Source organism: Pollachius pollachius (assembly GCF_949987615.1).
Source record: "Pollachius pollachius genome assembly, chromosome: 19".
NCBI classification, from domain to species: Eukaryota; Metazoa; Chordata; class Actinopteri; order Gadiformes; family Gadidae; genus Pollachius; species Pollachius pollachius.
The window spans coordinates 15,751,831-15,896,009 of NC_136952.1; the positions used below are offsets into that span (position 1 = coordinate 15,751,831).

Sequence of the window (144,179 nt, forward strand, 5' to 3'; positions counted from 1 at the left end):
TACTTGATCAGACCAAATTTACGGATGTATTCACTTTTAATTTCACTCGACTCTTTCTAAACTGACTGGACTTCATATTGTTGGGGAAACCCCCACTGCCCGTGTGCGTGTGCATGTGTGGGGTGTCAGAGTTTGTGTGTGTGTGTGTGTGCGTGTGTGTGTGTGTGGGGTATGCTTGTTGACTTGTTTGTTTTCCTGCAGACTGCAGGATCAAACTGCAGGGTTATGTGTCTAGTATCGATTCAGGCTTTTTTGGAATGTAAACGAGATCGGTATTTAGTATCCTCCTCTGTGTTTAATGTCCCTATTTATATTTAATGTATATTCACACTGAAGACAGCTCAGTGTCACAATGTATGGCCTTCCCTTTCTTTTGACCTTTCTGCATTTTGCTTTCGTCTTAATTCGGCTGAAATTGATATCTCTTCTTTGTCCTCGTTGATTTTTATATTTTTGTTTCTAAAAACGAGCCAAACTCTTGTGTCCAGGAGATGGCTTCAGTGGCAGCCTCTAGTAGGTTTTTTCTGAGGCCATACAAAGTTCTGTACACCGAAAGGCCGCGTTCCTGCTCAAATGATCCTTTTGTTTTAAATGACGGAATCGGTCTTATTGTTCTCTACAAGGCACTGGTCAGGTTATACATGTTCTCCTGACTGAACCAGTAATGTCATCTTGTAAGCTGAAACGTCTCCTCCCCCCCTACCTACCCACACGCCTGAACTCTGTTTTTTTTTGTTTTTTTAAGCACCTCGAATGAATACCCCCCAGCCCCCGCCAATCAGTTAGACTGTCGTTAAGTGAATCATCCTCGGACAAGCCCACTAAAAACCTACCTGTCATGCACGTTTGGTTTGTCCCGCCAATCCCAAGCGGTCATCCCACCTCCAAGTCTAACGTTATTGGGTGGAATCGATGTTATGGTTCCATCGCTGATATGTGTTACGATTTTAAACACATCAGTGTTGTACTGTAGAGACATGCAATGCTTTTATTCTCTTGGAAAAAATAAACTTTTCTTTTACTGTAACATTGTGCGTTTTTTTTAAGCCCTGGACTTTGTGTGGAACTTGGTTTGCTCTAAAAATATCAGAATCCATCGTCAGGTTAACTTTCGTAATACAGGGTATGATAATGCATAAACTTTACAGTATAGAAAACAATATGTAAAAAAGATTTTGTTTCTTGTTATTTTATACATTCTCAACTTGTTTTTGTATATCTATACGATATACATATATGTATAAGTGTGTGACTTAATATTTCAGGGCAATATTATATAAAGAAATTGCTGATTATATATTGACAAATTAGACTTTCTTCTCGCTTTGTTAAAGCCAATTCACATTATTTTATACATTAATATATTTTGTGACTGTAGAGGAAGTGCTCCATTCTATTTGTGTTTGACAGGGTCGTCTCTTATTATAAAGGCAGGGGGCGTGGCTTATATTGCACGTGTTTGTGTCACAGCCAATGGGCTTGCAAGGCGGACGTGTCATCGGTCGCCAGATTATGGTGCGACCCACTGGCGTGTTTCATTAGCGTCTGGATAGCCAAGAGGACGCAACACCTTTGCCCCTTTCGCTTATTTAACCCAAAGTGATAACGTTAATACACAAGGTAACGTTTTCTTATTTGTATTGCTTTTTACGACTTGTTCAGTTTTCAGTCTATTGCTGCTGTGAGACGAGAGCCTGGGAAGTTCCACAGCCTGATTGCATAGTTCATTGCTAAGCTAGGCTAATGGTAGCATCCCCTATCATCGCAGTGAGACAGGGTTAACGTCACTGTGATGCATCTCGAATTTTAACACTTTAAGTTGACCATCTCTTAACTGATGCCTAGGCGTGACTGTCAACGTTTAACTACTAAATGTCATTCAACCTAATGCTTAACCTTAATCATATGGCACACTACCTAGTAGCTAAACTGAACCATTTCTAACCTGATGACTTAACTATTCCATATCTACCCTGACTCCTGGACTTAGCCACCTCTAACCGTATGACTTAACTAAACCATCTCTAACCTGACCCATGGACCTGACCATATCTAACCTGATGACTAAACTTAACCATGTATACCCTTATGACTTAACTAAACCATCTCTAACCTGATTCCTGGACTTGCCCGTCTCTAACCCGATGACTAAACCAAACCATCTCTAACCTGACTCCTGGACGTACCCATCTCTAACCTTATGACTAAACTTAACCATCTCTAACCTCACCCCTGGATTTGCCCATCTCCAAGACTCCAGCACAACAAAAACGTATGCAATGTTATGTTTACTAGTTTAAACCAACACTGGCCTGAATATAGATTACATCTGCAGTTATTTCATCAGGATTTGTGACTATTTGGGCTTTCATAGACATAATGCTAAATCTTTAGTTCTTTAGGTTTAGTTCGTCAGCATTGGATATTCCTCAGACGTTTTAAACCTATCTTTCTCCTGTCAATTATTTAAGATAATAGTTGACAGGTTTGTTATAACTTGGGAAGGTTTCCGTACCATACGGTGCGGGTACTGGGCTACTTACATGTTTTTTTTTTTATGCTGTATCGTATTTTAAACAACTTGGAAGATGCTATAGAGTCCGCCTGAAGTTGGGAAGATGAGTAAAGTGGCCTGGTCTTATGTCTTAGGTCCTTGCGGATGGTCAGCCAGTGGGAGAGCCCAACGTCCGACATTTTACACGGCTAAATGCACACAGACAATGGAATTGTTTCATGGATTATTGCTGGCCAAATACTCTTGACATCTGGACGGATAATGGGTGTTGACGTCTAGGACAGCGCTTGGCTGCCCTACTCGTTCTGTGGGGATGTGGCCATCCTTTTGTTTTGTCCTTTCATAAACCATCTCTCAAATCGAATGCATGATGAAACGAACAACTAAAGAGGGGTGGGTGGGTTAAACAAGTTTTCATTTAATGTATGTAACGTTCAATTTGAAGTTTCAGTGGAGGGAAGGCAGACGCATTAGCAATTAACTTGGGTGAGAGCGAGGCAAACTTTTGGCAGTGATAAGGTTGCACAGCTGGTCTGACAACAATCTGCAATGTCAGAGGTGGAATGTCAACACTGCGTGTGTGTGTGTGTGTGTGTGTGAGAGAGAGAGATTGGGATCTATTATTGTAGCTGTACAATCATGCCTTCTAGCAGGTATCTGAAATTGCACAAAAAAATAACCATTCTTATTTCGTGACCTGCTCTTCTGGACTCAACATTGTCATATCTAAATTGAATTGTGAGGTTTTTGCCATTTTATCACAATTGTCTTAGGTTGGATAACATGCAACATATTTTATAGTCTATGCATGTAACACATCATATTCCAATCTTTTTTTATAATGTAGCAACACTTATACTTTGCTGATACCCTGATCCCAGCTCGCATATATCTCTTGTGCACTACCTGGCATTCAATATTTGAGCTAGATATTGAACCATAGTCAAGTCTCACAAATCAGACTTGCTGCTTAATCCAACAAAAAAGGTACATCTTTAAGAGTCAGCCTCTGTCTGTAGGGTACGTTTAATTATATGTGTATATGTACAAAGGCTATAGTTTGTTGACCAAAGGAAGTTTGGTGGTGTCATAAAAAATATTTGAACTTGCACCTCCCAATACTATATTACGTAAGAGGATATGGAAGGACACAATGCAACAGTATCCGGCTCTATGGAAAGATAAATGGTCATAATTGTATTGTCAAATCTCCATTTATTTTAAGTAGATCGGGATGACAACATTAATGCTTAAATTATTCAATTATTACATTTGATATTTGTCAAAAATTAGAACGTCCACTAATCAATGCATTAAACCGATTTTTCATACTTACGGTAACTATTGGTAACACATTTTGGGTTTAACCAGTGGCAATGTATGATTGTGTGTAGTTACAGCCTAGTCTCTTGATAAAACTGTGCAATTATTCATGCTTGGATCCAGTCAACACCTTAACTGATGTTAGCCTAGCCTGCAGTTTTAAGCTGCTGAAAGAAGTAGAATTGTACAGAGAAAGAGGAACTGGCATCAGACCCTGACTTGAATGACTGATCTGTATGGAAGGATCCTGCATACTCAATAATACTTGCGTTATTAACCTTATGTTGGAGGTTGTTTTTTTGTGGTTTCATAGAGTGATCAGCCCCCCGAATACCTAATCCTATACCTAATTGTCCCAAAGCTGGCCACTAATAGATTAATCATTGGCCTGGACTTGCTGTCCATATGTAATTATGTTGTTGTTGGTAAAGGTCTCATTTTTTAAAGGTCTTTTGTCTCAGGCAGCAGTACTAATGCATTTGTCTGCGTCCTCATTTGTTTAATCCCACAGCAAAGTACAGTGCAATGAATTCTTCCTGGCCTTCGCATCTACTCTGCAATTAAGCTATTTCTTCAGGCCAACCAAGGCTAGCCTAACGGCTCATGTTTGTATACCACACTTCCGTTCTGTAAGAACAGTCCCAAGGTTTTTGTGGCAGTTTACCTTTGCAAACAGCCGAATAGCCTTTGCGGTTATAATCCTCATCAATGTACGTGTCTCCAGACAAGCTCTTGCCAAACACCTTGCTGCTGTTGTGATGTTAAATACAAATAATTAAAGTTCCGAATTTTTATGGGCTTTGTGTCTGTGTAGACTGACCGGTAGGTTGAAAGAGATGTTGGCAGGTCGGAATTTAACCTTTGTCGCTGCAAGGACTCTGTTGGTTGGCGAGCTTCAAGTCAACTTGGTTAAAAACACACTGATCTCTATCTCCAGGTCCCTCGTGCCACCCAGCGCTGTCATGTCCGCCAAGGCCATCTCGGAGCAGACGGGGAAGGAGTTCCTGTACAAGTACATCTGCACCGCCGCTGCTGTGCAGAACCGCTTCCGCTATGCTAACGTTACCACGGAGACGGACTGGGAGCGCCTCACCCAGGAGCACCCCTGGCTGCTCACCGAGGTAAGGGTTAGACAGTGAACACAGAGACGGGTGATTAAGGAGCAGGTAGGGGTAAGACAGTGAAAAGAGACATGGTCATTTAGGTTCAGGTAGGGGTTAGACAGTGAATAGAGACATGGCCATTTAGGTTCAGGTAGGGGTTAGACAGTGAACACAGACGGGTCATTAAAGGTCTCATGGCATGAAAATCTCACTTTATGAGGTTTTCTAACATTAATATGAGTTCCCCTAGCCCCCCCTAGATTCTCTGACGTCTCTTGTATTTCCACAACGAGACTGTAGTGGGGCTTATCTCAGCCATGGTTGAGAAGGAATTGGGGGAAAGGGACTTTGACTCCCTGAAGTACATGAACCATGACATGGAGGAGAAAGGGATTGTTGCCAGCGACTGTCTCCCGCCGGGGCCCCGACGCCCGATGCCGCGAGGCACCACCACCGCGAAGCACCACCACTGCGGGGCCAAGGCACGGCACTGCCCGCTGCAGAGGCGGTGCAGCCTTGGCAGCGGGCAGCGCTGAGGCGGTGGTGCCTTGGCAGTGGGCAGCGGTGGTGCCTCAGCAGCGGGCAGTGCTGAGGCGGTGGTGCCTCGGCAGCGGGCAGTGCTGAGGCGGTGGTGCCTTGGCAGGGCTGAGGCGGTGGTGCCTCGGCAGCGGGCAGCGCTGAGGCGGTGGTGCTGAGGCAGCGCTGAGGCGGTGGTGCTGAGGCAGCGGGGCTCCGGCGGTCAACAATCACGGGACACAATCCCTTTCTCCTCCATGTCGTGGTTCAGTCTACTTCAGGTTGATGCGGAAAAGGAAGAACCAGAGACGTCGGAGTACCCGACGCAGTTCATAATATCGTCTGGATGCTCACACAGCTTTTGGCTGTGATAATATATATTATATGATATAGATATCTATGTATAGTATGATATTATTTAGATATAGAGCTCCAGGACTCCCGCCGGAGCACCCGGAGTGTTCTACAACATTTACAGAACACGGCCGAAGGCTGTGTGCGCCTCGCCATTGCGATACATCCACTGTAAACAGAGCGCATGGTACCGTGGCTGCATGCTGCTCAGGGCCACACCCCCACCCTCCTCCTTGACCCGCCTCTCTCCTCCTCCTTTGCATTAAAGCTTCAGACACCGAAATGGCGCGTTTGGGGACAGCTCAATGCGGACTGGCTCGTAGTGGCTGTAATTCTGCACCACGGCAGAATTTCGGGAACGTCTTCAAATACTGTGTTAGGGGCCCATTAATATCTATATTAAAGCATCCATAAAGTAGCATGCCATGGGACCTTTAAGGAGCAGGTAGGGGTTAGACAGTACAGAGACAGGTAATTAAGGAGCAGGTAGGTGTTAGACAGTGAACACAGAGACAGATCATTGGGGAGCAGTTAGGGGTTAGAAAGTGAATACAGAGACGGGTCATTAAGGATCAAGTAGGGTTAAGGAAGTGAGCCTAGTACGTTTTCAAATAATCTACAACTCTGCAAAGATATATTTGTGCGAAGAACATCACTAACCACAGAGTCAACAAAAAAAGTAAATGTGCTGACCTGTGGCGACATCGGTCTCCCTACTCCTCTGAATTCAGAAACGTTCACTCGATAGCATCGACTTAACAAACACATTGCAGATTGCAGGGTTCAAGAAAGGGGAGAGAGCAGCAAAGAGCATCTCCAAACTCTCCATATCTCTTTTGAGATTCCCTCATCCTGGTTATGACTGCTTGACATTCAAGACTAGTATAGCCCTGAGAAGCTCTGTATCTGGACTCCGCACCGATACTGAAAGATTTATTTTCTATGATGTCCTCTAGTGTTCTGTCTGTTACTATCCTATGAGGTTCTCCAGTTTTTCTTCTGTTTATACACTATGATGTTCTCTGGTGTTCTTTCCTCTGACTCCATGTTGCCTTGTGTCTTGGTGCAGAAGTTGGTGGTGAAGCCAGACCAGTTGATCAAGCGCAGGGGGAAGCTGGGCCTGGTTGGCATCAACCTGGACCTGCCGGGGGTCCAGGACTGGGTCAAGAGCCGCCTGATGAAGGAGACTATGGTGAGCTCAAATCAAACTTCTGCTTGTTCTCAGCAATTTCAGTGTTTCTCCGGTTTATTTCCGATGACCCTTTCAGGAAAACACAGAACTTCCTGCTCAAAGTTAGTGTGGTTACGGATTTCATGAAGTTTCTAGTCTGCTCTCTCCAAACTCTGCCCACTCTAATAAAGGCTAGCTTTAAGAGCACATTTCAAATAGAAACATGTTACCTACATGGTATATATGTAGGTATATTGTAGGTAATTATATTGTCTTGAAATGTGCCTTGATATACAAATTGCTACAGATGTTTTTGGATAATACAATTGATTCTTCTTTGAATTCAAAAGTAATCCACAAACATTTGTGTACATCAAATTTAGCACCAGAGCATTCAAATAATAAGAGGTAATGATGGGTATATGTTTTAATAAATGACTACCAATGCTCAACATAGTTCTCCATTGTATTTGCTTCCGTCCAATGCGCCATGCATTGTGTGTCTGATCAAACACGGTATTTGATCTTAATTTTGTATGCTCTCCCGTTCATGTCTGTGTCCCTTAGAGTTCCATACCCAAGTATTAGGGTCAGGACCGCGCCCAGCCCCCTATCCGACGCGTCCGTCTGCAGGGAGAATGGGAGATCAAAGTTAGGAGCGCATAGGGCCGACTCTCCACAGAGGGCTATTTTAATAGCCTCAAACGACACCTGGCATGGCACCGACCACTGGACTGTATCTGGGGCCCTCTTACGGGTGAGGTCGGTCAAGGGGCTGGTCAGGTCCGAGAAGTGCTGCACGAACTGCCGGTAGTACCCTGCCAGCCCCAAGAACCGCCTCACCTCCTTCTTGGTTCTGTGCCGAGGGGAGGCGTCCACCGCCGCGGTCTTAGCGACCTGTGGCCGGACCTTCCCCCCCCCCAGGTGGTACCCCAGATACTGGATCTCCCTCCGCCCGATCACGCACTTCTTCGGGTTGGCCGTGAGCCCCGCCTGTCTCAGCGACTGAAGGACGGCCGTCACCTGCCGCACATGCTGCTCCCGCGTTCCACTATAGATGACAACGTCATCAATGTAGGCAGCAGCATAAGCGGCGTGCGGCCGTAACACCCGGTCCATCGGTCGTTGGACCGGGTCCCCGAACAACCCGAACAGAAGCACCTTGATTTGGTATAGACCGAGCGGAGTGGAGAGCGCCGTTTTTTCCCGGGCTGCTGGAGACAGTGGAATCTGCCAGTAGCCCTTCGTGCAGTCCAGAGTCTATAATAGATGGCCATGCCAAGCCGGTCCACGAGCTCGTCGATCCGAGGCATTGGGTAGGCGTCGAACTTCAAGAAGCTGTTCACCCTACGATAGTCCACGCAGAACCGGACAGACCCATTCGGCTTCCCAACAAGCACGACGGGACTGCACCAGTCGCTGTGGGACTCCTCGACCACGCCCAACTCTAACATGGTTGCTAATTCGCGCCGCACCACATCTTGTTTGTGGACGGGCAGCCTGTAGGGGCGTGTCCGCACCATTAACCCGGGCTGCGTCTCGATGTCGTGAGTAATTAACGGGGTGCGACCGGGCAGGGGCGAAAAGACGTCGGCGAACCGGAGTTGCAGGCCGGCAACGTCCCGCGACTGACTCCGCGAGAGGTCCTCACCCCGACCAACCGGAGGGGTGGGACCTGGGCCCGGGACTTCCGGCCCGAGCTCTTCTCCCTCCGGCAGCGTCGACGCAAACGCAACAGGGACCACGTCATTCCACCTCTTCAGGAGGTTGATGTGGTACACCTGTTTGTTTTCGCCCCTGTCTGAACGCGCTACCTCGTAATCCACGTCCCCGACTCGCCGCGTGACCACGAAGGGCCCTTGCCACTTCGCGATGCCAATTTCGAGCATCTTCATGTACCAACTTGCGGATCATTGACTTTAACGTCCAGTTAAACCTCTCACACATGCCGTCCGTGGCTGGGTGATAGACGCTTGTGCGAATGGCCTTGACCTTCAACGACCCGTAAAGTTCTCTAATCGTGCGTGACATGAAATTGGTGCCCTGGTCAGTGAGAATCTCTTTCGGAATTCCCACCCGTGATACGACATGAAACAATGCCTGCGCAACACTCTTCGCGGAGATGTTGCGCAACGGAATTGCTTCCGGGTATCGGGTTGCGTAGTCGATCAGGACTAACACAAATCGATACCCGTGTGCGGAACAATCTAATGGCCCGATAATGTCCATGCCAACGTGGTCGAGGGGGGCTTCCACCAGGGGAAGGGGCCGTAAGGGAGCCCTTCAGGGCTCCCTTACAGGGCTCCCTTACGGCCCCAAAAGGGGTCCGTTCACACAATGTCTCTCTGGCTTCGGGAGGATTTCCCTCGTTCGGGATCTCGGGGGTCCGTGCTCCGGGTTTTTCCTCCTCCTACTACAACACAAAGCAGGCACATAAGTACACCTTCTCTGATTGGCCTGAGTGCAGACACCTGCTCGCAATCAGGTCCAATCCCCCCAGCCAATGCCGTGCGCTCCCAACCCACCCATACTCCCCCTGCAGGCCAGACGTCGCACGTCCCCCACAATGTTATAACTGGTTTGACCATGAATAATACCAACGCCTTCTACCACACTGTCCCAAATAATGTAAATGTAAACCGGGGCCGTGCTCTGAGCTCAGGAGCACCAGTCTCGGGTTCTACCTATGCCACTCATGTAATGGAAAAGTGGCCCAGGTGGCCTTGTTGAGGTGTAGTCTACCCCAGTACCCAGGCCTGCTGCGGAGTGAGGTATCATGCTAGCTCCTGGATTACCAGCGACTGATGATATGTTTAGCTGAGCAGGGTCAGAGGTGGAGGCCTGCCAATGTCAGGGAGATCTATTCTAGTCCCCAAGGGGGAGCGAGTAACGGCAACCTGACTCTAATGTTTCACTCACGCTAGTGTTGGTCCTCATTGCGTGCTTCCTGTTTGACATTACGTAACTGTTTTCAATTAAAGCGCTCTCTCCTTCCCTCTTCTTCGGAAGTCGGCAGTATGGACATTTTGTCTTTTCATTTATTTGTTTTTCAGTACAAACCTCCGCCTTTCTAAGCCCTCATTGATGGTGTATGACTAATCGACAGATTCTCATACTTAAACCCAATCCCCTACTTTGTATTTTGTGAGCATTATATGTCTGCCCATAAACTGTATGTCGTCACCTTCTCCAACCATCCCTGGAAGGAGGTCTCCCTCTTTGTTTTGTGCCTCAGAGGGCTTAGGTTTCGGGTTGTTGTATAATGTGAGCCCTTTGAGATTGTTACTGTGATTAAGGGTTGTACAAATAACTTGACATACCCACACATACTGTATGTGGAGGCCTTTGGGCACCTCTGCTATCGTACACATTGTTGACATAGCCTCTGCTGTCGTGGATATATAGTAAATCTTATGCATGCAGATTAGGAAACAACACTATAGAAGCACACCTCTTGTCTCCCCTTTATCAGATATGTTCTCCATTGTATGGGTTGCATGTTAACTATTGAGTCATTTGAGCATACGTTTTACACAGACGTTTTTTTTCAGCTTTTTTTTCAAATGTATCCGTTTACTTGGTGAACAGGTTGACATTGCTTTGGATAATGTGGCATATTATGTTTGGTAAATATATTACAAGGAATCATCGATTGTAAGAAAAGTCAGAACGGAAGTGTTTCAGATAGATTTGCATAGGACATCCCCTTGCTTTATATCGTTGATCGACTGGAAAAGTTTGACCTTGGCATGTGTCTTCAAAATGTGGGAGATTTTGTCTAGAAAAGAACGTTTCTCGTACAACCTTTCCTGCCTGTTTCAACAGAGAAAACCGCTCTTTGCATTGAGAACCCACAACAGACAACAATTTAGCTCCAAAACACTTGTGTTAACCAGGCAAATGCGAGGTACCACAGTGATGCATTGCGGGTCGTCCACTCGACTGCTGAATGCTATAGGCGTTAAGTGTGCCCAAGACATCAAGAGGAGGGGGATGAATATATGACTCGGCACATTTATTATTCTCTAGTCAGCCAGTAGCCCTTATATCAGGTTGGGCAAACATTCCTGTGGTCACTCAGCTTTTCTATAGGGGTTCTTTTTGTTCTTTCCAGATTGCCAAGGCCAAAGGTGTGCTGAAGAACTTCCTCATAGAGCCGTTTGTGGAGCACGCCCAGGTGAGGAGCACACACTCACCATTGACCCAAATAATAGTTTGTTTATTTTCGATTTTATATAGTAAGAAAAATATTTAATGGTAACATTTATATAATTATTTATAGATATTTTAATAATTTATTTCAATGGGTCGTCAATTAAAAAAATACAATGGCTTATCAACTCCAAAGAATATTCATTTTCTCGTATAAAACGTTATGTAAGTGTGTGGTTTAGAGGGCTATTTTTATATTTTATGTACGTGTGTGTTCAGAGTGACGAGTTCTACGTATGCGTGTACGCGGCGAGGGAGGGCGACTACATTCTCTTCCACCACGAGGGCGGCGTGGAGGTTGGCGACGTGGACGCCAAGGCCCAGCGCCTGCTGGTCCCCGTGGACGACAAGCTCAGTGAGGACCAGGTCACGGAGAAACTCCTGGTACACGTCAGCGAGGAAAAGAAGGGGTACGTCCATGTGATGTCTCACCTCAAATGTTAGATACATGTCATTGAGGAGCGTTGGGGGTAAAGGGGCGTCTTGCACAGGGATGCCTACAGGCTAGACTGTGGTCATTGGGGGATCAAACCTTACTGAACACAAAGTGGGAGATAACTTAGGACCTTTTCTATGTGTACAGTTTTCTCATTGCCCTTAAAGCAGGACTTCATATTTCTAGTTGTAGCTCCTTGGGCCCCATCCCTTTGCCTAGCTCTAAACTGCAACGCATGTCTTCTTCTTGTAGCCAGTCTTAGCAGTAGTAGGAGTGCTTAGCCAATGTCCTCGAATGAGTTTCCTGTTCCTCCTATGCTTCTGCTACGAGAACACACTGACCTCCTTCAAAATGGATACTACCTACTCTTATTTCTAGTTGGCATTCCTCCCTTTCACTCCCTGTTCCTTAACGAGGAAGTCTAGGGTTGTTTTGTACTGTGTACCTGGGGGATGTGGAAGGTAGCTAGGTGCTGGAAGCGTTCATTGGAGACACTGTGTTTGCAGGAGATGGGAGAGAAGAAGCCAAGGTTGGCATGTAGATCATATTAGGTGTGAACAGTGGAGCCTTTGGTACCTCTGAGGCGTCTTAAGGTCTCTAGGTGGTGGGGTTAGGGTGTGTTAAGGTCTCTAGGTGGTGGGGTTAGGGTGTGTTAAGGTCTCTAGGTGGTGGGGTTAGGGTGTGTTAAGGTCTCTAGGTGGTGGGGTTAGGGTGTGTTAAGGTCTCTAGGTGGTGGGGTTAGGGTGTGTTAAGGTCTCTAGGTGGTGGGGTTAGGGTGTGTTAAGGTCTCTAGGTGGTGGGGTTAGGGTGTGTTAAGGTCTCTAGGTGGTGGGGTTAGGGTGTGTTAAGGCCTCTAGGTGGTGGGGTTAGGGTGTGTTAAGGTCGCTAGGTGGTGGGGTTAGGGTGTGTTAAGGTCTCTAGGTGGTGGGGTTAGGGTGTGTTAAGGTCTCAGGGTGGTAGGGTTACGGCAGGGCTAGGCCCCGTCCACACGGAGCCGAAAAGGGCGAAAACGATCCGGTTTCTTTTTACGCGGTTCAGGAATATCTCCGTAAAGACGGAGTCATTGCAAAACCGCATCGAGCTGTAGAAACGCTGTAGTAAATATTCAAGGCGCTGGTTCTCCACTAAAAAAGTGGAGCGCATCAAGCCTGCGCGCTATATACAAACATTCACGAGGAGATTCAACCTTTTAAATTGATTTGTACAGTTAGCAATTAAATTTATCACAGGTCTTTATTTAAAGCTACAAAAAGAATACAAATAAAATAATCAATAAAAAATTCCAAGCAACTCTGACGTCCCCCAGCTGGTGGGGGGCTTATGACGTCGAATCCTATCGAAACCGCATAGGTCCTGATAGATTTGAAACAACCTCCAAGGGTGGTTTCAGAAATGTGCGATTTCGGGCACCGGATTCGCCGGCTCCGTCTGGACGGTCGGCCGAAGCGCACAAGACTTATGCGGTTTCACAAAAAAATGGGGGGCTTAGTTAAGGTCTCTTGGCTTTGGGGTTAGGACAGGGTGTGTTAAGGTCTCTAGGTGTTGGGGTTTGGGTAGGGTGTGTTGTGTTCTTTGGCTGGTGGGGTTAGAACAGGGTGTGTTGGGGTGTGTTATGCTCTCTAGAGGGTGGGGTGAGGTGTGTAAACTTCTGAATTGATTTTGGTAGATGTGGTCTTGTCTTGTAACACCAAATTCAGATTAATTTATGATTCTTCTAACCCAAACTTGTTGTTTTGCCTTCTAGAGTGTTGGCTAGTTTCATCGTGGGCCTCTTCAACCTCTATGAAGATCTGTACTTCACCTACTTGGAGATCAACCCACTGGGTAAGAGTCAGAACCTTCCGGATCGGTCATTTCAAGATCAAAGTCTTGCATTGAAATTCGATAGATGGGAACTTGGAGCTCAAAGTGACCAGCATTTGATTAACGTTGAGGATAATTTTAACATGAAATACATTGTTGTAAAATAAATTAGTTATGAATTACCTATAACTAATGTGTTCATTTCATAGTATCATTGCATCCTTCAAGTTTTTCTCTTAAACAACTGTGGATGCGGTTGAAGAATTGCCCAATAGATGATCACTAAGTAATGGGAAACATCTTTTTTCTAACTCTTGCCAGTGGTGACTGGAGACGGGGTGTACGTCCTGGACATGGCTGCTAAAATCGACGCGACGGCCGACTACATCTGTAAGGCCAAGTGGGGAGACGTGGAGTTCCCCCCACCGTTTGGCCGAGAGGCCTACCCAGAGGTATGGACGCTCAGACCCTGTGGCCAGTCGATACTGGAGGCTCTGCTAACACTAGCTGTTAGCAGAGCCTCCAGTCGATACTGGAGACTCTGCTAGCACTAGCTGTTAGCAGAGCCTCCAGTCGATACTGGAGACTCTGCTAACAGCTAGTGTTAGCAGAGTCTCCAGTCGATACTGGAGGCTCTGCTAACACTAGCTGTTAGCAGAGTCTAAACTATTTAACTGTTTATTTTATACAATATCATACCAATTAATTTAGCAAAGCTATTTCCGAAGATCCTGTCAATTATTGATACATTTACCAAAGCTGCAATTCAGGCTTTATTTGAGCTTTATTGATATTTGGATGACACTGTCTTTGAACAGCTATCCATTTGCTTCCCATGTGAATAAAGGTCAGCATGATATGCTAGACCTTTAATTTTTGGCTGATCAACTTTCACTCAATACAAATTACTGAGCTGCGTAATGTCACTATTTGCCTATATTTGCATAGGTTTTACCTTGGCATTGCGCTGCAAGGGAACTATTTGTATAAGAGGCGCCACTGTTATGTAGGAGAAAATGCAAAAAACGGATTGACACATCAATAGTCAATGGTGTGGTCTTGTGTGATCTGGGCCTATCACAACCTTCCAATGCGTTTCCTGGGTTTATGTCAAGCAACGTTAAGACATGACGTTGCCCAAGCACTTGATGCATCCTCTGCTTCCTTGGCCACTTTAGGCTGCTTCTTTAGCTCACTAGCCACTAAGTATTGGAACAGTCGGTAGAATGGAGAGGACGAAATGTTGAAATTTAGGAAGTGAAGATGAGTGGAAAACATTGTAGATCATTTGAGGTATCCAGTTGGCAAATATATGGTGTTTTCCTCCAGTCGGTCTTCTCCTGTCAGTGCATTAGTGCCCTTCAGTCTGAGGTGGGGCTAGAGTCAGTGCACTAACAGCATTGTTGTTGGTGTCTTTGGTGCTCTACAGGAGGCCTACATCGCTGACCTGGATGCCAAGAGCGGCGCCAGCCTGAAGCTGACCCTGCTGAACCCCCGCGGGAGGATCTGGACTATGGTGGCCGGGGGCGGAGCCTCGGTGGTCTACAGGTAGGGCCGGCCATAGATGGACTACACTTCCTGTTTGGTTTCCCGGACAAGGCCCATTGCCTGACGGGGGGGTGGCTTGGCCCAATTAGTGATTAAACACTTTTTTCAGCCCTTGATTATTGGATGGACAGGAAATTGATTACAAAAAAAATATATAATAATGAGGTAGTGAAAATGCTAATATTTGTTGGATCTTCCTGAAATGTCACAAAAACATACTAACCCATTCAGGAGGTGTGTGTGTGTGTGTGTGTGTGTGTGTGTGTGTGTGTGTGTGTGTGTGTGTGTGTGTGTGTGTGTGTGTGTGTGTGTGTGTGTGTGTGTGTGTGAGAGAGATCCAGTAAGACCTCCCGTGGCCCACATTCAAATGATGAGTTTCAATGCTAATTATTTAACCCTGAAGCCATGGATCATTAATTAAAGAAGGATGCTAAAGAAGCCCTTTGGGAAGAAGGGAATACCTCTCATAGCTACAGGAGAACACTCATTATCTATGACATGGGGCCATACTGCAGCACGAAGCATGCTGGTGGGATTTGGGAGGTCACAGGCATAGAAAATATAATTAAACAAATACAAACACCTTGTGGGTCTCATCTCTAGCAGGCAATCAGAATGAGGCGTCCCACCTTTAGTTGCCAATCACATTGTGGCGTCTCAGGTCTAGCAGCCTATCGCCAAAAACAGGAGTGCAAGAGCGGTCTTCTCTGCCGCTAGTCTTTGCCGTCTTTCGTGGACAATGGAGGGAGAATGTTTATGTTGGGTTATTATTGTCTGTTAAACAGTTAATTGTTAATTGTAAGTTTCTGTGTACCCGGCCGTTAGCCTATGTGGATCCGGCCAGATCTGGATCTTGTGGGTACCCCGCGTAACTCTGCCTGTCCCATGTGACCCCTCAGCGACACCATCTGTGACCTGGGCGGCGTGGACGAGCTGGCCAACTACGGGGAGTACTCGGGCGCCCCCAGCGAGCAGCAGACCTATGACTACGCCAAGACCATCCTGTCACTCATCACACGCGAGAAGCACCCGCAAGGTGGGCCGGGCCTCGGATGGCAATATAGATTAGTGTCCGTTTTAATGCATCTACACGTACACACAAATACAGTTTTTGTTTCTTTGAACCTGTTGAAAGAGGCTGTATCTCTGCCTGATGCATGCTGGGAGGAGGGCGTCCATAGAGGAGCTGCTAACCCTCAACTCGTTTCCTTCGCTAGGGGCATTGTGTCTGTTTCCTTGCCCATGAGCGTTTAAACTCCTATTCTGTTTAGTTTTTTCAACCAAGCACGCGTTGCCAACAATAGCCTCCTCAGATGCTGAGCTGCCTTGGTGTGTAGAGTAACACAAACGGTTGCTTGTATCGGATCCTTGTATCCATACATAGCAACACAAAGCAACATACATTGCAGTCTATACAAATAGACTTCTGTTGGTCCTGTTCTAAGCAGTGTTGTTCCAAGTTGGTTTTCACAGCGTGTATGATTGATGCGAAAATGTATTTTGTGAATTGTAGCTTAAACCAGACTTGAATGAATGAAAACTATAAAGACGTACTACATTCATGTGCTTCGCTCCGTTAAAACAATAGGATTCTTGTCGTTTGTGCCTATATGAGACGTGAAACCTTTCTGGTGGTCTGGTTGCCACCAGTCCTGGTCTGACTCTTGCGTGGCTCCTCTGTTGTTCCTGCAGGAAAGGTACTCATCATTGGCGGAAGCATTGCCAACTTCACCAACGTGGCCGCCACCTTTAAAGTGAGTTCTTCCAACACTAGTTTGTACAAGACACTTCACACGTAAATGCTTTATTTAACCAGGCATGGTTAAATGTACCATGCCTGCCATGTAAATGCTATATTTAACCAGGCATGCTCGGTTATATAATGGTTATGTAAGGATGTAAAGTGTTGGGGCACAGTGGTTGGTTTTCTTTGGCCTGCTCATGTGTTTGTGAAACAACATGTTTACTGGGGATATGGACTCGCCATCGCTGGTATTGGGTCATGGTTTGGGGGTTCAAATGTGTTGTTCAATGACTATGACTATATTGGATGTTTGGATGATAAGATAAGACGTACTTCATTAATTCCGATGGACAATTAGAAATATTAAACAAATATTTATATTTAAGATGGTGCTAGGCGCTAGTGCATATGCTTTTACTCTATAAGTGAAATTTGAATCGCAGTGCATCGTATATGCTGAGTATATTACATGCATTATTCTTTTGGTACATATATCTCTGTGTGTCCTTTTTTAATTGTATACGTTCGTAAAAAAAACTAAATGGGTGTATTTTGGGGTAGTTTCAAAAGAGACCTATTGTTTCCATGACGTTGTGGGTGTGCTGGTCATCTGGAGACATGAGGTAACGTGGGGTTCTGGGGCCTCAGGGGATCGTCAGGGCCATCAAGGACTACCAGGGGCCCCTGAAGGAACACGAGGTCACCATCTTTGTGCGTCGCGGAGGTCCGAACTATCAGGAGGGCCTGAGGGTGATGGGGGAAGTGGGTGAGGACAATACAAGTTTAAATTTATTTGATGTGCTGCTGTTACTGACGTATCGCCACTATATTTGGGAGAAAAAATAATAAAGTAATAAATAGCTTTTATTACCATGAAATCAATACCATTTATTAATGTTTTTGATCGCATTGCTTGTTGCATTGATGCAATTTAGAGTTTTGTTATTTTGGACCTTAAAGTTGATTTTAACCAGAAGGGTTTTAAATGCTAATTGTATGTTTTAAATGTTTCAGGGAAAACGACCGGAATCCCCATCCACGTTTTCGGAACGGAGACCCACATGACAGCCATCGTTGGCATGGCGATGGGCCACCGACCAATCCCCAACCAGCCCCCGATGGACGCCCACACTGCCAATTTCCTTCTCAACGCCGGCTGCAACGCAGTGGTATGTCCAGTTAGCACCACGTCGCACTGGAAAACCAACGTGTTTACACTAGTTACTTGATTTGGGTTAAGTTTGGTTAACATTAATACTTGAACTAACACGTTTACACTAGCTACCTTAAGTTTGGTGGAGATTTACTTAAAAGGGTCTCTGTACAAATGCTTAACATGTGTATAAATGTAAAAGCACCTGTGTTGCAGCAGTACTAATTGTCATTTTTGGTCACTCTTGTACCATGCATGATACATCATCATCATGCTGCTCCCTGTCTCTCGTGCTACAGACCCCGGCTAACACCAGGACCGCCTCCTTCTCGGAGCCCAAGTCGGCCGGAGAGGCCACACCCCCGAAGAAGCCCAAAGCAGGCTTCCAAGCAGGTAACTGGACCGTGCTGGCCTCCTCCTCCTCCCTTCCTTTAACCTCCATACATCCACGTTATCATAGGTACACCCCTTCTTTGTTTATCTCCTCCCCCCTTCCTGTTAGTCTCCCCCCTGGTCATCTCTTTACACTTTTTTCTTTCCTCTATTTTCGTTGTTTTTTTTCCACTGATCCGTATGTTTTTCTGTTGTGTTTATTTCCCCCCTTCGTCCTCCTTTATGTCTGTAAGACTCTCTTCTTTCTATTCTCTTGCCCTTGAAGAATTTGGGCATGGCCAACTACAAAGGTAAGGGCCAGGTGTGTCTAAGCTCCACCCACTAGCCCCCCCCCCCCTTCGCACACATACACTTCCTGTCCCCACTCTGTGTTTCCTGTTCTGGATCAGGGGTTCCCTAGTCTCAGACTTTAGATTAGTCCTCTAAAGTTGAGTAGCAGACTACCTAGAATCTGGGTGAAAGGGGTGTTTGATTTTGCTTCGACCAATCAAGTTGTCAGAGGCGGGGATTTGTATAGGCATAATTCACTAACACAAACTCGGCCATCACTAGTAAACACAAGCAGAAACATCCTGCCAGTTGTTTTTGGCAAAATTGTCGGGACGGTTTTCATTCAACACCGGGATCACTGATTGGCAGTGCTCAAGTTCTGGATTTGGACGTCGGTATTTGTTTAAGATATAGAGTAAGTAAATGTTATTTTGGACTTTGTAAAAAAATACATGGTTATAAAATAAATATAAATGTTAATTGACCATGTCGTAAATTAAAGATCAAAAAAATCGGACGGGTTGCAGTGATGTTACTAACGACAGAATGGCGAGGAGGCATGGGTGTGATTTTTGGGTTTGAAGAATTTCGACAAAATTAACTAACCGCATGTGCAGTGCAAGCTATGTAACCATAAACTTGCGTAAAGCAGAACAACTCATGCGATGATTAACCCTTTGCACATGGTGAAAACCGCGGAGACAGTTAGGCAATATCGCAATTTAGTCTCAATTGCCAGCCGTGTTGCCACATGCTGTTGTGATGCCACAAGAGCAGAGAAGAGTAGCCGGCTCGCACGAAAATGGCGACTGGAGATAAGCTCCCGTTAAGCTTTGTGGAAGCAAAGGGCTTCTGCGAGCTGATTGCGTCGGTTGGTCCAGAGTACCACCGCGGCCAACGACAACTCCGACATCATGGTTCAATGTATACTCATCAGCGAAGGCTCCCCCATAGACCCAACCCACATTTTAGCTTGGGTGTTCAGTATGGAAATTACTTAGTGTAGAATGGCCGCTGTAGAAATACTCTTATTCAAATCACCTCCTGAAGCTTCATCCACTCAGCAAATTATTTTATTATCTGTGTATATATACAGTCCATTTTGTCCGCTGACCCACTTGACCATATACACTGTTCAGGTTTCTGGGGTGTCAATAAAGTCCTTGGGGATCTGACAGCATATGCATAGCAAGTGTAGCTGCGCTTTAGTTCGCTTCAGAAAAGTGACTGATGCTTGTTTTGACAGTTTGCTTCCCCTCCAGCTGAGGAGGGGGGGGCGGGGGGTCTTTGAGAGCATGATGACCTCTGCATGCACCCGGCCCTCCTCTCTGCCATGGTGTGTTTGTATTCGCTAGACTGTGGGTTGATAGACTCTTGAAGTGTGTTTTTATTTGTTCTCATTTGTTTGTTTGTTTTTTTGTTCATTTGCATCCCGTGGGCTGACAGAAGCTCAAGCCTGTCCAGGCCCCAGCGGAGGTAGGCCAGGGGACACCTTCATTACCTTCTACTCAGCCACCCTTCCTTCTCCACTACCTGCCTCTCTCTCTCTATCCTGGCTGTGTGTCGCTGTGCTAGGATGCTTCCTAGCTAGGCAGCGGGTCTAGGAGACATGTAGGGATCAGTCTAGTTCTAGTTCGGTGATGTTTCCCCAGAACCTTTGGATGGTCTTGTCAGTGAAGGTTATCCCTTTTATACTAGGGTTAGTCCTTTATTTGATATCGTTGGCTTATTTTTGAAGAAAGCTCATTATGCATGTCATAGTCGGTATGTGAGTATGTACAATATCTGCCATCAGGGAATTTGACTTCAAATCTTGCTAAAGAGTAATTTGGTAATGGGCAGCTAGATAATTTCTAATATTCTGTCTCTCACTGCTCTGCTAGACTAGTCTCATCTTTCGTGTTTTAACTAGGACAGATAGTGGGGTTAAAATGTAGTAACGGCAATGCTAGCAGGCGAGACGCAGTGTTTGTTTGTGCTGTGAGGGTCTCTCTCTCTCTTAACCTCTTCTCCTCTGTGTGTGGCCCTGTCTGCTTTTAGAAACCTTTTTACAGGCCCAGATCACTCTCTATTCCCTGGACTATTTAGACTGCAAGTTATAGATACTGTAACTTATAGGCAGTGTAACGTGACTGCTGGAACATTGGCATAATTAGAATTCCTGAACTAGATCAGAACCGTGTCAGAAAATGGACACCAGGTGGAATGAAGGCTGGATGGCAGGCTAAGGCCCACAATCACTCTACAGACGTAACAGCCATTCTGTGTGTTCATGGAATGCTTTTATGTTTTTGTTTTGTTTTTAAGATGATCCATAGCAACTGTGGAATAGTTCAATTTGGGCCCTTTAAAAAATAAAAATAAAGGAATAATGTCCAGCTGAATTAATCTTTCACATAGATTTTTTCCAAAGAACAGAGTTCAATAACTGTAAAAAATGTCCTCAAATACAGCATCCCCATTTCTGCTGCAGTGTTGTCATGTGCCGTGTGTGTTCTGGATGTTGATGTTTCCATGGAAACTAGGGGTGGGAAAAATAATCGATTCATCGATGCATCACGATTTTCTCTAGAACGATTCTGTCTCGATGCAGATAAATTAATAATCAGAATAAAAAAAATGGATGTATATTTATTTTTTAATTTGTTCGCCTGCTACAACATTCTGTTCGCCAGAGGGGGATAATTTTAGTAATTTTAAATTATTTAATTTATCTTCATTAGCCAATCTGATTTGTCTTGACACGATTGCGATTAAGCCTACGCATAGCATGCACGCAAACTCACAGCCAGACACAAGAACTCCTTCTAATTCAAGAGCAGCTTTTTCTTTAATGACATAGAAAAGAAAGATTAGAAAGAAAATAAAACTAAAACCTATTTTTTACATACTTACATATTGTGTTGATTATTGTATTGTTCATAGAAAGTCATATTTGTGACAAAAGCTTTCTCTATAATAAAATATTAGATAAGTTAATTCATCTGTTGATGTCTTTAATGATCATCACATAAGTAGGAAGTGATTAGCAAACTCTGAGTAGCAAACTCAGATGTGTGTATATATATATATATATTTTTGAAAATCACGCATGGAAATGTACATAAAAAAAATTGTTGCATCGATAGTCGCTTTAGAATCGAATCGTTGAGCTCATAATCGGAATTGAAACCTGAGGCCAAGAGATTCCCACCCCTAATGGAAACCCAGGGGGGGAGTGCTCTCTGATCCCTTGGGTGTTCCACAAACATCTGGAGTGTGTTGCTTTGGAGTCATGATCGCCTTCAGTCTTTATTTCTTTTGTTGTTGTTTTGGTTTGCGGTGGGCGCTGATGAATTTGTTGTGAATCCGCTCATGCTGTTGCTCATGAAAGCACTGGGGCAAGGCAAACCTTTCCTGTTCCACTCTCAAAAGCCACCTATGACCGCATCGCTCTGTTTGGTCCTGTGGTTGCCTCCCCCTCCTCCCTCGTTCACTCGTCATCTGTTCACCCAAAGTGTTCCTTCGTTTATCTCTGCTCTCCCCGCCCCCCTCCACCGTCTCTCTGGGGTCCTGTCTCTCTCCCAGCCAAGGCGACCACCCTGTTCAGCCGGCACACCAAGTCCATCGTGTGGGGGATGCAGACCCGGGCGGTGCAGGGCATGCTGGACTTTGACTACGTCTGCTCCAGGGACGAGCCCTCGGTGGCGGCCATGGTCTACCCCTTCACGTAGGTCCTCCTCACCTCCCTCCCCCGGCCACAACCAATCGCCTGGGGGTGACGGTTTGTTCATTGTTATAATGGACTTCAAACTGTGGGATTCTGAATCCCTGTCCCAATGTGTAGTTGGTCTTTAGAAATGTTGTTTTATTTTCATGATGTGCTAATCCACTATAAAATGGGTTGTGCTCTGCAGCGGAGACCACAAGCAGAAGTTCTACTGGGGCCACAAGGAGATCCTGGTGCCAGTCTACAAGAGCATGGAAGACGCCATGAAGAAGCACTCTGACGTGGACGTCCTCATCAGCTTCGCCTCGCTGCGGTCCGCGTTCGACAGCACCATGGAAACCATGCAGCACCCACAGGTGACCACGCTCCCCAGTGGATAAACAGTGAAAACGCCAGAAGAAGTGCAGTCCAGGAATGCCGTTAGATGGCATTGGAAAGTGTTCTGTATTGTAGATCCCTGCTGATCTGCTTGGTGTTAAACGAAAGCCAAGCCCACTATCAGAAGCATCCAAATACCGACCCTGAATCACTGAACATTTCTTAAAACTGGGAATGGATTCAGGGGTGTGAACCGGGCAAGAACCCTTTGTTGGAATTTTCTTAATTCTGAATCCAAACATCTTAATTGGTGTTGGCATCATGAATATTTAACATTTAAAGCTAAATTAACACTGCACAACACATGAATAACAACTTATTCTGTAGTAGCCAGGTCGTCATGCCGAGTATCCACCAATATTGCTTTTCTCTCCAGATCCGAACCATCGCCATCATCGCTGAAGGAATCCCTGAGGCTCAGACCCGCAAGATCATCAAGATGGCGGACGAGAAGGGCGTCACCATCATCGGCCCGGCCACAGTACGTACTGCCAGTACCGACCAGGGGGGAAGAGAACCCTCCACGTACATTTGGGAGATGCATTTTATTGCATATTTTTGCCTAGTAATGATGGGATACTGTGTGTTTAATATTGAGGAAAAAGATATTTGATTTGTTTTTAGAGTGAGGCTGTACCATAAAGATGTTCATAAAGGGTTGGATCAATAAGATGCAGCTCTGTGACACTTTCGATTAGATTCGTACTTCTTTTCAGCGCGTTTCTTGTTCCTGTTGTGTCAGTTCCATTGTGTCATGTTCTGTCAAACAAGGGATTCTGTGGTTCCTTCCATTTTAAACCCCATTTCAGTCTTTTGAAATGGTTTGTTGGTTCTGTTGTCTCATTCCACTTTGTCGTGTTGTTGTTGCACTAAAGTGGTCCCTCTTTACAGTTAGCTCTGACCCCGGGGTTGTGTTGTGACCACTCTGCGGCGGTGTTTTTCCCCAGGTGGGCGGCATCAAGCCGGGCTGCTTTAAGATTGGCAACACGGGGGGCATGCTGGACAACATCCTGGCCTCCAAGCTGTACCGGCCCGGCAGTGTGGCCTACGTGTCCCGCTCCGGGGGCATGTCCAACGAGCTCAACAACATCATCTCCCGCACCACCGACGGCGTCTACGAGGGCGTGGCCATCGGGGGAGACAGGTGAATGGGGGGGGGGGGGGGAGAGAGCCTTTTTTCCTCTTCAAAACTGTAAATGTATACAATCATGTTGGCATCCAATTGAATCATTTCTGATGAGTTTTATTTACCAAAATTTGATCTTAAAAAATCCAAGATCCAAAATAAGATACGGTCACACTTCATATTTGATGGCTTCTTACTTTGCGTTTCTGACTTCGATGAAGGGAGCTTTTGAGGATTTTCACCAAAATAGAACAGGGTGGTGTTAACCTGTCTGACTCCACCTGTGCAGGTATCCCGGCTCCACCTTCATGGACCACGTCCTCCGTTACCAAGACACGCCAGGGGTCCAGATGATTGTGGTGCTTGGAGAGGTACAGTTAAATGTTTCCCTCAATAATATTTAACTCGATCTTACCATGCTTTTCTAAAGAAAATGTACTGGTAAATTAGAATAAAACAACAAAACTTTGAACTCGGCCATTTACATCACAAGTTGCGTCCCGATGCATTAATTTGAACCATTTATCAGTTGCTTCTAGATATTTTAAAGTATACTGTAGTTACTAGGGGTGTAATGGTACACAAAAGTCACGGTTCGTTACGTACCTCGGTTTTTAAGCCATGGTACGGTTCATAGTTGAGGGGAAAAATTTTAAAACTGCTTGTTTGTCAACAACGGAGAATGGCCGTAGATCAGCAGCAATGAAAACACCAATAAACTTGGTTATGGCATTTGCATTTCTGAATTCCCAGACAGGGGTTGTTGAAATAGTGTCGTGAGCTGGATTTGCACAGCTCGTTTTTTTTTCCACAGCAACAGTGATAGTAACACCTGGATGGTGCCTTTTCAAATGCGTGTGCTAGGGATGTGCATTTCTGGCAAAAATACTATTCATTATTCGCTGAGAAGTATTCAAATAAATAAAATAAAATAAAAAAATCGCTCAATCAAGAACCCCCCACGCACGCACACACCTCGGATACACACACACACACAAGGAGAGGCTTTTATGATTTGTATGAAATCAATCTGTTTATTTCAACAACTGCGCCATCAACATTCAACATCAAAATTATTTCAACATGGACTTAGGCAGATAGACCTACATGCGCCGAAATGGATCGCTATTTATTTAATTATTTATTTATTTATTTTACTGAACACAGCCTGCATGACGGTGAACTAGACACGTCAAAAATATAACTTCACACGGTGTCTTTTTACAATTTATTTGTTACCAGCATTCATAGTGTTGATCAGCAGAGAAATAGTCTGCCGTTGACGTCGCTTAGCAACCGAGGACGCTATTCACCACCGGAAGTTGTGAAGGCCCATGCAAGTCAACGGAGCGTTCAACAGCATTGAGAAGAGCCGTGTAATAAATAGCGATAGTCACATTCATTATTCAATATTCTACGTGACTCCAACTAATCGACTATTGACGATCGTTGCCCGCTATGTACGCCACATTTATGTACCGCGGTACACCTCTGTAACCGCTCCGAAGTGCCTGTACCGTGACGGTTCGGTACAAATACGTGTACTGTTACACCCCTAGTAGTTACCAAACAATTCCAGAACCTTTTTCTGATTGGCTTATGTCTGTTCCCTGCCCCGCCTACCGGCTCCAGATTGGAGGAACGGAGGAGTACAGGATCTGCCAGGGCATCGGGGAAGGACGGATCACCAAGCCCGTCGTCTGCTGGTGCATTGGGACCTGCGCCACCATGTTTTCCTCAGAGGTCCGTTCGGGGTTTCACCACAACGTTTGGATATGAATTTAAAGTATTCACTGTTGGTATTGGGCTCTTGGATAGGGATTGTAAGTCATTGTTTGATAGGAATTTTAAGCCAGTGTTGGAATTTCACTCCCAACATTGACTTAGTCATCGTTGATATAGAATGTGTATACATCTATATAGGTGTGTGTGTGTGTGTGTGTGTGTGTGTGTGTGTGTGTGTGTGTGTGTGTGTGTGTGTGTGTGTGTGTTGCACAATTATCAATTATCGATATTACAATTGTCGATCTAAGTAGCCAAGTTCTGGACCGTCTCTTTGCATGAAGTCATTACATGGTTGTTAAGCAAATGGCTTAAAAAGACAAAAAACATAAGCCACAAAGCAAGCTGGATTTGATAACATTTTTGTCTTGCCTCTTTGAACTGTTTTGTTGATGCCAGATGTGTTGTGCTGCCCCCTGTAGGTTCAGTTTGGCCATGCGGGAGCCTGTGCGAACCAGGCTTCAGAAACGGCCGTGGCCAAAAACCAGGCCCTGCGGGATGCCGGAGCCTACGTTCCCAAGAGCTTCGATGAGCTGGGAGACGTCATCAAGTGAGACACGCAACACATCGTCTTCATACGGCCCAGATCAAAGCATGGGTCTGGTTGTTCTTCCTCTGTCCTGTTTCTTTGGTGACATTGTGTATCTGTCAATACAGGACTGTGTATGACGGACTGGTAGCCAATGGCACCATCGTACCAGCACAGGAAGTCCCTCCCCCAACAGTGCCTATGGACTATTCCTGGGCAAGGGTGAGGCTTGTTGAATTCTAGACAGTATCCCTTTTCATGCAGTCACCCACTTGTGGAGGTACCTTTGGCCATGAAATATTTAGTGCAGTAAAATAAGCAATGCATTCTCAATAGCGTGTGTAATTGTAGATGATGGTATTTATTAATTCATACAGGGCTCGCCTTCAAAAAGACTAATGATCCAATGAAACTTGCATGGAATGTAGACCTGCATATATATTTCTTTGACCCCCAGTTTGAAAACCTCTACCTAAGGCTGATGTAAAACTTGTTTCCAAGACCTTCGGCCTAACAACCTGACCCTCCTCCTCCTCTGTGTTCGGCCAGGAGCTAGGTCTGATCCGCAAGCCCGCCTCCTTCATGACCAGCATCTGTGACGAGCGAGGCCAGGAGCTGATCTACGCCGGCATGCCCATCACCGAGGTCTTCAAGGAGGAGATGGGGCTGGGTGGCGTCCTGGGGCTCCTCTGGTTCCAGCGCAGGTAGGGAGACAGGGGAGACGCTTTCACCGTACCCCAGTGCCTACTCTGGCGTCTTGCTGTGGAACAGGCTTCACAAAGCAGAATGTAAAGCGCTACGCATCCCCCTGGCTAGGGATAGCTGTAGTATGTTGTTGGATAGTTCTTAGGTCTTACTACTCAAATAGCAGTTGTACTGTACATTAATGATTTTACGTGGGTTGAAGGTCCAGGATACGGTTTCTAATTGAAGGGGTTGTGGTAAATGACGTTTCTTGTGGATGGCGTTGTGTTCCCCAGACTTCCCCGCTACGCGTGCCAGTTCATTGAGATGTGTCTGATGGTGACGGCCGACCACGGCCCCGCCGTCTCCGGCGCCCACAACACCATCGTCTGCGCCCGCGCCGGCAAGGACCTCATCTCCTGCCTCACCTCCGGCCTTCTCACCATAGTGAGTACCCACCTGTTCACTCAGTCACCCCAACATAGTCATTCACTCCATCCCCTCACCATAGTCTGCACCACTCACTTCACCATATGCAGCATTACTCATTCATTTCACCATAGTATGCACCACTCACCTCACCATAGTCTGCATCACTCATTCATCTCACCATAGTCTGCATCACTCATTCATCTCACCATAGTCTGCATCACTCATTCATCTCACCATAGTTAGTCCCCCTCACTCACCTCACCATAGTCACCCCACCTCATCCACTCATTCATCTCACCATAGTCTGCCCCAGTCACCTCACCATAGTCAGCAACACTCATTCCCTCATTCAGCTCACCATTGTCATTCACTCCGTCACCTCACCATAGCTGGCAACACTCATTCACTCACCTCACCATAGTCACCCCAACTCATTCACTCATTCATCTCAACATAGTCAGCACCACTCATTCTTCCATTCGTCTCACAATAGTCAGCCCCACTCCCTCCCCTCCCCATCATCAGCCCCACCCGATCCCCCCAGCCGTCCTCCCCTCTAACACGGTGGGCCGTCCTCCAGGGCGATCGTTTCGGGGGGGCCCTGGACGCGGCGGCCAAGCAGTTCAGCAAGGCGTTCGACAGCGGCATGCTGCCCATGGAGTTCGTCAACAAGATGAAGAAGGACGGCAAGCTCATCATGGGCATCGGACACCGGGTCAAATCGGTGGGAACCTACTGTCATTCATTTGGCTCTTCTTTTACCATATAATGTTTGTCTACAGGACACCGAGAGACACCGGTTAATTGACGTCTGGTGCTTTTGAGAATGTAAAGATGATGTAGAAGGTGTATTATTCTTTTAATGTGTTTTTTTTCATTTGTTTAATTTTTAGATCAACAACCCAGACATGAGAGTGCAAATCCTGAAGGACTTTGTCAAGCAGAACTTCCCAGCCTCACAGATGCTGGACTACGCTCTGAACGTAGAGAAGATCACCACCTCAAAGGTCAAAGGGCGCAACCGGCTCTCATGGATGTGCCGAGACTTAATAGTCAATCTCAGCGGAGGCTTCTATCAGATCAGTCAATTCATAGTCATAAAGGATAAGGCAGGGGTTTGGGCGTCTTGCTGGGCGCCTCCCGGTTACACTGTGGATATCAGGGTTTGAACCTTGTACCTTTCTGCTGTGAGTCAAATGCCCTTCCCACTGCTCTCACGCCACTAGAAATCACCTCTTATACCCCAGTTAGTGCAGGACCTTAAGGTCCTCAACAACAAACCAACCTTATTTCTGCAATAACCAACCTTGTTACCTTAAGACTTTGAAGGACTCATTCCATGGATGGTTAGGACAAAGGTGTAGATTTTGGAAAACCACAGTGAATATAGTATTAAAGCGTTCAGACCCCAGACTGTCATTATGAACAAAGCTCACTATCGCCACCTACAAGAACTGGTGATTTTGGTTTATATTGCTTTATGGAAGATATATATCTGACCTTGGTTTTGTTTCCCCATCCCAGAAACCCAACCTGATCCTCAACGTAGACGGCTTCATCGGGGTAGCGTTTGTGGACCTGCTCAGAACATGTGGGGGATTCACACGGTAAGAGACGAGGTCTTCCGGACCTTTATCAACACATCACTCTTTACACCCGGACCATTTTGTTGTAATTCCTTTGGCCACCACAAGTGGACAGTATTCCTCCATCTGTTTCATCATCAGCAAAGCTTATTGGATGCATGGATAATTACTTTCCCCCCGAAAAGATAGAAATATTCCCAAGTTCTGACCAATTTGTCTGAATATGAACCATGTGTCAACAGGCTGATATTTATACCCGTCAGCTGCGGTTGTCTCGACTGTGTGCTGTATGGATTGGTTTTCACAGCCTTTTGCGTTTGTGTTGGCAGGGATGAAGCGGATGAGTTTGTGGAGATCGGAGCATTAAACGGCATATTCGTGCTGGGCCGGAGTATGGGCTTCATCGGTGAGTCCAAGACACTTCCTGTCGTACACGACCCGTCTTAAACACTCATTGTGATTTCACCAAACATTTGATAAAAAAAAAAAAAAAGGATCTACATCTTTTAACCATTTCGCACCAACTTCGGTGGATACAAAATTGGAGAAAAACGACTTATTCAAACAATTATGCATGGCAGTACTAAAATGTATAAATGTATAAAATAAATGTATATTTTTAGATAGTCAAAGAAGAAAAAATACCTCCAATTACTGAGATGTGTTTGTTTGTCTCTAGGCCACTACTTGGACCAGAAGCGTCTGAAGCAGGGCCTATACCGCCACCCCTGGGACGACATCTCCTACGTACTTCCTGAGCACATGTCCATGTAGACCCCAACATCTCATCCGTAGTCGTGACCACCACTGGTCTCCGACCCGCCTCTTCCTCCACCCCCTACTCGTCACCACCCTCTCTCCTCCCACCTCTCCTCCATCACTGCAAGCCGAAGGAGGACACGCCAAGGAAGAGACATTTTGAGGAAGAGACGTTTTTTAAAAAGCGGTTTAGGGGGGTTAGAGGTTTAGTTTTTTCTTTGGACAGATTATTAAAAATGGTATTCTGGAGAGATGTTATTGAGTTGTGATTAAAGGCTGGGGTGAGATGGCGGGAGAGGAGAAGGCACCACTGCTGTTATGCTACCACTTGAGGAAATCTGGAGAACACGCACAACGTCACAAGCACCGTTTTGTCAGCTTCCTTAGCTAGTTAGCTAGCTAGCTTCCGGTACTTTGACTCGCAGAGGGTGCTGGCTTGGTACGTTTTTCAAACACAGCAATACTGTAAAGTCTGTTCTGAAGGTTTACTTAAACGCAAAAGCATTCATTTGCGTTGTTAATTTGGTACTTACATTTTTCGTTTTGTCAGCTTCCTTAGCTTGTTTGCTAGCTAGCTTCCGGTACTTTTTGGCTCACAGAAGGTGCTGGCTTGGTACGTTTTTCAAACACAGCAATACTGTAATGTCTGGTTTGAGGGTTTACTTAAACGCAAAAGCATTCATTTGCGTTGTTAAGTTGGTACTTAATTTTTTCACTTTGGATGGTACAGGAGAATGTTTGCTTGAATGCTCTTGGTAATGACTGCACCTTTTAAGCACAAACGCTAACCGCTTGGATTACCTCTTCCCTGCGAAATCCTGCTTCAATTTAGAAAGAATCTCAAGTGAAACCAAAGTTGTTCGTTTTGGGTTTTTTCTTTTTGTATTATTTTAGTCTAGGACCAACCTCAGTCGAAGGTGGTTTGTTTGTTTCGGGGCTCTATAAGTTTGTGTAAAGAGGCATTAGAATGACAAAATATAGCTGTAAATCTTTTTTGTAACTCCAGAATTGCCTTTACTAATAAGTCTGGTTTTACAGAAGGTTCAATTTATCGACTTAATTAGATGCTTTATCGACATTAACATTCAGTTGGGCAAATTTCAGCAATCATATTTTTAATATAAAAGGAATGAGAAAATAAATTATCGTGTCAAATTTAGTGGTTGTTTGTAATGCATTGATTGTGCCCTGTGAGTCTTAATAGCAGCCTGTCGCAAGGGACCATGATGGCAGCGTAACTTTTCTGTAGGGATGTAAAGCGTGTTTCTAACAAGAGGCCTGGCTTTGGCGGACTAAATGTTTTTGTCACTTCACTGTACTGCTTGCTTTATTCTGTGTTTTTATTTAAATGTTACATACTTTTTAATATATGCTGTTTAAATGTGGTACAATAAAAGATGTCTTTAAGTTGTATGTCCTTAATCATTTGTCAGTGTTTTTGTGATGTAAAATATCTAACTGGTTTTATTTTAAAAGTGGGCTCATATTGGGTGGTTATTTTTTATTAAGCAAAGAGGTCAACAGGTCCACTGGCTGGAATTGAGTAGCGGTGAGTCTCTCTCTCGCTCGCTCTCTGGTTACGATGGCCAAAATAACATAGTCCCCACACCCCCCAGGGTAACATACCAACCTCCCCCTCCCTCCTGGAGACTGGAGGCCTGGGATGCTGCCTTGCCTTTCTGGGGCGTCGTCGGACGGGGTGGTGGGGGTCAGGTTCAGCTTGGCTGTGGCGGTAGCTTTTCAGAGGGCCGGAAACAGCCTGTGGTAGGGCCACTCTCTCCCAGGGCGACAGTGCTGTCACACCCTCTCCCTCGTGGAGCATGGGGCCTTTTGCTCCAGTGATGGCTGGGCCTGGGCTCCTGCAGTCTGGGTGCAGAGGAGGCTAGCAGCAGACGGTTGCCTGTGGCGGTCGCTGTGCTGCCTCCCCTGGGCCCCGCGTGCTACTAAAAAGGAAAGGGCCGGTGCCGGTGCTGGGTGGTGGCTTTCCATCACCGCAGCTAGTGGCCAGTGAACCAGGACAGCCCTACTGGGTCAACAGTGGCCTGGAGAGGCCCCACATTGGCCACCAGTGTAGCAAACATCCATGTTACACACCACTTATGTGGCTACCACACTCATCCTAAACTGTTTTCCAAACATAAAGGACACAGGGTGGTGATGTAACACCTGTTTATTGTTAGTTATTAATGAACATGGCAAGGGTGCTCTGCTGCGGGTGCTCTGTGTGTGGAGATGGCTGGTTGAACCTGCCTTCAACCTAATCGATTGCTCAATGTGCAACAGGTGTGCAGCCTCACCCAGCCCCAGAGCCCAATCAGACTCCGCCAGGTGAGGTTGCTTAAACCAGCCGTCATCCACACACACTCCCACGGTCTACTTTTAGTCATCGAAACAGCAAATCTGTGGAAAAGGACCTCCAATATAGACATGAAGGGTTCTTTCCCAGGTTAAGAAAACACAATGATTCTTATTTTTAAGATAAGAATCCTTATATCTTAAATAAAACAATAATATCAAATTCCATTTCTGAGTTCTACACACAACACCTTTAAAGTTAACAAGGTGTTTCCTAAATTGCTAAAAAAAATAAGTATTGGGTCTCGTGTTGTAATTTAAGCATTTCACCCCTAATCATAGCTAGGTGGCCCAGCGGAGAGGGCTGTTGGTTAGCAGCTCTGGAGGGCTGGGAGCGGGGCTTTCTATCGCCTCCGACTTTTATGTTGATTATTTGATCCGATTTTCTTTGGGTTGCATATGCTGCTTCTGACCTTGTGCTGAACTGTGGTTTGCTTACTGTTTTTTTTCAATTGCTTGAACACTATAGACACATGCTTGGACCAAAGTAACACAACAGGAAGTTTTTGTTACTAAAACACATGTAACCATACCAACAAAAGCGCTGCTTTTCACTTTACTTGCAATTGGGCATCACACTTGCTCCTTTCTACAACACACTTGCTCCTTCACGCTACACACTGTTTCATACATAAGACACTTAGTTCAAAAATGAAATCTCACCGTACCATTGGGAAAACACATCTATTCAAAATACAAAACACATTGGGAAATTGAAAATACTTAGATACACACCTGAAAACACTTACTTACAATCTGAACACCAATCAGCCAGCTACAAAAAGGCCAAAGGGCAATTATGCACGTCCCGGAGAAACGCGGGGGAAATATTTCATTGTGTGCCTCCATAAGCCTTCGAGGGTAACTGCACCATCATGCAAAATTAGGTCCATACCAACATATCATCACATTTCTAGATGCACTTCATGATGAAGCTGAACAGGACAGTGGGGTATTCCACGAACGGAGGTTTAACAAACAGAGTTAACGCTGAACTCTAGGTTGATTGACCCTGTGCTAACTAAACCAGAGCTGTTGGTCCGGAACTGGTTCACAAACCATAAACAATTTGAAGCATTATACTTGCCCCCTTACTCGCCATTTCTAAACCCTATGGAAGATTTTTTTTCGGCTTGAGGATGGCACGTGTAGGACCGCCAACCACATGCCCGCATGCCTCTTCTGCGGGCAATGAAACAGGCCTGCGGAGACATTGAGGGAAGGTCAATCCATGGCTGGATTCGGCACACAAGGCGAGGATCCATAAGCCCAACCCCCCCCCCCACAATTGCCGTGTTTTTCTGTGTTATAGTACAGTAGCGTATTTTTGTTTTATTTTTGTTTAAACTGAATTTACTGCACTGTAAAGTACCGTATTGCAATGTACAGCATTGAGTATAATTTTTTTTGGTTGTTGTGAAAACATGCCTTCTGTGGAAGTGAATAAAAACAGTGAACATGAAAGACTGCAGTGTTTTATATAAAGTAGACTAGTGTGTTTTAGACTAGTGACATTTTGAGAAGGGATTGTTAGGTTTCGATAGCAGAGTTTCAATTTGACATAGATGTGAATGGTATAATTCTCAGTGTTGTCTTATTTGATTGTGTGTTGAGTTTTGACCCAATGAGCCAAGTTTTGCAAAACGTGTTCAAGCAATGGGCAAAAACTGTAATATGGTCCTACGGTGGTAGTGACAGCTACTGCTGCTTCTACTTCGACTACCCCAGTTAACCACCAGAGATCGCTACCTACAATAATTTATAATTACCATAAAAGCCTCTTGTCGCTGAATACTTTAGCGCTTAACATGCATACATTAAATAAGGAAGTGAAAATAAATGATTCGTAGACATTGTCAGAATCAGTGTTTAATTGAGCTTTCAATCAGTATAAAAACCAACGACGGTACCAGACAGTAGGGAGAGAATTCTCCACAATTTGCAATTATAGCACACTGCACTCATTACTACAATGCAGTGTAATTATCCATGTTCCCTAACTCTTGCTTTAAGTGCAAACAGAATGCACGAAAACACGTGTCGTGTGTGTGTGTGTGTGTGTGTGTGTGTGTGTGTGTGTGTGTCTGTGTGTGTGTGTGTGTGTGTGTGTGTGTGTGTGTGTGTGTGTTAAAAAGCGTACGTAGAGCTGCTCGGAGGATGGAGGGATGATAAGAGGGCCGGCGGCGCAGGAAGTGGCAGAAGAGATAGTACACTGCACAGAGAAAATGTTTAAAACACACACACAATCAAAAAACAGCTCGGGAAACAAGCTGCCACCAGCTGCACTAAGAGTAACTAGTTCAATTTAAATTGAAAATATGGTCAGGAACACAATTGGGCAACACGTGCTAGTTGAAAACCTGCTTACTGCTGCAGCCTTGCATAGAAGAGTTCTTCTTAAGGTTCCCTCCTCCTCCCTCTGGGATTTGAAGTTTTCCTTGTCCTTTAGTGGGTTCAGGAGTGAGGGGACTTGAGACACGGGCTTGGCTGTGAAGCCCTTACAGACTGCATATGGGATTACAGGTTGTACAAATAAAGTGGTGATGCTTGGCGGTGAGGGGGTTTGACTCCCAGCCCCAAGTAGCTTGCGAGGCAGCTCAGAGACAAACTTCACCAGGTTTCAGGTTGTGTGCCTTTGGTCAAACAAAAGTGGTTCGGACCGATCAGCATCCTATAAGGAACTACTTGATAATCATGCTACATGATAGACGTTGATGGTTCATCCAATGCCCTGCCAATATTTTTTTCTTCTGGTGCCTACACTTTTCCAAACTGTTTCCAATCAGTTCTTCCCAGATCGTTCTGTGTAACAGAACCAGTCCAGTCAACAGGTATTGGCCTCAGTCACTCACTCTCTCAGAGAGAGAGAGAGAGAGAGAGAGAGAGAGAGAGAGAGAGAGAGAGAGAGAGAGAGAGAGAGACAGACAGACAGACAGACAGACAGACAGACAGACAGACAGACAGACAGACAGACAGACAGACAGACAGACAGACAGACAGACAGAGAATTAAAAGCCTGTCTTCCTCTGCTCGCTCCCTCCCTGCATGTCAACGCCATGTAGAGGTGTCATTCACACACGAGACATGCAAGATAGATTCCCAGTGAGCGGTCAACTCAAAATTGATGTCCTCACAGAGCATTTCACTCACTAAGTGCAGACAGAGGGAGCATTTCACTCACTAAGTGCAGACAGACGGCTATGGCATTTCTAAGTAACGACCTACAACAGTTTGAGGAACGGCTGCACCAAATACTCCCGCCTAGAATAAGGAAAAAAACAGGGGAAAGACCCTTGGATCAGCTCAGCTCAAACCTCCACCCACCGCTTCTCCACCCAACGCCCTCGCTCCTCCACCCTGAAAGAGTGTATTTTGTGCGGGGCCGCTACGCTGCAGGAGTGGAGAGGTTGCACATTCCTGGAGGATGGCATCAGCCTTCCCATCAGCGGAGCATGGATGAGGAGGGAGTGTGGAAAATAAGATCGTTTTCCAACACGTCAAATTAAAATACGTCGTGCTGCGCTGGGATGGAGACCCCTTCTCCATTCCAGAGGCGTACACGTGTTTTAATTTTTCGTATTGTATTTAATATGCTCTACGCAAGTGCGGGGATACCCCTTATGCTCCCGTACACACACACAAACACGCACGCACACACACACACACACACACGCACGCACGCACGCACACACACACACACACACACACACACACACACACACACACACACACACACACACACACACACACACACACACACACACACACACACACACACACACACACGGTCTGGTGGGCGTGCTTGCAGGCGAGGAGGCACTACCTAAGTGCCAGCTGAACTGACTTTTAACTAGGTCGGAAAAACAGATCCAGTGCCACAATAGATCCATTCTCGTCTGCCACATGTTGCCAGTCGAAGCTATTGCGTAAAAAGTGCTCTCGAATGAGGAGGCTCCCGAGGATAAAGGTCTTACAGTTTCACCTCGACCAACCGGAAAGACTAGATCCTTGCAGTTGGCAACAGGCGCGCATTGCCAGGCGGCATCATCGTCATCATCATCATCATCATCATCATCATCATCATCATCATCATCATCATCATCATCATCATCAGTAATGCACAATCTGTTCTAAAGAAATAATAATAAAAAAAAACGCAATCAAACATTTTTTGTTTCCCATGGACCATGGAGCAGCATGGGGTACCCAGACAATAGCGTGGAGCGGGGTCGCAGCGCGTGAAGGGACAGCCAGGGACATTCCAATGCGGTGAATCTGCCGCTGCTGCCACCCGACAGTGGAACCCCGACACAAGGCCTCTGACACTAGGCCCCTGACACAAGCCCCCCAACACAAGGCCCCCAAAACAAGGCCCTGCATGCCGCTTATCGGAGTCCAGAGCCAGGGCTATTGTCCTTCTGTCCGCGGCTCTGAGTCAACCCTCAGTCTAAAGGGCTGAGCGAGGGAGCGAGAGGGGAGGGGAGGGGAGAGAGCTGGCTAGCCAGAGTGTGTGTGTGTGTGTGAGAGAGAGAGAGAGAGACCGAGAGAGAGAGAGACCGAGAGAGAGAGACCGAGAGAGCGAGGACAGGATAGAAAGTGAGGGAGAACAGTTTCCCATCGTTCACGTTGCACCGACTTCCCTCCGCGAGAACTGAGAGGAAAGTGAAGTCAGCGGAATTTGAATGGATCGTTTTACTACTTCAGTCCCCGCTGATGATCGGTACGGAATAATGTCCTATCGTTCCACCACCTGAAGACCGCCGATCGGTGAGTTTTGCTCTGACTTGTTGCCCGATTAACACGACAACGCTGCGACAACGTTGACTTGCTACTTGTTGTTGCGTATAGATGTGTGGTTTATTTGGAGAGTAGTTTGTGAACGGGTTTGTCCTCAACAACTTCGGTTTAACAACACAGGGGGGTAAAACGTGCACTTGTGATCGTGATTGTGCATAAAAAAAACACCGGGTTTCCTAACTGTCAACCCTAACAAACACTCACAACGTGGCGAACTGTGTGTGTGTGTGTGTGTGTGTGTGTGTGTGTGTGTGTGTGTGTGTGTGTGTGTGTGTGTGTGTGTGAGGGGGTCAGTTGTGTTTACATAGGCAGAATTCCCCGCATATTGCGGTGGCATGCTTTTATCCCTGTTGGTCATAGTTTTAGTTTGAAAACATCTTACGACTTTAGCTTTGGCCAAACTAAATGATCAGGTAGACACACTATATTCAGTGTGCTGTCAAAAGGGACTATGTATGACATCATATCCCCTTTAAAGCCCCTAGCACACCTTATAGTGACAGGGGGCTTTCACTTTTATATGAGGCATACTACTTTTATTGTGAAGAGCCTCTTGTTTACATTATAAGCACTATTTCCTGCTATATTAAAGAAAACAATAACACAGTTCTTCAATGGGCTAAACCTTCACTAGTCATTTTAAAGTAGATGATACTTTAAAGTTCAAACTAAAGCTGGAGATGAAGAAGATTCTTTATTTTTTCTTTAAGCCATTCATATATCTGACTGCACCTAATCAGTGTGCTCCAGATAGTTAACAGTACTTTGTCAGGTGTTTCCTTCTCTAAGCTCTCTATCGCTGCCTTTATCTGTTATGCTATTCTATTCTACTTGTATTGTAATGAATAAACAGTCATCAGCTTGTTGGATAATAACAGCGATGTTTCCTCACTATCACTATTGAAGTATTGGGTAGAACCCTTCAGACATTGAGGTATTGGTCAGATAACAATAGAGGTATTATACAAAACTGTATTGCTGTTGGGTTTGGATTTAAATATATCAACTTCATTAACTTGGCACAGAGAAATAAGAAGGCCTGGCTAGATTCAGAGGTATTTGTTCTTGACCTGGGTGTGACTTCTTAATATCAGACAAGATGACGGAATTTGTTACACAGTATAAACCTCCAAATGGAAAGGCCACTTCAATTCTAAAACGTAAAGATTCTGAAGTAATGAGCTTCAAAACATCTTTGACCGTCTGTTAATTCCTAGTACTGGACATTTTTGAGTTTGACTTGAACACATCATCATTCTCCTAATGAGCTGTCTCGGCGATGAAAGTTATTACAAATTGAAGCATCATTGGCCGGATGAAAAACAGACAAGAGGACACAGTTTTACAGCCTATGAAGTATTATTGGAGAGCGGGGCTTTGTTCGTCTTTCCAAAGTAAAGCAGAGAGGCTGGCATGTAGTGTGAGAACGGGAAAATCTCCACCATCATTCTCTCATCCATGAATCAATCACTTCTTAAATCTTTCTTTCTTTCACACATCCCTGCTATTGTTGCCTCAGTTTGCCCCATGTTAGTAGTCAACACACACACACACACACACACACACACACACACACACACACACACACACACACACACACACACACACACACACACACACACACACTCAGAGAGTCTCTTTCTGTATAGTTTCCATTGCCTGTTCCCTGTTCGGTTCCCTCTAATCTAAACCATATGTAGTGCAGATCTGCATGTAAAGTATTCTGTACTGTTGGTGTGGGTCTGCACTGTTGTTACCAACCAAACCTCGTCCCTCCTGGTGATTTAAGAGATATCCCGGGGAATTAAACAACATAGCTTTATTAGCATGACCTATGAACTAGGGATTTGGTTGTCGTCAACGTCCCGGAGACCTTCTAGGCTTTGTTGGAGTCAACAGAAGGGCGGCTTCAAAAGTAGAATTGGACTAGAAACATTTTTCCTATTTGATTGTTTGTTTGCTAAATCCAGGTTGGTCTCATTTAGACCATCTTGGTCACATTATGAACACATTTGCAAGAGAGATCTGACAAGAAAGGAAAAACAAACGTACAATTTGAAACAGGGTTAAAACGTCAAACAGAAACTGATCATAGGAAAATAGTTAAAGGAAAAACCCTATACCATCGATGAATCATGGATTTGTGGTTATGAAATGGTGATGACACTTAAAACCGTTGAGGCTTTCTTTGCCATGGCTTGTTTTAAATGATATTTATATGGTACGGGCTTATAAGGAAATCGATTTATTTAGTGGTCGTGATGTGTTTGTTGACGGTCTTAGGGGATGTGGTATCATGTAATGCATGTCGTATCTGTTAAGACAAACTATTCACGGTATTCAGTGCGTGATGACCTTTACTCAACTTGGCTCATAGCTTTGTCTGGCCTGGCGGTGATACAATGTCCCAGGCCCCATTCAAACATTTATATGAACGAATGAATGAAGTAACTATTATTATTATTATAATTATTTATCATTCATATTCCCCAAGTCGTTGTTTGGTTAACTTTATATTACGTTCAGTTAGAAGTGATATTATCCTCAAACCTCTGTCATTATTTACTGACGCCGATGTGAGGGCCTCCCCAGACGTCCCCTCTTGTTCCCCCACACTGGTTCTTTTCAACGATATGGCGTTAGAGGAATGTGACCCTATTGTAGTCATGTGACGGCTCTTTCCCGTCCAGATCTCTCGGGGAGAGGGGGCGAGGTGGGTGGGGCTCCCTTTACAAGTCTGGCCTAGTTATCCTACAACAATGTTCAGTCTGCTTTTTTTAGGTGAACTCCCGAACTTGCACACCTCTTCCCGCCAACGTCGCAATGGTATTCTAAAGCAATACTGCACAAATACAAGCACAGGCCGGTTGGATTTGGCCATACGCTGTGAACATGCCCCAGGGGTACAAAACAACTGGCACCTTGCAGAGACGGACGTCATTTCCTCCATGATGCTAAGATCTGAATCTCTACTAGCTACAAGATCTATAATCTAATCTTTCTCTATGTGTGTCTTGATTTGTATTTCACGCATGTTGTCTGAGTTAATGTTCTTTGTTTCACCAATAACGATAATAATAGTTACGGAAGATTGCAATACAATTGATATTGTGCCATCCATTTGAGACACCAGAATTGGCAACATAATTTACTAGTATACCTTGATATGTAGGCCTACAATTGTAGCCTAACAAAGCATCACATTATTCAATGCTAAAATGAAGTCATTCATTGCTGGATGAAAAATCAATTATAAACTATGCTGTGACACCCGGCCACTAGAACCTCATTTAGTTGATATTTATTATGATAATTTGCATATTATTCGACATTGAGGGTGAAGACTGATCCAGATTTCTTCACCCTACTTTAAAGATGCATGATTATTAAATGTCCTCAAGCTATTCTCAGAAATGTTGTTTTGAATTTAATTTAGTAAAGCATGATTGATGTATTTTGTTAAAAGGCTTTAAGAAGAACAAAAAATTAGGATAATTTTTGGTCTGATCTGTGGTAAAGTAAAGACGTTTTCTGTAGATGTTGTTTGGAAGTGACTCAAATTGCCTTAAAGGAAAATGTAGTAATAATGTTAATAATGTTGGCCAAAGTTGGCTAACAACTGGTATGGCACACTGGTCTGATGTTTTCTTTGAAAATATGAGGCTCTGATTCCTCTTTCATAATAAGAGCTTCTCCGTTATCTTCGAAATAATGTATCTTGTTTATCTTGGTTTGTGGTTTGGATAGCTTGCCATCCACTGCAGTGTCTCCTATTTCGCTCTATGACTCTTATTTACTATATATGATAAAAGGATAAATGGTAGACAAGTAAATACCTTCCAGTTATGTGGGGTTTTTCAAGTTCCTACCTGTAATTGTTGACTTGATGAAGGATTTATGTCAGCAAAGCTAGGTGCATATACACATGGAAAACATGATCTGATTGGCTGCAGAACGACTCATTATCCATTATGTCATTCATGGTGTGTGTCTCTTTCTGTCACTGTCTGTCTTTGTCTCTTCGTCTCTGTGCAGTACAAACAGACAGACCAGGGGAACAAGCCTGAGATTAGAGAATGTTATATATATATATATATCATAGTAATGTCATAGTATTGGACTATAGGACGACAGTAAACTGTAAATAAGCGGCCACCACAGCAACATGGGAAAGCGGCTACTGTTGTCTTTAATGTTAAAGGATGGTGTTGACTGAAATATAGTAGCAGACAAGTTGAAGAATCCGAGTTGGTTTCGTGAACTTCCTGTTTTAGGTAAGTGAATTTACCAGTGAACTTGACCTGGTTCACTGTGTGTGTGTGTGTGTGTGTGTGTGTGTGTGTGTGTGTGTGTGTGTGTGCGCGCGCGTGCGTGTTTGGGGACAGAGGGGTGTGATCAGATTAAGCCACCTTCAGTCAAGGCGTAGTACAAATGATAAGGGAAGTATGTGTCTGTGTGTGTCAAAGGAATGTCTACAATGTTCCTATAAGGAAAGATAGTCATTGTTATTGTTGTAACGCGTTTGTGTTGGAGCGATGGATAAGTAGGTTGGCTACTGTTAAACAGGTAGTTAACCTAACTCTTCCGTACATTATGTGGCCTTCACACCAGTGTACATTTTTGACGATTCAGGCAAATCCCAGCTGTTTTAAATGTTTTGTCGCCTGACAATTGGCATTGTATTTATCGACATTTTCCATAAATACAAGGAATCAAGGTTAGGAAAGGACAAAGAACCCCACTTTTTTTGACCAACCATTTGAAGTAGTTGGCTTCCGGCTCAGTATCTGTGCCGTCTCTCCTGCACAAGTTGTGTTTTAACGAGGAAGAACTGATGGATCCGAGATTAAAGGAAAATCGAACACCCTGTTTTAGCCCGTCCACTATCGAAATTGGATAATTTCGAACTTCTGGTAGTCACTTTGTTTTATTTAGGACTACATATCTGATGGCGTCTGAAGTTTGAAACTGGTAGAATGAAACTACCTGTAACAATTATAGCATGCAATAGCATGCCTATAGCTGGCTACATGAGGTCAATGTTCAAATCTGAGCCACATTCTTTCTTGGACCAGGGCCATTCTCATCTGAAGTACAATGCTTTAGGTTTTGATATAACTATTATTAAATGGAACATAATAGGTAACCTAAAAGTATTGTATATTTATGCCAGTGAGAGATATCAATGTGTTTATGGTTATGGACTATACATACGTATACGCAGTGGCGAACTCAGACTGTTTGAAGGGCAGGGGCGAAAAAATAAAAAGGGCACATTCTTGCTCTACAGGGCACCATCATAATTTATTGTATGAAGAGGCACCAGAGGGCACCCAATATTTTTTAGCCAATAAGGCACTTTCTCTCGTATTCACCACTCTTGAGGGCACTTTTTCAACCATGGGGGCACGAGGGGGGGCGGTCGCCCTGCCCTCCCCCTGAGTCCACCACTGCGTATACCGTTTGTTTGTAAAGTGATATTATGGTTGGAGTTCCCTTGATCTGTTCTGCTACCTGGTGTTCTTGTTCTGCCTGTCGGGGCACTCTGTTGTCCTTCTGATCGTTCTAACGACCCACACCTATACTCACCTTTGACCTTTTGAATGTTATTTCGTAATTTGACCCAATCCCATCGGATACACTCACTATTGAACGCCCCTGTGATTTCTCCAGGTAAACTCAATGCATTCAGGTAGTCCTCGGGTGAACAATGTTAATGTGTTTACTCTGTGGCTGCTAATATCCCCGCAGGCAAAACACTTCCTTGACGATCTGATGCATACACAATATAAGTTGTTTATCTATAAACGAGTAGAGCAACCTGTCTGAGCTCTAGATCAAACACTGTCAGCTGTTTGTTTTAGTCTCTGCACTTATTGAAATATATTTTATTATGTTTTTGTCTAAAAATCTTTGTATGAGTCAAGTTTGAGGATTGCTCTTTGGCCGCTAACAGGACGCCCACTGAATCTCAGGCCTCAGAACACTGGAGTGAGAACTCCGTAGAGTGAGTCAATAATTATCATAAAGTAATATTACTTATAAGCATAAATAAACATTGAACTAATTAAAAGTTATGAAAGAACTAATCTCTGATCCAGCAGTCCTCCTATGCTACAGCAGAACTTCAGTGGGGTAATGTTAAACCTTACAGAGATATTCGTATGATACGGAGATATTCTATGAGAGAAAACTTTAGGATTTGAATATAGTAGTTCTACAGTGGCCAGTCTAGACCGTGTTGGTTTTAATTCTTTTAAATCATTTTTTTTGTTTAGTTTTTTACAGTTAACAATTGTTGGCAGAGTTTGTTGTTTTCACATTATTTCTATATGTAGCCTTTAATTTAAAGTCATAGAACATTTTAATACATTGGTTTTTCACAGCCTAGACCTAGTAAAGAAACACAGAGAAATTGTTTCTGTACTCACAGAAATAGTGAGTACAGAATAGCCTAGTTTCCAAATGGGTTCATATTTACTTAAGAAAATAGATTCAGGAGCCCATTATGTGAAAACCGTATAATTTGTAATATTAAGAGAGAGAGAGAGAGAGAAAGAGATGGCATATGTCTTCTGTTGAGGATCAAACATATCCAACATTCACAGCCTCTTTTTAACACACAGACTCTGCCCTTTATGTTGTGCTGTTGGAGAGTGTTATAGAACTCGGGGGGAAAAGGTTACATGATCCAGTGAATGGAGTGCTTGTGTGCTTTCGTGCCTCTATGGAAGCTCTCCTATGTAAGAATGTAACAAGGTGACTCAAAGCGCATTTCACCGTCTGTCTGTCTGTCTGTCTGTGTCTGTCTGTCTGTCTGTCTGTCTGTCTGTCTGTCTGTCTGTCTGTCTTGTTTGTATGTTGGGAATTCTGCTTGCCTGGCTGTCTGTCTGCCTTGCTGCATGGCATTTCAGGTGTCTATCTGTATGAAGTCTGGTTCAAGCTATTGTGTACCTGTAGTTACTAATTACAGGCATGCACGTGCGTGGGCATGCACACACGTGTACAAGCATGCATGCATGCACACACGCACACACGCATGTGTGGATGCACGTGTGTGCGCAAACACACACACATACTCAATACTGAAGCAATTTGTGAAATAATGGGGTCTCGACTCTACACTCAAGTTCTTGCCAGGAAATCTGTGTACCGGCCCTTGGGTCGTCAATGGTGAACTTGTCCTCTTAGCATTGAAAGAATAGTTGGCTGTTTCGGATTTACAAAACCGTAACCAAGAATGATCTTCAACAACACCAGCAAGACCTTGTGTGTGCCACAAACCTTTTGGGTTTTCCTTACTTCTGTTTCCAAAACACTTTGGCACTGCACAGAGTTCTAACTAGTAGCCAGATAGCACCGCCGTCACCACCGCCGGGGCTAAATCTCGGCGCGGTGTCCTCATGCTCAGTTCTGTGTGTTCAGTCGTTCCTGTCACTGATAACTGTCTCTCCGTAGAGACTTTGATTCAACATTAGGGTTGTTGTTTGTGATTATCTGTCGTCTCGCTCCGATTTACCAGAACTTTCTAAAACATTCTAGGGATTTGGCAGTTTTGACAGTTCTACACAAACATTACTTATCAGTACAAATAATTGTTTACTGTTTTGCACAATCTTTTTTTAACCGACTCTATGGATACAAAATCTGTTGTACTTTGGGGGATTGTACTAAAAGCTAAATTAAGTAAGCTAAGTATAAGTACTACGTAAGTCTTTTTTCAGTCCAAGGAGCAAAGGCCTTTGACCCTATATGATAGGGGGGTTAGTTTATAAAGCCCCACAGGAAGTTCCCTGACCTAATGTCCTGTCTCACTGGTCAACAACATCCCTACTAACCTTAGAGCATCTCTGGCTATGACCTTTAAAGGACTCAATCTTTCCATCTTTCACACTGTATTTCACACTGTATTTTAATCCAACTCCTTCTGCATTTCTCTCTTTCTCCAGATGTGACTAACTGAATAATTGGGCAAGTTAATCTTTCCTTCTCTTTCTTTCGTATTCTGTTTTTTGGCAAACAACTTATTTCATTGTGAAACATTCTAATGTTTGTATCAGCCAGAGAACGGAAAGAGTTAAAATAAAAGTTATGCCTCATTGCCAGACAATTTCGCCAGAAGACTAAGTGTAAAACTTTTATTGTGAACTGGAAAGCTCAAGAGAAAATATTAACCTTCTATTTATGAATGGTTGCCAGGCTACCCCGCTTATATGTTTATATTCACATGGTATATTAGTATATATAAATAATGATTACCCCAGGTAAAACCATACTCGCGCTCTGTCTTAATTGCAGTCTCTCTTTTCTTTCTTTCTTTCTTTCTTTCTTTCTTTTCTTCCCCCCTATATTGAACATAATATGGCTGAAATAATAGTAGGTGCTTGATAAGGAAACCCACTAATATATCTGTCTTCTGCTCTGTCCCACATTCTGTCTATTTCCCACTCAGATTTTCTCAGGATATTTCCAAGGGGAGTGATGCCCAGACCCAATTAGGGTCTACGACTAAGCTACCGGACCCCCAATAAACAGCCGAGTGAGTAAACACACACACACACACACACACACACACACACACACACACACACACACACACACACACACACACACACACACACACACACACACACACACACACACACACACACACACACACACACACACACACACACACAGGGTTTGCAAAACAAATGCATAAATGTTGTTTGAACACACTGTCCCGGACACTAAGGAGTCAGTGTTTAGGAACGGAACATATTATTTGTTTTCCGAAAGTTATATTTCTCATGGTGCATCAGCATTTTGGTAATGCATATTGATGCATTAATGTTGTGAATGTTTTGTTCAGAACTATAGGCCTTCTGGTTTGTGATTGTATCTATATTACCCATGACTACATGTTAGGGGTGTTAATTTATTTTAAAATTGGTAAATCACTTTTCAATTATTTAAATTACATTTAGACATTTAGATTACTGTCTTATTACTGTCTTCTTACTACTTATGTGACACCCACATGTTCTGTCTGGGATTAATCAAGAACATCTTAACTTATCTTTTTAATTCTGACCCTCCATTCCCTTACATCGAGCAACTTAAGTAGGTCGGCTATCAATTTAGTTTTAAATAAACGTATCCCTTTAAGCTGCGTTCCCATTGGTAACCCCTGTAGCTTCATCGCAGCATAAACGTTTAAACCCCTGACTAACACCGTGAACACTTGATAGATGTAATTGGATCTTAAACCAAATATTGACTTCCTGCTTTGTGATTGGTAGATGCAGGGCGACTGACCGCTGATCCCACCTTCAGATTACAACCGACGGCGGTGAGAGGCGTGGGCACAAGATGGCCACCGAGGAGGCGGAGCGAGGACCCGGGTCCTCCGAGGTCGGCGCACACGTTGCCTCCGCCCCGCCCGCCCCCGCTCCGTCCCACCTCCGCAGAGTCAACCGCCCTCTGGGGTCCCGGCGGAACTCTGAGCAGCTGCCGCGACCGCCGGCGTTCGAGGTGGGCTGTAACCACGGCGACACCTGGTGCAGGCCCTCACCGCGGTCGTACCGGACGTTTTCGTACGACCACGCCAGCTCCAAGGGGGAGGGGTCGTTCTTGGACGGAGAGAGAGCCACAGGGAGACCTCCCCCTGGGCAGAGCATGAAGGGAGTCAGTGGTGGGGTGGCCAGGCTAGCTAGGAGAGGACCAGAGAGCCCCTTGGGCCAGTTGGATGTACTTGATGATGATGATGATGATGATGATGATGATGAAGCTTGGGCTTCCGCCAGACAGAGAGCTGACATTGTGCATTGTGCCTGCCCGGTTTCACGCCTCCATGCCAACTGTAACCACAGTCCTGGATCCAATCCGAATCGCAGGTCAAACATAAGCACTAAGTCCCACATGGGTCCGGCCCACAGCCCTGCATCCAATCGAAGCCCGCTGTCTAACGTAAGCCCTGCCGTCGGAGGCTGCAGGGCCAATAATAGGCCACGATCCAGACCGACCCAGCACTTCCATCGCCACACTCGCCGCAGCAGCCTGCCCGCGTTCATGCTGGCATCCCTCAAGGTAATTACCCGGGCCCGGAGTGGTTTGGCGGACACCGTGTAAAAGAAAACTCCATTGGCTCCTAGATTGCCTGTGGAGTAGAGGCAGAGTCACTGCCAGAGTCAATGGGGCATTACGGACACTGCCAGGGAAACTATGAGATCACAATGCACAGACCTGAGTGTTTGTAGTGTTAGGGTTAGGGTTAGTGTTAGGGTTAGGGTTACATCAGGGTAGAAACACATCAATGTTAGTTCATTTGGATTCTTGCCGATCAGATATTGAAGGCTGTGAACCTTTAAACCAGGGGTTTGTTGAACCAAGATAACAGAGGGCAGATGGACTGACAGGAAGCTCAATGACTTAGAGATGCATGCAACAAGGCCTCCTGATGCCTTCAGATGGATCACCTATTGAATTCCAGCAGAAACTATTAGCAACCAGCAAGGTTGAAACCAATCAAAGCCCAGGGGATCAATACCAAAGCAGAAATCGATTGTAAGTGCTGCATTTCCTTTTTTCCTTCCGGAGAGTGTTTAATTTATCAGACCTGTATGTATTAATGTAAGGGGTTATTGGTTTGCTCGTTCATCCAATCATTGATTCATTCTCAAGTTCCCTGTTTGCTTTAGGCCAGAGAGGCACTCTCAAGAGGTTTTACAGCCCTCATTTGATCCAACATAAAAGATGACGTCCCAAAGTGCATTGAGTGGTTAGCTGTCGTCCGTCAATAATGTATAAACACCCAACATGCTCCCTTTTATGTATCTGGTGACTGCTGTTTCTAAGTCAAAGTTGATGTGTCAACCTCTGACCTTAGGGTCAGAATTAATCAGTTAACAATTAATCCACCAACCTAGATGTGAAAGGTGCTGCAGGTTACGTTCAAGAGTGGTAGAGAGAGAGCAGAAGAGAGCAACTCAACTGAGATAATTTGAAACTAAAAACATCCAAAGAGGCTGCCCTCCCTATTTTCTCTGCCATTGAATAGTTTTGCATTTAACATACCTGGCAGGCAAGCTGGAGACCCTGAACCAATCAGGGAAGAGAAGTCCTGATTGGTCACAATTTAATTTGGAAGCGGTCTAAAATCGAAATTGTTCATACAGGAGGCAGGCGTGGAGAGTTTCTGTAAGTGCTAGCTGATGGATGGCCATTTCAACAAATTTCACTTGAATAGCTCTAAAATGTACCTCCTACTTACATAGAATGATGATGGAGTTATCTAGGTGATATGCTCCTTCAAACGTTTAATCATTTGAATGTTTGCCTTAATTTATTATTTTATTTTCACCATACTAAGGTATGCAATGAAACAACAGTGACAATCCCTTTTTGGAACTCCTTCCACAGTCATATCTTTGACTCCCCCTCCCTCGTGTTTCGAAGCATCACTTAAAAACAACATTTTTAAAATAGCTTTTAACATCTAACCCTCCTCAACTCTGACACTCTTTCTGCCTCGTCACTTCTCGTCACTTCTCATTTTAAACCAGACTTTGTATTGTGTTTGATGATTTCTCTTGTATTTTGCTGCCATTGTTCTGGAAATGCATTGCCATTGTTCTGTGCCATTGAGTCTGGAAATGCATGATGACAATACCATGTAGTATTGTTATCATAATGACATATCACCCTACAGTTCCCTGGCTCCCCCGTGCCGCCCCAGTCTCCCAGCGGCCCATCTAGTGAACCGGGGTCCCGGGTGTCATCCCCCCTCTCTTCCCCCCTTCCACAATGCCTCCACCACGACCACAACCACCACCCCCAGGACGGCTACTCCAGCCTGGAGAGGCTGAACCGAAGGCCCAGGGTCGGCAAAACCTCCCTGGAGAAGCTCCACCACTGGCGCTTGTCCCTCGACAAGGAGCCGTGGTGCTTGCCGGCAGCGCGGGGCAGGGAGGAGGAGGAGGAGGTGGAGGAGGAGGAGGACGACCAGGGGGAGGAGGACGAAGGGGTGGTTCCCGAGGGCGACAGCCCGTTTGTGCGTAACCGCAAGGAGCGCTCCACCGTTCTCGTGAGGCGGTTCTTCAAGAACAACCAGAAGGTGATTGATCACAGGAAGGATATCAAAGCGATTTAATGGCAACTGGTTTATACTCTTTTCATTTTTCCACCAGCAAATCTTTCTGTTTTTCATTAGTTTTGGTATTTTCTTCTTTCTCCTGCATTTCTTGCGCATATGGCTTAGTTGGTTTGTGTTTTCCTCAAGAAAATCCTTCCTTCCTTCATTCCTTTTTTCTTTCTTGCTTGCTGTTTTATTTCTTATCATACCGTCGTATTTGTACTTATTTATTCTTTTTTTTAATGTAGTTAATCAATTGTATTTGACCCCTTTTATTGTAATGTGGGAATGTAATGAGAATTCCACTCCACTATGTTGGATTTGGCAAAAATATCCCCAAAACCATCTCGAACCCTGAGCCCCCTTCTCCCTTTCCGCCCCAGAGACCTCACCCCGTCCCTCTCCCCCCAGAGACCTCACCCCGTCCCTCTCCCCCCAGAGACCTCACCCCGTCCCTCTCCCCCCAGAGACCTCACCCCGTCCCTCTCCCCCCAGAGACCTCACCCCGTCCCTCTCCCCCCAGAGACCTCACCCCGTCCCTCTCCCCCCAGAGACCTCACCCCGTCCCTTTCCGCCCCAGAGACCTCACCCCGTCCCTCTCCCCCCAGAGACCTCACCCCGTCCCTTTCCGCCCCAGAGACCTCACCCCGTCCCTCTCTCCCCAGAGAACTCACCCAGGCCCTCTCTCTCCCCCCAGGTTTCCAAGCCCGTCTGCACGGGGACCAGGGCCATTGTGCGGGCCCTGCCCTCGGGCCGGCCGTCCACAGAGGTCTGGTGGCAGGTGGTCCAGCACCAGACCTCCAGGCCCGTCAGGGAGCTGGTTTGGGAGGTCCTGGAGCGGCTCCGGGGGGACGGGGAGAGGCTGAACGTCTGCAGAGGAATGCGTCGCTTTGTGGGGGTCAAACATGTCAAGGTAGGATGTTGTGGCAACACGCTGCAGAATCATGTTGTGGACACGCAGTTTCACATGCACATATACCAAGGTCACGATACTTTTGCATATTTTATTTGATTACATTTTTAAGTTTAGACTCGTTCAGATGCATGCTTTTTTTTAATAAAAGATTCACAAAACATAAAACAATAAAAAAAAAGTACTTTGGGCCAGATGAACCACCATCTTCAAAAGGCAAATTGACAAAGACGAACTGAAGACATTTTATTTATAATTTGTATAGATTTTTAGGTAAAATAAACTTAACTAAACTAACAGAAACTTAAAACAGTTCAGTTATTGTTTTTTTATTAAGCCTTGTTTTTAGTTGTATTTCAGTTAACAAAAACTAATGCATACCCACACACGTGCGTGCACTGTGCACAGTATAGTTAGAGTTCACACACACACACACACACACTGGCCCACAAGGGCCCGACTCCAGTGGGGTTGAGGGTCTCCGGCAGCTTGTCTCGTGAAAGGGGCTTTTGTTTTGTGAGGGCTCCAGCCTTGTGAACCTCTGAGGGCTGTCTTCCTACAGCAGGCACACTGCGGATCCCTAAAGAACCTCTGTCTTTACATTATCACTAGAAACAAACCGCAACCACCACAACCCGGGGAGCACGGAACAACACAGGTCTGTTCAGTGGATCATTCTGGAAAAAAGTTGGCAACTTTGCAATGCAGACACTTTTGTAGTTGAAATGAAAAGATTCTAAAGCAAATAGTTCATCAATCGATTAGTTTCCCTTGCTGTCCTCATGGACTTACAGACTTGGATTGCAGTAGGGTGCGGTTGTTTAGTTGTTTATTGCTAGTTGACTCAGCACGGCCTCATTGTTGTAGTTGACTCAAACCAGGCTTGACAGCGGACATCTATGTACAATGTGTGAGTGTGTGCGGAGTCCTGAACAATGTGTGTGGGTCTGAGCATGTGCTTTTAGTCTTGAACAGTGTGTGTGTGTGTGTGTGTGTGTGTGTGTGTGTGTGTGTGTGTGTGTGTGTGTGTGTGTTTGTGTGTCTGCATAATAATCCTAGTGTGGCGGTTGGTTTTTATGTATCACATTATGCAGCACGGTCAGAATCACCACAACGGATTATATGAACGGTTATATGAAGCTACTCACACTCTCTCTCTCTCTGAGCCAAAGTGTGTTTTATGGAGACTATGTGCGGTGATTTTATGAGGAGCCTTGTGGAGCGTTCGGGTCGAGGGGATCCGGTCATTCCAGGGCCAAGGTTTTGATAATGAGTTCTTTCTCTTAAAGAGAGAAAGAGGGGGGTGGTGGTGGTGTGAGTGTTGCCAACCCTTTCTTGTCAAAACATCATCCAAGCTACTCCTGCACTGGGCGTCGCCATGGCAACCTCCAGAATACACACCATGCCAGAGAGAGAATTACGGGGGATGCGGACCGGGCTCCCGAAACAAAACAGAAGAAAGTAAAACTCGACCTGGCCCAGATTTCCCGTAAAATCTCACAGAATGAGATTGAGTTCGCTCCATTTGTTCAAAGTTAATGAATCCACACACGCACACACTCTCATGCACATGCGCACGCACACGCCCACACCAAACCTATGCCACACAGTTATCCTTTGGCTAGGTGCGGGGGTGGGGGGGTGGGTCTCTACAATAACAGCCGTGTGTTTGACTCCTGGAGGAATCTGCAGACTTCCTGTGGACCTCGTGTTTATTGGTCCAGCTAACGAAGAAGGAGCCAAAATATACAAGGTTATAGAGAGGAGAGGGATGGCACGATGGACTGGAACTTCACCAGGAGGGGAGGGTCGGAGTTAAACCAGGCTGGGATTAAAGTGGACATCTTGATTGTCATGTCAATAATTGTCTGTTTGGGACACTTTATGGCAGGGTGAGGTATCACCGTGGTGGTGGAGCCTATGGCTGGCTGATGAATGGAACGTGACAGACTGGAGGCCGGTGGCAAACAAGTACAGCTGAAAGGTGTCTGCAAAGAACGAAACGGACATCTTGGAGATTGCCACTTTAGGTTACGTAGTTTAACAGGGTTTGAAGTCACATAGTTTAAGGTTAGTATTTTAGGTCACAGATTGTTACATAGTTTTAATTTAAGCTCAATTAATTTAACAGCGTCTAATTTGAGTGAGTCTACCGAATGAAACACACTGGAAATGGAAACTCAATCTCAAACTGCCACAAAAGCCAATGTACATAACTCATAAAAAAAGAGCAAATGATTTGTTTGACACACACACACACACACACACACACACACACACACACACACACACACACACACACACACACACACACACACACACACACACACACTACATCTACCTCAGAAGTGTTTTAAGGTTTGCTCTTTCAACCACTTGAGGCCAAGCAGAGCCCTCTAATTGAACCAAGAGAGTTGAAGTGCAGACATGACCACACACACACACACACACACACACACTCACACACCATTGAAGGCTGGCAGCAGATGTGAAATGAGAACATGCTATTAGGCTTGCTATTACTTGATGACTGAAAGCTCACCCTCGCTCACTATACGGCGCGTCAACAATTTGTAGGGCTGTTTGAAATCTGAGTGCACAAATCAGGTTCACTACTATAAAGTTCATTACTTTATACCCATAATGCAACCTGAGGGCAGTCGTCAACTACTGCAAACTTATTTCAGCGCTATCTCCAATAGTGCATAGCAGCATTTTCATCTGATTCCCCTGGTGCCCGCCTGACACATCGGCTTGAAATGGGACCAATACAAGTATACCCGATAGATTTCAAGTCCATAATTAGTGTCAAAATTCCCCCTTTTTCTAACCCTTACTTATGGTAAGGAAGGGATAATGGTGTATCATAGTGTTTATAATATAGAGATTAGGGAATGAGCGAATACAGCAATTTCCCCTCTCCACTACCCATGATGCATTTCAGCACCACTTGAAATCCCCAATCATTTCCCACAACTGTCATGTTCGATACTGGTTTGAAATTCAAACAGTTTCAAATTAGTTATGGTTGTTTTTTGGAGCATGATTGATTTGAGCGAGCCACACACTTTATCATCATTGTCTCATTTGCTGAGTCATCGCTTGGCTCGTCTCATGTTGCGTTACCATGACAATGGCATGACATCGCCGCTCTGAGGGGATTTCTGGGAGTGGGTCTCTGTGTCTCTGTGTCTCTATCTTCATGACATCACTGACGGATCATTCGTGTTTAAATCAAACCCATGAGCGAGGATGAGCGGGAGAGGCCATGGAGAAATGCGATTTGTTAGCTAGTACTCCTACTTATCTGTTCTAAGAACTAAAAGAAAATGGAAAGTGGTTAAGTTGAAAGACTAAAACAACAAATAATTATATATCTGCAAATGTAACAAATAACACAGATTGTGCTACTTGCCTATGGATGCATGCTAACTATCTATGACTTGTTGGCAACTCACATTTTAAATTACCCTGTCAGGAAGGAAGGGCTGTATGCAGTTTGACTGACTCGGCGTGTGTACTATTTCCTGTTTAGTGGAAAAGTAAGGAACTTTCAAATACAGTCCCAGTTAAATATATGTGCGCAGAATCACACCCATGCCAAAATGCTCGCAAACACACATACCATCTCACACACATCCCTGTCAGCAGCTATAACCCCATCATTGATCATCAGTGCATCCCAGACATAACATAAAAATAACGTTGTGCTATAATTCAAATGTACCATACTCCAAATGTGCCATACATAATGTTGCAGTAATACTGTACATTTCAACTGATATTGTTACTTATATGTTAACACACAGATCATATTTCAAATATGTGACCCAATTCTCCCCAAGGATACACACAAACACACGCGCGTGCACGTTCTAACATGCAAGCTTTTTGTTTCACTGCAGACAAGACAAGGTTGTGGTTTATTTATCTTAAAGTTTATTATCAATATCCTCTGCTTTGATTTCATTGTCCTCGTATTCCTGTCATAATATATTAGATTATGACAGAATATTGACATAAAATATTTGTCGTGCTGTATTTGACTAGCATGTAGCTCCCCCCTGCTCGTGCTGGACAAATAGCAAGGCCATTTAACCTAGCAGGATAATTGAAAACACCTTTTTAGTGTTTTTTTTATTGGGCAATAAATCTTGCAAACACCTTCCCGCCCTTGAGCAACAGTCTGTACAGAAGGGTGTACAGTACTTTATCATATACTGTACCATGCATTCTGTCCAGTGTGTTCTGAGCCTCACCTGTAAGAGGCTCTGGCTGGGGTCTGCTATAGCACCACATGTTCAAATGCAGATGTGTATGTATATAGGCCTACTACCCAGATAATGGTCAGATAGCTCGCTGTCTAGCAGGAACATGGGCTTCTAGAAGAGAAGACGGAGGTCTGATTGATGAACAGCTGTGGTCAGTGAGCTGGGACGACGTGCGCCTTATGTTAGCGTGGTAGGAGATTACAGTAAACTGGGACTTTTTAAAAGATGAATTAAGGACTGCATTCACAGTGAAACTTGTGTGTGTGTGTGTGTGTTTGTGTGTGTGTGTGTGTGTGTGTGTGTGCTAAGGCTCGGCTAGGAATGTCTGAGTCAACACGTGGTTTACCTGTGTGAGAGTGAACCATCTCCTCAAACCCTTCAGAACACTCCAGACTTTCGCTCAACATGCCATAACTGATGATGTCACACACATGATCAGATCATCGTTGTCATGGTAATAAGGATAGAAGCAAGCAAAGTGAGCCTTTTTTGGGGGGTAGAGAGAGAGAGAGAGAGAGAAAGAGAGAGAGAGAGAGACCCCCTCCCTTTTTGGACAGAGGAAGGAGAGAGCCAGCTCATGATGACGTGGGGAAAGGCGAGGACAGAGACTCTTCCGCTATGGGTCAGGACCTAAAACATAAGCATGCACTGGAGAATCTTGACCCCCTGAGCTGAACCACAAGATACGGCAGAGTCCCAGGGGTTCCTGGGTCAGGAATTTGAAGAGCAAGCAATTTGAAGAACGCCAAAACGTGAGCCGAAGATGGGGAAGAAGAACCAAACACAACCTATTGTGCTCTTTAAGGAATGATGAAATTCGCCATTTCAGAACGGCAGCTAGCATGGCTAGCACGTTTGTATATGTGGGTGTGGGTGTTGTTTTTATTTTTGTAAGGGTGTGTCATGACTGAAGTTCCCACAGCCAGTTTCATATCTGCACATTTTCTTGGTGACATCACCTAGCACAAAAGCGCCCGTACAGACATGTACTATGCTTTTTACCCCTTTGATATGTTAAAACTGATTAGGGTTTGGATTAAACAGTAGAATCTGTTTAGGGATCTATCTTTAAATTGATGAGTTTAGGTCAGTTTTATTGGAGGTAAGTTGAATGTGATGTAAGACATGGTTAAGTTTCCGTATAGGCCTTTTATGTCCGAGGTGTAATAGTAGGGGTGAACACATCTGTTTCTCATGATTTTAATTGGGACCTGGCATGCCTGGAGACCAAGTGGCAGCCAGCCATGACCGTCTGTCGGTGAGACATGCATGTCTCCTCCAAGTCATGCAATGGGAAGAAATGGGATTTCGTTCTCATTATACAAACCCTATACATTTTTCCTTTTGTTTGTTTAAAATTGGCTAGGTCATCTCCATGATATATATTTTGAAACGTCCGGTTTCACAGTTATATTTCAATAAAAAGTGATAACGGATGGATATTAAATTTACATTTAGGGCATTTAGCAGACGCAGGATATTATTGAATATTATGGCCTCAATGGGCCAAACATGGATTTGCATTGCTGGTTGCAAAGAGCTCCATAGAAGACATGTCTATATCTCTTAACGATTGTGGGTAAACACATTATTAATGAGCTACACCTGTTTTCGCCCCTGCTATTACACTTCTGTGATTAAGGCCTGTGTACATAGAGATGGTTTTGTTCAGGTATAGGGCTTGTACATCAGGGTGCATCTTAGGATCTATTGTTGGCGATACTCGCCATTTTGTGATGACAGTTATGTAAAATCCTTAACAAACGTAAATATACCGTTACCTAGGCAAATCAAAACTTTGTTTTGCCTTGTCTGAGAAACAAGGCATGAGAAACGCTGTGTCAGTTTCAAACACAACAATGTCATCCAATAATGACAAAATATTTTACAATAAATTGCTAAACAATGACAGAAATACCAATACTACCAAAATCATTCCTATATATTCCCTATACTTCCAAATTGAGGCAATCCTTGTGATGTGATGTCACGATGTAAAAGCCCTATTAGGTAAAGATGGTTAAGTTTAGTATCAGGATATTGATGGTTAAGGTGTAAATCTACAGATGGTTATGTTTAGCTGTTACATAACAGGTGTTAAGTATAGTAAGTGTTTGGTTTGGTCGATGCCGTATTGTATGATGTGTCACATTTTAAAATGCTCTTTACAACATCATCGTATGGTCTTGCTACATTTGATATAAGCGATAACCACATCCTTCAGAAGAAACCTAATCACGTATGTGGATTCAGGAAAAGGGAAGCTGTTATGTGTCACACTGGCAGTATTTCTTCCATAATCATTTCATTATCTAACCGATAGCTCTCTGTCCTCACCACCAAATTGGCACGGTAAGAAGAATATTTATTTTCTTGTAAATCAAATAAGTAACCGAGGAACGTAGTTCTTTTTTCGACATTGCCTATTGGCTCCCTAGCGCCATCTGGCTGGTAGCAGTTAATAGTAGTAGCTGTGTGTGTGTGTGTGTGTGTGTGTGTGTGTGTGTGTGTGTGTGTGTGTGTGTGTGTGTGTGTGTGTGTGTGTGTGTGTGTGTGTGTGTGTGTGTGTGTGTGTGTGTGTGTGTGTGTGTGTGTGGACTGGCGTTCGGTCATTCACTGAATGTAATATAATCAAATTAAATAATTGCAATGAAATAGATGTTAAAATTATAAAGTATGGTATTCGGTATCCAAAATAAGTCGCTTGTCTCTCTGACACAACATAGAAGATACATTAAAATAAATTAATCTGGAAAATGTAAGATATTAGCAAAACAAATGGTGTCACCAAATCTTCCCTCTAGGGGGTGTAGTTCTCATAAGAATGTGGATCAACCCTCCTTGAGAACGCAGCAAGCACATCGACCCCTTTATCACGGAAACGGTCCATCTGCGGTTGGCACTTTTTTCTTTACTGCTCTTGAAGTAGAATAGGTGTGTGTGTGTGTGTGTGTGTGTGTGTGTGTGTGTGTGTGTGTGTGTGTCTGTGTCTGTGTGTCTGTGTGTATATATGGATTTTTTTTTTTTTCTTGAAAAGTGCTTGTCAAAGCAACATGTGAATCACATATCCAAAGTGACACAAATGCAAGTGGGATCTCCAGCTTTTCAAAGTGAAAGTCCACAGTCTAGTACTGAGCTACCACAGTCTAGTATTTCAAAATTACTGCTACTTAGTTACTTACCTGTACATTGACAAAAAAATACATAAAACATTCATCAGTACATCCAAAAAATGTAAAATCTGATAAAAGACAGAAAAAATATATTCGTGAGTACTTATATTTCTTAAAGCTTGAAATGTCCAACACTGTATATCATATAAGAGCATGTCACCATTCACACTTCCAACTGGCTCCTGGCCGCTGAAACATCCTGACCATCACTTGGTTTTCTTACATTGATTGGTCTACTTGGGGTTGAATATACATCACCACTCGAGGTCAGTAGGACCCGGCCCCCACATCCATAATCAAGGTGAAATGGACAGTTGATGCGGCGGATCAGCTGAGGTTTGATCCCCTCTGTGATCGTCGTTAAGGTCTGAACATTCACTGACCGCTAATCAAAGGCAGCTGGCTGCTTTGATCCACACACCTCTTTTGATGTCAACCCCGGCAATCATTACCATCCTCGACGAGGCAACCTCGATAGGTGATGGGTCGAGCATGCCTGTGTGTGTGTGTGTGTGTGTGTGTGTGTGTGTGTGTGTGTGTGTGTGTTTGTGTGTTTACTGTATAAATAAATCAATGTAGCAAATGATCTAATTGAGCATCTCCTTTCAGTCTTGTCTTGTTGTCGTGACTTTGTCTTTGTCGATTATCAGAATGCGTCTCTTGTGGATTTATTCCGCAACTGTCTGTGTAACAACAGTGTGACGGTTCCAAACCCACAAACAAACATGGATTTGATTGTGGATTCATTTATGGATTCACTTTGAGGACACATCAAATGTATCCATCTATAGACGCATGAATTCAGAAAGAGAATTAGTGTGTTACTCATTTAACAGATTATGGATTGGTGGAGGAAGAGACGCAACAGATCATCCACCACTGGTTCACCTATGCTTTAGACTTTGGCTCGGTTGCCCCCCCTGGGGTTCATCCTGACTAGAACCCCTCTGTCTTACACACGTGCTGAGCACGTCTGTGTGTGTGTGTGTGTGTGTGTGTGTGTGTGTGTGTGTGCGTGTGTGTGTGTGTGTGTGTGTGTGTGTGAGTGCGGTGTCCGTGTGCTCCCGGGGGTTGCGTCATCAAGGAGGCGAATCAACGAGGGCTGTTTGGCGAGGCGGCTTAGAGACAAAAAGCCTCAGTGCCCGAAGGCCTTTAATCAGCCGTCGTCATGGCAACGCCGGCCAGCGCCACGCTAACAACACGGATCAATTGCCCGGCGTCCTCCTCGTCCCCTCGGGGTCCTTTTGGGCAAACAGTCGACACTCTGACCAATGGGAGGGCGGGGACGGACCTCGTAAACGGGGCAGCCATAACGGAGCCATAAAACCGATTTGTGGTTTAGTTTTAATTATGATCCAAGCATGGATGGATTATTGCCGGATGCACCTCCAATATAGTGTACTAATAAAGTCTGCTGTACTGTGTGATTAACAGCAAAGCCATTTCTGGGTTTGATATCGTCTTACACAGAGCAAGGGGAGGTTTACTAATTGCCAACAAAACGTAACATCTCCCATAAATGTAAAAATGAATGAATACTAGAATATATATCTAGTGGTAGTCAATGACAAAATGTCATACTTGAGAAGAAATGAAGAAGCACAGTAACATGAGCATTGACTGAAACGTGGGTCAGATATTGTTCCCTGATCTGCAATGAGACACGTTTCATCTGCCCATAACTGTCATATCTTTTGTAGAAATCTTCAAAAACTATTTCCTGCTCCTTGATTCTTGGCAGGGGCGTGTCCAGGGGTGGGAAGGCCCGTGCCCCCCCCCCCCCCCCCCCCCCCCGAATCACCCCATCACCCCATCACCCCATCACCCCCTTCCCCCCAAAAGCTTTAGATCGGCCACCTCTAAGTCACCCCTTTTAAATCTGGCAATTTATAGGATTGAACTGAGTCAGAACCTTTACAGGAGCAGGTGTGTGTGTGTGTGTGTGTGTGTGTGTGTGTGTGTGTGTGTGTGTGTGTGTGTGTGTGTGTGTGTGTGTGTGTGTGTGTGTGTGTGTGTGTGTGTGTGTGTGTGTGTGTGTGTGTGTGTGTCGTTTGTTTACAGAGTGAAAAGTGTCCTTCTTCTGATACTCATCTCCACGTTGACTCCCCCCTGCCCCCACCGTCCTATCTCCTTGTCTCCTAATATGGGGAGAATGCAGAGAGACACACACACCAACATGCACACACACACACACACACACACACACACACACACACACACACACACACACACACACACACACACACACACACACACACACACACACACACACACACACACACTGTCTCTTGTTTTGTTGCATCCTGTCTCGCTATTTTCTCCACTCTTGTTCTCTCTTTTTCTTTCTTTCTCTCTCCATTTCTCTCTCTTTCTCTCTTTCTCTCTATTTCCATTTCTCTATTGGTCTCTCTCTATTTCTCTAATGGTCTCCCTCTTTCTATTGCTCTCTCTCTCTTTCCATTGCTCTCTCTATTGCTCTCTCTTTCTCCCTCTCTTTTTGTAACCCCTTTTCCACTGATGGAAGTTTTCTCCGTGCTCTCTCCCGTCCTCACCATCTCTCCCATCCTCTCTCTCCCTCTCTCCTGGGCATGTGTGCTTTCTCTCTCTCGCCCCTCTCCCCCCTCTCTCTCTCTCCTCCGCTCCCTCCAGTTGAGTCCAGTGTGTGTATACTAACTGAGACCTATTAGAGTGAGGCTGTGTTTTTCTCCTCTCCCATAGATCAACTTTTCCCGTCTCTCTGTAAGTAAATGCCGCTGTCCTCTGTCTTGTTTACGTTATTTCATGCTGACATTTATGTTCTTGAAGCTGTCAGGATCCTTGTGGTTTCCAAATGTAGTTATTTCATTGTTGGTGTGTTTATTTGGAGGCAGGTGTAAAACGTATGGAGTGCTTTGCGTTGGGCTTCAAGACTCTTAGAAGTGAGAAGGGATTTTTCCTGCAAGTAAAAGTTTATTGAGGCACATAACATCATTTATTGAGTGAGTATGTCCACAGTTGTTGTTTTTGGACACTCAATTAAAAGAAATGATATGCTCTCTCCTTTTTTTGAAAACTGAAGAGAATGTGTTTCTTAATATCTTTGCTAATATTTTGTTGATGCTTCAGCAGAATGCTGTTAGAATCTGTTAGTTAGCTTGCTAGGAATATTTTTTCTGCTGAACTTGCTCTTAACACATCTCCTGTATACCAGAAAGCAGAACGTTTTGTGGATTCTCGTCTAGCAGCGCAGGATAAGTGGCCATGCTAGCAGCACTTAAATCCCTTGAGGTGTTTGCGTGTTTAATCGTAAGTGTATAATCAGAAGCCGTGCGCTAGTCTTGACAGCTAGCTCGTCGCAATGTACAAGTCATTGGGGATTGAGATTTTTTTAAATTAAATTGAATTCTTCTTAAAGTGTAGGAGAGTGATGGTTAAGAAATAGGTCAGGACATGACAGAAATGACTCTAGAAGTACACATTCTTCTGGTCTTAATGACAATGGATACATGATGGCTTCCCCTCCAGAAACACACACAAACAATCACTATGAGAAAGAAAAGTTTAGTATGGTTTTTCTTGTTTCAGTTGCACTTTGGTGGTGTAAGTCATTCATCAACCTTCTTATTAAGCCCTGACGGAGTCAATGGATGTTGGTGTGTGTGTGTGTGTGTGTGTGTGTGTGTGTGTGTGTGTGTGTGTGTGTGTGTGTGTGTGTGTGTGTGTGTGTTCTATGTATGTCACACTGTGGCCGACCTGGCTGGTGTATGACATCATGAGAACTGGACCTCAGACTAGGGGGCTGGGGGGGTGGTCCCAAAGGTTCCGGCTGTAATGGGTTCCAGGTTGCTCGCTCTCTCTCTCTCTCACTCTCTATTGCTCTCTCTCTCTCTCTCTCTCTCTCTCTCTCTCTCTCTCTCTCTCTCTCTCTCTCTCTCTCTCTCTCTCTCTCTCTCTCTCTCTCTCTAGCTCGCTCGCTGTCTTTCATTCTCTCTCTCGCTCGGTCTTTTCCTCCCTTCTCTCCTGCTCTATAAGGCTCTGTCCGTCTCTCTGCTCTTTATCCCTCTCTCCTGCTGAGCTTTCTTTTATAATTCTCATTCTTACTCCTCGTTATTTTTTTGTATTTTATCTGTCCTATTGTTCCCTCACCTCCCTCTCTCTCTAGGTCTGTATCTGACACTCACTAACTCCCTTTGCCTCTGTCCCTCTCTGTCTCTTTTACTGGCTCTCACTGTCAGTCTGTCTATAAGTCTGTCTACACACACACACACACACACACACACACACACACACACACACACACACACACACACACACACACACACACACACACACACACACAAAGTGGGGGTTATGAGTTTGAATCAGTGTTTGCTCAAAACAAATTCTTGTGAAATTCATCAAGGAATGAAGATAATCCTCCTCTTTCATCCGTTTCTTTCATTTCTCCTCTCTTCTCCTTCGTTCTTTTCCCTTTTCTTTCTCTTATCCTCTGTTCCTTCTTCGATCAACCATCCATATCTTCCGTCTCTCCTTTCTCCTTCTCCCCTCCTCCTCGCTCCTCTTTCATATTACACTTGTCAATATTTGCAGGGGGTTATTAATCAAATGCTTGTCAGTGATAATTGCGATAATTCATTTTTTTAATGATAAAATCTGTACTCGGCCAGAGATTTTTACAAATACAACACAAAATTCTCGTTCTTACTGTTATCGTTATTGTTATCGTCATTTTGAACGGAATGAAATGTCTATTAAAGGTCACCATGGCAACCAGACATTTCTTTTTATTGTAGGCTCATCAAAGTAATCGAACCATGCTGTTTCCCTAAAAGTGTTATGTCTGAGGTGCTCGTGGGATTCTTTGCCTGTCACCTATAGAATACTTTTATTTTTCACTTACAAGCGCAGTTCTAGACTACATCTTTTACCGTTGTTATTTTATATTTTACCTTCATTGATACAGGAGATAAATCGTCTAACCCTGGCAGTTATTTTCTGGCACCGAGCCAGATCTGTGTGAGGAGAGAGAGAGTTTATTAAGAAAGTTCAGTCATAAAATAACAAAAGCTGTAGATATGGAGTAGAGGGGCCACGTGAACGGCAAAATGCAGTCATTTCTACCGTGCTTGTTCAGTGATAACACGAGTAATCCCATCTCTCAGTATGCATTCTTTCCGTGTTCCCTGGCTTTGAATATGCAGATAATATTTAGAAACATACTTTGTACCCTTATCAGTGTTTTCCTCCAAAGGCTCTTTGTTGAGGTTCTGTCCACTGCCCTGGACACGTTTTAATCCCTTCAGATAGATGTTAAAAGCAACGCATATTTATTAAAAATGTTTAGGAAGAAAACTTTGTAATTGTTGCTTTAAGTAGGTACACCATCCTGTAAATTCAGGGATCTCAGGGAATGGGAGGGGATTTATATAGTTTTAAAAGTACATATTCTCGATTTAGAAAGCTAACCTTTTCTAGACGCTATTTTAAATTAATTTTCATGTAATAGAATCATGCCAAGAAGAGGTTTCATTTCGAGTTTTAGTTGGGTTCACAGCAGCACCTCTGATTGGTCAAATGATATCACACGTTTGATTGGCTCTCGGGTGGCTTGGCGGTTCATTTCCCAAAGCGCAGCGGGAACCTTGAGAGGGAACACATGCGCCTGATTGGCCATCCAGCAACCGCTGTTAATAAAAAAATAACAAACGCTGAAAATAACAATGAATCAAGTCTCAAATGAGGGCCGTGAGTTGCTGTGTATATAGATACCTCTATAGACCTAAAACGAACTAATAGAGTTTTATTGAGTGCACTGACAATGTTATTCATGGGTCATTTGTTTATGTTATTTGTTATGTTTGTAGAATATGGCCACACACACACACACACACACACACACACACACACACACACACACACACACACACACACACACACAGACACACACACTTGCTCCAATCAATTTACAGACCATAACACAGCTCTTGGAACACACACACACACACACACACACACACACACACACACACACACACACACACACACACACACACACACACACACCTTCCTCGCGGAGCATACACAAACAGATCGGCTGAGCAGTGATGGAGGCCAGACGTGGAGGCAGGAAAGGCAAACATTACCTTGTTTGAGACGCATAGCAGAGATTAGCGGAGTCTAGTGCAGTGCAGAGCGAGTCCACCATCCCTCCAGCAGCATTCACACGCTGTACACCCGCACAGCTCAGCTCTGCTGAGGAACATTTACATTGGCATGCAGTGTGTGTGTGTGTGTGTGTGTGTGTGTTTATGTGTCTGTTTGAAAGTGTGTCGATCTTGTTCGTAAAAATTCACTAAAGTTGCAGTCGATGGATCATTAGACGGTTTATTTTGCAACAGGTACTTCTGAAATGAGTACGTTGTAGTTTGACTTAAACACCAATCACAGCAGGACAATGAAAAGCATCACGGTTAGGTCTTTAAACTCTTACCTATGGTGGACATGCGTGTGTCTGTGTGTTGTTGGCTTAGTTCAGGAGGTAGAGCTGGTTGACTTGTAACCGGAAGGTTGCTTGTTCGATCCCTGTTCGGTGTCCTATCCCTGCTCCCGACGAGCTGGCTGTCGCCTTGCATGGTTGACTACGCCGTCAATGTGTTTACGGTTGTAAGTCGCTTTGGATAAAAGTGTGGTTTTATTGGTGTTGGTTTCGGGTGTGTGTGTGTTTTATTAATGCTGTACATTCGTTGATAGTATTGCTTGTGTACCAACACACCACTAGATGCCAGAGATGGCTCATAAAACACCTGTATTGAGGAGAGCTCCACCCCTCCCGGTTTCCGAGGTGCAGTGAATACAGCGCTCCCGGGGCCTTCTCGACACCCTGGGTGGCCAGGGAGCATGCTCAGTGGTGCTTTGACCTGTCACAGAGTCCATTAGCGCTGAGAGTGTTGGAGACATCCATACCTGGAACACAATGCCTAGGTCGTTCGGTCACTCTTCCTCCTTCTTCATCACTCCTTTTCTCTCCTTTCTCCTTTAAGTCAATAAGTGCTTTCTTTCTCTTCTTCTTTTCGTTATTCCTCCTTTCATCCACCTCTTTCCTCCTTCCCCTCCTTTACTCTCCTTTCTCGTCTGTTACTCTCTTAAAGGGGAATCGTCCCAATCGGTTCTCTTCTGATATGAGAGTTCTGCCCGATATGCGTGTTGCGACATTTTACTGCTTCCGTGAAAAGTGTGCAGAAAAGCCATTGCCATTGTCGTCGTTCCAGGATTTGTATTCTCCATTAGTCCACTTTGGGTTAAGTTGATGATAAAGACCACAATTATTACGTATGAAAGCTTCTCTTCTTTTCTATTCTCTTATATTATATTTAACAATTATTCGCCAAAGGCGAAGTGAATAATTGTTTTAGTATATACTACACGTGAACACTTCGATAAATAAAGATTACACTTTATTCCGGGATTTATTTGTTTTTATTAGCGGTTTATTTGTTTTAATGAGCGTGACGAGAAGACCGTCATGCAACATTTTGCGATGAAAACAATATCCTGAGTTTGAGATCGGAATCATGGGATATTGCCCAATATCCCGAGATAACGAACCAATCAAATTGTGCCATCTTAGGAGGTTCACGTGTAGCATATACTAATAGAAAATAGCCCATTGTGACGGTCTACCTTAAACCTCCTCTTTCTCTCCTCTGCTCTGCGTTCTTTATTTCCCTCTTCCTCCGTTCCTTGTTTCTTCCTGTTCTTCATCTTTTCAATCACCTCCTCTTCCATTTCTCACCCCATCTCCTTCTATGCCTTTCCCTGGTATTGTATCGATGGAAGCATTGTTTAAATGTTTTGTTTTGTCGGGGATATCGTGCTGTATTCTTTTCTTTCCATGTGCCCATTATCAATGGGTGTGTGGGAACCAGACAGACAGACGGACGGACCTGAAACCACCAACACGCCGTTCCATGCTAGACTTTCTTGTGACATTTTCAAGGCTTTGGCAAGAACTCTGGGATTCATAATTCATTCCATACCACATCACGATTCTATTTAGTTTGATACATCACAATATTACAAACACTTTGGTGTACCACACGGTTTTAGTCAGACAACCAACAAGGGCATAAATAAATGCCTGTATGTGCGAGCCATCAGGTTGTTTCTAGGAAATATATTCTCTTTCTGTTGGTAATTTACAAACATTGTTTAAGGAATATCTTGATAGACTTTATAATTCGGTCAAAAATTTTGTCCTTAAACACATTTCTACTGACTCTACTCCAGCATGAAGTGTTACTGGGCTAGTGGCCCGGAGAGCAGTAATGGTGAACTCTCTCCCAGTGACCTCAGAGGTGAAAGGTCATCTGAAATGACCACACACATTCACATTCACATACTGCTATATCAATGATGAAGGCGATATAATGCTTTTAATATCTGTACCCATGTACATAATATGGGGCACATTTCAAAGCAAATGAACAGAGGGAAACCGAGCTCTTGAAATGCAAGCAAGCACACACACACATGCACGCACACAAACACACACACGTGCACACATGTATACCACGCCTCTGTAACCCTTTCGTCTGGCTTCTTAAAATAGACTAGGGTGAAATCTCTGGGTGTTTGTCTCAAGTTGGGCAACATGGTTTCCTTTGTGTGTGTGTGTGTGTGTGTGTGTGTGTGTGTGTGTGTGTGTGTGTGTGTGTGTGTGTGCGCGTGTGTGTGCGCCTTGCATAACACAAGTACATTCACACACACAAGCACCCACCTGAGTCAACATTTGGTGCTCTTGAAATACACACGGACACACACACAGACACACACACAAACAGGCCTTTTCACTTTGGCGTGTCAGAGACAGCTGTTCTGTGTTGTGTCATGTGACCTTCATCATGTGACCTCTGTCTTGAAATACTGAATGATGTGCCGGGCAGTTAAAATACTTTGTGTGGGTTTTTAATTGTGTATGACTGTGATGTTGTGCATGTGCATTTGCTTCACTTTAGAGTGTGTCTCTATTTAAGCATGTGTGAGTGTATGTTTCAGTGTGGGTGTGTGTTTGTCTTTAAAAGTATGCATGATGTATGCGTTGCCTGTTATAGTGTGTGTGTATGTGTCTGCATGTGTGTGTTTTACAGTGTGTGTGTGCGTTGCATATCCACATTCCAGTGTAAAGTCCATCAGATCTGAGCCCCTGTGTAGCGGGCCCCCTCAGCGGAGCCAGGGGCCCCCCTCAATAATCCTCCCTCAGAATTAGGGGCTGTTGCCAGGCAGGGCTCAGCGTGCACCCCTCCCTGGACGGAGCCGGCGCTGACTCCATCTCTGTTATTGGTCGCCAGAATTCACACTATGTGCATGAGTGTGAGTCAGGCTGGTGAGTAACATCCCTGCTGCTGTCCGTCAGCCTCCCCGAGACTGAGGGGAAACACGGGGCTCAGGGGGTCGACTCCCAGCCCACAGTGGGCAGGGGGTACGGCCTCAGAGACTCCCAACAGGTGGACCGCCGACATTAGGGGGATCGGACCCCTACGATAGCCAATAGACTATCCTATGGCTGAGATTCATACATTGTAATCTAGAGACATAGTTTATGCACATTCTCCATCACTACTTTCCTGTATCTAATGCTTGTTTGGGAGAGAGAGAGAGAGAGAGAGAGAGAGAGAGAGAGAGCTGCAATCCGGCACGTGGAGATGGAGGCTATCGCCATACCGATCAGTGCAACGGCAACTCACTTCATAAGCTTCCTGTTTAAATGAATTGTCCACTGGCGAGCGTAGATTAACAAACACAAACACAGGGATGGGTTTCCTGCACAGGGCCTGGCTACTGTCAGATGTCGACGGCCACTGGAGACCGTAGAAGAGAGAGAGAGAGAGAGAGAGGGAGAGAGAGAGAGAGAGAGCTCTCAAATCAAAAGCTGTTTCGTTTAAAGATCTTTACACGAATAAACAGCACACAAAAAACATGAAAGCATTTATGCAAACCAGTGGCTGAGACAAAGGAAGAATAAGTAATGAGACAATACGATTAAATAAATAGATACAAGTAATAAAAAAAATACAAAAAACAGACCCTCCCTCATGGAAACCATGAGGGAGGGCGAGATACAAGGAGCGACAGAAGGCGATAAATGGAAGGGAGAGAGAAGTAAGAGGGGTGAGAGAAGAGGTTTAAGGGAGAAGAGGAGAGTGAAAGAGAGGCTAAGACGTCGTTGGAGGTGTTGACCTCCTTCCCTTCTCTCCCCTTCCTCCTTTTTTAATATTTTTATACTATACGTTAAATGATATATTTTTGTGTTCACTCTGGAAAGTGTCTTTGAGTACTTAGAAGAGCACTATATAAATCGAATGTCTTATTATTTTGATAAGAAAGAATGAGAAAAGATTCATAGAGCGATAAATGCAGCAACGGACCAATCATAGGTAAAGTTCATATCAGGATGAAGGGAAAGGGGAAGAGGAGAGGCAGAAGATAAGGACCAGACTGCGGGATGGATCGTTATTTGATCTCTTTCTTCCGAGATCCATTTTCTATTCCCGTCAAAAGAGATGAAAACACAATTGTCATCGTCTCCCAAAGTATATTGTATTTTCATCAGACACGGTTTAAACCTCCTCTCCCCCCCCCTCCCTTCCCACCACCTGCATCGACATCATTTCCTGTCCCCCAGTCCCTTCTCTGCAGCCCATTTACTCCACCGCCAAAGCCTTCCCCTAATGGCCCACCACCAGAATAAAAGCCATTTGTTGGGTTTGTCACAGGTCCTTACAGGAAGAGCGGAACTCTGATGTGCTCCCAAAACAACTCGCGGCTCGCCGGTCTCGGAAGGGCTTTTTGTCTTCGCTTCAAGAGTCTTTGTTTTTTCTTTTGCTACGAATTTGAACCAAACTTTGTACAATGGTGGTTCATTGTCCAAAGAAGCCGACCTTTCAAGCCAATTGGCAAAAATACATTTTAGATGATTAACTTTATTGGGTTTGGCTCATGCAAGAGCATGGACAGGAATATTTCACGTAAATGATACATACTGCGATGACTTCCTCAATATTTTCCATACAGACACACATTACACACCAAACTGTCCAGCTCAACACATTTCTTATATTATCCAAGAAATATCTTCCACATGACACACACACGCACACGCACACGCACACACACACACACACACACACACACACACACACATATACACACACACACACACACACACACACACACACACACACACACACACACACACATAAAACACTTATCTTGGCTGTTTCTAATCTGAAGTGTCCCTTCTCCTACAGGTATTAAACCATGTGCAGCCCTTAGAGGAGCACCACCTCCTCCACCCCGCCAGGAAACTGCTGCTGGCCTGCCCTGGCTGCAGGTGTCCTCGTGGGGCTTGGCCATCACTTGAGCTCCCAGGCCTGGGCCTCTGCTCCACGTTAGGCCCAGAAGAGTCACCCAGGTCAGTGGTCTTCAAGTGTTTGTTGTTGTTGTGCTTGCTTTAACCAATGAGCTGCTCCTTGAATGTACACAAACCTATGCATTAACACACAGCTAAAATGATGATTATTTTTCCATCACACTACACAATAAACTTCACTTCTTCACTTTGTCTTTAATATTTTAGATACAATTTGTGCAAACTTAAACACATGAGACATAATTCTTCTCCCAGCCTTGAAATGCACTGTGGAGTCTACTTGACATCCAATGAGATTGAGACTCATGTAATAGGAGTCACCGTGTGTGTGTGTGTGTGTCTGTGTGTCTGTGTGTGTGTGTGTGTGTGTGTGTGTGTGTGTGTGTGTGTGTCAGGTGGTACCGTGCGGTGGGCCAGCACACAGCGTTGAGCAGCCTGCTGGGTGGAGCGCTGCTGGAGGCCACGTCCGCCCTGTGCTCTCGCTCCTCCTCCTCCACCTCCTCCTCCTTCAGCTCCTCCTCTTCCTCATCCAGCCCTACGGGCCTGGGGTGCAGCACCCACATCATGCTCAAAGGTAGGAAACACTTGGGGGGCCTGTGTGTGTGTGTGTGTTTGTGTGTGTGTGTGTGTATCTCTGAACCTATACGCATATGTATTTGTGTGTGGGTTTGTTTCTACATTTGTGTTTTTTCCAGTTTACTAAGTATTTAAACTTTATAGCACACAGCTTTATTGATTACCTTAATAATAAAATTGCTATGCAAACAAGTTATTTCATTAATATAATTCCGTAAAGAGTAATCAACCAAGTGTTATTATCAATGTGTACGGCAGCGAAAACAGCCGTTCGATTTGTAATTTGTTGGTTCAAACTGGTGCCAGGTGAATGATGTCACTCCCTGTTTGTAACATAGTGATATCAGCCGGCCAATCACAACCGCTATGTCTCTTTGAATGAGTGACATTGTGGCGGCTCAACGCGAGCGCTCCCCCAATCAGTAATTCCCGCTTTTTGTTCCTGAACTTTACCCCGGAATGTGTGTACTTAACGTCACGCTTTGATTTATCAGTCAATGTTTCTCCGATACGAGCCAGCAGGGGTAACATTGTCGGGAGAGTTTAGTCAAAGCAAAGAGAAAGAATCGTGTGGAAACTCACTCCATTCTCTCCTATTTGGTTTATATTTTTCAGATTGATAATATTCAGTTCATATTTTCCTGGTGATCATCTCCAGTGGATCATTTTCTCCTGACGCTTTTCAGTTCATATTTCTTTTGTAACTAAGGGATTTTGAATCTCTAGAGAGGCCATGGAGTAGAGGGATGGAGAAACAGAGGGATGGAGGAGGGCCAGCTCTGTGTGTTTCTCACCAGCGTTCTGGTGGCCTCGTCTGCTCTCATGACTCAAGAGGCTGCCTGTGTTTTTCTCTAGCTTTCTTTTTTATTTGGTTCATTTCCTGACACCTTTTAGTCAGTCATCAACTTCAGACACACATGCACACACACAGACAGACACATTCACAGACATGCACAGACACACACACACACACAGACACACAGATACATAGACACACGCACACACACACACACACACACACACACACACACACACACACACACACACACACACACACACACACACACACACACACACACACACACACACACACACACGGTTCTGACATTCGGTTTTAGCAGACAAGCTGACAACATTGTCTATCCTTTCCAGGATAAATTCTATTCACTGGTACAAAGATATGGTTTGTTATATATATCTTTGTACCATTTGTTTGACCCTGCTTCTTGAGGGAGAAAGGGGAATTATAATAATGCTTTCCTTTACATTTCTATATCTTTCTTTCCTCTCCTGCCTCCTCTTTCTTTCTTCTTTGAATAAGGACATATCTGTTCTTCTGTTCTTTCGTTCTGTGTAGTTCTGATTAGGAGTCGCAGCAGTGTTTGCCAGTTTCAGCAGTGCTCAGGCCTGCGTGATGACATCATTGTTGTAGTTTCCTGTCAATTATATTAAATTGGTCTCAACTTATCTAGAGAACCTTTATTTTTGCTTTCTGGTAAGCTGCCCCCTGTCTCTGTATCTCTCAACTGCTATGGTTGTTTAACAATTCTGCTGCCAAAGTGTGTGTGTGTGTGTGTGTGTGTGTGTGTGTGTGTGTGTGTGTGTGTGTGTGTGTGTGTGTGTGTCGGTTTGTGCTTGTGTGTGTTAGAATGTGTTTTGGTGAATGTGCTGATGATGGCATGTGTAAGATGATAGGCGGGGTGATTCACGCCATTATCTACTGGCTCTGTACACACACAAACACACACACACACAAACACACACACACACACACACACACACACACACACACACACACACACACACACACACACACACACACACACACACACGTAAGGACGCACACACACATACACGCACATATGTAAGGACACACACACTCTGAGCCTGTCTATATCTGTGTGGGTGACTGAATTCATTAAGCGGGATGAACTCCACCTGCCTCTCTACCGGGAACCAAGTGGCCGTCAAACCCAGATAACTCTGCAACTCACTCCTCTCCAACACACTCCCCTCTGTCCCCTGGGGGGCGTAAGACGTGTTGGAGTCCAGCGTTTGATGTCTACCATGAAGTCAGCAGCCCTTTAAACAGACACCTCACCTTTGGAAAGGAGATGGATAGAAGATAGAGGAAGATTCCCTTTAATGGATCTCTGTTATTAAACACATCCATAACTTCCCAGGAGCAGAGGGCCGCCATACAGGGCCTAGGCCCGGGGACAAACCCCCGTTTTTAGTCTACAATATGAGTTTATTGGCTAGGTAACTTAGAAAGAAACGAACAAAGGGGGTTTTAACAGTTGTGTGAGTCGTTCAGTCTGGGAGAGCGTATCAGTTTCCATTGAGGACAGTTCAATTGTATCAGGGGCCATTTTGTTATAACGGCCTTGGCAGGGGATGGTTATTGTTCTATGACCATATATGGTGATAGTTCCTCTGGCTTTTGTTTCACTGGTTTCTGCGGCGCTTCAAAGAAATGGGGTTTCTTTGTTTTTATTAATTATTTGTCTTTTGTGGGGGCTTCGATCAGAGTAATCACAAGCTTTTCCTTTTTAATTTCAAATCACAGGTTATCCACAGGATATCATAGAAGAACATAACCCCTGACCTAGCATTACCTAGTTTACCTAGTTAGGTCAAGCGGTTATGCTACTATGCTAAACTCTACTGTGGATATGGGTCATGGCCCCGTGCTGTGCATTGCACAAATGCACCGCACAGACTGGTGCAACGCATGCACACCATCCGCATGTGTGTCGCATGTATATCTAACTGTATGAATGTGCACACAATGCACGCAGACATTGCACAAACGCTGCGCATACATGAACGTGCACGTGAGTGTGTGCAAACTGACTGAGTGCCGGTGTGTGTGTGTGTGTGTGTGTGTGTGTGTGTGTTTGTGTGTGTGTTTCTGTGCACGGGGCCGTGTGTGGCTGTGGGTCACATGCTTTAGCGGATTAGGGGTGGAATCCCGGGGGTATTTTGAGGGTTTTAACGGTGCTAGTGTGCACCAGAATGCTTTCCCAACATGCCTTCGGATTCAGTGTGCGCGGTTACGTGCACCGTTATGGCAAAAAAACAAATACACACCATCATTTTTCAGCGTGCACGTGTCACGTGCACGCTGAACAATGATGGTGTGTATGTGTTTTTTACGGGGAGACGCTTGAGTCCCGTAAAGCAGGGGAAGTTTGTCGGAGGTGAGAGACGAACGGATTGGTTGTCAACAGACGCGTACTGGGCAGGTCAGGGGTCAAGGAGATGCGGCTGTAGGGGAGTGAGAGGAAGGGTTTGTATAGAGGTTGTGTGTGTGTGTGTGTGCGTGTTTCTTTCTGTGAGTGTGTTGGAACAGTGACTCTTGTTTGTTCGGGGTCGGTCAGCTGGACCTGTTATTTAAATAAATACTTTAGTGTGTGTGTGTGTGTGTGTGTATGAATGTGTTTCTAGGAAATATTCAGACATGTAATCCTCGTATTCCTTCCTTATCCCTGGTTTTCATAATGAGATCATGCTGTTACAGACATTACTGAAACGTAACTCTCTCAATGCTAAACTTTACCATAACCATAACTATACCCTTCCATCTAATACCTTAACTTAACTATCTCAAAGAATATACTTCAACTTCACAAATTTCTAATGCATTTCTAAAATATGAAAAATATGAATAAAAGCATTTCTAAAATATCAGTTAGAGATTGGTTCCTTTTTCCTACAAAGCATTGCCCTGAGGAGGCGGGAGTAACTGCCTTACACCAATCTATTCTTCAAAGGAGATTATTTATACTGTGTGTCATTTACACACATTTCCATTTCCATGAATATGTGTGTGTGTGTGTGTGCCTATGTGTGTATGCATATGTGTGTTCATGCATTAGTTGGCTTGTGTGGGTTCTTAAGGGTCAAACATTGTGTGTGTGCGTGTGCATACTGTGTGCACGTGTGAATGCAGCCGGGCGGTCTAACTGTAGCATAGGGTTGTAAACTACGGTGACAGCCGAGAGAGAGAGAGAGAGAGATACAAATTGATTGAGTGAGAGAGGGCAAGAGAGGTACAAACTATGGGAGAGAGAGTGGAGAGGAAAGGAGAGAGCAGTAGAAACAGGGCAGAGTGAGAGAGAGAGGGCAGAGGGGAGGGAAAGCGAGGTATAAACTGAGTGAGAGCGACTTGAGAGTAAGGGAGAGAGGTACAAACAGTATTAGAGAGAGAGGTTGAAGGTCTCTTAGGTAACATGAGAGACAGAAATTATTGAGCCATACAAGATACAGGGAGAGAGAGAGAGAGACAAATTATTGAGAGAGCGAGAGAAAGAGAGATAACGAGAGAGAGAGGGAGGCTGCTTGAGACAGCACAGTGCTTGGATCAGGGGGGAGAGAAGGGTGTGGGTGTGGGTGTGTGTATGTGTGGGGAAGGGGGGGGGGGGGGGGGGGGTGTCGGCTGAAATGTGTCTCCCCGGTTCCCTCTCTTGCGCTGCCCGTTGTGCGATCTCCCAGTTCCAAGAGCGGTCTACCGCTGACCGGACCTCTTGGACTTAATCTGCGAGGGACACATGATGAAGCCCTCCCACAGAGACCAAGACCTCAAGCTCGGCAGTGAGTAACCCCTGCCCCCCCCCCCCACTTCCTAGCCTCGTCTTCAGTACTCTATCTCCACTACTGCACGAAAGAGAGGAGGCTACAGAGGGAGGAATCTCGTTAGGAGCAGCAGTGTCTGCTCTCCAGATGACAGAGTTAAAGTTAGCCGTGTTTGTGTGTGTGTGTCGTGTGTGTTGTGTGCGTGCTGCGTACGTTAAGTTGTCTCCACCCCTCGGGTGAGTCGGACATGTGTGAGCTGTGAAGATCGGGGTGTGTGTGTGATGTGTGTTTGGTAGAGGGCTGTGCGTTTCTCTGTGGACTGGACGGCGAGCTGTGGTCCCGCGGCTGGTGTGTGGAGGCTGAGATCTCACCGGTGTGTGTGTTGCCGAGTCCCCGAGCGCCTGAGGCTGGCCTGTGGCGGTTGTGAACGTGTCTCTTCAGGCTGAAGTTTGACACAGAGTCGGGGGGGTTCCAACACGACCAACACATCAAACGGAGATCACGGCTTGTTTTTGAATTTGGCGTGGTAAATGGGAAAGTGGAATTGCCGTCTGTCTGGCTCTGTTTCGTTTTTTTCGCCCCACTATCTTTCAAACTGAGACCGGCCGACGGCTCGCGTTAAAACATTTTATATGTTTGTGTTGTGCAACGTAAAAGAAGGAAGCATGGCCCGTGAGGAAGAGGTGGGGAAATGTCAACACAGTTTTCTGTATTTGTTTTGTTTTGACTTGAGTTCTTCTCCCCTACAATGTGTCTGTTCCATTCCCGGTCTGTGGGGTCGAAGAAACATGTGGCGTATTTCTGTTCTTTGATGCCTGTTGATCCGTGTTCTTAGTACCAAGACAGGGGATTTATGTAGTCCAGGATAAACTCCGCGTGTGAGTGTGTTTCTGTTTGTGCTGTTTGCTATTAGTTAGATATTTCAGATTCAATTTCTGCTGTGTGTGTTTCAATACATGTGTTAGTGAGTACTCTTAGTGCTTGCTTGTTCATTGCTTAAGGGTGTGTGTGTGTGCGCGCATGCGTTTCCTCTGGTCTACTGATATTAATCACTACATGTATTAATCATTTCACACTTTCTTCTTGATGTGAACTGGATAATAATAATGAATTAGTGATTCCACCACATTCTATATCCAAGGTAGTAAAACATATGAAAATAAAACATAAACGATAGCATGAACAGCTTCTATTTAATTCTATTCAAAAAAATAAATAATAATAATGTTTGTTCCAATGAAATGTAATAGACAGTACATCCAGCGCTGTTTCCCCCGCTGTTTGTGCTTCACTGCTTTAAACAAGCCAATTTTTATATTTTAGTTTGTGTGTGTGTGGCATGTGTGTGGTTGTGCGTGTGTGTGTAGGACCTGTATTAAAGGGGTCTCCTTTGGGCCGTGTATCCTGTGTTCGTCCAGCATAAAGTGTTTGAGACCCAGAGACGACGTGTGTTTATGCCGCTCAAAATCACAGAGCCATTAAAGGGGTAGTGAAGGCAAAATCAGCTTTGATTTAATCTGAGTGTCCGAATTCGAGCAGAAATAGGGGGTTCATCACTTGCACTATAGAGAGGTGCACACACACAGACAAGCACGCATGAAAGCACGCACGAGCGCGCACGCACACACACTTACACACACTGGGATTAGCACACGGACACTCGCATAAACCCACACACTTGAGGATGCGCACACACATACACAGAAACACACGCATTAGGATACACACAAACACAGAAATTCTGGTGTCCACACACAGACACACGCAAGCACTCTATCTCAGCCTCTCTCTTTCTTAACGGACCACACCACACTATCGCTCTCTCTCTCACTGTCAACCTTTCCCTCTCACCCTTGTACATGCTCTCTGACACACACACACACACACACACACACACACACACACACACACACACACACACACACACACACACACACACACACACACACACACACACACACACACACACACACACACACACACACACACACACACCGAGGCTTTGTAGTGCATGCAGATGGGTCATGGTCATGCATAAAGATGACTGCTGAAGCACGCGTGTGCATGCATCCATGTTGGCCCCAAGTGGACGCTAAGCGTTTCCCTTCCACTCACCTAGCAGATCCCTGTCTCTTTCACTAGCAGTGAGCCGTCAACTTCCCAACATGACAACACACATTCAACAACCATAGCTTCATTCATTAAGAAGCAGATTCCAAAAGAAGTGAAAGTCAAAGAAGGGAAAGTCTCCCTCTGCGATGCAGTCTGAACGTCTCCTCTGGGTAACGAGTTAAGAGTGAAGAGAGATGACCTATCCGTCGCAGAAGTTCAAATGAGATTATCAATAAATAGCCATAAAGAATGAACACTTGAGTAAGTTAAGAGAAGACTTTAATGATGATGAATGTCGCCCTCATTGTATGACGAGCGTGAGGATGACTCGCAGCGTTTTGAAGCCAGGAGAGGAGCATCACGTCTGGGATGTGCACAGCCCTTATCTGCCCCGGGCTGCAGACCCACTCATGAAGCCCACATGCACTCCCTCTTAACTCCCACATCTTGCTTGATCCAAGACAGCAACTAGACACTCAGAATCGGGGGGGGGGGTTCCAAAAGGTCCCAGTCCAAAAGGTACTAGGTTCAAATCCCAACGAATGAACGTATGAATGAATGTATCTGAATTCACTCACTCTTAAGTCGCTTAGGATAGATGTAACAGCTCGATGACTAGTACGACTAGTGCATAGAATAGATAGACGGCGTCAATCCACTCCACTCTCTGTCTGCACTTGTGTATATCCTTGTGCAGATATTGCGATTGTTACTTCCTCCTCATTTTCTCCCTGTCCTCAGTTGCGTCGTGTGGTCTCCCCTTGAAGGCTGGAGAATACATTGAGGGTTAATGAACCGCCGTTTGAATATTTGGTTATTATGACCGTATTTTAAAGGCTGGCTCATCTCCATATCAAAGGATGAACTTGTCTTGAACAGATGATGGGGTGTGGGGGGTGGGGGGCAGTAGTTCTGTGTGAAGATTGTGGCAGCGTTTGAGGCCGTGTGATATGATTCCGAATTATGAACAGCCACTTTCTTCACACAGAATTCTCGCTCTGCGCCTCAGTATCTAAGTCCATAAGCGTGTGCATTGAGGTGTAAACACAGGATTTAAACTTGTGGATTTGTTTGTTTGTGGGCACTGTTGGAGAATACAGCCAGTGCAGTTTGTATGCGCTTGTTTTGGTTGAACGACACAAAGATACAGCAATGAGTCCTGCTGAACGCTCACTTGGGATATAGTGGGTGTCAATGGATGGCCAACTGCCTTCCACCGCCAGAGAAGGTGAGTTAAACAAAAATGCCAGCGTATTTACATCTCGACATGTGTCCGTGTCAACAATTAACCTGGGGTCTTAACAAACCGGCTGAATCCTTGAAGACACACACTCACACATGTGCACACACACCGCAAGTTCATTACAGGAGGCGAGAGGCCGGATCTATAAATCAAAGTGTGTAAATAAGCGTGTTTTTTTTCTTCCTGTTGAGCGGTTACTTGTTACCATGGTTACCTGTAGCACATCTCAAGGGTTGCCCAGTACATTATGAAGTGTGTGTGCACATTTTAAAGGGAGTGTGTGTGTGTATCTGTTTGCACTTGAGGGAGTGTGTGTGTGTGTGTATGTATGTTTGAGGGAGGGACTGTGCGTGTGTGTGTGTGTGTGTGTGCCTATATGTAGTGTGACAGTTGACAAAAAGCAGAAGTCATGTGTCCAATTCCTGGTATTTCATCATTTCCATTGTATGTTTTCCAGACCTGTGGGTATTCAACTGGTTAGTACCCAGAACAAATTAATCATAGCCCTCGAACAGGTTGGCTTTATCTTCTAAAAAGTCTAAATAGTTAAAAGCGCAACCAAATGTTTTGAAGGCATTTCTATTTTTTTCTGTTTCTGTCTTGGTATCTGTGCAATTGCGTTGGGGATTGATATCTACATTTTCTTACTCAGAGATATCAACCTACCTCAGACAGCACTCCACAACCATTGCGTCAGCATTCAACCCGGTTAGAACACTGACTTATTCTGTAGTTCAAACTTATCATTGCCATTATTTATATTTGTATTTATTTCTCTGTCGCACTAGAGATATCTACAAGCTCATTTTCATCTGTAGTCCCTTAGCGGGAGTAGTTGATACGAATCACCGCACCAATACATGAGGCATACAGAGCAACCATACAATCAAACACAGTGCCAGGAAATACTATTGCAAAACTAAATACACATACATTTCCTATGGTTAACCAGATATATGGTAGGCTACTAGCTCCACAGCAGAACACACTTCTGCCTGCCTTTATAGTTGATTAAGTCAATTTGATCGAGAGCCGATTGAGAGATGGTTAACTGGGATCATAACTGGGAGGATGCATGGCAGACAGGTTGATACCTGACTTTCCAGAAGAGTTTCAATACAGCCTCTCTCGAAAGGTTTTTTTTTACCCCAGAGGATTAGAAATTAACTTATTTTAAATGTTAATAAATAAATAAATATATATTTATATCAATTGAAAATTAAAATATAAACAAACCATGTAAATGTCATTTTTTAAATTCTCTCCCCACCCCCCCCTTCCCTCCCCCTTAGAGCGCCAGGTCTCCGGCAGTACGACGGGGGGCAGCGGGGGCGTTGGCGTGGCAACATCGGCCCCCATGGTAGCGGGGGCCATCAGCAGGGAGCTGTCGGACCTGCGGCCCCTGGCCCAGTTCCCCGAAGAGATCGCCTGCATCCTGACCCAGCAGGAGCAGGAGCTGTACCAGAGGGTGAGGGCCCTGGGGCCTCCTGCACAATTACACCACCTGGACACATCCGTACCTACAAATAATCAAACCGACAAACACCTGTGTACTGGAGACTTTGGACGTCTTTTTATCAATTTATTTAACTGCAAAACAATTAAGGGCAAAACACCACCTTCAAAATATTGAAAATATTCAAATATATTTTTGCAACCGAGAACAGACGCAACATAATTTATTTCTGAGACACTTGAAAGAGGATATTTTGGTCGTAATTTTGTCAAAGCCATCTCTTTCATTGCTTTATCAATTTTATCTATATTTATTCATATTTTATATATATGATTAAATGATACTCGAGTGTAGTGTCTTAGTCCGTTGTTAAAGTCATTTGAATTCGATACATAATAATATGTTGGTGGCCTGAGTCACTCCTGCAGCACTGGGGGCCGGACGTCCTGTTAGAGTGTGTGTGTGTGTGTGTGTGTGTGTGTGTGTGTGTGTGTGTGTGTGTGTGTGTGTGTGTGTGTGTGTGTGTGTGTGTCAATACCAATAACATTTCAGAATGAAATGGATAATTGGATAACAATAACGTGGAACGATCAAGCAAATGTAATAGTGCAATGATAAACTCTAATAATCCTAGACGGGAAATACGGGTGTCACAGCACAGAATTACAGGACGGTAAAATAATTACAAAGAAACATTTCAATTAAGCATATACTAAACATTGAAGAGAGCATGCAAAACATATCTCTCTATACACTACATGTGTAGAGACAGGCAATGAAGTGTAGAGCCAGACGCTGCCGCCTATATTCAACTCCTCCTGGGTTCACGTGCCCCCGCAACAAGGGTTCAGATCTCACAGTCTATGCATCCCCCCCCAAACGCTTATTAGGTTACATCCTTGGCCATAACTCATCCTATAACCAGTCTTGTTACGCACGCACAACACAAACACACACTTGCACTCACAAATGCACCAACACATCACGCAACTTACACACTGCTGTAGTCGATGAGTGCAATAAAAGGGTTAAATAAACCTCAGGTTGACTGAACCGCCCCACATTTAGGTTGGGGGTTGTATAATGACACCTTCCATCCATTAATGAATCCATTAATGATTCCATGCATCCATCATTCATTCATTCATTTATCCGATCCCCATTCCTCCAGGTGTTCCCGCTGGACTACCTGTGTTTCCTGACCCGAGACCTGGGGGGTACTGAGGGTCAGACCAAGCGCCACCCCAGCCTCAAGGCTTCTCTGTCGGGCCCGCCCTCCTCTACCCACAATGCTCAGCGACGCAACGCCGTGGAGGACCTGGTGGCCCGCTTCAACGAGGTGAGGGCGGGAGAATGAGTGTGTATCCATATTAGTTGGTATTGGATTATATTTAAACATTTTATTAATTATTTTCATATTTTCATACTTTTATGTGCTTGACAAATGAAAATGTACATTACCCATTCCAATAAAGCCCTTTTGAATTGTTTTGAGCAAAGAGTGAGGGGAAGGAGCATCATCTGAAGATGAGCTCGTATTTAAACTTCATTCTAGATTGCTTCAGGGTAGGAGAGATGTGTGTAATATGTCAATCAATAATAATCAATAATTTTGGCTAACTGACTTAATAGTTAACTTTTTTTACATTCATTCAACTTGGAGAAATAGTTAGGCTGCGTATGAAAGCTTATGTAGTCGTACGTCTCATAACCTCCACCTTCCTGGCTACCGGTCTCAGAAGGTTGGGGCTGATCTCTATGTAGGACGCTAATATGCTAATGCTATTGGCTTAGTTGCAACCTTCCCTCGGTGAGGGAGAAGGAGCTTGTTTACTGTATTTGGTATGGAGCTCGTAAAGTATGCATGCAACCGATGTTGCATAAACACAAAAACGCACACACACACACCATTACACACCAGCACAAACCAACACACACCAACACACACCAACACACACCAACACACACACACACACACACACACACACACACACACACACACACACACACACACACACACACACACACACACACACCAACACAGCAACACACACACACACACACACATACACATACACACACACACACACACAAACATATTCTGTGATGTGGCAGTTTGTTGGCTAACTTAACATACTAAACGTTGCCACTTGCAGAGCCTTTAATGCAGAATGACTTTGAGAATAAACATTGAAAATGCTTAAATACTGATAGAGAAGGGGAGATTGAGAGAGAGGGTGGGGGAGACACAAACAGACAGGGAGAGAGAGGGAGAGGGAGAGATGATGATGTCATATTTATGTTGCGTTACGTTTAACATCAGCTGGCTTTCATTTAAGTCACATCAAAAATGTGCATAGTGTCCATATATGGGCATAGTGGAGCCAGAGACTGATTACAGCTCCCTAGATGGGGGACACTGATTGGCCAGAAATAGCTGGAGGTGTTCAGTGAAGAAAACATCCGTACCTACAAATAATCAAACCGACAAACACCTGTGTACTGGAGACTTTGGACGTCTTTTTATCAATTTATTTAACTGCAAAACAATTAAGGGCAAAACAGCAGGGTGGGGTTGAGCTTGAGTTGATATCTCTATATTTACTGACATATACTTCCTGTAGAGACATTCTTTGTGATCAAATATATAAGATATAGATGTCTCAACGATCACAGATTCAAAGTAGTATGTTGTTACTATATACAATGACTACAATGTTATTACATAACGTTAAGAATAAGGTTTAAGCCATACCTTTCTATAAAAGTATGTAAGTCAAATGACTTTCACTTGGCATAAACTGAAAAAGCAACAAAAACAATACTCTGACCGAAATACAGGGCTTTAAAACTAAACTTTTTCAAATCAAATCAAATCAAATAATCACTGTCATTTATACTTAAAAGGAAATGTAACACTTGGTACGATTAAAACCTTAACAAAAAATATTAGTTGGGAAGGTGTCTGTCTGTGTGTGTGTGTGTGTGTGTGTGTGTGTGTGTGTGTGTGTGTCTGAGGGCGGGCGGGGTAATGTGGCCCCCATGCTACGTAGTACGCTGTGTGCTCATGTGTAAAGAGGGGAAGAATTCTTGGGTGACCTCAGTTATGTAATGTGCATCAAGGGGGGTTAGCACACACACACACACACACACACACACACACACACACACACACACACACACACACACACACACACACACACACACACACACACACACACACACACACACACACACACACACACACAGGGCTGGATCAAAGAGATGCCATCTTGATGCTCAGCTGTGCGGGTGTGGTTGATGGCCGTCCGTGTTGTGATGTGTTGTGTCATCACCTGTTGGATTTATAGTGCTGTTTGTTCTGGGGCTCTAACCCATCGACCCACCTCTTCATTCACACTGCTCTGGTTTATTCGGCTCGGCTTTATGTTTGTTGTTTTCCTTTTGCTGAAAATGTTCTTGATATTTTCTAAAGCCCCATCTCCTTTATTTTTCGCTGCTCTCCTTCCCTCCTGTCCGCTTTTATCTTAATCCGCTGCTTCTCTCTCTCTCCTTTCTGTTTCTCTTTCTATCCCTCTCTCTTTCTCTTCGATTCTGACACTGTTCACATCTTTCTCTGTCTATGTACCTCTCCCTCACCCTCTGTTTCTCTTACTCTCTCACTCTCTCCCTCTCTCTCTCTCTCTCTCTTTCTCTCTTTCTCTTTCTACAATCTATTGTAATCCCTTCTGTCCTTCCTCTTGTCCAACCACTAATGCCTACATGCCTTGATGTTCCCGCTACACTATGTTCTCCGATCCGCTATGTACCTTTCCCAGTGCCAGCAGCGCACGTTCTGCTTCCGATGGACTGAGCGCTCCTAAACGATGGCGGTAACTCTAGCTACAGACTGAAATCTCTAGACTGATTTGTCGTAACCGGTAGCTAGCCAGCGCCTGGCAGAAGTGCTGTGTCTGTCAGGACAGACACGGAGAATAGCTTAGAGCAGAGCTGACAAACACACACACACATACACACACACACACACACACACACACACACACCCTGTCACCCACACCCGAGTCTCGAGTGTTTGTGTGTGAGACGCTGTTTGAGTGTTTGTGTGTTTGTGTGTGTGTGTGTGTGTGTGTGTGTGTGTGTGTGTGTGTGTGTGTGTGTGTGTGTGTGTGAAAAATGTGTTTGTGTATGTCTGTTTCTGTGCCAACTGCTACGACTTGCGCCCTTGTGCAAGGCAGATTTTGAGGTTATTATATCTGGGGTTAAACAAATGCATTCATTTGACTTTGATGAAAGCAACACACACACACACACACACACACACACACACACACACACACACACACACACACACACACACACACACACACACACACACACACACACACACACACACAGAATGTGTGTGTAATGGTATTCAATAATATTAATGTATTAGTATTTAGCACCGTTTCAGACAGTGTATCATTGGATTCGTGGCAAGCGTTATTTATTATATGGTGAGTGTTAGTGTTCTACTGTTCTATTAGTGTTCTACTGAATTGTTAGCTAACCAGTGTCGTATAACTAGTATTAAGCACAGTGCTATCACATTCTATACCAAAGCCATGTTTAGAGGAATGTTCATGCAGTAGCGCATAAACATGCTAATCTGCATGTATATTTGTGGGATACTCGCTGTAGCTGTGTTAACTCTAGTGTGTGTATGTGTGTGTGTGTGTGTGTGTGTGCGCGCACAGGGTTGTGTTCTGGATGTACGCGGAGTATCTGGCCTCTGTCTTTGTATTTTTTTCGAAGGCCAAGACACTGTTGGATTAGAGGCTGTGTGTGTGTGTGTATGTGTGTGTTGTAACAACATAACAGCAGTGGCTTTCTCCTGGCTGCACACCGTGTTTGGCCTTGCCGTGAGCACAAGAAATATTCCAGGGCTGATTTGGTCTGGTCTGAAAGGGCTGTTGGTTTTTAAATGTTGAGAATCTTCAATACAGAAAGAAACTACCTACTACTACTACTACTACTACTACTTACCTTCCTATCTGCTATCCTTCCAACCAACATAGCTCCCTTCCTACCTAGGTACCCTCCTTACTTCACCTACTTACCTATATCTCAACCTGCCACCCATCATACTTACATTATTTTTGGTATTGTGGTTTCATGTCCTATTTCTCTTCAGAAGGTGGATGTATATTGATGAGCTTTTTATTCAGGATCTGATCAGTAACAGTGTGCTGATCAGAGGTCAGTCTTATGCACTTGCTCTGTGTTGGAGGACCTGAGCCGAGGAGGTCTTTTAATTGTTTATTATTTTACTATTTTGTTATTTAGCCGTTGCTAAGAGCAACGGGTGAGAGTGAGTCACACAGATTTTAGTGTTTCCCATCTCAGGGGAGACATAGAATGAGAGTGTCCGTAATAGCCTCCTGGTGTCCGAGGCTACAACTGTCACACTTACGGATCGTACTTTAAGGATGTATGTAGAGCCCCTTTCACACATGTAGTCTTTCCCAGTAAATTACCGGGAGATTTCCAGCTTGGGGTCATGTGACATTGGGACAGAGGATCGATATACCGGGAAATCTGCTCAGGCAATTTGCCTGCTCCAGACCTAGAATTATTTCTGGATCTCTGCTGGTTAGTTTGTGTTGGGAATGAGAGCAGTAACCTTGCCCGGTGAGCCGTGTAACGGGTTATACTCGTCTGACATAGACATTTCCATTTGGGGCGAGCAAACAAGTCATAAAACCCCGCTGAGGACGTATTTGAATCCGTCACTGTTAAGATTATTATGCCACTGCTATTTTTGTGATCCCATAACAATAACAATGCAGCTTATTTTGTCTGCAAACAAGCTCCTTTTTTCAAGAATGGTTGGAAACTCGACAGAATCCGAAATATGGGGGCTCCGCTCAGTCCGCTAGTTCTACGGCGGCTGGTATCGACAAGTGTTGCCTTACCGCCATGCTGCCTTCTGCTGGACCGGCCCCTCTTACGGCATTGCCGTTCCATGTGTGACAGGGCGCATCACTTTCCATAACGTAGCTGCATGTGTGAGTAGTGAAAACCACTAGCGGTGCCTGAAAGGTTGTCCCAGTGATTGACCTGGACCCATGTGTGGAAGGGGCTTAAGTTTGCATAAGCAGATAAGGGGCTGCCTCTTTTCTAAAGGAGAGTACTTCTTCATACGTGTGTTGTTAGAAAAACGGTCTGCAACAACAACATGGACTAATGATGTTAATGGCCCCAACTTTTCGGCCAATCTTATGAGGCATCATTCTCTTACATTTTAAACCTGCAAGCCTTATGGCCTCTGTTTAAGGAGCAGGTAGGGGGGTCAGGGCATCCTGACCTTGGATACCTATGGGGGTACACTGCGGACACAGAGGGGTATTAAAGATCTGTCCCCTGCTCCCTTTTCTCCAGGTGAGCTCGTGGGTGACGTGGCTGGTCCTGACAGCCAGCTCCATGGAGGAGAAGAGGGAGGTGTTTTCCTACCTGGTGCACACCGCCCGCTGCTGCTGGAACATGGGCAACTACAATGCTGTCATGGAGTTCCTGGCCGGGCTGCGGTGAGGCGGCCTTTAAAGCACACATGTCTGTCCTGTTCGTGTCTGACGTGGGGCCCCGGAGGGCTGGCTGACGTTAGTGTTCTTAGTGAACGGGAATCTTTAAAACACCAATAGGGACACATGCAAACATGTGCACACGCATGTACACAGAAACAAACACGGGCAAAGATACACAAACAAACGAGCAGGCGCAAATGCGTATAAATGCATGGACATCATTATACATTTTACTGACATTATGTACTGACAAGGAAAACCTTCACACACACTGTTTATCTGTTTGATATAATAATACATTTATCCTTATACGCTTATCTAAATATTCAAAGATGCTTGAATACAGCTTGAAAAGGTGTTTAATACATTTTGAATTGTGTGTGTGTGCGTGCGGGTGTGTGTGTGTGTGTGTGTGTGTGTGTGTGTGTGTGTGTGTGTTCGCATACTGCAGCTCTCGCAAGGTGCTGAAGATGTGGCAGTTCATGGAACAGGCGGACATTGAGACTATGCGGGGACTGAAGGACGCCATGGCCCAGCACGAGTCCTCCGCAGAGTACAAGAAGCTGCTCACCAGGGCACTCAATATCCCAGGATGCAAGGTGGCTCTTACCCTGACCTGGACCCCAACCCTAACCAGCCATCATGTCCTTTATTTAAAAACTTTATAAGATATAATGCATGATCTCAGTGATCTGTCCGGTGCATCAAAATCTCTGTTTTCGTTGATGAGATGTTGTCTGTTGGTTTGTCTGTTGGTTTATCTGTTTCCTTGTGTTTATTTAGTGTGTTTGTTTGGCTAAAGAAACCCTGAGAACGTGAATACATACCTAGAGGCCATATTTCTCATGATCTTTAACTTCCTGTTCTCCTGTGTGCCTAGCTCTTTAACTAACTAACTGTGTGTCTGTCTGTCTGTCTGTCTGTCTGTGTGTCTGTCAGGTGGTTCCGTTCTGCGGCGTCTTCCTGAAGGAGCTGAGCGACGCACTGGACGGGACCGCCAGCATCATCAGCCTCAAAGCCCCGCTGGAAAACACAGACTCAGACTCACTGGAGGTAAACACACACACACACACACACACACACACACACACACACACACACACACACACACACACACACACACACACACACACACACACACACACACACAATGTGACTCTGGTGTCAGACGGCAATGTTTGGTTGATTTTCCTCCTGTGCGTGTCAGTTTGTGTCCGACTACCACGGCCAGCAGCATTTCATGTCCCGCTCTGGTCCCGACGGTCTCCATGTCCCAGAGAAGGAAGCCACTGTCAGCAACATCCTGCAGATCATCCGGTAGGCTCCCCCCTCCACCCTCACCCTCCAACTCCTTCACCCCAGCAGCTCAGTGGAGAAACATTACAGAAGCTGAGTTTCACACTGTTTTCACCTGAAACCACCTGGGTAGTCGCATCTCCTCTCGCCCACCCTTCTCTCTCTGTCCCTCGCGGTCTCCCTCTTTTCCTGCCTCTTCTCTCTCTCTGTCATTCTCTCGTCTCTTACTCAATTTAGTGGTTTCTGTGTATCCTCACCATGACACTCATGATAAGATACATAGAAAATAATTGTCATGTCCTTCGACTTTGGGGCTGGAACCCGGCTGGTAGGCAAACACTCCTAACCTACCTACCTAACACCCCACTTGGAGACTGTCCAGCCATCTTACTGGTTTGTTCTCTGTCTGCCGCAGGTCCTGTAACCGTAGCCTGGAGGCGGATGATTCAGACGAAACGACCAGTCACAGCCCTTCCTCGGTGGCCCCGCCCCCAACCTCCCGGAACAACTCGTTCAGGGAGCGAAGCTACAATCCGTTAGTATTAACGTAATCTTCGGTGCTTACTAACCCTTTGCTTACTTGGACTTTAGACTATTCAATTAATAGGTCTTTATTACAGAGGGCTAATAGAGGTGAGAGCCGTTGTTATTTAGACCTTAGACTTAGGTGGAGACTATATATTAGATACTCTCTGATATGACCATATGCTCTGTCTGGCCAAGTCCTTTAGAACACTGCTGTACCAACATACAGTGGAGTCGTAAGGACACACACTCACTCTTATACACGCACACAGTCAAGTTTATTTGCGTAGCCATTTCCAGAATTATGCTTTCAAAGGACTTGACATGCCCCATAAAGGCACAAACACACAAGCATGCACACACACACACACACACACACACACACACACACACACACACACACACACACACACACACACACACACACACGTACAAACACATCTTCCATGTGATGCTTGGATTTGGTTTGACAATGGCTCAGTGACCTTGAAAATGGCTCAGAGAGCTACTCAGTGTGTTCATGAATGAGCATTGAGAGGTCATTGTGTAGTAAGACGTAAGATGGTTAAGGTTTAAGATCGCCAGCTTCCATTTTCAGCCAATTTTAGCATTCATAACATATGACACATTTGATGTCTGGGGACCATGACTGCATAACCATTTAAAATAGATAGATTTTGCTGCTTTATCTCTCTTTTTGCTTCTCCGAAGCATAACTACCCTACCCATAAACCTTGGCAGTTGTACAGGCGCCCGCTAGTTCAGTATTATTCTTTACATGCAATCTTCTACTTGATTTGAAGTACAATTAAAAAATTAAATATGGCTTAGGCTCTTCGCATCACATTGGCCAGGACTACCCTGCTCTACACACTAAATATACTAAAACGATCGTTCTTATGAATGCAACCGCTGTTCTATTAGTAGTACAACGTTCTAGAAGTTGTCGAGAACTTGATAGATACTCGTTTGACTTTTGATTTTATTTGAAGGACTTGTTCTAGAAAATACTTTTATCATGTGCTAAATTGCGCATGATTCCTGGTTAGCTCGCACACCATATTTTATTAATCATTCATTTTTGCCCTCTTTTTTTATTGCAATCCCCGGCTGGATCCAATATGGATGCCAAGATAGCTGCCAGACATAATTTGACTCATAATTTGTTTTTTTCCACCTGAATTTCCATGATCCACGTTGTTCATGGCAGCACAGACGCCTGGTGTTCCTGTCTGTGGTGGATCTTTGCATGGCTCCCTCCAATTACCCTTCATAAGACACAACCTAATGGATTAATACAGGAATAAGTTCTCAGACTGTTATCCTGAGGAAGCGGTGGTTTAAATAAACAACCGGGAGAAACAACACATACCCTTTCTGGGCTTTCCTGCCGGTACAGGAAACATAAAGAGTCCTGTTAGATCTCAGCATGCAGCTGTCGGCCGACGGCGCCATTTTGGATCCACCTCATTTGTTGTGCTGAACATATTAGCCGGTTGGTTGATTTAACCGTGATGAGGTGTCATCAACAAGGTAGTCTGAGGACACAGAGGATTGAACCCAGAACCCTTCAGATGGGCGTTGATCGTCCTTTAACTTCCTGCTCCTCTCACATCCTGCTTTCTTCTCTTTCTCCTCCTCCTCCTCCTCCTCCTCCTCTTCACCGTAGTTCCCGCTCTTCCAAGATAGCCCCTGAAGCCAGTCGGGTCTTGTAAGTGGTCTGGAGACAACACAGGAGATGAGCACTTCATGAAAAGAATCTTGACTATGTTAACAATGAATGGTATTTAAGGCATGACTAACAAAGCAACGCAGTTCAAACAGTTACAACAATAATGGGGGGAAACATTAAAATTAACTAGGGGATAGAAACAGAGGGAGCGCTCGATAAATCAAATGAACAGATGAACAGAAACACATATAAGTTACAAATACAACTGAAAACTGTTTAAAGTGTAGGCTGTATCTATGTACTACAGAATGGTTCAGGGTGTCCCCGTTAAACACTTCCTCTCAATGAGCCGAGAGCCTCTAACCTATTCATGGGTTACCGGGATCCCTGTACAGGAAGACACTCCGGAATCCATTAACGGTCTGGCCCGGCGTTCTGAATGACCTGTTTGAATGAGTGGAAGAGCCCATTAACTCTGATGACGCTTGAATTGGACTGTCACTCCAAGAATGGCTGGAGGTGAAACATGGAGTGGATTGTATTCCAACATGGAATGTGTTTGACCCTAGATAAGGTGTTTTGTACTGGCCCTTGTGAAGAATGCATGGGTGATCTTCTGATGACTAGAATGGCCTTGGAGATCTTACTCTTACATCCACCTCTCTTCCTTCCTTCCATCTCCGTCTCTCACACTCTCCCACTTCCTTTGTCTTTCTCTCTACATCTATCTCACCCCACATCTCCCCCTCCTCTGTATCTCTCTCTCTCTGTATCTCTCTCTCTCTCTCTCTCTCTCTCTCTCTCTCTCTCTCTCTCTCTCTCTCTCTCTCTCTCTCTCTCTCTCTCCAGGTTCACAGTGGGGGATGTGTCTGATGCGGAGGCTGAGCCGTGCCTGGAGGCGGGGGGGAAGGAGGTTGAGTTCCAGGGAACCGAGGAGACCCACCCCGCCTTCGCCCACAACACAGAGATCATACCCTGGTAACACACACATACACACAACATTTAAAAAACACACATTTACATTTAGACGCACAACATTTACCCTTACACTAACACAACATTTACACACACTCATTTACAGTTACACACACACGCCAAATTTAACCACACACATTTACACACACACACACACACACACACACACACACACACACTAACATATATTCACACTCCTCCTGCAGGTACGTGCTGTCCCTGCAGCCCAACACACATCAGTTCCTGCTGCAGGGCGCTACGGTGATCCACTACGACCAGGACAGCCACCTCAGCGCCCGCTGCCTCCTCACACTGCAGCCCGACAACACCACCCTCACCTGGGGTAAGGGCCAGAGGAAGGCCCCCTGAGAAACACACAGCACAGGCACTTTATTATGATCACATGAAGTCTACACTGAAGTTCACATTGTGTATTTCCTTAATTATCCCATTCTACACATTTGATAATTGACTCGTAAATCCGTTGTAAACATGTGAATCCAACATCTGACTGTTGTTTACCTCCATGGCAGGGAAGCCTCGGTGCGGAGGACCCCCAGCGGCGGAGCCTCCAGTGGGGCTTGGCCAAACCGTGTTTGCTGGTCTGGCCGAAGGCCTGCTGGATCTGGGGGTGGTCAAGGTACCCCTGGGACAAGACTTTAGTTGTTTAGTAGTAGAACATGTGCATAATTATATATATATATATATATATATATATATATATATATATATATGTGTAATTTGTTTATTTAGTTGTTCACTTTTAAAAACATTGTTAATGCGCACAGCAAGTAAGGAGCTTTCATTTTGAAATGCCAGGCGGTGTTCCTGGGTCACCATGGGGCAGACGTCCACGCTGTGTGTCTTCAAAACAAACTGAGCCAAATGACGGCTGAAGACAACGCGCTCACACTGCTCTACGGCCTCAGCACCACCGACAACAGGTAGGCCCCTCTTAATGAGGCTTCAAGTCGAAAGCCACTATTTAATGATGCTCGAAGCAGCTCTAAGCATGAAACTCTACTTTTCTACTGCATTATTAATTTTATAATACACTATCATAATGTTTGTCATCATCTTCACTGCCGTTGAATGACAAAAAGCGTATTGGTAGCATAATCTTAATCTACTGTGACTCCGCCTCTGATAGGCTGCTTCACTTTGTGGCACCCAATCACACGGCCCAGGCGCTTTACAAGGGCCTATCAGAGCTGGTGAACGCCACCAGGAAACTGAAGAAGTTCCCCGACCAAAGACTGCAGTGGCTGAGGAGACAGTATGTCAGCTTGTATCAGGTAGGTTAAGGATGCTTTTGTTAAATATTATGGGTGATATCTGGCGTGATGTTTGGGGAGAAATATAAGGGGAGATATTTGTGTGATATTTTGAATGATTGTTAGCTGATACTGGGCTATTTGGTGTAATGTTTGGTGTGCTATTTGGAAGCTATGTGGGCTGATATTTGGGCTGATATTTGGGCTGGTATTGGGATGATTTCTGGTGTAATATTGGTATGATACTTGGTGTGATATCTGGAGGGCATTTGGCATGACATTTGACAGAATATCTGGCTGTCATGTGCCCTTACAGTTGATGTGATATATACGTGATATGTGCCGTGTGTCGTGTCAGGAGGAGGGGCGGTACGAGGGCCCGTCTCTGGCCCAGGCCATCGAGCTGTTCGGGGGGCGGCGCTGGAACATGGGCGCCGGCGGGGCAGAGAAGGCGGGCGGCCAGAAGAACAACACGCTGGGAAACGACAAGACCAAGAAGAAGAAGAAGGTCCTCGTCAGGGTCAGCAAAAACGATTTGCGCTTTTGTTTTGAAGGATATGTCACTTTCTATTTAGTAATGTCATTGATGTCCTTTAGCAGATGTTTGAATCGTCATAGGGTGTTTTGGGATGAATGTCACTAAGGAGCAGATATTAGTTGGGGCATATTACTCAAGCATTGTTGTGGATATATTTTAGCGTAAGGAAATCTTATATTTCTAATGTATGTCATATCATTTTAATGTTCTAATGGTTAAATAACATCCACCCACTCATCCCATCCTACCATTCCGCAGTTAACCTTCTCTGCTGGTCAATGGTCAATTAAGATAACATTAATTACATCATTGTCTTCCTCCTGCTGATGGTCTGTGTCAGACTGCAAGCTGTATAAACCAAATCACTTCCAAAAAATGCTGTGATGCTTGGCTCGTTACTGACGTCGTTGACCGGTTGTTCACAGGGAGACAGCGGGGATGTTACGGACGATGAGATGGTTTCCCGAAAGACCCGGAGCTGTAAGGAAGCCCTGGGCCGGAACGGAATGGAGTTCAACGACAGCATTGACCAGGACGAGTCAGGTAGGAACTCCTCAGGGCTTGTACATGGAAGGATGGAAGTAATGCTCCACTAACTAAATAAATTAAATAATAATAATATATATATTACTATATTTTCTAGACATCACATAGCTAGTGCAGTGCTCCTTCAAACGTGGCCTTCGATACTGCAGCTTGCAGCTTTTTCGAGCGCCTTTCATCCAAACAACTTCACATCAACATTGCACTTCCTCGGGTCCTCAGCAGTACACCTGCCAGTGCAGTGCCCGTTCCGTGCCTGTTGTCAGAACGAACCAATTGTCAAAGCTTTCTCTAGAACTGCTAATTTGAACTACTTCTACCTCGATTCTGCACATCCTTTGGTCACTAGCAATAGACCCACCGAGTCCATCTGATGAACGATGGTTCAGGACAGACAGACAGGCAGGCAGACAGCCATGGGTTCCTCTTAATATAGTTACATATTAGTTAGGACCCTTAACGTACCCAACGTTACCTGTTGATAATAGACGTAGTTTTGCATCCCAAAATTTAATTGAAAGTAAATAAGTGCATTTATATAAATTAATAAATTAAATATTTCTGTTTGATCTTTTCCCCTCCACACAGAGGACAGCTTTCCTGGACCATTCTCCCTGTCAGCCAATAGGAGCCCAGCGATGCTGGCCTCTTCCTCTTCCTCCTCCACCTCCTCCTCTTCCTCATCCAGCATGGTAGGGGCCGTTCCGACCCGCCCCCAGGCCTCTCCCGTCCTATCAGGGACCGCAAAGACACCGCCGCCTGGGTACGTGTCATCGGATCACATCATGCTTCTTTTTTCCTACTTACGTTAATTACTGTTGATTGTGAGTTGTTGTTGTTGTTGTTTACTAGTGCATGGAGCAGCCGGTCGTGGCACGGCAGGTGCAAAGGTTGCTTCAAAGGTTTCCAGAACCTGATGATCTCAGACAGCTCCATGAGCTTCATTGAGTTTGTGGAGCTCTTCAAGTCCTTCAGGTAGGAACCCTAACCCTGGCCTCAACTCGATCACTCCAAAGCCTTCTCTTAGACTTGAGACTTGTGGACAGGACTACGTCGGGTTGGATGGTGAAGAGTGTGTTTTGTGTTTTTTGCTAGCATCCGCAGCAGGAAAGACCTGAAGGAGCTCTTCGATACGTTTGCTGTCCCCGTGAGCCGATCCAGTCCTGAGTCGGCGCCCCTCTACACCAACCTGCGCATCGACGACTTGGACATGGGACTCCAGCCGGACCTCGGTACCCATCCACATGCTAACATGCCACATGCTAACATACCTCATAAAAAGATACCTCATACTAACATGCCACATGCTAACATACCTCATACAAAGATATTTCATACTCACATGCCCCATTCTAACATACCTTATGCTATCACTCCAATATACCACATGCTAACATACCTCATACAAAGATATCTCATGCTAACATGCCCCATGCTAACATACCAAATGCTAATGTATCCCATGCTAACAAACTCTCCCCTCCCTCTCTCTCTCTCTCTCTCTCCCTCTCCCTCTCCCTCTCCCTCCCTCCCTCTCTCTCTCAGACTTGTTGACCAGGAACGGGTCAGACCTGGGCCTCTTCATCCGAACGCAGCAGCAGATGACGGACAACCAGAAGCAGATATCAGACGCCATTGCGGCGGCGAGCATCGTGACCAACGGCACGGGCGTGGAGAACGCCTCGCTCGGGGTCCTGGGCATGGCCATTCCCCAGCTCAACGACTTCCTGGTCAACTGCCAGAGAGAGCACCTGAGCTATGACAACATCCTCAGCATCATACAGGTAGTGGAATAGAGCCCCAACAATTTACAGTTGTGAGTGCAGGTAGAGTTCTGAGGTCGACTTCTAGTTTGATGCTGTGTTTTAAAGTCAGGCCGGGTCCAAGTTGGGATTAATTATCAATTACTATCAATAATATATAGTTTGGACGTTTGGTTCTAAATGGTAGATTGTAGAGTTTGAGCACGACGGGCCAGGGAAGCTATAAATGTTGTGGTAGAGTGGTAGAGAGAGTTTACTTCCAGTAAAGGATGTGGGTTGTTGCTGTTAATGGACGAATGGCTACCTTGAATAATAAACCGAAAGCTCTTGGGGGTAGGGTTGAAATAGTAGCTTGAGAGTGTTTGAGGTTTGTGAGGAAATAGGGGAGATATGGTTTGATTCAGTTAGATTAATGATGATGATTATTTATTTAAACACTGCACAACTAACTACAAATTCATGGAATGGGTGGATGGACAGACTGACTGATGGAAAAATGAGCAGATGAGCGGGAATGCTTTGCCAAATTGACGAATCTAGAGTAAAGGAGGAACAGAATCAGACTGATCAAGAGACTTGCACTACGACAGAGAGAGGAGACAGAGGAACTAGAGATGATAGAAGATGATTAGCAGAGAGAGAGACAGTGAAAGAGTGTGAGGGGGATTAAAGAAAGATTGATGGAGGTTCAGAGGAAAGGAACTAAGGAAGCTGTAAACAGGAAATGACAGAGTGGGTCGATGACTTTAATGAGCTTTAATTCATTTTGTCTGCTTCAGAAATTTGAGCCGTCGTCGAGCATGCGACAGATGGGCTGGATGTCATTTGAAGGCTTTGCCAGGTTGGTAGTGTTAGTATTCATATTACAGTAAAACAACTGTACTTCTGTTAGGAATACCACTCAATTTAAAATGTTAACAACAATTTAGATGTTTAAAATAATAAAAGGCGAGAAGTTTTTGACAATTGAGTACATTGTTTTAATTTAATTATTTAAATAAATTAAATTATTACACATTGTTACTACATTTTATTATAATTAAATTATACTTCATTCAATATAGTTTACCTATAAAACATACTTCATAGATTTTATTATAATAATGTTCTGAATGTTTTTTACTTTTAATCCGGTTATTTAATTTCATATTCTCTCTGTGCCTTTTTTTTCTTTGCATTCACTTGCTTGGCCCTCCCTCACTCACTCACACACTCACTCCCTCCCCCCGTCCTCCAGGTATCTGATGGACAAGGAGAACTGTGCGTCGCGTCACGAAGAGTCTCAGGTGGACCCGGCGGAGCTGCAGCACCCCCTCTCCTACTACTACATCGAGTCGTCCCACAACACCTACCTGACTGGACACCAGCTCAAAGGGGAGTCCTCTGTGGAGCTCTACAGCCAGGTGAGGGGGGTGGAGGATGGACGGATGGACAGATGGACATATGATGAATTATGGATGGATGAATGATGGATGGGTGGAGGATGAATGGACGGATGGATGGATGGGTGAATGGATGGATTATGGACAGATGAATGATGGATGGATGATGAATTGATGGATGATGGATGAATGATGGATGGATTGGTGGCTGGTGGATGAATGATGAAGAAACAGATGGATTGACGGACAGGCAGACAGACAGGAGGGCATGCAGACTTATGTCATTATCATCGTTCTCAGGGGCTGATACATTAGTTTTAAAATGGGAGGTTTTTGGTCTGCTTCTCCATCTCATTGAAGAAAGCCTGATGGATTCACAAAGAAATGCAGTTACTCAAAATTCCTCTTTCCGTATTAAACCCAATGTTTTTCCTCTCCTCTCGGTTGCCGTGGTGATGCAGGTCCTTCTGCAGGGCTGCAGGAGTGTGGAGCTGGACTGCTGGGATGGAGACGACGGCATGCCGGTCATCTATCACGGACACACCCTCACCACCAAGATACCCTTCAAGGTAGATGAACCCCCCCCCCCCCCCCGACACACACACACACACACACACACACACACATACCACCAAGATACCCTTCAAGGTATATATACCTCCCTTACACACAAACAGACACACACGCAAATTCACAGACGCACGTGCATGTATGCACACACGCCACCAAGGTAAGATTGGGGTTCCTAGGGTTCATCTTGAGGGAGTCCAGAAACACCCCAAAACAAATAAAATACATGGTCTAAATCTCACGAGGACTTGTGTGCTTGTTTTTTTGCCAATTTATTTGTGTTTCCAGCAATGTCCACATTCGGTTTAAATTCAGTTCATCCGGTATTATATACAGTCTATGTACGTACACACTGGAGCCCCACGGGTCAACCGGTATATGATCTTCTTTTTTACTGTTGTAGAGCTAGTGGAATTCACTTCTAAGCAGTGATTTTCATCCACTGGGAAAATTTTGAAACGTGAGACTTCTCCAGTTTAATTGTGTTTTAGCCAAGCGGTTGTTGAGGGCAGGGTACTGGGCCTTGTGATTGGAATACTGTGTAGAAGTATTGACCGAACCATGGCTCTATAGACAGGAGTGCTGCTGCCTGGCAGGACTAGACACACAGGACTCATATCGGTGATCACGTCTTTAGTTCCCCGCGTTGCATCGCTGTTACATCGCAGATCGTGAATATCCAATAGCTTTCATGCTTAAAACATTTGAAAATTTGAAAACCCACCCCAGTCAGCTACCACCACAAATAGAATCTAATTCTGTGGGAAGCACCGTAATGTGTACATTATCGTTGTAAAGTTACAACAACGGGAAACACATTCACAAAGTAACTTATATTACGGTTGTTTTGTCCATGGTTAACAGCGCTGGGCTTCCCAAAATTACATTATCTTCGATGTTTGGGTAGTCGACTCATCTAATGTAAAGTTATCAAGTCAACATTATGTAACCTAACTATTTAATTAAATATTAAAGTCGATAATACATGAACGCATCCGTGAACAAGATTTCTGCATGCGTTTGCCTACTTTACAAAGTATTATGTTAACGTGCTGATTAAGAGACTCCTAGCGGCAAAAATGACATATTATACATTTTATGAGTGTCAAATAAAACACAGCCTTCATCTATAAATCTTAAACCCTGTCCTGTTCCTTCCCGTGATTCCAAAGGACGTGGTGGAAGCGGTAAACCGCTCAGCATTTGTTAACTCCGACATGCCCGTCATCCTGTCCATAGAGAACCACTGCTCCCTGCCCCAGCAACGCAAGATGGCCGACATCTTCAAGGTAGGACGCACAACCATGGAACCCGGGATGACATCAATAATGAACAAAATGGCACTACATATATATATAACTACTTATAAAGTGGTCTGATAAGAGTCGGGAAGGAATGTCTTTTTTATGGTTATTTGTGGTCCTCTGTAGAATCAGGTCTGTAAGTTTGTTTGGATAAAGGAGCTTGAGGCTTCCTCACAGGAGGGGGTCCCTCTGAGGATTCAGACAACAATCTGTTGTCAGAATCTCTCTCCCTCTCGTCTCACTCCTCCTCTCTCCTCTCACTCCTCCTCTCTCCTCTCTTCTCCTCTCTCTTCTCCTTTGCCTCTCAGCCTTTCTACCCTCTCTTCTCTCTCCTCCCTCTCCTTTCTTCTCTCCCCCTCTTAACTCTGACCTCCCTCCCTCCCTCCCTTCCTCCCTCCCTCCTCTCCATCCTCCCCTCATTAAAGGGCAATGCGAGTGATTAAACCATCGTAGCATCTTAGCTAAAACGTCTGCTAACGAACAATCTCATCAGTCAAAATGTCTTCCGTGTGCCGACTCTGCTGAAAAACGTTTAATGTGAGTGTGCCCTCGACCACAAATGTAATCGATAGCATTATAGCATTTTTTTTTATCATGGAAATCAATGCGCAAAGAGTTTGAGTGTTTGGGAATGAAAACAAGATGGTGAATCACCATACAAGTGCTTCACAAAGTGTCTCATCACAAAGAGCAAAGCACTGCTGCTCTCATCAGCATTAGTGACAGGCGCACTCACGTTAAACGCTCAGAGGGGTCCTCTAACCTTGTTAAATCATTCAGCTCATTCCAGCCTCGTGAGACCATCCTCTCCAGATCACATTTCTGTCGCTCTCTGAAGATCGGTCCGGCCTCGCTCCTGTTCTAACCAACATTCAGAATTAAATTGCGGACGGACCAATCTGTGCTAGAGGGAGTTTTAGTTCATTAGAAAAAGAAAGGGCAGGGGAAAGTGTGGCGATCGATGGAGAAATCCTAACCGTTGATCTGAAATAGTGAATAACGAAGTTAGAAGAAGAATAGAAACACTTTTCTGAGCGAGGAGTTTTCTGCCTCGCCGGCGTCCGCTCCTGACCCGCTGACCCCTCCTCTCCCAGGCGGTGTTTGGCGAGCGTCTGGTGATGCGTTTCCTGCTTGAGAGCGACTTCAGCGACGACCCCCTCCTGCCCTCCCCCCTCCAGCTGAGGGGGAAGATACTCCTCAAGAACAAGAAGCTCAAAGCCCACCAAGCGCCTGTAGACATTCTCAAACAGAAGGTCAACACACTCACTCACATATATTACAAGATGCTCACAAGCGGAATAACTTGTCAGTTGTAAGTAATGCAATACAAACACTCTCTCTCTCTCTCTCTCTCTCTCCATTCACAGGCTCACCAGCTCGCCCACATGCAGGCCCAGGCTAGCAACGGGGGGTCACCGGGGGTGGGCTCCACGAGCAACAACACCAATGAGGAAGAGGAGGAGGAAGAGGACGAGTACGACTATGACTACGAATCTCTCTCAGACGGTAAGGAGAAACACGCTTCTTTCATCACCCACATCCGTGAATCAACCAGTTTAACATGAAGAGGTCAGGCACACCTACTCTTTTTTTAACGTTTCTTTTTACCCAAATTGTTGGTTAACTAAAGTGCAACCCAATATGTCTAGTTGTACAATGAGAAACTGGGTCAAAGCTGACTTGGTTGGGGCAAGTACCTCCACACGCCGCAGTTACATTTTACATTACTGATTTAGTACTCTTTTACTCTTTAAAGTCAGGCAGCCGGCCCTTCCATAGGTACACCATTATTTGCAGGAGAGCCCTATCACAATGACTGGAAACGGCTTTTTTCTGAAATGCATCACACCAACACCCCTCCAAAGACTGGGTCCAACTAGTTAAAACTAGTTGATACCGGCAGAAGGCTCTCCCTCGGTCTCTTAAGGAGTTTCCCGTTGCAATATTTCCCGTTATTTCTTTGATCCCTTCATACTTTGCATTCTTTTCACTCCCTTCGTTTTCTTATCCTTTGTTTTGGTGCATCTCTCCTGTGTAGCTGATGTCCTCATGGCCTCTACCGCCTCCTATAGCCTGGAAGGTAATTACATGGTGTTGTGAACCATGGCTCCCCACTCTCATGCGTATCCATGGTGATCCGATACGCTGAAGTGAACCATATTCACGTTTCATATCATCTTCCCCCTGAAACGATCCCTGATGTTGTTTTGAATCTGTTACACATTTTTGCTGTAACTAATATTCAGCAACCTACCTAAATATTTCATATTGACGTAAGCCGAGAGCTGCTATGGCTGGTATAATATTTCTTGTGCCCGTTTTGTCGAGATGACAAGTGCCTCTTTAACACGTCATAACCATAAGGTTACGACATGATAATGCCTTAATTATGCCAGGATCACGACAAAACCAAAGAGTTATAGTTTATATACCACCCATGACAGCTCTCAGCTTCTGTAAATATTTGCCACCTGAACATACACAGTTAACAAATATCTAGCGAGCCATATTTGTACGCTTTGCTCGTAGATACCTCCTCATCATTGTATCAGAATCATGCTATCAATCTGTAACCATGGCGATGGGCATTTGCGCTTTCCCATTGAGCTTCTTTTGACAAAGCTTCATGGTTTATGCATGTCCGTTGCTCTTACCTGCAACGTCTGTGCACGCCGTTGCCCTACCATGCTCTTCAAGGTGCATCATGTCTGCCAATTATCGTGGTGTGTGTGTGTGTGTGTGTGTGTGTGTGTGTGTGTGTGTGTGTGTGTGTGTGTGTGTGTGTGTGTGTGTGCAGGGCTCCACGTTAACTTATTGCACCACATGTCCTGTAGGGCAAGTGGCAGTCCATTTTTACCCGTCCCCCAAACAATTAACCTGTCCCCTCAAATATTCCAGAATGCGATCGCTATCAGTTTTATTTTTAAACCACATTATCAACCATATACCAACCATATTATCAAGAAGCATGATTCCGCTGCCATCAGTGCTGTGTCACTGCGGCTGATCAGGCTGAAGTGTGTGCGTGTGTGTGTGTACGTGTGTGTGCGTGCGCATTCGTTGGAAGATGGTGGGGAGATCTTGTTTACGGATAAGTATTTTCGATAGACGCACAAACCAACTGTTTTGACTGGCTATATAAGTAAACAACGAACTAAAGAATGGAATCATCCTCCGAACTTCATGTATCGTGATTTGAGAAGGCAAATGGCCGCAGCCAGGTAAGGATGGATGATTCGGAATTGATGTTATAAATTGCTAATTAATTCGGTATTTCGATACTTAAGATTGGGTCAGGGGGTTGGCCATCTGGGATCGTAACAATTATCTGGCTGCCCGATATTTACCTTAAACTGTCTTTGGCAGCCTTTAATGTCGATGTTTTTGTTGAAATCATATTCAAGAGGATCATGTGTTTCAGTTTAGGCATTTTTTAGTATAAATTAAAGGTAATTCAGGATCAGTGAACACAAAGAGAGGTCCTTAGGGGGCAGGTAGGGCTTAGGCAGTACGGAGACAGGTCATTAAGGAGCAGGTAGGGGTTAAACAGTACAGAGACAGGTCATTTAGGAGCTGGTTGTGGTAAGACAACATCAACTTGCTAAAGGATGCTTATAGTGAGAATGGAAAAAGCCCTTTCCAAGTCGAGTCAAGGAACATGGGCTGGGGCCCGAAACTCAGACTACTGGATAAATCCAACTAATTATGCCATTACTGTCACTGCTGTCGCAACTCGAATCCATGTGGCATCGTTATATAGCTGTTGGCCGTGTGGAGATGTGTATGCAAGTACAAGCTTGTCAATGATTGGCATGTAAATGAGACGGGTCTTCAAGAGTAGACAGATGTTTTGTAAAGAAATAGGCTCTCTCCCTCACAAACATAGCACACACGCAACCAACCACACCCACCCACATAGAAAAACAAGCAAGCAGGGATGTATGTCAGCGTAAACAGCCCCGGCAAACTGTGTGGTTGTGTGTGTGTGTGTGTGTGTGTGTGTGTGTGTGTGTGTGTGTGTGTGTGTGTGTGTGTGTGTGTGTGTGTGTGTGTGTGTGTGTGTGTGTGTGTGTGAAACATAGCTAGAACTGGGCTTCATATGGAAACCAAAACAGAGCCATCTGGTTTCTCAGGCCCCTGCTCTGCCCCGGCACGACACATCCACGCCGTGGAAAGCCCCCCCTAGGCACCCGGGCCCTGTACTGGACGTGCCCCCCGTACCCTGTCGCCCTGCCCCTCGCAGGGCTTCACACGGCCGGCCCCGGATTTGGCCTTGGCTGGCTCCCTCTGACGCTTCACGGTCCTCTCTGGTCGTGGAGTAGTTCACATTAAGGGGAAAGGATGCCGGATGGGTGCCTTTCTGTCTGGACCTCGCTCCCAGTCTCTCCCTTTCATAAGTTTTGAGTTTGTTTTGACGGATACATATGAAGTTAGGATTGACTTTCTGTTGTCGACGTCAGATTGTGTTAAGGGTCGGGGGGTGGGGGGGGGGGGGGGGCGAGTTTAGATGGAAGCACTTGACGAAGGTCGGTCGCAAGTGCATGAAGGCAGCTGTAAACAAACGTACGACGTTGCCTGGCGTAGATTTTTTCATCGTCTTCTCCACAAGGCCTGTGGGACCCCTAAGCGGATGATCACGCACAGCCCAGGATGTGTGGCCCCTTGGATTGTACGCATAGCAAGCGGTCCACTAGCTAGCGCATGCTCCAGATGACAAAATGGATGCCAATAAGAAGAGAGGTTGTGCGTGGAGATCTGTCGACAGCCAGACGGAACTGTACTCTAGCCGAGATATCCCACAAACTGTTGCGAGAGATAAAAATGCCATTTCCTTTCTGAATTCCCATGCCTCTTCTTCTTTATTATTTTTTTATGGTGTTCGGAAAATATGATATGAATGGAAACTGCGGTCGTGCAACACAGAGAGCATGTCGGAGCCTTAAACCCTACCTGCTCTGATGCTTTGGGTACAAGATGAATGCTAGTGAACGCTCATAATCTTGGTTCTCTGCTGCAGATCCCTCCTCTTAGTTCACAGTAAAGGAGCTATTCTGCTCAGAGACTCTTGTGTTTGTTGTGGTGTGTCCATCTGGCAGATAAGGGCCTTGGTCGATGGGGTTTTGGCCGTAACGCTCATGTGGAGTATATCTAGAGCAAGGAACAGCAAACTGCTACTGCTCGTGTTTACAGTGGGGAGGGGGAGGGGCCAAACAGGGCCATCTGCCTGGAAATGCTGTCACGCAGTCTGGGGCCAATATGTAAAATGTACCGGGGGCAGTTTTTGCTAAGAGACGAGTGCCGTGGATCGATAGTGGTTAAACGTTTTCTGCCTTACTCAATACGGTCTTCAAACTTGATTCCACCTCCGTGGAGAGTTCACTCCCCTGTCCGATAAACATTGATAAAGACCATATGTTACACCACAAATTAAGAGCGCTCCATCTGTCCTGTTCCTGTCACCGTGCTTCAGCTTTTCTAAGTGTTTTAGTTCACATTGGGTATTGTGTTTTGGTGATATCCAGAAAGCTGGAATGTCTCCTCGATAAACCGTCTCTTCGTCACACGTCCCGGAGCAGAGCTCTTTGTACCGTCCTCTTTGGGTCAATGATGGCCCGTTAATGTGTGACTCCGCCTCTGATTCCCAGACGGGGCACTGGGATCACTGGGGAACGTTGTCCTTCATGGTGTGTGTGTGTGTGTGTGGGCTGGTCTTGTGTTCAGACAACATCCTGGACGACAAGCCGGAGGGGAAGAGCACAGCGGAGAAGGAAGAGCCGCCGACTGACGAGGTTCCCAAGAGAAGCTCCAAGAAACCGGAGAGGGCGGCAAACTGCAAGGGAAAAGTAGGCCAACGGAAACTCAGAGAGTCAAAACTGTATGAACATCGCCCCTCTAGGGTCGGATATGTGGGGGTACAAGGGCGGCTGCTTACCCCATTGATGATATGATAGAATTTCAGGTTATAAAGGTATTTTATATCTACCTTTTCACTGTGTGTGTGTGTGTGTGTGTGTGTGTGTGTGTGTGTGTGTGTGTGTGTGTGTGTGTGTGTGTGTAGGTGTTTGATATGGAGTTGGGGGAGGAGTTCTACCTTCCTCAGAACAAGAAGGAGAGCCGGCAGATCGCCCAGGAGCTGTCGGACCTCATCATCTACTGCCAGGCCATCAAGTTCCCCGGTAGGCTCTTCCCCCCATCAGTCTGTCTCTCTGTGTGTCTGCCTGTCACCGTTCCAACTGTATGTCGGTCTGTATCTCTGTCTGTTCGTCTGATCTGTCTTTCAGTCTGGCGAGAGAGAGAGAGAGAGAGAGAGAGAGAGCAAATTGAAAATAACACAACTGGTGATGCTTTTGTTTTTCTTTTCGTTTGTTTATGTGTGTTGGCATACGCGTGCATGCCCGTGGGAACCAGGCCTGTCCACACTGTCTCCGACTGACTCGGGCCGAGGGAAGGACCGAGGGAAGGGCAGGAAGTCCATATTTGGAGCGGCCCCTGCTCGCATTAACACACTGGGAGACTCCGCCCCCCAGACCCGCCCCTCAGGGAAAGGTAGACAAGTGGCGGTTTTATTATGTTATATTACATTAAAGTGGTAGATTTTGTATTGTGTAAAATGTATTTGTGTGTGTGTGTGACGTGCATGAGAAGCAGCCTACACCCGCAGGTCCTTTTCCTGGTGTATTTTGACTCTGAAAAATGATCCCTTTGACCTTAAATAGAGAAATCCCATACTGGACACCCAGGGAGACACTGACCCCCCCCCCGACCCCTGACCCCTGACCCCTGACCCCCTCCTCCCCCGTCGACCCTGATGGTTGGGATACAGTTGGCTCTCTTTCCCGTCTGGTCCAAACGTCACGCACCCTGGGACCTCTGTAGGAGAAACAACAACAACGATAGCACGACACCATAGAGCCATCCCAGACGTCCCACCCCCTGACCCAATCGGAATCCATCAGATATCCGACCACCTGACCCTATCTGAACCAATCAGACGTCTGCCCTGCTGACCCCATTTAAACCAATCAGAGTAGTGAGCACTGCACCAAAGCCACTTTTGTGAACGACCGTGCTCGCGCTTGCATACAAACAAGCATGAATAAATACACACATGCATGCACACACATATCCTGTTTAGATCAACAACAACAAAATCTGAAAATAAAGTGACCCTCCTCTCTTAAACATTTATTTCCTGACTCACCACGTCCTCCTTCACGTCCCTCATCTCCTCCGCTCCTCGCCTCTCCCCCCTGCCCTCGCCCCCCCCTCGGCCCCCTAAAGACAGCCGCGCCCTTGCGCGGTGCACACTGTCTACGGTGCATGTACATGTGTGTAAACGGGTGAACGTGAGGGCACACACTGTAAAACACGACGAGTGGCCACAGGTTAGAAAAGGCCCACTCCCTGTCAATGCAATCCGTTAACCATTGTATCCTCCCCCTCCAACACCTTCTCCTCCTCCTCCCCCTCCTCCTCCCTCACCTCTTCCTCCCACACCTCCTCCTCCTCCTCCTCCTCCTCCTCCTCTCTCACCTCCTCCTCCTCCTCCCTCCAGGAGGTGCAGAGTGCGTGCGTCTGAGCTGGGAGGAGCAGCAGCAGACACAGCAGGCCCAACAGCAGTGCCAGACGTCCCCGGTGCCCAGCGCGCCCGCCTCCCTCAGCTCCATCATCCGCACGCCCAAGTGCTACCACATCTCCTCGGTCAACGAGAACGCCGCCAAGCGCCTCTGCCGCCGCTACTCTCGCAAGCTCATCCAGCACACGGGCTCCCAGCTGCTGCGCACCTACCCGGCGGCCACGCGCATCGACTCGGCCAACCCCAGCCCGCTGCCCTTCTGGCTGCACGGCATCCAGCTGGTGGCGCTCAACTACCAGACCGACGGTGAGGCGGAGTGTGGGGCCTCGGGGCAGCGGACATGTGGCACGGGGGAGGGGGGAATGTAGTATGGAATGTAGTATAACTGTACAAAAAGACGTCAGGCTTGAACTTCTTTCATGGTGGTGTGAGAAGCACGAGGAGTTCCTGGTCTTAGGTACTTGCGCGGCGCTAGCATTTTAACCTGCCGAGTCATGATATTAAAACTAGATCAGCGCGCCATTAAAAAAACCCAAAACCTTCAATCCCCCTCCCCCTGCTGACCTCCGACCCTCCAAACAGCAGGTTATCTCCCTCTGAGGAGCATTTAGAAGACACCCTTAATCTATGGTCTACTCCGCTCGCTGTGATCTCCACCTCTCAGATGGGGTGGAAGCAATTTTCCATTTCCCCGAGCCAAACTCTCCCCCTATCATTCCTCCTTACAGAAGAGAAGCAGGAATTTGAGATAAACATTTAGCAAAAGCAATGCGAGTTGTCTCCTGAAGGGAGGTAGGGTGCATGCAGTGGGCTGGACCCTCCCTACCTCTGGCAGGAAGAGGTCAGCTCTCGTTGAAGCCTCTGGCATCGGCCAGACTCAATAATGTTTTAGAATGAAGTACTTTCTTTCTGTCTTGTTTTGCTCTTTCTTTTTATAACTATTTATTATTATTATTTATTTCCGATGTGAAGGATCGATCCTGATAATTCACATCCACTCCGTCTCTTTCTCTCTGCTTTTCTTCTTAAAACTCACCATTTCCACCTGAATCCCGAAAGTAAAGTTGAGGATTTGACCCACGTACATTGACGTGCTCAATGCTGGTCGTTAAGCTGATACTTGTTAATACATACAAGGAAATGCAAATGGGAGTTCATGAAAGACAGATAAAAGGTTGTTGATGTCTGAGTCAAGAACTCTGACTCAAGATATAAAGATTCTGGATCAGGATATTAGCGATGATTTCTCATGCCCTCAACCTTCTGAATCCTCAACTTATGTTCCCACTGTGTGCCCCCCCCTCCCCCCCCAGATCTTCCCCTGCAGCTAAACGAAGCGCTCTTCGAGGCTAACGGCGGCTGCGGCTACGTGCTAAAGCCGGCGGTGTTGTGGGACCGCTGCTGCCCCCTCTACCAGCAGTTCTGCCCCCTGGAGCGAGACGTGGAGAACATGACCCCCATCACCTACACCCTCACGGTAAGAACCAAGGTGGAGTTCTCAAGTTCCCTCCCAGTTCCCCAGAAGTCAGGGATTACAAACCACTTTATACACACACCCACCCACACACACACATTCTGGTTGTGTCTACATCTCGGCAGTAAAAGTGGTTTGAGTGTTTATTAAATGAGGGGCCGTATGTGCTTGAGCTGTCATGGAGGCCTCCCATCGAGCTGAGAATTAGAGCAGAGTTTATAAAAGGCTGTAAGTCGTAAAGATGTTTTGAATGAGGAAGTAGGGTTCAAGGCTGGAGTTCTTCACGTCTTGGAACCGAAAGCTAGATATTCCTTGGAGATAGCTTTGCTGTAAAGCTAGCTATGACTCTAAGATAGGTGTGTTGAAAAGCTAGCTGTATCTTAAGCAGTGTTGTTAAGCTTGATATTTCCCTAAGCTAGCTATGCTGCTATGCTCATCGTGTCCTTAAGCTAGCCGTGTCGCTGCAGAGCAGGTACGAAGTTCTGCGAAGAGCCGGGTAGCTACCGAGAGTTTACACGTCTGTTTAACTGAACAGTCGTGTGGGGAACATGCAGTGTTTTGTTTCACTCCTAAAGCTAAAACTAATGAACCTAAAATAAATGAACACACCCCACATTTCAAAACAGTATATTTCCAGTTGGCTGCACACCAACCACTTTTCAACAGTGGATTTTGCAACGACTATATCTCATCTCATCTCATCTCATCTTCCAAACCGCTTATCCGGGGTCGGGTCGACTTTATCACATGGTGACATTTTTTTCATATTTTAAATGTAGCTGACTATGTCTTGCGTTTCTGTTTCCTCAACGTTTGTGTTTGTGAATGCAGTACTGCCCCCTTGTGTTCACGTTAATGTGCGGTGGAACTGTAAATGCATGCAGCTCTGCAAAGATCTGCGTCGTTTCTCGGACTCCAGACGCTGATCTTCTCTAACTCGGGGAGAGCAGAAGTGTGAGTTCAGCTCAAACTAGCCGTATCTCTAAGCTGTCCCTAAGCCGATCCTTGAGCAGTGCAGTCTCTTGAAATAGAACCATCTGAACCGCACTGACCCCATCTGAACCCCAAAAAAATAAGGCCTGACTCATAATACTCGTGTCCTTTCACTGAAAACAATGACCTGGTTACTCATAAGAGTTGAATGAAACACATTTTTTTTATTTAATCATATTAATGCAATTTATGAAAGTATATACATTTAAATAACCACAGCTAAATATGTAAATAATAAAGTAAATGGATGTTTAGGATGAGGGGTAAACCAGTCATGTTAATTTAGTTCCTAGGGACTATCCTTTATGAGCTACAGATGATGGTCTCATAACAACTATGATCCTCCATCTTGTAAAGTCCAGCATCTAAAAACAGAGTTGACCTATAGTCTAAACCTCGTAAACCGTGGGTGTGTGTGCGTGTGCATTTTTGTGTGCGTGTGTTTTTGTCAGGGTAACCTCACACCCTGTACCTTTCTGTTGGTTCGGAGTTGTCTCGTATATATCATCGGTGGACTCTTCGGTCCCCTTCTTAAACAGAGCAGATTAAATTATTGGCTTTACAAAAATGTTTCTACAGAACAAAATGTAAACCTAATGTCTAGAAAAGCATTTAACTTCTCATACACTCTCTTCTTTCTTACGCTTTACCTCTTTTTTCTACTTCTCTCACTTTCTTTTAACTCTATCCATTCCTCTTGCTTCCTTCTAGCTATTCTCCCCCTCTTCCCCACTCTCTCCTTCTCTCCTCTTTCATCTCTCTCATCCCGCTCTCTCTCCTGCCCTCTCTCTCTATCTCACCTCTCTCTCACTCTCTCTCTCTCTCTCTCAAACAAGTGCTTTTTTGTATTAAATAGACATACGTATTCATACATGTTTTTTTTTAGAAGGTAAAAAAGTTCTGAGCAAAAATGTGCTTTGGGCTTATTTGTGGATTTGTCGCCCTCTTCTGGCCGCTGGAAACGTCACATCCTGCAGCAGCTTCACATTATAAAACAGCTACTTTTGCAGTGATTTAATTGGGCAAGAGGTGTTCCACCAGTGCTGACATAGAGTATAACAGCACTGATGAAAGTACATAATAATGACAATCATGGCTGTGATTCTCCTTGGTACTCAGCCTTTGGCCTTGTACCTATATCCAAATCACGACGTGCTGATTTTCTGCATAACATCACTCATGAGACACTGCTTAAATTGCTGTATTTCTCCATACGGGTGTATCAGTGTGTTGACCGGTCTCCCCCTTCCCTCTCCCTCCCTCCAGGTGATCTCCGGGCAGAACGTGTGCCCGGGCAACAGTGCGGGCAGCCCCTGCGTGGAGGTGGACGTGCTGGGTATGCCCGTGGACGCCAGCCACTTCCGCTCCAAGCCCATCCACCGCAACACGCTCAACCCCATGTGGGGCGAGAGCTTCCAGTTCACCGTGCACTTTGAGGAGCTGTGCTTCCTGCGCCTCGCCGTGGTGGAGAACAACAGCTCCCAGACCACGGCCCAGAGGACCCTGCCCATCAAAGCCCTCAAACCAGGTGGGGGGAAACACCCCAGAGTCCACCGGGAACCAGCCCCAGAGCGGAGGACTTAAAGCGGCCGTCAGCCATTCTGCATTCAGCCCCACTTTGCTTGGATTCAGTGGGCATTTGATGGAGTCTCTTGGCTGTCTTGTATTTGTTCCACTACTGCACGTTGCTATGGGGCTGAATGCATGAGATCCCATGAGACTTAATCAAAACAAGAGTGCGGCGAGCAAAACTAATGGATAGCAGCATCAAGGCTGCAACCGTACATGATCTGTTGTAACTATTTGTGTTCATTTTCTTTGGGATTCATTATCGTGTGTGTGTGTGTGTGTCTGTGTGTGTGTGTGTGTGTGTGTGTGTGTGTGTGTGTGTGTGTGTGTGTGTGTGTGTGTGTGTGTGTGTGTGTTCTTCAGGTTACAGGCACCTACAGTTAAGAACTCAACACAATGAGTCCCTAGAGGTGTCCGGTCTGTTCATCTACAGCCGCAGGAATGAGGACGGCCCTACAGGGGGTGCTGTTCCCTCCTCTATGGTAAGACCGCCACCGCTAGTCCACAGGAAGCCCTGTAGTGAAGGAAGAATATTAGTATAGTGGTATGACGTTTAAAAGTGCATAGAAATCACAGAACTGTATATCATTATTTTGAACTGTTTTATGAATGCAATAATGTATTTACAAATTTTATCAGGCAAGTGGCTTTATTGTAATGATGTACAGTAGCTGGTGATGGATGGTTTCCTGGTTAACGTTGCTTACTCCCAGGTTCTGTGTTAAATATGTGCATTTTCAGGGTATTCCTGTTCATGATGTATGTGTCCTGGTCCTGTGTGTAGTGATATTTACTATGATGTGTCTGTAGTGGTTTTAATCATGTGTGTATTTTCTGTGTATTGGTTTCTGTGACTTGTGTTTTCTGGGTTTGGCAATGTCTATTAAGATGTGTGTGTTCTGGGTTGGTGATGTCTATTAAGATGTGTGTTCTGGGTTGGTGATGTCTATTAAGATGTGTGTGTTTTGGGTTGGTGATGTCTATTAAGATGTGTGTGTTGTGGGTTTAGTGATGTCCATTAAGATGTGTGTGTTGTGGGTTTAGTGATGTCTATTAAGATGTGTGTGTTGTGGGTTGGTGATATCTATTAAGATGTGTTGTGTTGAGGGTTTAGTGATGTTTATTAAGATGTGTTGTGTGTGCTGTGTCTGTAGTGGTACAGTGCAGATGACCGGCGGGCGTATCAGAAGCACAGGCTGACGGTGCACAGGGCCCCAGGCCCGGAGCCCTTCACCGTGTTCCCTGTCTGCCCACAGACCACCACCAGGCAGCTGCTAGACATGGTCAGAGCCCAGCTCACCTAATCTCTACTGATTTAATCTCATCCAATCTCATCTCGACCAACATAGTCTAATATAATCAAGTTTAAAATGATATACTATTCTGATATAATCTATTTGTAAAATATCGTCATCATATACAGTCTGATCTATTATAAAATGATCTATTTTAATCTGATCTAAATTAACTTTGTCAAATACAATCTAATTTGAAATAATAGAATCTGATAACATTTTATTGTAAAATATTTTGACTATCTGAATTAATCTTTTTTGTCATAATGCAATTTTATCTAATCAAATCTTCATAATTTAATCTAATATAGCCTAATTTACTCTAATAAGACTAATATTAAAGTAATTCAATCTAATATCATCTCATCTGAATAATATAATCCATGTAATATAATGTGTATTATATTGTTTATTTGATTGATATATCTTCCTCCTCAGGTTGTATCCCCAACAGGAAGTCCCACAGAGTACTTCCTGTGCGAGGAGAGGCTTCCCCTAGCCAAGGAGCGCAGCGAGGCCAGGCAGCGGCCGCTGGCCCCGGAGGAGGAGGTGCTGAGGCTGGTCAGCGGCTGGCACACGGAGGAGGGCCTGGTGGGGAGGATCAGCCTCCGGGCCAGAGAGGAGGTGAACCAGAGGCCCCTCTTTAAACCAGTCTAGACCGCCTTAATCCCCACTCAGAGCAGAACGCTGTGAATCGATCTGCTGGCTGATGATAGACACAATGGGATTAATGAAGTATTCCTTCATTTTAACTTCAAACAGGGAGTTTATGGACTGATTTTGAGTAGCTACAAGACATATAATGTTCTGTTCTAAAGTGAGAAAAATGACCTTTATCAAAAGATGTAATATTTTTCTGATTTGTTCACCGTTTGGAGCCTTGCTTGTACATTAGTGTCATGAGATTTCATTGTTAATAAAGTTATTGATGTTTTTATTGTCACAGAACTGTAATGAGAGGAGCACGGCGGTTGGAGAAGGAGAGGATGAGCTGACAGTAGGAGGGAGGGAGGGAGGAGGGGAAGAGGAGATGTTCTTCGTCCAGGTCCACGACGTCTCTCCTGAGCAGCCCCACACGGTGATCAAGGCCCCGCGCTCCAGCACCTCACAGGACATCATCCAGCAGGTGGGACCACACATGGTCACCAGGAAGTACCTTAACAAATATGGTCTTCAGGAAGTAACTTATCACATATGGTCTTCAGGAAGTAACTTATCACATATGGTCTTCAGGAAGTCGCTTTACAAATATGGTCTTCAGGAAGTCACTTTACAAATATGGTCTTCAGGAAGTAGCTGAACAAATACGGTCTTCAGGAAGTAGCTTTATAAATATGGTCTTCAGGAAGTAGCTTTACAAATATGGTCCTCAGAAGGTAGCTCTACTATGATGCTCTTCGTGTCATATCTTTACAAATATGGCCTTCAGGAAGTAGCTTTAAAATACACTGTGTTAACCTAGAAGCTCTTCTGTTGTCTCGGTTCCAGACTCTATCCAAGGCCAAGTACTCCGTGAGCATCCTGTCCAACCCCAACCCCACCGACTACGTCCTGATGGAGGAGGTGACCAAGGACCCCGGCTCTAAGAAGGCGTCGACCGCCAAGCCGCTTCAGCGAATCCTATTGGACCACGAGTGTGTCTATCAAGCTCAGAGTCGGTGGAGGGGGGTGGGGAAGTTCATCCTCAAACTCAAAGAGCAGGTAGACACCACTTGCTTACTCTATCTCAAAACATATTAGTAATAATGTATTATTCTTTGACTTGAGAGAAAGAGGAGACTAGCTATTTCAGGTCAGTGTATAGATGTAGAGGCTTGAAACCCACCCATATGTCCCTCTCCAGATGCCTCGCGAGGACAAGAGAAAGGGCATCTCGTTCGCCAGCGAGCTCAAGAAACTGACCAGTCGCGGCCGCAGCACGTCAAGTGGCAGCAGCGGCAGCCAATCGGTGACGCTGTGCCATGAAGGCCCCGCCCACAGTAAGGATGAGCGGGCAGCATGCTGTGTTGCGCTGACTGAGATCCAGGAGTGAGACTCTGGCTCCCCCTGCTGTCTGTGCATGAACAAGGCAACAGAGGTACGGTGCCCCTTTAACACCCCTTAACACTGGTCAGACCACTTAGACATAGCACACCCTTCACCGTCACTTAACCAGATACCTTAACCTTCAGTTAAAGGTTTGGTCTTTAAACACACCAAACCCTTACCCTAACGTACCTTCCCTTACTTTACCTTTAGGTTAGGTGTATGGATAAGTGAAGGTTAGGTGAAGGTGAGTAAAATAACAAACCCTACTGTAACATAATTTGATTTTAGGTATATGTTTGAGTGATGGTTAAGTTAGGTTAGGGTTTTTGCCTTAAAACCTCAGGGTTAGGGTTAGACCCAGTTAGGGTTAGGGTTAAACCCTAACCCTTAGGGTTAAACCCTAACCCTAACTCAGGGTTAGGGTTAAACCCTAACCCTAACTGATTAAAATGATCTTTAATTTAGGTGATGGGATTGATGGTCACTTACCTGTACACCTAAACTTAAGCTAAACTAACCCTAACCACATCTAATACCTCAGGTTAATACCTTCATTTCTAGTATTGATAATGCATCATGAGACATAACCTCCAGATGGTTTTAACCAATTGTTACATATTCATACATTGTAATATTTCATCACCTAGTCGAATGAAGCATCAAATTATGAGTATAAATTAGTGCTGTTGGGATTATTGGATGTAATCAATTTTTTTTGTCAACATAAATGTATTTTCTTGACCAATTATTTTTTTCCAATGAATTTATATTTTTTATTTCTAAAATTGTTAAATTGGTGATGTTATGCCACCAGATGTGGGTGTGATTAGCCAATCTGTATTGTCCTGTGTTTTATCAATCATACATCTAGGAGGACACTCACACTGGCGTTGTCACACCAAAATTGTACCGGGGGCGAAAATTGTACCGCCTACGTAATCTGCATTCGAAAATTCCAAACCTGCCTGGCAACAGACGATCGCGTCGAACGTTGCCTGGATGAGCGCGAACATTCGCGCTCATTCATTGAGCGTCACAAGACAAAATAACATTAAACAGATAACTTATTTTACAAATGACATTTATTAGCGTTGCTAACTTTATACTTGTATTGTATTCAATTGTTTAATCACATTTAGCTAGTAAACTGAGTGTATTAACACAAGCTAGTTAGACTATGATACATTTTAAACACTCAGTTAACTATCTAAATTCAATAAAATACAAATATAAAGTAAAAACAAGTGTTATCTGCAAGGGCGTAGGAACCGGGGGGGACGGAGGGGACGTGTCCCCTCCAATATTGGAGACGGGCGCATTTGTCCCACCAAAAAATTATACCATGGGGAGAAAAATATTTTATTTTATTTTGAAAGCGCAACACAGCGTCTTGTCACCGCTTCTTATTCTAAAAAACTGGATGATTGAGCGTGCAATTAAAGAATTGATTTGATATTTATCAGTTCATTACTGCCATTCAAAATGTGTTTTCCTTTACATTTACAAATATATCTTTTTAGTAGAATAAAATATATTTGTGAATTTTTTCAGTGTAGTTAATTTATGACATATTTCTGTTCAAACCATTAACGGACCTGTCAGGTTTCCGATATGTGTCCCCCCCAATGTTAAACTCATTCCTACGCCCCTGGTTATCTGTATTATGTTATTTCGTCTGGCAACATGAGCGCAAATGTTTTTTGAAACCTGCCTGGCAACTGACAATCACGTTGAACGATGACGTTATGTTTCAAACGCGGATTACGTAGGCGGTACAATTTTCGCCCCCGGTACAATTTTGGTGTGACAGCGTCACTAAAACAGGAAAAGGCATATTTTTACAGCCTGTAATGGCTAATCACACTAACATATGGTGGCATAGTAACACCCCTTTAAAAAAATTAAAAAGGAACATTTCCAAAGATAAACTGCTTTGAAAGTATGGGAGTATTTCGAATGATGGCTTATTACAAAATGTGGTTTGTACAAATTGTTGATGAAATTGCGCAGCAGTACTAACGGCACCAAAACACACACTGGCTCCATAATAGTTGGTCCACTACCAGCAAAGGAAAAAACACAGTAACAGTAGTCTTGTCATGTTTATTTGATGGCCAACCTGTTATTATTAGTTTGTATAGCTTTTTGATATATTTTGCCCTCATTTAAATTGGTGAATTTGCATCTAGATAGAGAATAAGTGTTTATTTCCGGCATTTTAAGTATGAGTGGCAGCCCAACCCTAAAGTTTGCCTTTACTTTGCATGTTTGATTGATGTATCTTTTTTTCTGTTAATATTTGGGATGTTGTGTTACATTTATATGGGGTCAGAACAGTCTCATTAATAATGAATGCACAGAGAAGGATTCACAAATGTATTTTGTGATTTATATAGAAATTACTCTCTTCTCACAAATAAATTTCAATGCACACACAAATGGATATCAGTATGTATAAATGTAAAATAAATCCATAAACAAAAATAAGTTTCACAAACACATTTCTGATCCACAGTGTGTCTTGTTTTAAATAAATGTAATATAAATCCATAAATATATTAATTTAAAAAGTATTTGCAATTTTCATCAAAATGTATTTGGATGTTGTTACATTTATATGCAAACTGTTAAACTTGAATTTACAAGACGCTTTTCATTTGTAAACATGTTTGCATTTGTGTGTGAACTGGTCTGTATTTATATGTGGATTTTTGAGACTCTCCTGACGTGGCTGGATTCACAAATGCATCTTTTTCAACAAGGAACTATCTGTAGCCAATCAGATGCCTCCCTCATTTTCAGCCAATCACATGACTGCAGTGACTGGGTTTTTAGATTGTCGGTGCCGTTTACTACTTTAGCGGCACCGACAATCCCAAACCCAGTCGAAACTAGATGGAAAAAGTGTGTAGTTCAAAACGTGACGCAGCTTTGACTTCTTCGCCATCTAGAGATTGTTATGTACGATCATTCAAAAGCCCCGTTATTTCCCATAGACCTTTGACCGAGGGAACCGGGAGGCTCGGAGGCTGGACTTATTCTTCAGAGGTCGGGACTGCAGTCCCGACCTCTGATCCATGTGATTGGCTGAAAACGAGGGAGGCATCTGATTGGCTACAGAGAGTTCCTTGTTGAAAAAAATGCATTTGTGAATCCAGCCACGTCAGGAGAGTCTCAAAAATCCATATATAAATACAGACCAGTTCACACACAAATGCAAACAAGTTCACAAATGAAAAGCGTCTTGTTAATTCAAGTTTAACAGTTTTTATATAAATGTAACAACATCCAAATACATTTTTTATGAAAATTGCAATTGTTTTTTTAATTAATATATTTGTGGATTTATATTACATTTATTTAAAACAAGACACATTTGTGTGTGGATCAGAAATGTGTTTGTGAAACTTATTTTTGTTTATGGATTTATTTTACATTTATACATACCGATATCCATTTGTGTGTGCATTGAAATGTATTTGTGAGAAGAGAGTAATTTATATATAAATCACAAAATGCATTTGTGAATCCTTCTCTGTGCATTTATTATTAATGAGACTGTTCTGACCCCATACATTTAGGCCACCCAACCCTAGTTTTGTCCTGATTTAGAACTCTTATTTAAACCTATTTCGCTACCTTAACTTTGCTTTGGTTCGATGGTTCATTAATCTTTAATTTTTCACTGCTCATTTGTTAATTGGTTATGTTGAACAGTGAATGTAACAATTAGTTAATTGGTTAATTGGTTTGTTGATTAATATCTTTGTGAATGTGTTAATTGTAATGTTAATTATTTTGTTAATGATTCATGTTATTTTTTATTAATTGACTTAGCTGTCCCTCTTCTTGCGCAGGGTGTCTGCCTGCGGGACTGAAGGCCTGGGTGTCAGAGGGCAAAGCAGGGGCAGGACGTATCCTCCTGAACTCGCCCGTGAGGCCGCGACCCAAGCCCCGACGGGACCACACCTCCACCGCCTCTCGAGCCCTCCAGACCTGGAAGCTGTACCTTCTGCGCAACTGGAAGATTCACAAATGAAACCCAGAGAGGGAGAAAAGATCATTAAAGTGATAATGGAAGAAACCCTGAACGCAGTGTAGTAAGGACTCATTGCCCTGGTTCAGCCCAAAGGGAGCCCGTTTGGGAGTTCTTGGAAACCGCTCCTCTTGCGCAAAGGACTGCATTTCGCAGTTGATTTGAGGGCACTTAGAGGATTCGGTCCGGCCACAGAGGCTGGCTTAGTTGCTGTACAGGGTCCTGCCCAAACCCTATTGGTCGGATGAATGGGATTTGGCTCTCTCCGGGGGGTGACCGTTGATTGGTTGGTTTGATGGTTGACGGACAGTTGCTCCAGCCACTCAGAAAGCCTTTCTCCACGGAGCCCTTAGACACGGTAAAGGTGCCATTGGGCTACCCCCAGGTTTGCCTTGACGCGGTCACCCACAGCTGTTTATTTATTTATTGTTTCATCATCAGGGATGGGATTTAGAAAAAAACTAAAATGCTGTTTCTTATTAATGAAGGGGAAGTTATATGTCGGACCCATCAACGTTTCTTTTTAGTCCTGATGAAATGATTGATGGGTTTGTGACCTTTCAATCTCCAAATTAATTCGATTAACCCTGAATACGTGTCAAGTTTGCTGGGTGTGAACAGAGATTTGTCATGATTTAGGCTACTAGTAAGGTTCACTAACGGTTAATACTAACTATGAATGAGGCTTCTAGTAGGGTTAAGTAAATATATAGTTACTATGAATAAGGCTTCTTGTAAAGTTCAGTAAACTTATGTTTAGTAACATTGCCCATTTCCTTGCTGTTAAAAGCACATAGGATAGCAAAAGGACTCAAAGCATTAGTGATGGAATGTGTATGAATTGGGTATTTTGAAAAGGCTTCAGTTTGAGGGAAATGGTTGATCATGTTTCGATGTACTGTAAGATTATATTCGGCAGCTTTTGGTCCAGGTAGACAGGCTTTTAAGTTGTTTCTTTACTTTATATCGTTGACATGATCTCTAAAAAGTAATATATAATTTAAATAATATATGAAAAAGTAAGTCATCGCAGAGCTGATCAATGATCGATGATGTTACTTATTTTCCCCCAGCTAGCGGGAAAAGGCCTGATGACATCACTGATAGGGGTGTGGCCAACAGTTCCAACTGTTCCAGGTGAATAAAATCTTTGTAAACTATACAGCAGGCTTATACCAATGTCGTCCCAAAAATATTTGATCAAAGAATTCAAATTTGGAAGAAAATGCTGTGTGCCATTAAATGTTCCCCATTAAAACACAAAAACACAAAGTATTTTCTACTTAGATGTCTCTGGGACAGACGTGTTTTTTTTTTCAAGAAATGACTTACATTTTTGAATTATGCCTTGAAGATGTTTTCCTATTTCTTTACATAATGAAGAATGAAAGACTTGTATGGGTATTTTCTCATGTTTTTATTAATTTACATTAATGAGCGGCATCACACATATTATTTTTGTTGTTTACGCCCATCTTAAATTTGACAATTAAGAAGGCTTCCCAAAATCTTCAAATGTTGAGAATGATTAAAGGTCATGTCAACATCAGTTAAGTTAAGTTACGTTTTTTTGTTTCCATCTCCCAGTCTAAATCTGTTGTCTGTCATAGGCTGAGTTGTAGCGTTAGCATGAAAGCTATGTGAAGCTAACATAGTATAACTAAAGATATGATAGCTAATGTTGGCTGAACAATTTTTTACCTGATATAAAGCTGATATCCAATAATAAGTTAAAGTTTAGCATATTATTGGATATGGAAAGCGGTTTAACTTTTAAACCCATTTCCTTCCCTATATGTAGGCTAGTGCTTAGTTAAGTGTGAATCGATTGTAATGTCATATTGAGGTACTTTTAAATACATTTAATAATGATATTGTTTCCATTTTATAGTGGCTTAACAATTTGATTTATATTTGAGTCCAGTTTAGTCTGTTGTAAATGTATATATTTTTATCCAGGGTCACTGATAGACAGACAGGAAATCATCCCTGAGCCTAACATATAGATGGAGCTCAGACTCAATGTGGTTGTAGAATTGTATATACACATAAGGTGTTTAGTTTATCTTTTAAAGAGTTTTCTTTAAAATTATCAATGTTTTATGTTTTTCGTAGACAATCCTCGGGTATTCTGATACTTTTAAACAAGACGTCTGGATGTAGAGCTTAGCTATTCAAGACTTGATACCATTTGTTGCATGCATTCTTTTCTTTAAATGGAGGTATTCAGATGATGAATTATTTCAACGCCAAGTATAGTTTTTAGCCTTTATCTCTAACTTGTGAATGATACCCTTCTTAAGTGTGTTGAAACTTTGTTAAAACTGAGAAACATGTGTGTAGGATTATTTATCGAATGACACGCCCTGGTTGGCTGTTTGTGTGTGTGTGTGTGTGTGTGTGTGTGTGTGTGTGTGTGTGTGTGTGTGTTTGTGGGCGTGTCTGAAGTCTCAAAGTGTTTTGAACTGTTTTCTTAATTTATTTGCGTAGATGTGAGGGAAATCCCTCCTCTGCGAGTACACTAAAATGTAATATTTGTTCAGTTGTGTAAATAATATTTTTTACTTAAGTGTTGGCTGTAGTGGTTACATTTCTGGTGTTATATTCTTCAGGAAAATGTCCTGCAGTTGTCTGCCTGTGTCTTTGTAAATGTAGGAAGACTAGGGCGACACATTTGGATGGAAGTTTATAAGTCTTTGTGTTGTCATGTATATTTTTTAAAAGTGTATTTGGTTGTTGTGTTGTCCAACGTGCTTCATATTGTGACCTGCAGGCTGTACGTTTGCACGTTTTTATTTATTTGAATTATTTAAATGATGATTATCAGCCAATGTTGTCATACCTGTAAAGAGAGAGTTCACATTAAATACAACTATTGTCGTAGTCATTATTGTTTTATTGCTGAATGCTGACTCAATTTGTTTTCATAAATGTCGGATCACTCCGCAGGTTTTAAAACTGATTTCCAATAAGCATTTTCGGATTGCATTAATAGATAGTTTCAAAACATACATTTAAGGTTGAATATTTTAATCATATTTATTTTATACCCAAAACTTTACAACTACCACTTAACTCTCATCACAATTATAGTAAAGTACTACTGCAATTGAAGTCTGCAACATAGACTCGGTTTCTGCAAAAATACACAAAGTTTGTCTTTGAGGTCATTGGTGCAGGATTTGTATTCACCATTGGTCTGATTTTAAAAGAAATTAAACTTTTGGGGGAAACAGAGTTGACAATGCAGACCACAATTTTTGGGGTTTCTTATATTTGAAAGTATAAATCTATTCATCAATCAATGTTTAAAGACAAAATGATCTAAGATGGAAGAAATGTTAGTTTGGATCCAACTCATACAGAACAAACTAATTTAGAATCATATGTTAAATTTAAATCTTGAATCTAAATCTTATATCTAAATGTAAACCCTGAATCTAAATGCTTTATCTGAGCTAAATCGTATATATAAATCTTATACATCTATATAAATATAAATATAGATCCTAAATTGGAATCTATATTTTCAATCTAAATCTTCTATCTAAATCCTAAATCCATAAAGATATGCTAATTCTTGAAGATATACTAATTGGTGACTCAAATGCCTCATATTTAGGGATAGGCACCACGTTAGCAGGAAATGCTTGCACGGACAGCAGTTCCCGCTATTTGACATCTTTCCCACATCACTCTGGCGAAATGGCGAATTCTGGCGATTTGGCTGTAATATACGACGTGCGGACGCAGTTTCAGCTGGGGTAACAGCTGAAAACAGTGGAAAAAGTAACATGAAAATTGCAGTGCATTTTGAAGGGGTGTTTATTTGCTAAATCTGGAAAAAATCAAGCAAAGCTCGGCCTAATTCTGGAACAAGTGAAGCAGTTCTTTGAGCAGCAAACGTTTACAAACGGCCCACCATACAGCTGCGTCCCATGCCCGGGGTTGAGCTGCTGAACTCGGGAGAGCAGACCTCTGAAGACAAGACTGTGTTCCCCTCTCGGCACATCCTCCAGTCCGCTCCAGACATCGGCAGTGCAAACCAATCAAGTATGATGGCATATGAATTAACACCTGATTTTATTTGCAGTATGTGTATGGCTGTAGTTTCAATATTTTGCCACTAGGTGTCATCGTTGTATCGTAAAACCTTTATGTGGTATCTTAGCATCATTATCTAAACTTTGATCATGATAATGGTTTCTTTGTAACAATACTAGTATTGTTACAAAAAAAATACAATATTTTATAGAAACTAACTGAACAAGTTCAAGTATTAACTTTAAAAATGTAACCTTAGAAGTGTAATGATAGACGGGTAGTTGTACTTATCAACTATTTAGAAAGTTAGCGAATGCAGTTATGCAAAGTGATTTTAGGGAAGCTTGCTCTGGGATGGCTACAGGTAGACTGTAGAAGTTGGGAACAAAGGCTATGTTAGGGTGTGAGAGAGGCCCTTCCAGGACCCTGATGTTCATCTATTCTTATTTTTTTTCTGAATACATTTTTCTCTTCCTCACTGTCTCTCTCCTCCCAGGGCTCCTGGTCTGGTTCTCCTCTGATGAGTCTGATGGCCCCCATGAGACTTTGCCGGAATCTGCATAGGGGCCCCCAGGGGCCTGCCTGTCATGATTCTTAACAGTATCGGCAGCTCCTACTAGAAATGATGGGGGGAAACATCCTTTTTATAATAGTATTGTATTAGTATTGTATTAGCATTTTGCTTATGCTGTGGTACATAAGCAAAATGCTGTGAGAGAGAGAGAGAGAGAGAGAGAGAGAGAGAGACCATCTCCACACACACACACACACACACACACACACACACACAAACACACACACACACACACACACACACACACACACACACACACACACACACATACACAGTGAGAGAGAGAGAGTTGACTTAAGGGTTAATGAATAAGTGATTGGGGCCCCAGGGGTTGTGGAGAAAGTTCTGTGGAAACAATCTTCTTTCCCAGAAGGAGGGGGAGTGGAGGAGTGTGAGGTGTACACCACACACACACACACACACACACACACACACACACACACACACACACACACACACATACACATACACATACACACACACACACACACACAAAATGAACCATGCCAGAAAGAGTTGGAGAAAGAGGAGGTGTGTGTGTGCCTGCAGCTGTAGCCCTTAAGTGCTAGTAAACTAACTAGCACGTACTTGACAAGAAGAGAGAGAGAGAGAGAGAGAGAGAGAGAGACACACGCATTGAACTAAAGAGCGAGAACCAGCTGTCAGGAGAGAGAGAGGGGGTAGAGAGACAGAGCGAGAGAGAGAGAGGAGGAGGGGTCGAGAGACATGGAGAGAGAGCTATAGAAAGAGAGAGAGTGGACTGGATGGGCCGTCCCTCTGTACGTGGGAGGAGGCAGACTGAGAGGGATTGAGAGAGAGACTCACAGATTGAGTGAGTGAGTGTGTGTGTGTGTGTGTGTGTGTGTGCATGAGGCAGGGAGCAGGAAAGAGAGAGAGCGCCAGAGAGGGAGAGAGGGCGAGCGAGTACGTAAAGGAACGGGAGCAGTTGGGGTCTTGGTGGAGGCTTGTCTTCAAGGTCCATGCAGTGAGTGAAGAAGAACCAGAGGAGTTCCACGGCTGGTTCTGACCACGAGAAACCAACTCACAAAAACCAGAAGAGAACCAACAACCCCCTCCTCCCCTTGAACCCGTCTCTCCCCCACCCCCCCCCCCCCCCCCCACCCCACCCCCCACCCTCCACCCCCTCACACCTCTCCCCCCAAGCTTTGAGGAGCTGAGGAGCAACAGGGAAACTTAGGGGCCACAACCAGAGCCATGGAGCAGAGCCGGAACCTTGCCCAGCTGGTGGCCCTCCTGCTGGGTCTCCTGGGGTCCCTGGGTGCCCTGGCCCAGTGCTCTGAGTTCCAGCACCACCGTTATGAGGACATGGTGCGCGCCATGTTCGCCGTGCAGAACGAGTGTCCCTACATCACCAGGATCTACAGCATCGGCCGCAGCGTGGAGGGACGCCATCTGTACGTGCTGGAGTTCAGCGACAACCCCGGCATCCACGAAGCACGTGAGTTGGGTTCCCTTCGCCCACCGGTTCTCGTTTTTTTTTTTTTTTTTTACACACAAGCGTGAATATCAGATCACCTTACTGACAGTTTGGCAGCAAGCTGACTGTGTGTCCGGTTAATGAATTGACGTGTAAAACTGCACTCGACCCACACCAGACCCCCAGACTCACTCCAGTTACATTTTATTTTAGTAAATTGTATGTTGCTGTTTATATGGTTTGATTCTTTTTTTTGTAGTTGTGTGCCTTTAGACGGTTTTCTTTCATGACATTTGATAGACAATGAAGAAATCTGTGTGAGTCACTCCAAACTGATTGTAAAACACAGTGAACTGACTTTCTAGCCCGGAACTGGACAACACAACACCAAACTAAACATCTAAGGGTGCATCACCCAACTGTAGAATTGGACACTTGCTGTCTCTTGCTTACCAACAAGAGACTTAGTTTGACAGCCAACCGCCAACCACGGGTATGGCACACTGGCCCGATGGGGTGTTTGTTGGGGTTCTTCTGGGCTGTGGAAGCACCTTAACATCTAACACAGGACAGTTACAGGGGGTACTATAGTGGTTAGCGTGTGAGTCCCAGCCCAAAGGTTCTGGTTTTGATCCACAAAGTCTGCAGCCTACCAGCAGGTATCCTAGGGTAGGATGACCTAACCCATCCATGCTACTTACTGACATATCTTGTAAAAGTACAACTAGATAACTAAATAGTAAACACTAATCTCAGAATAGAACACCAAGCTCCTCTCAGGAAATGTTTACTTTGTTGGTTGATCTGAGATACCAAACATGTGTGTGTATTCAAGGAAAGGAATCTCTTTTTAAGGCTTTTTAGGCTTTTAATCCAAAGTATCAATGGCAAACTGGTCAACAGCTCTTAGGCATGTCTGTGTTTAAGTGTGTTTGTCAAGCTGTACGTTATTAATCCCACAAGGGAAATTTGTTTGTATCGTCCCCTTTTCTGGCTAGAGAACCAGAGGTAAATCAAGGACTCAAACATAGTCCTGTTGGCTGTCGGTATGCATGTTCTGCGTGCCAGGCTGAACTGAACTGTGGGGGGCCTGTGGATTACTACTGCAGATGAGGGAGAGAATGTGAGGTTTTCCTTCTGTGGGTCATATTTCTGGATCGCATGTTGCTATGTGGTTCCTAGTTCTTCTGAAGAACAAATTATTATATAGCTCCCTTGGATGGGTTCTATCTCTCTCTCTCTCTCTCTCTCTCTCCTCTTTCTCTCTCTCTCTCCATCACTGGGGGGGTGACAATTTGTCGGGAAAGCGTTCAAGATGTCTCGCTGGGATGGGTTTTGAAGATTGTTCTCAAACAATGGGAGCACAGACAAAAGATTGAGTCTGTGTGGGACATCTGCGGTTGATTTCCAATGTTTTTGTTGCCTCACTGATGTGGATGGAAACATGGTGTGTGCGTGTGTGTGTGTGTGTGTGTGTTTGTGTGTGTGTGTGTGTGTGTGTTTGCATGTGAGGGTCTATGGAGACAACATGGCAGATCGCTACGACGAAAAGAGAAACCAAAACCAGAACAACACTGGCTGATCTTGGTCTCTCAAGGTTTGTTTTTTTTAATTGATGTCTCTAAATCCGTTCTCCCGGACCGTCAACACACAATTGGAACCAACACTCTGCCTTGGAAGCCTCGGCCATGGAACATACCGGAGACCGTCAGCGATGCCAGCGCCTCTCCATGAACCGTGGTCACCCTAGCTAGCCCCAACACAAGCATGCATCGTGTTGAAGTGGACAACACAACAGCATGCAGCTAGCGCCCTGCTAACCACCTGGCTCACATGCCTTCAAGCCACCCCCGTTTGGACGCTGACCTATCCTACTGCTCTGACGCTACACGTCATTCCCTCTCTTCCTCGACCCAGTCTCCTGTCCCCGTCCTGTTCCCGAAGGCATAACAAATTTCTACTCAAAAGAAGAAAGACTGAGGCGATGACATGCAGCAGAGGAGCACCGGTCGGAATCAAACCTGCTGTCACTACAACGCACACCGCATATGGGGTTAGCACATTAATAGAAAGAGCCATAAAGCCAACCCTCCCTCTCTTTTCAACCCACAATGAGATCATCCTCCTCATGAACGCACAAGATAATCGACAACACAACACAACCTGAACCAGAGGAGAGCCATGACTTCAGCGGAGATGTACTTTCTCCCCCCTGAGTTGTTTTGTTCTTCCCTGCTGGAGCCGTCACTGCCTGTCTCTGGCGAGCCGCCGCGTGGACTCACTGGACGCTTCCGGCGCCAGAATAGAAGGATGTGAGGGTGTTTCCCGGCAACAACAGGAAGTGTGTTGTTAGCGGCTATAGGAGCAGAGCTGGGAAGAGTTGAGTCTAGGGGTGGTCAGGGCCGTGCACGCTGTTCTCACACACACACACACACACACACACACACACACACACACACACACTCCACAAGTGCATGCATTGCTGAGCTAGGCGTTTTGTTTCCTGGACCTGGGTTGGGGGGTAGGTGGGGGTCAGTAGGTCAGACTGGAGGATAGATTAGTTAAGGGGGGAGGGGGAACGCGATGTGCAGAGAACTCTCATTGTGTTTTGAATGCCGTCGTTCCGTCAGTCATCATGAATGACATCAGACACACACACACACTCAGACACACGCAAACACACACACAAACACACACACACACACGCAAACATACACACCGCTTGAATGCAGGCAAGTCCATTTCTGCAAAAACAAACAAGTACGCACGACTACCTCGACACAGACATGCAAAGACACACACACACGGACACACACACAACCGCACACATACAGTATAGATCTACAATTAAGGTGAAATGTATCTGTTTTCTTAAATTTAAAAAAAGTATTATATTGTTCTATTTGTATGACATCTGATAACAAATGTTAGAAACTACAAATTCCATCCGTAACAATGGACGGGCTGCAGAGGGCCCACATCCAGAGAGCTGGACCCCCCCCCCCCCCAAACCCTTCAATCCAAGAGTAAAGGAGGTGGAGAACCACTTTAAACCTCCACTAGGATGAATGTTTTAGCTGGACAAGACGGCCTCGGCTTCCGGCTCCAAATTGTGCTTCAGTGCTGTTTAATTAACCTCCCCCCCCCCCCTCCCCTGCCCATCAACCCCCCTCCCCCCCAGGATCTGAGCTGGCACTGAACAGCCGTATGCATATAGAGAGTGGGGGGGGGGGGGGTGTTTGGATAGGTGGCTGTCTCAGCAGAGCATGATTACCATATCCAAATAATCCACGCCAGCTCCAACTCACATTCCCATAGTCCCTCCACCTCCTCCTCCTCCTCCTCCTCCTCCTCCTCCTCCCTGCGTCATTGGGCTGGTTTGCTCTGTGGTTTCAGACCTGCCAATCAGAGACACTCACAACAGCGCTGAACTCCTGAAACCCAGAGGGATGTCTTGTGAAACGCACACAAGACCCAGAATGAAACACCGCACATACAGCAATAGACATGTGGGGACATAAACCGGGAGCCAGTGAGTGACGTGTGGCTCCTAAAGGACATTGATCTGAATGGATCGGAATTCAGGGTAAATCCCTTTGGAGAGAAGCTTCTGCAATAATTAACATTGACTCATTTTTTTAAGCAGACGCTTTTATCCAAGTTGACTTACAAGTTTATCAAAGCATACAATGATAATCCAGCATTGCTATCAAACAAGTTAGAATGCAGAGTAGCCATAGGGATTGCTTGGTAGGGAATTTTATTTGTTACGTTAAAAGACAGGGTAGAAAGGTTTTGTGTACAGGAAAGTTTAGATACTGTTTTGAAGCGAGCATGTCCTTTTTGAAATGCTCAGTGCTGAACCGTTACAGTGTCTAATTTAAGTGTGTGCAAAGTACGATGCTTAAATTACAGAGTTTTATACCCTGAAACAAATTGCTGGCAAAATCCTCAGGCAGGCTTCAGAGACTGATAATTACAGGACAGAAGCCACGTCTAGAACACACACTACAACACATTACAAGATCACATAAAGACAACACTATACAGGATTGGACACATAAATACAGCTCTGTACATAGAACTTCTTCAAACACGACTATCACACAGGACTAGAACACATAAATACAACACTAAACAGGACTAGAAAACATAAATGCAAAACAATACAAGACACAAACACATAATTACAACACTATACAGGACTAGAACACATAAATACAACACACAGGACAAGCACACATAAATACAACACTATTAAGGACTAGAAGACATAAATACAACACTTTCAAGGACGAGAATACATAAATACAACACTATTAAGGACTAGAATACATAAATACACACAGGACAATAATACAACAGGACTGAAAAAGAAGAACAGGAACACATTCAAGTCATTCTAAATGCATTTATGCAGACGAAGACAAATGCAAATGTATGTTAATGTTTGTATTGTATAACTTATGTATATGTATGCATGCATGAACATGCCCCTGAGTGTGTGTTTTGTGTGTGTGTGTGTTTCTATGTGCATGTGTGTGTGTGTGTGTGTCTATGTGCATCAGTGTGAATGTTTGTCTGTGTATTTGTGTGTGTGAGTGCGTGTCCATATATGACCTCAATGTGTTTGTGTGCAAAGACTTCCTGCTCTTTATTGGACCAGGCTGGTGTCATTCTGTTTATTTTTACCCTGACATTTGACATTTCCTTTGCATACCTCTTGCCACTGGACATTGTTTTCGTTTGTTAACTTGAACGATTACCTTTCTGCCCGAAACATATTGCAGTAAATATAATGGTATGGCAATACCGATGAAAAGGGGGGATACAGCTAAACTGCTGCTCTTTCTGATCGAACCAGCAACCCTCCGGTTACCAGCCAACCTGCTCTATCTCGCTCTGAAAGTTGTCTCTTGGCGAAAGAGGATGGGACCTCCTAAAATTCTTCGGACAGAGCGATATCACTTTCAGTCACGTGTTTAGTGGTGAGAAAGAGGGAGGGACTTCCGACAGAGAGATACCTGTCAACGTTACACGTTGTGTATAATACTTTGTCAAATTCTTTGTCAGAAAACTCCAAATGTATTCTCATCTCAATCTTGGATGTGGTTCTTCTTGTCATTGTCTTATTATTGTCTCTCCGGGGGAAAGCTAACTGGTGTAGCCTACACCACTCACAGGAAGTAATAGCTTCCGCCAAAACGCTAACATTCATGCACCCTTAATGCTTTGTATGCGTTCCCTCACAGTGGAGCCGGAGTTCAAGTACGTGGGCAACATGCATGGCAACGAGGTGCTGGGCCGCGAGCTGCTCATCCAGCTGTGTGCCTTCCTGTGCCAGGAGTACCGCGCCGGAAACCACCGCATCCAGCAGCTCATCCACGACACGCGCATCCACATCCTGCCCTCCATGAACCCCGACGGCTACGAGGTCGCCGCCAGGCAGGTACGGCTAACACGGGTACAACCCCCCCACACACGCACACACACACACACACACACACACACACACACACAGCTGGACGGTTGATGGGGTGGTTCTGGGAGAGAGAAGGTTAGGAAACGATGGGGGAGTGGAGGTGGTGAGGAGAGGGGGGGGGGGGGGGGGGGGGGTGAGGAGAGGGAGGGGGGGTGGAGGTGAGGAGAGGGAGGGGGGTGGAGGTGAGGAGAGGGAGGGGGGGTGGAGGTGAGGAGAGGGAGGGGGGTGGAGGTGAGGAGAGGGAGGGGGGTGGTGGTGGTGGTGGTGGTCAAAGTTAAAACCTGTGTCAGAATGTGGAATGATTGCATTTTAAGTTTGATATTTGTGTGTGTGTGTGTGTGTGTGTGTGTGTGTGTGTGTGTGTGTGTGTGTGTCATGGGGTGTCTAATCATTACCTCACAAAGTGTGCGGCTTACCTAGACACACACATACATGCACACACACACACGTCTGGAGGACTCACTAACTGCGCGTCATGCGGGTGCGTGTGTGCGTGCGGTGCTCTGCGCGCGTGTCTCAGGCGCGGCGGGCCTAGGACCTGCGTGCCCCGCTGTAATTTAGCGGCTGGTCGCTGGCTGCGAGGCGCCGGCGTGTCAGGGAACACAAGCACCACCCCTACCAACCCCTACCCCACCCGCCCACCACCGTCCACACACACAGAGGTCCATTGTGCTTTTCCTTTGGAGGGAGAAGGCGGGGGGGGGGGTAGAAACGCACAGAAACCACACGGTAACCTCCTCCAACCAGCTCGCCCTGGACCCACATCTTTTAGTTGTTTACCTCTTCAGAGATAAATCAGGGAACATGTTACATAACAGAGTTATGTAAGGATCCTAGGACCAACGGCTCGTCATAGAATATACAATAGATAACACACCATATGGTACATAATGATTACAGTACAATACAAGGTGGTAAACCAGAATGCTCTAAACCAGACCATTTCAACATGTACTTTTGCAAAACCTGGATTTAGAAAAGATAATAAAACTGAAAGTGCAGAAAGTGGTGTGGGGGGGATTGGATGTCCCCTATTGTCTGCAAGAGAGCAACGGTAACCAAACCCTCAACTCTAAACAGTCAGGCTTCATTCTTGGTGAACCTCAGATATATTGCAATGGTTCCTCTCTGTTGGGCTCCAGCTGGCTCCAAGTGTTCCTGTTACTGGGCATCAGCCCCAGCCAATCAGAAACTGGTTCCAACTGATGTCATCGGGCACCAGCCCTAGCCAATGAGAGACTTTTTGCAGAAAGCAATAACCTTTAATTTAGATTTTTTTCTTGGCTTTGATGGTCGATTGTATCGTTGCTCTTTAGAACCAACTAGAGTGTTTGATTGTGTGTGTGTGTGTGTGTGTGTGTGTGTGTGTGTGTGTGTGTGTGTGTGTGTGTGTGTGTGTGTGTGTGTGGTTTGTGTGAGTGTGTGTGTGTGTGTTCAACAGGGCCCAGAGTTCAACGGATATCTGGTGGGCCGGGGGAACGCCAGGGAGATGGATCTGAACCGTAACTTCCCGGACCTCAACGGCCTCATGTACTACTACGAGAAGACCAGCGGCCGCAACCATCACCTCCCTCTGCCCGACAACTGGGAGCAGCAGGTACACACACACACACACACACACACACACACACACACACACACACACACACACACACACACACACACACACACACACACACACACACACACACACACCTAACAGACAAACACAAACAAACATACGTACACCTCACACCCATACAACTAACCCCTACACACACACTACCATAGAAACAGCTGTAGATTCAGTAAAAGTTAATACTTAACACAATATTATACCATCCCTGTCATTGGATTGGCTAGTGAAAGATGGGAGCGACACTGGGAGGGCCAATCAGCCGTCCAATGGAGCCAGCACTAACCCCGTGGCCCTGCCCCCCCAGAAATCCTCCCAAACTGTTCCTGTTCCCCAAATGTGCATCGGTTGTACACTTCCGTCCCGTTGCATTGTGGGTATTAAGCAGTGCACTATGTAGACCACCACTTTTGTCCACAACAAAATGGTGACGCCCTAAATAGTGCCGTATATAGGGCACACAAGCCAGCCAAATGGAGCACAGGCCTGGACTGCTCTCCCAGGACGGCTGTGTGTTTTTCTCACAGCAGCAGCTAATTCCATCCAGGCTCCCAGCGACCCACGGATGGAATGGGCTGTTACATGCCAACCCTGTTCTAACACTAGTATCTACAGATGGACTCTCGCTGTTCTCACACTAGTGTCTACTGATGGACTAACCTTGTTCTCACAATAGTGTCTACTGATGGACTCTCCCTGCTCTTACACTAGTGTCTACTGGACTCACACTTTTCTCACACTAGTGTCTACTGGACTCACACTGTTCTCACACTAGTGTCTGCTGAGACTAACCCTGTCCTCACGCTAGTGTCTGCTGAGACTAACCCCGTCCTCACACTAGTGTCTGCTGAGACTAACCCTGTCCTCACACTAGTGTCTGCTGAGACTAACCCTGTTCTCACACTAATATCTACTGAGACTAACCTTGTTCTCACACTAGTATACACACACAAACACACACGCTGCTTTTGAACACCTTCTTCCACCAGGGTGATGCCAAGGTAGCCAGCTTGCATGGAAGCTAGCATAACATTTCTCTAACGTGTAACAGCCACAGCCCCCACCTCCCACGAATATGTGTATAAAAGACCCCCCCCACCCCCACCCCATCCTCTCACCCACAAGAATTACAACTCCTAGGTCCTCCATCAGAGGTCCAAGGTTAACACGCTTTCATTGGCCACCGAGATCTGGCACGAGCCAATTGGAAGCCAGTCAGCACTGTTTATTGTTCTTTCAATTCTCTGGTCGGGGACACGGAGCACCTCTGGTCTACTCGTGGCTTCAGCGGAGAGCCACAGTTAGCATCAGCGCCTCTGAAAACACTTGGCAGCTCAGAGTGGAATGTGAAGGTTCCTCCAGCTAGCAGGACGCCACTGCTGCTGCACTGTGGTCTCAAACAGTTTGTGTGTGTTTGTGGAACAGTGTGAGTCAGTTGTTTCTCTTCTATTTAAATACACGTAAAGCTTTGCGTAGCACAACAGTAACACACTCAAGAAGTTGTTTTGCTAGCGCTCGAGCCATTGCACCTATTTTTGGATCTCAATCAGTCCCTCAAAAGGGGATGGGCTGAGTGGGTAAGAAAGGTCAAAGTTTAACACAGCGGTTCAACTGAACCTATAACTGCAATTTCAAATGAGGACATGGACACTATTTCAAAGACACGCCTGGTGTAAATTATCCTGTAAACATCACTGGGATAAGGGAGAGAGATCATGGCTACTAACCGCTGGTGGTTTGGTGAGGCCTCCCTCCCTCCCTCCCTCCCTCCCTCTCCAACCAATCAGCCCCTGATTGGTGGCAGAGCCTTTTAAACAGTCTGGCTCCTTCCATTCCCAGGCTGATGATGGTATGTTTGAAGGCCAGGTTGTTGATGTTGTGGAGGAGGCCAGCTGGTTATTTTAAACATGAAGGCTAAGTTTCCATGGGAGACCGTCATTAGAGGGGAAGACAGAATACGTCACAAAGCTGCTTTGACAATTACAAAGTGGACTGACTTTCTAACTCTTCACTCGGTAACCATTGATGTGATCAATGAATATTGATAGTATCTATTGGAGCCATACTGAACTATGAGCTGTGATTATGTTTAAATCTGAATGTTGAATGATTTCTGTGTGCTAAAGCCCCAAAGGGTATGCTCTGCTACTGCATGGCTGTTTTAACCCTAATTAATATACCTAAGCCGTCTTTGGATAAGCATTGGCTTATTGTTTGGATTGCCTGTAGATTCGCCCCCCTCAAACAGTGGCCTACTTCAAGAAGGGTACTGAAGGCCACTGTTAAGTCAACATGCGAGGAACATGAGCTACATGTCATTAGTTCTTTAATGTGGATAATTTCACGCAGCCAAACCGTAGCCTGCAGAGTCAGGGGAAACTCCAGCTTACATATTTTGCATACAATTCCTTAGAAACAGCAAGGCAGCGACCCAATTAGCTGGAGACAGCCCTCTGCCTCTCTGTCCTCTAGTGGAACGTGATTGGAAATAGACCTGGTGGCGCCCGTCTGGGCCTCCAGTCAATTCTTTCCCTGGGTTGAGTTTCCATTCGTAAAGTGCAACTATTCAGTGTTTCCTATTTAGCAGGCGCTTTTATCCAAAGCTTCTTGAGGTGAGGATACGTGTCATTGAGGGGCAGGTAACCACTCAGGTGCCTTCCTGCTCTTAGATGCCTACAGGTAGACTGTGGACATGGGGGTCCAACCTTTTACATTCTGGCGCCACAATTCTTCGCCACCATTATCAATCTGTCGATGTAGTCCAGGTCGATGTGGTCCAGACTTAGCGTCCATCTTGACGGTGTCGTCTGTTTCAGGTGGAGCCAGAGACCATGGCGGTGATCAAGTGGATGCAGAACTACAACTTTGTGCTGTCAGCCAACCTCCACGGGGGGGCCGTGGTGGCCAACTACCCCTTCGACAAGTCCAGAGACCCCCGAATCCGGGGCCGGGTCACCTCCGCTGCATCGCCTGATGACAAGATCTTTAAGAAGGTACCGTTACTTCCTCCGATCAGAGGCCTACTGTTGAATGAGGTTGCGTAGATGTCTTCACCACACTGCTTTTTAAAGTGGTGCATGCTAGCGAATCATCGGATTTCTTAATCCCGCTTTTCATCAGGAATAATCATGAAAAGCATTTATGGATCTCGTTCTGTCTCACGTGTGACTATTAGGACTCATCTTGGTCTTCGTCTGAATTTGTTTCCGAAACTAAATCTAGCTGCAATTTAAGCCTAAATCATCTCTAAATCTGATCCTAACACAATGTAAAATTAATCTAAATATGAATCTAGAACAAAATGCAAATGATTACTGTTCCTGAATTTGAATCTGAATCTCTTATTCGAAATCTAATTCGAAATCTAAATCTGAATCTTAATGTAGCATTTAATCTAATTGTAAACATGAATGAAATTATAAATCTAAACGTGGATTTACAGCTAACATTAAACCTCAATGCAAATCTAATACATGAACCTAAACCTGAACCTGATTCTATTCCAAACGCCAGTTGGCCAAAGCCTACTCGTACGCCCACAGCTGGATGCACGAGGGCTGGAACTGCGGAGACTACTTCGAGGAGGGGATAACCAATGGGGCCAGCTGGTACTCTTTGTCCAAAGGTAAGACCACCTCCCCAGCCCACCAACAGCCAGCCCTTCAAGCCAAGAACAACAAAGATGTCAGAAACACAACATGGAACTCAAACGTTTTCCATTCCCCCCTCCATCACTTTCTGATGCCTAAACTCTCTTGCCCTTGCTTCTTGTGGCTGGGCTGCCAGGAAAACTGATATTTCCTCTTTTTTTCTCACAGAAATATTTTCTCAGACGTTTTTTACTTTCTCTGTCTGTCTGTGAGCAAATTCCAGGAATAACTAGGAGCAAATATTACATTCATGTTGGGTGCAGAGTGCAAATATTAAGCAACAATTTGCAGGGCAACACAACCGGAAAACAGATTATGTCCAAATCACAACAGTAACGGGGAGAAGCGAGAAGACAGTAAAAGCGTCCATAGTCCTTTAATGAAGCACTTGGCTGAGAGCACTTTGAATAACTGCCTATCTAACAGTTATGTTACAGTTTAATCTTTCTAGAAGCCCTTTGGACCAAGGGTTAGGCCCTGCGGGGCCCTGTCTATTGGTTAAATCTTGATTAGCTGGGTGAAGAGTGAAGAGTTCACACAGCCATTTCTAGTTGGCTTTTATTTGGGGTTTTTTTTCTTGTAGTTTCAAGTTGGCTTTTATTTGGTTTTGGTTTTACTTTGTGTTGCGATGATCGTGTTTTCCCGGATGAGGTCCACCTCAGGGTTTGGTGGAAAACCGTCGGCTTCGAATGCTAAACGTCTTGTTGACTTTGTGGTCTCTGCACCGTTTATATTTAAATCGAATGATGCAAATGCTAATTGTTGTTAATACCGCTATCCAAGCTGAAGTGGTAGCATAGGTAGTGTCTTTAAATAGCCAACAACCTTCCGAAAAACAAGGCTTACAAGGCTTAGGATCCACCCAAATATTGCTCTAACAACTCAGACCTGTATGAAAAGGTAATAATGATGTTATCTCCTAAATAAGCCACTATTAACATAAACTGCCACAGTATATCTACGCACGACAATCTGAAAAACTTTGATTTAAATAATAACGACCACTTGTATACGAATACTGTAGTACTTTTCCGTTTTCTCTCTTGCTTGATTCATGCCCCTGTTGGCATAGATGTGAACACCACACCTACATTCTCTCTGTAGTAGAGACATGTTATGTTTGCTTAACTTCAAGAGGACCCTTGCTCGGCCTAATCTGCCCCCAGTACACTCTCTCCTGCTCCAGCTCAGCACCGGGTGTTTGAATGAGCTCAGCGTTGAGTTTATTTTCCCCTCCTCTGCTTGTGCAACTCCAGCGTTTGGTCTCAAACAGTTGTCAAGAGGATTGAGAGTGTTAACCTACCGAGAAGTCGCTGTCTCTTTTCCAGTGTCTCTCTCTCTGAATGAATTACATTTATTTATTGTATTTTGGAAACTTCCTTTTTAAGTAACTTTGTGATTTCATCACTTCTCTGATTTATGTTATTGGCATCAGAGTCCTGTTTTTTCTGATTCATGTTACTTGCATCATAGTCCTACTTCTCTTTGATTGTTTATCTTCCCAACCCGGTTGCAAATCTAGTCAAAGTTCAGTGAAATATAATGCATTCAGAGTCTCTTTACTGTAATGATTCCTGCACAGATAAAAACGTAATGATACATTATTAAGAGTACAACCATAACATGATTCACATTTTTGCCTCCAATTCATTGACGTCTGGTGATCTATGTGTGATGCTACAAATTAACATCGATGTGAACGTCGTCTATCATAAATAAACCTCCTTAACCATAGCTTATCATAAATTAACCTCCTTAATTATAGTCTATTTAACAATTATTATATTCACGGAGCCTGAGGTTTTGGTATATACTACACGTGAACACTCGAAAAATAAACAAGATCACAGGATTTATTTGTTTTTATTGGCGGTTTATTTGTTTTTATTAGCGTGACGAGACGACCGTCTCGCACATGAAAACAATATCCAGAGGTTTAGATTTCAATCATGAGATATTGCCCAATATCTCAAGATAGCGAACCAATCAAATTGCGCCATCTTAGGAGGTTACGTGTAGCATATACTAACATAAAATAACCTCCTTAACTGTAATTTATCATAAATAAACTTTCTTTACTAAGTGAATCACAAAATGGAGCAGGGAAGCCAAAATGCCCTGCCTGTCCACTGATGAGTACCTTTATTATTTACCTCTTTTCTCAGCACTTAAGCTGGTCCTCACATCAAAATAAGTTCTGTTAACTATGTGTGTGTGTGTGTGTGTGTGTGTGTGTGCTTCCCAGGCATGCAGGACTTCAACTACCTGTCCACCAACTGCTTTGAGATCACCCTGGAGCTGAGCTGTGACAAGTTCCCCCCCGAGTCGGCCCTGCCCCGCGAGTGGCTGGGGAACCGCGAGGCCCTGGTGTCCTACATAGAGCAGGTACACACACACACACACACACACACACACACACACACACACACGCACACACACACACACACACACACACACACACACACACACACACACACACACACACACACACACACACCAAGGATCAGCATTTATTTGTAAATCAGAGTTGACCAGAGGCCTTGATCAGTGGTGTCATGGGTGTATGAATGGACAAATGTTATGTAAGATGTTGTGTGTGTGTGTGTGTTTGTGTTAGTGTGTGTGTGTGTGTGTGTGTGTGTTCGTGTGTGTGTGTGTGTGTGTGTGTGTGTGTTTGTGTGCGTTTAAGAAGTACAAACCAACTCAAGACTAATAACAGAACCTAGAAAGGAGGACATCCATGAAGCCCAGCATGGTTGCCAACTGTGAGCCCCAAGAGAGATACTGTGTTCCTATTGGTCCACTTCTGCCCTATATAGTGCACTATTTAAGGTGTTGCCATTTTGTAGCGTTGTCTGAAATTTGAAGATACAAATCCGAAAAAAAAACAACGTTTTCCCTAAATAGCGTTCTATATAGTGTTCACTACAAAGGGAATAGGGAACGAGGACAGCACTCATACTCCTTGTCAACATCAGGTGCATGTTGTTTTGTTCACTCAGACATGCCTGCAACAGTAAAGCAGGAGAAACACAACAACCAAACAAGGCAGGAAGGGCTGGAGTCGTCACAAGCACTAATGCATGCACGCACACTATGGAAGGCCAAAAGAGTCCTAACTACGCCTCATTAGACGTGCATTGATATAAATCAATGTAATTTGAACGCACTATTGAACAGATCATATTGCACGTTCAATTTTCATAACAGGCAAATTAGCTCCTCCTCTTGATTCTCGCAGCCAGTAATTATGAACCTTCTTCCCCCAATCCACAATAACCAAAGTCAGACACCAGTTACACCGGCGAAATAATGATCTTTCTCTCAGTTGCGCTGCGCATTCACTTTACTACACTTGGCAGGCCAAGGCTATATCGGGTGTTTAATCAATACATTTTTCACTTAAATCACTGCGTTTTGTCTCCGTTTAGTTCTTATACAGTAGCATACAGATCCATATTTCTGCCTACTAAGACTGTGTTCAATGTGAATTGAAAACACAGATTTGATCCACTAAATCTGCGTGTTTTACGGCATAATAAAATACACCACCATAAACAACGCCCCATTACAGCAAAAACGCTGTATTTTATGTTTATTTTGATGAATACACGTTTACAATACGGTGTTGTTTTTACCCTTTTGGCCTTCCGTATGCATGCACGCATATACACACATGCACACATACACACACACATTTACCCTTTAACCAGCAGCCAAGTGTCTAGTTCACTCTGCATACTATACTCTGCATGTAAACTGATTCTACCCTCTGAAGCGTGGAGAACAAGGTTTATTTTGTGGCGGTATGCAGAGACAAACCTTACTTTATCCCACCTGTCATGGAGCTATGACTGAACGCAGCGATACAGACCCACTAATGGCTTTCTCTATATCCACCAGGGAGTAACTGAGAAATTAACCTCTCTCGCTCTCGCTCTCTCTCTCTCTCTCTCTTTCTACGCTGTCCTCCGAGTGAACTGTGCAGAGTAACAGTTTGTTCCAACAGCACCCTTATAACTCTCCAACAGTATCTATATCTTTCTATATCTTTAGCAGACGCCTCAGGTGTCTTCAGAAAAGAGAACTGTCTGTACATTACTGCTAGTCCTACACACTGGAAAACCAAACTCGTGTTCCAACATAATGTGAGAAATAAGGTTGAGCCTAAATACAGGGTTTGTTTTGTGGAGTCTATCTGACATGATCTGATCTTATCTGATATACTCTTGTATAATATAATATCATATAATTCATTCTGATCGGATTTTATGTAATCCAATAATGTTTACTCAATTATGATTTGTACTATTGCTACATCGAAATGAATAAATAATCAAATACATGCCCCATAACTCTCCATATCAACCTTAAGAAAGACACATCGTTTTGAACCAATTAAAATGAAGATAACAAACATCATCTTGAGGCTTTTCTCCTTTGTCTTCTGCTGCTGTTCTCTCACCCAGGTGCATCATGGTATTAAAGGCATGGTGTACGATGAGAACAACAATCCCATCGGCAACGCTGAGGTGGCCGTGTCCGGGATCAACCACGATGTCACCAGCGGTAAGAACAGGAAGCACAGGAGGACGCACGCCTTTAAGAAGTCACACAAAGATGCATTAGATGATTTAGAATGATTTGGTCTTCTTTTTTATTTATTTAAACAATTCTTGTTGGAAAGGTTGTTGCCGTTTTATCTTCTAATGTATTTTGGTTAGAAATCAGGACTGAATTAGCCATCGCCAGAGCAATTGGCAAATGTGTATTACTCTGGAACCTGGAACCAAAATGCCTATGGATGTAAAGACTTACAACAAATCAGAGTCTGGTCCATGGGTCTGGTCTTTGAGTCTCTCGTCCACTAGTCTCGTAGAATAGTGGTGTATTTAAGTGTCTCTCTTTGTTCACATTTCTTATTGTGGGGACATGCCAGTGCTTCTCCAACTGATACGAGGGGTTATTTCCAACAATCCTCCATTTGTTTATGTCCCTACAAGGACGAAACAAATGGCTGGTCCCAAGCCGTCTGGGACATAGCCAGGGCCATATACCTTATCAAGGGAGAGAATGCTTCTGTAATTTTGTTATTCACGTTTTCTTATGTATAGTACTCCTCACCTACCTACACTATAGTCTATTCTACCTAAGTCTGTACCCATGCTGTATAACATCCTCGAAAAAAAACTTATATTCGACCCTCTGATCCAACCTGTCAAACTGCCTTGATTTCCACTTCAAGAATTATTACTACGAGGAAAAAATACACAATGGAGAGTCTATATGAACAGTTTAGAAATAAGATGAAATCTAACAGTCTGGTCCATGAGTCTGGTCCATGAGTCTGGTCCATGAGTCCAAAAAAGTATGAATTATGATGCTTAGCAGAGGTTTGCTAATGTCACATTTTGCCATCATCAACCAAATAAGCTTTGTTAAAAGGACACCACACGTTTAACTTGAAAATATAAGATAAAATCAAATAAAATAGAACTTTATTAATCCCAGACGAGGCGTTCAGGTACAGCAGGACAAATTAAATTGAAATACTAATTCAAACCAAGAACACAAACTGAGTGTTGTGTGTGTTGCTTCAGGGCCGGAGGGCGACTACTACCGGCTCCTGCTCCCAGGGACCTACACCGTGACAGCCTCGGCCCCCGGGTACATCCCCTCCACCACCACCGTCACCGTGGGGCCCGCAGAGGCCATACAGGTAACCCTTACCCTGGGTTTGTGTGTGTGTGTGTGTGTGTGTGTGTGTGTGTGTGTGTGTGTGTGTGTGTGTGTGTGTGTGTGTGTGTGTGTGTGTGTGTGTGTGTGTGTGTGTGTGTGTGTGTGTGCGGTGCACACTTGAAAATGTGTGAACACCGTGTATTGGTGTATTGGTGGTGTATGTATATTGTATATATATTTAAATCTAAACATAAACAACCCTCTGCTTCTTCACTTTATCTTCTCCCTCCCAGCTCCACTTCTACCTGAAGGTAGCACCCAAGCACAACCTGAACACTAAGCATCACCACAGCAAGAAGAACCTGTCTTCTACCAAGGTCCCCAGTAGGTTGGGCCCCAGATAAGACACTAACACTGATCGCGCACATGCTTGCATTAACACACAGACGCACACTCGCACACACACACACACACACACACACACACACACACACACACACACACACACACACATCAATACACGCATATACAAAGACACACACACCATGTATATATGAACACACCTGGCCTCAACCACGGTCCCCTCAGAAAACCCTATAACTGATCAACACACACACACACACTCTCCCTCACTCTCTTATAAACACACACACACAAACATTTGTGCACCCACTTTTCCAGCCCTGCACTCAATGGCACTCACAAACAACGTACAGTAAAGTAACCTTAAGTCTCTTGGGTGCAGCAAATATGAGTTCGAAATTTCACCAGGGAGCCACACACAAACACACGTAGACTTACACACACACATAGGTATTATAACACACTCAAAGATCCGTAAACACACCCTTACACTATCACATATATGGCCTTTGATTTTTGTGAGAATATATGATCATTATACATGATGTGTTATAATAATCATTGTATTACCCAAATATTTTGTAGATACATTTAAACTGTGCGTCATGTGTATTTATGTATAAATTGTGATTTTGTTGAACATGACAAAGCTACAGTTGTGAAAGAAGTTCTAAATTCACTATTACTATTACATTCAGTATTATAAATTGATAAAAAATAAAAAATAAAGAAAACTCACATTCATCTGTCTTAATACTTTGCTTTTTTTTATATACATAACTTTCTACAAAACATTCCTTCATTGGCTATGGCTGCCAGTATTGTACAATAAAACAGATGTCTTGTTTGGTTAACTATACTTCCATCTGCTGGTAAAGAGGAGCAGGTGCCTTAGCTTCCGTCACATTGAATTAATGCAAAAGTTTCCGTGGGAGCGAATATGAAACTGAAAACATGGTGGAGAAGGCCACCTGGCAAACAAAAAACTATGAAAAAAACATGCTATGCAATAAACCTGGGTCTACTATCACTACCACCCTAATTCCCCTTCTGGTGTCAAGAAAGTACCTTAATCTTCTACTTATCTGTAATTACTACTACTACTACTACTACTACTACTACTACTACTACTACTACTACTACTACTACTACTATTACTACTACTACTACTACTACTACTACTACTACTACTACTACTGCTCAATACTAGGCTTACTACTAGTAACACTACCACCACCACCACTAGGCTACTAGTTCTACGACTACTACCACATTACATACACGGATATTTCCCAAGGCAACTGTGTTCCAGTAGACGTCCAGTAGGGTTCACTGCGTCACAAGGCAAACAGATCAGCTGGTTAGGTCCCGGCATGTTTGCGATTACCAACGGGAACATGGGGGACCTGGAATTAAATAATCAGATCTGCAGTAAGCATTCAATGAATCATTTATAATCTCACCTCATCATTAATGATTAGAACTTGTTTTCCCTCTATACTCTTAATTCATCCAGTCATAGGTAATTATTCTAAATATGTATAATATTATCAGCCTCAGAATGAAACAGGGTTTTGTTTAACATCAACATTCATATACTAGGATTTGTATTATGTGGATAAAACTCTAAAACATTGAGAGGGAGTTGTACAGACATGAACCAGCCTTTTTCAAAAAAAAAATTCCATGATAACCTCACTCTCTCTCTCTACCCCTCTCTCTCGCTCTCTCTCTCTCTCTCTTTTACAAAACTCTGCCCTTCCGCTCACCATGAATCCATCAGTGAGACATCCTCAAGATGAACCATTGTTTATTTTTATGATCTTTCCAAAGTGTCATCCATCCACCAAATCCTAAAACAATTTTTGACTAAACTACTCTGCAAGATAACTTTCATCTCTTTACCTTTCGGTTGTGGTGGCGGACACAATGCGCTTCCACAACAATAGTCCCGGAACAAACAGGAACCAGCCGAGGTCTGCCCGTTGGCACCCAGCGGCGCATTGAACGAGTCCAGAACTTTCCATGAGGCAGAGAATACTGAAAACATGCCAGATCGTTCCATTTGGAAGTATACAAATATAAAAACACGATGATGTAGGCTTTGACTAATAATACTGATACTAATTATACCACTACTACTGCTACTAATACTGTTACTACTACATATACTGCTACTACTAGGAAGATGAATTGCAATTCTCCCATTGCTACTCATAATAATACAACTAATAACAAGGGTTAGGGTCACAAATTTCCATGCAGAAAGCATTTCTTTTTTGTTGTTGTTGTCTGCAAAAACTACTACTACAGTTACTTAAAATATTGTATAACGTATATTACGCCTACTACTTCTACCACTAATACTACTACTACTTGGCCTGCTGTGACCAATACAAATATGACTGCAAATAGACCCTTTAACGATTGTGTTTCATAAGATTGCTAGAGGTTATGATTTCTGAATATTGGATCAATCTTTGCAGGATTATTGTGGACAATATCTGAGTATGATTCAGTTTGTTTCTCAGAGTCCGACCAGCGAGCCTGGTGCTGGGCCACTAGGGCCCAGACCCACTGTTACAGTCCCAGTTTCCCGAGGGGCCTGATAAACTGCCGAAAAAAATACATACTGCTTAAAACAACAATACACCTCTCTTATATTTTTTAACAAATTATCCCAAAAATATCTAAAAAAAACATTGTTTTTGGTTATTATTTGGTTATTAGTTTCAAAGTGTCACGCAATCACGCTTGCGGGATAAGCATTTGCTTAAATCTCCCAGATCGAATCAACTTCCTAAACCATGACCACTGAGTCATGATCATAAAACATCATCACATTCATAATCTCTGCAGCAAGACAACAGGCCTGCGTGTTGTCGCTGGCCTGTTGTGGCCAGTTCATCCCCTCTCCTCCTCCTCGCCAACACCCCCACAGACGCTACACGCCAGAGTAGATTGCCGCGGTCCAAAACAATTGCTGGACTGTGTGCTGGCCAACGCCGCCCTGCACTCACTTTAGTCACAAACAACGGGCCGCCAATTCATTGGTGGTCCGGGGGGGGGACAATAGAACTCATACCCACACGTCTCTCTGAATGACCGGTCGCTGTACGGCGGACAAAGACCCCAATTTATATAATACGACTGATCTAGAGCCTTCGTTGAATACAGTGAATTATACTGTGTGTGTGTGTGTGTGTGTGTGTGTGTGTGTGTGTGTGTGTGTGTGTGTCTGTGTTGGTCAAACGGGGCGTCAATGAAGCCCACCTGTGACATTTTACAAACACAGCTCTCCCATGGTGAGCTCTTCCCGCTCGTCGATGAGTAAGAACTTAACCCCACACTTCTCTAGGTCATCACATGTTCCCACAATGCACTGGGGGAGGTGCTGCTGTGGACGGTGGACACTGGTAGTCATGAGCTTTAAAAGGGTTAGTATGTATGTGTATATGCATGTACAGTAGTGTGTGTATGTGTGTGTGTATGTGTGTGCGCACACGGTTACGTTTGTGTGTGTACTTTGTGTGTTCAGAAAGTGTATGTGTGTGTGTCCATGTTTGACATTCAGAGAGAGAGTGTGTGTGCCTGTGAGTGTGTGTGTATAGTGTTGTGTGTGCTTGTGTGCGTGGTGTGTGTGTGGGGGGGGGGGTGTGTATGTGTGTGTGTGTGTGTGTGTGTGTGTGTGTGTGTGTGTGTGTGTGTGTGGGTGTGTGTGTGTGTGTGTGTGTGTGTGTGTGTGTGTGTGTGTGGAGGGAGGGCTGTGATCTGTAACCCACAGTCTGATGAGGTTGGTTCCTATCCCTGATGAAGACCCGACAAGGATGAACACAAGTTTTGAATTCCATGACAATTTGAATGTTTTCTTGAAATCATAAAAAAAATAAAAAATCCACTCCATACCAACTCTATTGTAAATGTGTTATTTTATAGCCAAACCTTATAATGTATACTAATGTATGGACTAGTGTGGACTTTGACCTATTAATACATAAATATTGTATTGCTACATACATCCTTGACTGTGATGGACTCCACTTCCCCCAATTGTCCTGACAAAGATGAGGAAACCCGGTTGCTGCTGGCACAGCACATAATACATAGAACACACACACACACACACGCACACGCACACGCACGCACACACACACACACACACTGGACATACACATAAACACTGAATATGCACACACTCTGAACATACATGCAGGCACACGTACACACACACACAAACACACACACACACACGCGCGCACACACGCACATACATAGACAGACATTAACCTCTGTCGTAACTAAGGCTGTAGCTCACGTACAACCTTACTTCTGTGAATAAGATAAGCTAAGGATGTGATATCTTCCTACAGGAAAATACAAGAGTCCCTTGTCAAAAGAATATTTCCCCTGCCAAAAGTATTTGCACACACCAGATATCACACGTTAAAACCCTGTGCTTCTGTTTACAGTTCGAATTTTCTATTTATAATAGTGTGGACAGAGTAGACTTCCAAGTACAAACCTAGACAGAAACGTATTATGAAAATATGATATCCTTATTATTATGATAGCCTATAAATAAATGAATGGACAAGAAAAATTCACATCAATGATATCAATCTACAAATCAAGAAATATATAATAGGCCTATAAGCCTACTATACATTTGTCAATGTGTCAATTGTTTGCCAATGTAATCTGATACTAACTCTATAAACGACTCTCTGTATAACGCTATATATGATATATAAGAAGGGACGTCTTTGAGGGTCATCATAGAAACAACAAATCCCTGTGTTGCAGCAGGGTTCATAAAATACAAGTATTTTATCAGTTTTAGGTCAGGCACTATCTCAGCCAGCCTAAGAGCAGAGGCGTTCCACATTTTATATTCCATGAGGCGTTCACGTCGGCATGGGAGAGCGGAGAACCTACCAGTTCAGTGGTTTCAGCTTCTACTGGGATGACAGCTGATCCCGTCGAGACTTCAGCATCGGCAGCACCCCTGCCGTGTGGCATACGGTCTACAGTCTTCGTTTAAGTCGCCAGTGTTCGCATTAGTGATCTCAAGTTAAAAAGTCATGGCTATTCTTATGTCGCTAAAGTTGATACCATAACTTAAGAGAATAAAGTGACACAATATCAGCGGCCACGGGTCGGATGTCTGGTCTAAGGATCTAACAGCCGATCGTTATACTTTTCCGCACGAAAACTTGAAAGCGTACAGGTAAGCGATGCATTGCAGTTAATCTGTACACTCTTTAGAAGTGATTCGTTTCAAGAAGTTTAGTTTTCTAGGTGAAATATAGAAGTAACATGACGGATAATGCATATCACAGTGTACTTCCACTTCAGTCTACTTTCCAAAAGTGTAATTCTTGAAGCGTAAAGAAGACAATTCGCAACTTTTCTCATTTGTTTCACGACTAACGTCACATG

General features: G+C 44.5%; 5 protein-coding genes across 9 annotated transcripts in view; all 5 read left to right on the plus strand.

Annotated features, from left to right (window-relative positions):
- LOC307090547 (dnaJ homolog subfamily C member 7-like) overlaps positions 1–1,021 on the plus strand; it is a gene marked incomplete at its 5' end in the record, with an annotated part of 18,305 nt that extends 17,284 nt beyond the window's left edge. Inside the window, one exon of the mRNA XM_079757255.1 lies at positions 1–1,021. This exon is cut by the window's left edge and continues 672 nt beyond it.
- A 492-nt stretch (positions 1,022–1,513) lies between these two features.
- LOC307090487 (ATP-citrate synthase-like) lies at positions 1,514–30,942 on the plus strand. 2 transcript variants are annotated; one of them, XM_079757160.1, is made up of 29 exons: positions 1,514–1,620; positions 4,776–4,959; positions 6,881–7,003; positions 11,097–11,159; positions 11,414–11,604; positions 13,375–13,454; positions 13,755–13,885; positions 14,863–14,981; positions 15,881–16,017; positions 16,674–16,735; positions 17,374–17,491; positions 17,740–17,894; positions 18,178–18,271; positions 19,988–20,017; positions 22,109–22,250; positions 22,438–22,606; positions 23,005–23,109; positions 23,576–23,772; positions 24,044–24,125; positions 25,387–25,497; positions 25,959–26,086; positions 26,194–26,287; positions 26,615–26,769; positions 27,046–27,196; positions 27,762–27,905; positions 28,075–28,188; positions 28,706–28,788; positions 29,097–29,173; positions 29,447–30,942. In XM_079757160.1, the coding sequence occupies exons 2-29, from the start codon at positions 4,801–4,803 to the stop codon at positions 29,539–29,541; spliced, it is 3,309 nt and encodes a 1,102-aa protein (XP_079613286.1). In that variant the 5' UTR covers positions 1,514–1,620; positions 4,776–4,800; the 3' UTR covers positions 29,542–30,942. The 2 variants fall into 2 exon arrangements, with proteins under 2 accessions (XP_079613286.1, XP_079613287.1); XM_079757161.1 differs by lacking the exon at positions 19,988–20,017.
- Positions 30,943–36,427: 5,485 nt separating this feature from the next.
- On the plus strand, positions 36,428–115,853 carry plce1 (phospholipase C, epsilon 1). 4 transcript variants are annotated; one of them, XR_013812637.1, is made up of 46 exons: positions 36,428–36,648; positions 45,131–45,217; positions 45,960–46,746; positions 48,368–48,772; positions 49,488–49,703; positions 68,433–68,596; positions 68,950–69,128; positions 78,356–78,531; positions 79,691–79,858; positions 84,940–85,085; positions 85,534–85,681; positions 86,022–86,135; positions 86,290–86,399; positions 86,794–86,913; positions 89,425–89,553; positions 89,757–89,893; positions 90,084–90,190; positions 90,370–90,494; positions 90,701–90,845; positions 91,183–91,344; positions 91,788–91,905; positions 92,494–92,668; positions 92,758–92,880; positions 93,001–93,137; positions 93,451–93,689; positions 94,448–94,509; positions 94,906–95,071; positions 95,512–95,619; positions 96,793–96,909; positions 98,019–98,177; positions 98,292–98,430; positions 98,963–99,004; positions 102,646–102,767; positions 102,983–103,100; positions 103,333–103,470; positions 104,480–104,806; positions 105,814–105,977; positions 108,234–108,495; positions 108,900–109,018; positions 109,691–109,819; positions 110,270–110,455; positions 110,778–110,957; positions 111,320–111,532; positions 111,675–111,908; positions 112,070–112,103; positions 115,717–115,839. XR_013812637.1 is itself a non-coding variant. In XM_079756505.1 (45 exons), exons 3-44 carry the CDS (start codon positions 46,030–46,032, stop codon positions 111,861–111,863), a joined length of 7,200 nt encoding a protein of 2,399 aa, XP_079612631.1. In that variant the 5' UTR covers positions 36,428–36,648; positions 45,131–45,217; positions 45,960–46,029; the 3' UTR covers positions 111,864–111,908; positions 115,717–115,853. The 4 variants fall into 4 exon arrangements, 3 of the variants coding, with proteins under 3 accessions (XP_079612631.1, XP_079612632.1, XP_079612633.1); XM_079756505.1 differs by lacking the exon at positions 112,070–112,103 and having other exon boundaries at positions 115,717–115,853; XM_079756506.1 differs by lacking the exon at positions 112,070–112,103 and having other exon boundaries at positions 45,994–46,746; positions 115,717–115,853.
- A 5,504-nt stretch (positions 115,854–121,357) lies between these two features.
- cpn1 (carboxypeptidase N, polypeptide 1) lies at positions 121,358–139,484 on the plus strand. The gene is made up of 9 exons (XM_079757429.1): positions 121,358–121,972; positions 127,204–127,400; positions 128,875–129,030; positions 131,865–132,041; positions 132,562–132,673; positions 134,944–135,083; positions 137,168–137,267; positions 138,299–138,417; positions 138,671–139,484. Exons 1-9 carry the CDS (start codon positions 121,729–121,731, stop codon positions 138,779–138,781), a joined length of 1,356 nt encoding a protein of 451 aa, XP_079613555.1. The 5' UTR covers positions 121,358–121,728; the 3' UTR covers positions 138,782–139,484.
- A 4,348-nt stretch (positions 139,485–143,832) lies between these two features.
- The window catches only part of dnmbp (dynamin binding protein), a 43,096-nt gene continuing 42,749 nt past the window's right edge, over positions 143,833–144,179 (plus strand). Inside the window, 1 exon segment of the mRNA XM_079757041.1 lies at positions 143,833–143,967. The gene's annotated coding sequence lies outside the window, so the exon portion shown is untranslated.

Excerpts from the sequence above, each read along its gene's own strand:
- cpn1 (XM_079757429.1), top strand. The coding sequence starts at position 121,729 with ATGGAGCAGAGCCGGAACCTTGCCCAGCTGGTGGCCCTCCTGCTGGGT. Across the intron at positions 121,973-127,203 it reads CCCCGGCATCCACGAAGCAC|TGGAGCCGGAGTTCAAGTAC; the intron begins GTGAGTTGGGTT and ends GTTCCCTCACAG. Across the intron at positions 132,674-134,943 it reads CTGGTACTCTTTGTCCAAAG|GCATGCAGGACTTCAACTAC; the intron begins GTAAGACCACCT and ends TGTGCTTCCCAG.
- plce1 (XM_079756505.1), top strand. The coding sequence starts at position 46,030 with ATGGCCACCGAGGAGGCGGAGCGAGGACCCGGGTCCTCCGAGGTCGGC. Across the intron at positions 69,129-78,355 it reads CACCCACATCATGCTCAAAG|AGCGCCAGGTCTCCGGCAGT; the intron begins GTAGGAAACACT and ends CCTCCCCCTTAG. Across the intron at positions 93,138-93,450 it reads GGGACTCCAGCCGGACCTCG|ACTTGTTGACCAGGAACGGG; the intron begins GTACCCATCCAC and ends TCTCTCTCTCAG.
- LOC307090487 (XM_079757160.1), top strand. The coding sequence starts at position 4,801 with ATGTCCGCCAAGGCCATCTCGGAGCAGACGGGGAAGGAGTTCCTGTAC. Across the intron at positions 17,895-18,177 it reads ACGCCGGCTGCAACGCAGTG|ACCCCGGCTAACACCAGGAC; the intron begins GTATGTCCAGTT and ends CTCGTGCTACAG. Across the intron at positions 27,906-28,074 it reads TCGGACACCGGGTCAAATCG|ATCAACAACCCAGACATGAG; the intron begins GTGGGAACCTAC and ends TTTAATTTTTAG.